Source organism: Oryzias latipes, chromosome 17 (genome assembly GCF_002234675.1).
Source record: "Oryzias latipes chromosome 17, ASM223467v1".
In the NCBI taxonomy this organism is placed as follows: Eukaryota; Metazoa; Chordata; class Actinopteri; order Beloniformes; family Adrianichthyidae; genus Oryzias; species Oryzias latipes.
The window spans coordinates 28,827,459-28,968,792 of NC_019875.2; the positions used below are offsets into that span (position 1 = coordinate 28,827,459).

The 141,334-nt window shown below is 40.7% G+C and overlaps 8 protein-coding genes, 3 long non-coding RNA genes and 3 other non-coding genes across 17 annotated transcripts in view; 2 read left to right on the forward strand and 12 right to left on the reverse strand.

The window, feature by feature from the left end:
* Positions 1–6,787: 6,787 nt before the first annotated feature.
* Positions 6,788–20,215, reverse strand: LOC101161270 (alanine aminotransferase 2-like). 2 transcript variants are annotated; one of them, XM_011487034.3, is made up of 12 exons: positions 20,015–20,215; positions 16,926–17,109; positions 14,222–14,311; positions 13,963–14,071; positions 13,710–13,843; positions 12,036–12,279; positions 11,815–11,894; positions 11,597–11,733; positions 11,341–11,515; positions 11,057–11,212; positions 9,259–9,371; positions 6,788–7,769 (listed from the first exon to the last, which is right to left on the reverse strand). In XM_011487034.3, the coding sequence occupies exons 1-12, from the start codon at positions 20,047–20,049 to the stop codon at positions 7,679–7,681; spliced, it is 1,548 nt and encodes a 515-aa protein (XP_011485336.1). In that variant the 5' UTR covers positions 20,050–20,215; the 3' UTR covers positions 6,788–7,678. The 2 variants fall into 2 exon arrangements, with proteins under 2 accessions (XP_011485336.1, XP_004079476.1); XM_004079428.4 differs by lacking the exon at positions 20,015–20,215 and having other exon boundaries at positions 16,926–17,436.
* Positions 20,216–21,149: 934 nt separating this feature from the next.
* On the reverse strand, positions 21,150–23,476 carry LOC110016922 (guanine nucleotide-binding protein G(I)/G(S)/G(O) subunit gamma-5). Its single transcript, XM_020711190.2, has 3 exons — positions 23,301–23,476; positions 21,675–21,819; positions 21,150–21,433 (listed from the first exon to the last, which is right to left on the reverse strand). Exons 1-2 carry the CDS (start codon positions 23,379–23,381, stop codon positions 21,694–21,696), a joined length of 207 nt encoding a protein of 68 aa, XP_020566849.1. The 5' UTR covers positions 23,382–23,476; the 3' UTR covers positions 21,150–21,433; positions 21,675–21,693.
* A 63-nt stretch (positions 23,477–23,539) lies between these two features.
* On the reverse strand, positions 23,540–29,769 carry LOC101161755 (afadin- and alpha-actinin-binding protein). Its single transcript, XM_004079430.4, has 14 exons — positions 29,507–29,769; positions 28,117–28,244; positions 27,730–27,893; positions 27,064–27,270; positions 26,740–26,850; positions 26,494–26,629; positions 26,335–26,410; positions 26,071–26,251; positions 25,807–25,954; positions 24,944–25,080; positions 24,622–24,795; positions 24,425–24,542; positions 24,049–24,202; positions 23,540–23,911 (listed from the first exon to the last, which is right to left on the reverse strand). The coding sequence occupies exons 2-14, from the start codon at positions 28,148–28,150 to the stop codon at positions 23,767–23,769; spliced, it is 1,785 nt and encodes a 594-aa protein (XP_004079478.1). The 5' UTR covers positions 28,151–28,244; positions 29,507–29,769; the 3' UTR covers positions 23,540–23,766.
* A 969-nt stretch (positions 29,770–30,738) lies between these two features.
* Positions 30,739–35,282, reverse strand: LOC101157647 (mucolipin-3). 2 transcript variants are annotated; one of them, XM_020711191.2, is made up of 13 exons: positions 35,145–35,282; positions 34,402–34,647; positions 34,144–34,311; positions 33,912–34,065; positions 33,692–33,764; positions 33,519–33,615; positions 33,331–33,430; positions 32,655–32,767; positions 32,039–32,188; positions 31,830–31,931; positions 31,620–31,742; positions 31,053–31,270; positions 30,739–30,972 (listed from the first exon to the last, which is right to left on the reverse strand). In XM_020711191.2, exons 2-13 carry the CDS (start codon positions 34,621–34,623, stop codon positions 30,756–30,758), a joined length of 1,737 nt encoding a protein of 578 aa, XP_020566850.1. In that variant the 5' UTR covers positions 34,624–34,647; positions 35,145–35,282; the 3' UTR covers positions 30,739–30,755. The 2 variants fall into 2 exon arrangements, with proteins under 2 accessions (XP_020566850.1, XP_011485338.1); XM_011487036.3 differs by having other exon boundaries at positions 31,064–31,270; positions 35,145–35,276.
* Positions 35,283–35,949: 667 nt separating this feature from the next.
* On the reverse strand, positions 35,950–40,864 carry bcl10 (B cell CLL/lymphoma 10). Its single transcript, XM_023964940.1, has 3 exons — positions 40,390–40,864; positions 38,049–38,337; positions 35,950–37,954 (listed from the first exon to the last, which is right to left on the reverse strand). Exons 1-3 carry the CDS (start codon positions 40,438–40,440, stop codon positions 37,548–37,550), a joined length of 747 nt encoding a protein of 248 aa, XP_023820708.1. The 5' UTR covers positions 40,441–40,864; the 3' UTR covers positions 35,950–37,547.
* A 1,205-nt stretch (positions 40,865–42,069) lies between these two features.
* Positions 42,070–51,194, reverse strand: LOC101158139 (outer dense fiber protein 2). Of its 2 annotated transcripts, XM_011487037.3 has the most exons (17): positions 51,106–51,194; positions 50,554–50,716; positions 50,363–50,474; positions 50,140–50,265; positions 49,982–50,056; positions 49,793–49,864; positions 49,608–49,724; positions 49,329–49,514; positions 49,146–49,255; positions 48,366–48,501; positions 47,525–47,635; positions 45,892–45,996; positions 45,469–45,627; positions 44,237–44,337; positions 44,004–44,166; positions 43,752–43,877; positions 42,070–43,659 (listed from the first exon to the last, which is right to left on the reverse strand). In XM_011487037.3, exons 2-17 carry the CDS (start codon positions 50,706–50,708, stop codon positions 43,486–43,488), a joined length of 2,028 nt encoding a protein of 675 aa, XP_011485339.1. In that variant the 5' UTR covers positions 50,709–50,716; positions 51,106–51,194; the 3' UTR covers positions 42,070–43,485. The 2 variants fall into 2 exon arrangements, with proteins under 2 accessions (XP_011485339.1, XP_004079546.1); XM_004079498.4 differs by lacking the exon at positions 45,469–45,627.
* A 147-nt stretch (positions 51,195–51,341) lies between these two features.
* Positions 51,342–53,005, forward strand: ift22 (intraflagellar transport 22). The gene is made up of 5 exons (XM_023964941.1): positions 51,342–51,549; positions 52,126–52,208; positions 52,340–52,423; positions 52,536–52,738; positions 52,823–53,005. Exons 1-5 carry the CDS (start codon positions 51,511–51,513, stop codon positions 52,969–52,971), a joined length of 558 nt encoding a protein of 185 aa, XP_023820709.1. The 5' UTR covers positions 51,342–51,510; the 3' UTR covers positions 52,972–53,005.
* Positions 53,006–59,621: 6,616 nt separating this feature from the next.
* On the reverse strand, positions 59,622–59,728 carry mir24b (microRNA 24b). The gene has a single exon (NR_107190.1). It is a non-coding gene; the product is annotated as a microRNA 24b (primary transcript).
* A 2,076-nt stretch (positions 59,729–61,804) lies between these two features.
* mir27a (microRNA 27a) lies at positions 61,805–61,897 on the reverse strand. The gene has a single exon (NR_107191.1). It is a non-coding gene; the product is annotated as a microRNA 27a (primary transcript).
* Positions 61,898–63,627: 1,730 nt separating this feature from the next.
* On the reverse strand, positions 63,628–63,725 carry mir23a-2 (microRNA 23a-2). Its single transcript, NR_107192.1, has one exon. It is a non-coding gene; the product is annotated as a microRNA 23a-2 (primary transcript).
* A 1,479-nt stretch (positions 63,726–65,204) lies between these two features.
* Positions 65,205–76,041, reverse strand: LOC110016923. The gene is made up of 2 exons (XR_002292240.2): positions 74,808–76,041; positions 65,205–65,829 (listed from the first exon to the last, which is right to left on the reverse strand). It is a non-coding gene; the product is annotated as an uncharacterized LOC110016923 (long non-coding RNA).
* Positions 76,042–92,687: 16,646 nt separating this feature from the next.
* LOC111949103 lies at positions 92,688–109,033 on the forward strand. The gene is made up of 2 exons (XR_002875145.1): positions 92,688–92,871; positions 108,711–109,033. It is a non-coding gene; the product is annotated as an uncharacterized LOC111949103 (long non-coding RNA).
* A 709-nt stretch (positions 109,034–109,742) lies between these two features.
* On the reverse strand, positions 109,743–110,491 carry LOC110016995. Its single transcript, XR_002292311.1, has 2 exons — positions 110,256–110,491; positions 109,743–110,142 (listed from the first exon to the last, which is right to left on the reverse strand). It is a non-coding gene; the product is annotated as an uncharacterized LOC110016995 (long non-coding RNA).
* Positions 110,492–140,915: 30,424 nt separating this feature from the next.
* The window catches only part of LOC101162001 (G-protein coupled receptor 54), a 15,770-nt gene continuing 15,351 nt past the window's right edge, over positions 140,916–141,334 (reverse strand). Inside the window, exon 5 of the mRNA XM_004079431.4 lies at positions 140,916–141,334. This exon is cut by the window's right edge and continues 665 nt beyond it. The gene's annotated coding sequence lies outside the window, so the exon portion shown is untranslated.

Here is a 141,334-nt window from a genome sequence, read left to right on the forward strand (position 1 = left end):
ATGAATGTGTGCATTTTATTTAATTTCAACATTTTTAAAGGACAATAAGTCTGTGGATTCTTTTTAATAACATCGTTATGCTGTTGCTAATAAATGATGAGTATTTCTCGTGGTAGTTTTGCTGATGGTCTAGTCTGGTTGATACGTGGTGAGTTTCTGCTTCATGCAGGCGTTGAGACTTTAAACGTGATCGTAGGTCTGACTGTTCTTTAGATGTGAGACAGACTGATCACATGCAGACATGGAGCCAAACATATACTCACACACTGCAGTGAGTGACGGGCAGCGTGTTTTACGTTTTTACAATCCCTGCGCGATTCACCTGCTGCCGGTCCCCCCACCCTCTGCTTTCTCCCTCACACATCCCATCCCCGCAAATGCGCGCTCTTTCTCAGAGACGGGAGCGCGCAGTTTTAGGCACGTCAATTCACAGGTTTCCGGGTGGTACAAACTCTGTGAAATAATAGATAATAGTAACTGATAGCGCTGGCGCAGATTTTTTTCTCCAAGCACCGCTACTACTGCGCGCCTCTGGCATCGCATCGGCCCGAGAAGGACTGGTCTAATGAAGAAAAAAAAAAAAAAGTATAACTAAAGATTTGTCTGCGAGCCACATGTGACCATCAAAAGAGCCATATATGGCTCGCGAGCCATAGGTTCCCGACCCCTGCCCTGAAAGCTACTGCCTCCCGAGCGCAGTTCAGTTGCAGCTCACCGCTCCCCCAGCGGATGGGTCAAATGCGGAGAAGAATTTCCCCATTGAGGGATAAATAAAGTATCTAGGGGGGAAAAAAATGTACAAATCCAAAATTAAAACACAGACAAACTCAAGACTGTGTGAAAAAGGCGGAAAAACAGGCAAAGGAAGCTCCACTTAACAAAGTTCTGAGGATTTATTGCAGGAAAATCACAGTTGTGTCAAAACTCTTGTTTGTTTTAAAGGCAAGTTCATTTGTTTGGCACATTTGGCGTACTAAAACAATTCAAAGTGCTCTACATAGAGCATTAAAAGAAATGTGTGATAAAACTGTTAAAGGATTAGTCATTAAACTAAACTAGAAAGTTAAAAAATAACTGAATTTAAAGTCAGCTTAAAGTAACTGAATGGATGGATAAAAACACATCAAATGCTGAGAACAGGTGGCTCTTCATTTAAATGAACCGATTGTTTCAGCTTTCTGGAAGACCAGATGTGTGGAGCATAGAAGCTGAATGCAGCTTCTCCTTGTTTGGTTTGGACTCCAGAACTGATAAAAGACCGGATCCAGATCACCGGAGAAGTGTTGCTGGCATACATTCTGGGTCAGGAGGTCAGTTGTGTTCTTTGGTGCCAAACCATTCAAAACTTTACAAAACAGCAACAGAGCTTTAAAGTCCATCCTCTGGCAGACAGGCAGCCAGTGGAAAGACCTCAGAACTGGACTGATGTGGTTCTACTGTCGTGGTCCCTGTGAGAACCTGAACAGCAAAGTTCTGAATGTAAAAACACTGTTACAGTCGTCAGGTCGACTAAAGACGAACACATGGACTAGTTCTTCCAGGTCCTGCTTAGACATCTATAATTTTCAGGTCTTCAGGTCCATCTCTAGATCCAAGTTTCCGGCCAGGTTGGTGATTTTTAGATTAAGAGATTGAGGCCATGGTTCTCGACCGGAGAAAGGTAGCTTGCCATCTCTTGGTGGGTGGAGTGTCCCTGCCCCAGGTGGAGGAGTTTAAATACCTTTGATTCTTGTTCACGAGTGAGGGAAGACCGGAGCGTGAGATTGACAGGCGGATCGGAGCGGCGTCCGTAGTTATGCGGTCGCTGTATCGGTCCGTTGTGGTGAAGAGAGAGCTGAGCGGAAAAGCAAAGCTCTCAATTTACCGGTCGATCTTCGTTCCAATGCTCACCTATGGTCATGAGCTATGGGTCATGACCGAAAGAACGAGGTCTCGAATACAAGCGGCTGAAATGAGCTTCCTCTGCAGGGTGGCTGGGCGCTCCCTTAGAGATAGGGTGAGAAGCTCGGCCACCCGCTGAGAGCTCGGAGTAGAAGTGCTTCTCTTCCATATCAGAAGGAGCCAGTTGAGGTGGCTCGGGCATCTTGTCCTGATGCCTCCTGGACGCCTCCCTGGAGAGTTGTTCCGGGCATGTCCCACTGGGCGGAGGCCCCGGGGAAGACCCAGGACACCCTGGAGAGACTGTGTCTCTCGGCTGGCTTGGGAACGCCTCTGGGTCCTCCCAGAGGAGCTGGAGGAAGTGGCTGGGGCGAGGGAAGTCTGGGCATCTCTGCTCAGACTGCTGCCCCCGCGACCCTCTCCTGGATAAGTGGAGGAAGATGGATGGATGGATGGATGGATGGATGGATGGATGGATGGATTGTAGCTCTGTAGCGATCCTGAACTGTATTTCAAAGGCAATAACCTCTGTTTTGTTTTAGTTTGCTTGGAGTGAGTTGAGTCACAGCCATGTCCTCAATGTATTTACCAAGAGCCCGTGCAGGGCCTTTGTCTCCCGGTGTCAATGTAATACATATCTGTGTGTCATCAGCATAGCTATGGCTACTAATGTTGTTCTTTATAATGGGTCAATGGGAGTGTGTAGATGTTAAATAGAAGTGGCTCCAGGGAGGAGCCTTGTGGAACTCCTGCACAAATTTTAGAGCTCAAAAACCCTTTTGAAACCTTTGTGTTAAATTTTGAATAAAAACTATAATTATGGGGGTGTTGGTGTCCCTCCAAAGAGGTTAGGTCTTTTAGAAGCCCAAAGAAAAAGAGCCCCTATTGTATAAATGAGCCTTCAGGATGCTGCGTCTCAAAGTACAACAAAGAATTAGGATGCATGAAAAAAGTACATACAAAATAATAAATAAAAGAAATATGGATTCCTTGCAAACAAAGCATGACAGATGAAGAAAATCCTCGGCTCTTTCCAATGATGGATGTAACTGCAGCTTAACACAACCACAGAAAAGAACAGGCAGCCTCTGTGTGATAACTTTATAATTTACATTTAAAGGTAAAACTTTTGCTGCACCACAATGATTCTGAACCCTGTCCACACATTTAGAATAATGAACACAAAATGATCTCCAATCTACAAACATCTGAGCAATTGTAAGAGTCAGTCATGTGGATCTCTTCGGATGAGGCTGTGCCCAGCGAGTAAAAAGTGATCGTCGTCATAACCAGGACAGCCACATGACAGAGCTGATGTCTGATGCATGACTGTCTCACTGTCGCCTTACATCCTCGCCCGGACTAATGATGACCTTTGATTCCCAAAAGATGTCAGGAGACACGAGAAAAACTGCAAACGCAGCCAATTAATTTTGGGCGAGGACGACTGGAACAAGTGAATGCGTCAAGCAGCTGGAGTGAACAGTGAAGGGCTTCAGGAAAGACAAAATTCTGGATAATTAGGATTCAGAAGGCCCCTTGTCACAGATAATTAAAGCTGACAGCCACTGTGAAGCGGAGAGGACGAAGGCAGAAAACCCTTTCAAACTACGGGTCCTACTTTTAACCCGCCTTCCGTCTCTGTGAATCCTGCAGCGCCATCCATCATCCCTCCCCGCTCGCAAAAAAGCAAACCAAGCATTAAAAGTGATTAACAGATCAGCAGCGCTGACAATAAACGCTGTTCAAGTGTTTACATGTGAAATCTTTTGAAATTGACAACTTGGGAATAAATGAAGACAGCACTCTTCGTTGTTTTTGAGGAAATGACATCACTTTATGTGTATTTGTGACAGAACGGATCCATTTGTTTTGAATATACTTAGCATTTCATTTCAGTTGAAAGCTTGGAGACGACCACAGCGTCCCTGCAGTGTTTATTGGTGCATACAAACACAAAGGCTGCATGCTCCTGACTTTATTATTGCTGTTCTGTCAGTTCGATTTACACAGATCAGTGTTTTCAGCAAGTGTTTTAAAAACGACATTTTAAGAATTCTTCAGATTCCTTCAGCTTTAAATTTAAACTTTTTTTCCCCCTGTTTAAGTTCACTCTATTTTCACACATTTTCGCTTATTGTTTGTAAAAGAAAATGTCATAAATTACCCACTTTTTAACCGCTCTCACTGTCTGACTGAGCGGCTGCTAAAGGGCATCTCACTCTCCCCCTATGTGTCTGCCACCCCGGGAAGAGTTACACATGACAAATTCAGGTGGAAAAAAAAAACTTTTTTCTATTGGCTTTGTCTCCATAGCAACCGTTTTATGGCATGGTCCCCTGGGGTGACGGACAGGTCTCTGTAACTTTCAGAAGAATCGGCAAAAGTAAACGTTTGGAGTTTATGGGCAACAGTTCTTGTCAACCATGTCCACTTTCCCAGTAGGTTCATCTCGTTCACATCCTTTCATTCGGCTTCAGGCAACAATTTATGTTTTACATTTTCACAATATTACAATGAGGGAGCAACAGAAGAAGGGTGCTTTTGAGATTTTGCCACGGTGATGCCAGGTATAAAAGATAGATTACAATCCCTAGGAGGAGTTTGACTTTGTGGCTGGGCCGTAAAGGCGATTCTTTTGGGAAAAACAAGATGGTGGCCCCTTCCTCAGGTCAAAGGTCAACCAAACTTAGGTTGTGGTTGTAGCCTTAACCTGGCAGCACGAGTGAGTAATTTAATGACGATCCTTTGAACAAATGTTTCCTTTTCTCATACTGTGTGGAGATGTGAAAAATCGCCAATTTCACACCCGTGAATCATCTCACCCTGTGGGGTCAAAATGATCACCAGAACGGTGAGCAAAAATCCCAGAACCACACAGGGGGGACTTAGTGAATGACCTGCAGAGAGCTGGGGCCAAAGTAACAAAGGCTACCATCAGTAACACACTACACCACCAGGGACTCAAACCCTGCAGGGTCAGACGTGTCCCCCTGCTAAAGCCAGTACATGTGCAGGCCCGTCTAAAGTTAGCTAGAGAGCATTTGGATGATCCAGAAGAGGATTGGGAGAATGTCCAATGGTCAGATGAAACCAGAATAGAACTTATTGGTTAGAACTCTACTCGTCGTGTTTGGAGGAGAAAGAATGCTGAGCAGCATCCAAAGAACACCAGACCTATTGTAAAGCATGGAGGTGGAGGCATCATGCTTTGGAGTTGTTTTTCAGCAGGACGACAAATCCATGTTGTAGGTGCCATGAATAAAGTGTGGTCTTTATTATGGTAAATTAATATAGTTTTTGTTTTGATTATAGGCCATTGAGTAGGTAATCAGCTGGTGGGTCACATGTTTGTGGGCGGTGACATTAATTGACTTGATCTCAACTGTGGTTTTTCCCTGTGTGAGAGGGAGGGGGGGGGGTGAGCGGCGGGGTTGCCGTATTTTTTGTTGACCACATAACACGCTTTTTCTTGATTCTTTGCTTATTCTCTTTTTTTGATCACAGTAATAAGTGAATTTCATTACCTTCTTTTTTCATTATTTAAACTTCAAAATACGAACTTTGTTAAGCTTCATGGTTTATTTCAAGTGCGTCATTCAATAACCGGACCCAGCATCCGCCTTTCAGCGACGGTTTGGTTTTTGAAGTCGCTACACGTGTAAAGGAATTAATGAATGGGGTCAAGTATGATCAGATTTTGAGTGAAAACCTCCTTCCATTAGCAAGGGCTTTGTAGTTGAAACGTTGCTGGGTCTTTCAGCATGACAACCATCCCAAACACACGTTGCCTGGGTAACAAAGGAGTGGCTTCATAAGAATCGTTTCAACAAGGTAGGGCCCGCGGGCCAAATTTGGCCCACCAAAGGTTATCCTTTGGCCCACCAAGTCGTGCCTGTAGAGGCCGTTGAGTGTTTAATTAAAACCCCTTAACCTTTCCCATTCATTCATGGAGCGACAACGGCAGTAGCAAACGGATAAGAGGCATTTTAAACAAATATGGGAGGAGGATTATTTTTCTCCAGAAATCTCTTCTCAGGTTGTCTTTTTTGTCAGCAGTCCGTGGCTTTATTTAAAGAGTACAATAAATGCCGGCCCGACGATACTAAACACGCACTTTTATCCAAACACAAAGGTGAGGCGAAAAAGACAAATTCTAGGGAGTTCCAATCTAAACTTCTGTCACAGCAAGCCGCCCTCATGATGCCCTCAGCACAGGACAGCGCCACATTGGCTAGCTACGAAAGTTCGGCGTTAAGTGGGCGATCGAGAGAGATTCAAGGAAAAATGTTACTAACTTTTTAGTCACACTAATGTGTGTTACCTTGAAAAGTACCAAATACAAATAAATAACCTAAACTATATTCTTTATTTGCTTTTATTTCATGACATGCAAAATATAATTGTATTTGGCCCACGGACAGGGACCCCTTTTAGATTTTGGCCCTTTGAGCGACAAAGTTTGGTCACCCCTGCCATAGAAAGTCTTTAATCAGATCGCTGGGAATCACTGCTCTAGAGGAGATCCGCATGGAGGAATGGACCAAAATACCAGCAACAGTTTGTGGAAACCTTGAAGACTTACAGAAAACATTTGACTGCTGTCATTGCAAACTAAGGGTTTATAACAAAGTATTAAGTTGAACTTTTATTATTGAACAAATTATTTTCCACCACAATTTCCAAATAGATTCTTTAGAAGAAAAAAAATCAGACATGATTTTCTGGATTTTTTCTCTCGTTTCATCTCAGTGGATGAAAATTACAGAACTTGTACAGTTTGTGGCTGACTGAATACTTTTTGCCCCACTCTATAGTGTGTATATATATATATATACAGTGGTGTTGTAAGATGTCAAAAAGTCTCCAGTTAGAATCATTAGAACAGCAGCACAGAAAAGGCCTCCAGTCACCTTCGTTTGTCATTTTTATTCATTCACAGCCAAAAAGAACACAATTAAAAAAAAAAAAAAAACAGAGAAAGGCAGATGTTATAATCCCTTCAAATATTATACAATCTTTAATTTAGCCCAAAAGGATTTTTTTTTTTAATAAAGCACAAACATTTGAAAATGAATCACTTCCCCTCCAGGCTGCCTTATTATATGCAACAGAAGAAGGCTATGACTAAAAGATGCGAGTTTTCCTTCTAAAGGACTCAAATGCTCAACATCCAGTAAATGTTATTTAATATTAGATTAATTAGTAAACAAGTAAATTAAAGCAAAAAAAAAAAAAATTAATACAAATGAAACAAAACAGCATTTAATGCCAAAAAGGTCCACACCACCGTTAAAGAATTAACACTTAAAGATTAAAACTATGTAAACAATGTATTAACGCTGTAAAGAATGAGAGCGCAAAGGTCATTTCATTCATTTTCTTTTATAATTCTACAAAATGTCTTCTATTGAATATTCATGCAAGAGTCTTTTACAGCCTCAGTCTGCAGGAACGCCTCGGCTGCAGAGCCTTTCCTTCTGCCGGTTACAAGCCCGACACGACCGCGGCTGAATGACTCCACAAACGAAGAGCCCACATCCTTCCATGAAGACACTACACAGAACACAGCGAGCGCCTGAACGGCCTCTCCTTCGCTTTCGGCGCCTCCTGCAGAACCAAAGCGGACAGTTTGACGGGCCAAAGTGCTTCCGTTAACGGGGTCGCCAAAAAAAACGAAAAAAGGCACAAATCAGTGACAAATAAACCCACGCTGGCTGACGCATTTTACAGCGGTTGGCAACGTCCCCCCCTCCCTCACGTGGAGGGGGAGCGAAAGTGGTCATTCGGGAGCGGCGGTTTAGGAATACTGCTGCGTGAATCTCTGATGGAACTCCTGGACTTTGTTCAGCAGGATCTTCAGCTTGTCCCTCGGAGGCAGGATGGTCATTCTGAGCAGAGGAGACAAAGAGACGTTGGTTCACAAGAACCTGATGGGTTCATGAGCACTGAAGAGGCGGGATCGCCCCGACAACCGAGCCCTCCGGGTTTCACCATCGGGTTTGGTTCAGAGGCTCTTTTCTGAAGCATAAAGACTTGTTGAAACCAGTCCTCTGTGTACAAAAAAAATAAGAGTTTAGTTTGTTTTCTACTCCCTCCTTGACTTCTTTACTTCTGGAGATTTTTTCTGTTTTTACCGTTTTCTTTGGCCTTTTTCAGTAAAATGAAAGAAAATACAGAAAAGCTCATTTGTTCCCACCAGTGACTAAAAAAATAGCCTGACCAATATATTCATTCTTTTTCCAAGTGTAAAAAATAATATTTATTTCATATTTAAAAGTAATTCATGTTTTAGATGCTATAAAAACGATTTGAGTTGTTGTCTTAAAGTGGAGAAGTATTTTAGCTTATAAGGATTGAAAACAATGTATGTTTAAAGTCCCACTCTGATCATCTTTTGATCGATTTTTAAAGCGTTCCCAGTGGTCTAAAATGATGATTATGATGTTTTTAGCCAACATCCAAAACTCTGCAGAAACTAGGACGTAGTTTCTGCAGCTCTGAGCTGTCTGAGGGACTGTTATTGTGGAGCAAGCCCGCCCCCACTTCCTCTCCGCCCAGCGCCTTTTCTACCTAACAAATACGTTTTTCTTCACACGCATCCCGATTCACAGCTATTTTAATAAAGAAATGCTCAATTTGCTGCAGAGGGCCCCACATTATTGTTCACCAGGGGCCCCAAACTGCTAAATCCGTGAAACAGCAAGTGACTTTTATTTTTTCCAGGCAGTAAAAGCCCTCACTACAAACCTTATACACTTTTCTCAGACGGAGGTGAACTATTTCCCGCCTTTTTCTCTTGTTTAAACGTTCAAACCTTCGTAGAAAAACAAGTTCAGGTTTATAGAATGAAAACGAAAGAGCTGCTTGCGAATGGAGATTCATGCATGTTGTCATGATTGACAACAATAAACAGCCAACAGGTTTATTCAGACATACCTCTGGTTTGTATGACGATTAATAACCCATATTGTTAAAGTAAAATATGTCCAACACAAGAGGCCCTCAGCTCTCATCTGCCTGCCCAGCTGTTGGACAGGATAAGTAAAAAAAAAAAAACAATCAACAGCCAATCAGGATGCAGAACACTGCGCTGTAAAAAACAAAATCAAAATAAAAGGAAAAAACATGCACTAATAAAAATCTGTTAAACAGTGAGCCGTGAAATAGTGAGGGAAAACCCAGAAAACCAGACAATGATCAGATTTTTGGTTTTTGTAAACTCAGCAGCTCAGAAACAGACTTGGAGGTAAAAATGTTCCTGCGTGTTGAGCAGATTTAAAACGAGGATTTCCTTATTTTCCATGTTCTAGGATTTGTTTATAATATTTATTGCTGATAGAAATAATCATCTGCAGCAGGTTTACAGCTGCAGTTTACCTGAAGTGGTACGTTCCATCCTTCTGACCAAATCCACTTCCAGGAACGAGGCAGATTCCAGTCTCCTCCAGCATCTTCATGCAGTAGAACATGTCCGGCTGCTGCCCGTTTTCCTGAGGAACAGGGGGGGGGACATCCATTCTCTGGGTTAAGTGGTATTTTATAAAAGGTGATGTATGCAAAATCTGAAATAAACATAGTACAGAACTGAGTTTTGATCGTTTTGGAGCATAAATAGTTCCTGTAGGTTTTGATTTTGAATTACAATTTGGAGAAAATGTTTTAAAGTTAAAAACTATGGAGTGATATTTGTGCCACCACGTTTTTTTTTTGCTTTTAAAATTTTTTTTTGGTTTCAAAAACTTTTTTCCCCACATTAATTATTTTTATTCAAACCTCCTTTTTTAGTTCAGAAAGTATACAATACAAATGTTGGCGTTGTGTCTCATCTAGCTTTTTCCCTATCTTTGATTTTGCCCTCATAAGTTTCAGTTTAGCGTGAAATAGCTATATTATTTAATGCAGCAAACATGTTTTGAAATGAAAATAACTTAAAAAAAACAAAGTGTTTTGGAATAAAAATAATTTTTAAAAAAAGTGTTTTGAAATAAAATAAAAAAAAGTGTTTTGAAATAAAAAATATTTGGATTTTTAAAAAAAAGTAGTGTTTTGAAATAAAAATAATTTTGAAAAAAGTGTTTTGGAATGAAAATCATTTAAAAAAAAGTGTTTTGGAATAAAATAAAAAAAGAGTTTTGAAATGAAAATAATTTATAAAAATGTTTTGGAATAAAAATAACTTTTAAAAAAGTGTTTTGGAATAGATTAATAGTGTAAATAAGCAATAGAATGACGGCTCATTAAAGTAAATTCTTCTGTTTTTAGCAGAAGAAGCGATTTAAAAAAATTAATTGAAAGCAAATATTTAATACTTTCATTTGCAACTTAAAAAGTTTTGTGTGCAACGCGGTGACATAAATATCACTCCTTAAAACAACTGGACCAAACAGAAACTGTTAAATTGTTCATTGAAACTGAGGGTCAGAAAACCCGTTTTGGGTGAATCTGTACCATCATCTGCCAGAAGCAGACATGACCTCCTGCCGTGTTGAACGTGATCCACAGTTTCATGGCAACACCGGTCCTTTATTCGCTCTCCATAGCTACTGGAGTGAGACGCCCTTCAGGAACCAATTATCTCCAGATCAAAAGCTTTCATGAAGCCCTTCAGTGGAGTATTTAGGTTTCAGCACGCTCCCCCCGTTTCTAAATAATCAGAGAAATGTTCTGCGCTTTGTTTTCGGGGATCTGGCCTCACGGCGGTGACGTCGATGTCGGTGGGATTGATCAGGTGTCAGAGGGTCACCATGACGCTGACCTTATCCTCTGCAGGGGAAATTAGGAGTTCTGGAGGATGGGATCTCCATCCTGCCCCTAACGTCCTCCAGAGCAGTCAACTGTAAGACTGGAGCTATAGGAAATCATTTGTTCCCCTTAGCAAACAGCATGGTGGTTGTGCAGCGCCAAGATCTGCTTCAGAGCCAAAGCTCCCATGTTCGTTACCCGGAGATTTGGGCCGATGCAGATGAAGCCTTTGAGCGCTGAAGGTCATGTAGGTCGCACAGCCAGAATAAAAACACAAAAAGTGGTCCAAAGGATAAGTGCTAGACTGAAAAGGATGCTGGGTAAAAATAATCGTCTCTTTCAGTTCACTCAGCTCCTTCAGGGGGATCTTCATCAATACATCAACCTTCAGACGACAACACATGAGCTTCAAAGGGAGCGCTGCAGGACTGACCGTGGCCTCTTTGATGGCCTTTTCAGGGATGGCGATGCGAGGGAAGGAGTACATGGCGCCCTGCACAGGATTGCAGCGGATCCCATCCACGGTGTTAAGGACCTGCTCTGTAAGTTTGGCCTTCTCTGCTAAGGCACTTAAGGTGGCTGTGCGCTCCTGGACACAAAGCAGATCAGATGTCATGAAATGCACTTCTCAATCCAGTTTCCGTACGGCACACAAACACCTTTTCTTCTTCTATATCTTCATCATAAGTTCTGCAAGCAAAGTGTGGCCCGTTTTACCGAAATGAAGCGCTCGTACGAAGGCTCCCCGGGCTGAGGCGGGTTCACCACCAGATCCATCAGAGCCTGCCCAGGAACAGGAGGACACAGGCGGACCGACAGCAGCTTGGTCAGCTGGGCCTTCACCTCCTCGTCCATGTTTATGATCTCCATGTAGCCTCCACGAAAGCCACATCTGATGAAAGGAAACAGAACTGGAGAAATGCAAACAGATCCATCAATGGAAGGTGATGGACTCCGTCTCTGAGCCACTTACTCTCCCATGTAACACTTGGAGGTGGAGTGGAAGGAGGCCAGCTCCACCGTTTCTGAGTATTCCGGGCCCATTTCAAACAGGACCTTCTTGAAGGAGTGGAACTGGCACCCCTCGGCATAGACGTTATCCTGGTACACCTTTGAAACGAGCGCAGCAGAAGTTAGAGGCGGAAGGAAAACCTGAAGGATGAGGGGATTTGAAACAGCGAAGGGGGCTACCTCATCAGCCATGAGGAAGAGCCGCTCCCTTGCGGCAAAGCGGATCACGTCTTCGATGCACTGCCGGCTCTGAACCTGACCTGAGAAAAGCAGGAGGGCAGTCACAGAGTTACGTCGCCTTGCTGCCATCTAGTGGTCCACAAAGGGTACTGTCGAGGACAAAACTGCAGCTTTGTCTCCTTTAGGAGGCGGCATTAGAACCAGCAGCACAGATCAGTTACCCGTGGGGTTTCCAGGGTTGATGATGCACAGAGCGCGGGGGTTGCAGTAGCGTCTGGCCTCGTTCAGGGCGCGCTGCAGCTCGCTGATGTCCAGACTCCAGCACTTCTCCTCGTTCAGGTAGTAGTTGATCTGCACCGCCCCCAGTTCGGCCAGCGCGGCCGAATACAGCGGGTACTGAGGTATGGAGATCATGACGCCGGCGCGCGCCGCTCCCTCGCCGCACACCAGCAGCTTCAGCATGGTCTGGAGGGAAATGTGAGGATTCAAACGCCACTGAAGGTAATCTGTGTAATAATAAACTGATCCATTGTCCATCTTAAGAAAAAGAAGGCTTTTTAAACAGGTTGGGAGGGAATTTTCTATGAGGTCAAATCAGAGTCAGATGGTGAAAAATATTTTACATTTAAAGAAATACTGAAAAGTTGAATAAAAAAAACCTATAAACCTAAAACTGATCATTTGAAAAGTAGTGTTTATTACCAACAGCTGCTGTTCTGTCATTTCAATTTTGCTTTTTTTTTTGGTTTTCTTCCTCTTCGCTTTCAGTCCCAAATTATTTGTTTTCACCGTTGACCTTAATTTTATGGGGGTGGGTCTTTGATAAATCAGGACTGGCTTAAAAGGAATTTTAAAAAACAGATTTTAAATTCGAAAGCTGATTTAAAATCCAAAGTATACATGGTAAACTTGAAAATATGGAAAATTTGAAGAAAATAAATGAAAATTTGATTAAAAAACATATTGTGAATTTGAGAAATTACTAATTTAAGTCAAAAATATCGATAAACCTAAGATGGGGTAACGGAGGTTATGGTGACGTTATTTCTGCTCCACAACAGGGGAGGAGGGAGGACACGGGGCGGCGCCAACAACAACATGACATCATTACATGATGTCAATCATGTCCCCGCAGCCAAAGCCCCACCCCCAAGTAAAATTAGGTTTAACTCTGAAAAACAAAAATTCTGAACTGAAAAAAGAAGAAACAAAAACTGAAAATACAACACAACAGCTGTTATATTTAAACATTATTTTTCATTTGGGAACATTTTCAGATTTATAGTCTTTGTTGAAAATTTCAGTATTTCTTTAAAAGTTTTTTTTATTTTTTATTTTATAAGTTTATAAGTTTTATAAGTTTAAAACAGTTTTTGTGGTTTTTCAATCTAGATTTTTCATTCATTTTAAGGTTGTATGTAGAATTGCCCCCGTAGTCTGGGGGGGGGGTTGCAGTAAAACTGCTTTGAATGTCGTTTCAAACATCTTGAGTTTATCTGGTTCTGGTGTTTTGTTTTTCCGGTTATGCATGAATAGTGTTCATAGAAAATGATTTTATTTAATTTTTGTTGATCAGGTTTATTTTATCTCATCTTGTTTGGTTTTCTTTGTTTTTTAAATCCTGTACGATTTTTACATTTAAGACACGTTATTTTTATGAAAACACCAGATTACATTTCAGCCAATAATCTCAATCTGAATTCTGTGTAAAAACTATAAATATGAATCTATACACATAAAACCATCTGTAATCTGTCGGTTTGCCCGTCTTCTAAAACCGTACAGAAATGAAAGAGTTGAGGTTAGTCAGAAAGTCGCCTCCATTTGTGGAGCTAATGTGAAATTATGAGGGTTAGAAAATCCTGCTCCTGGAGTCAGAAGGAGGAGTGCCGTACCACGATGCCGTCGCTGGCCCCCGTGGTGAGGTAAATGTTGTCGGGGTCGCAGGGAACGCCCCCGTCCCGCCGCTCGATGTAGAGGGCCACGTCCTGCCGCACAGATTCGATGCCCTGGCTGGCGCTGTAAGCACCTGAAAGAAATTCATCCCGAGGTTACCGATGACGGCGGCGAGCCCGAGCATCACCTGCATGAGCGCCAGCAAACCAGGACACGACTGGGACGCTGAGGTTTGCAGCAATGCATACACACCCATGCTGTTTCCACCGCAAGAGTTCAGAATGCGGCGTGCTCTATTTTTGGCGTCCTCTGGAAATATGCTGTCGCTCAGCAGCTCAGGGTACGAGCAGAGGGCCAGGACCTTCAAACAAAGACCCGTGTGAGCTTTAGGAGGAAAAATTCAACCTGAACAACAACTAATTATCAGTCTGAGAGCTGCCAAAGCCCCTCCGGGGAGAAAGGCGTTTTAATGATAAAGAAGGAGCTGCTGGGAGCAGGTGCAGGCGCTGACCTGTCGGAAGAAGGTGATTGGCTGCTGGCCCATGGCGTGCGCGTCGCCAATGTTGGCCTTGATGACCTCTGCGAAGGGCTTCTTCATTCCCTGACAAACAGAAACTGGAACATTAGAGACAAACTGGACAAAAGGTTGAAGGCTCAGTTCACAGATCGAAACCAAAAAGTTTGAACTTTTACACGCATGAACCATCCAGAAGCACATGTTCAGAGCCAAACACTGCAGATCTGGGCAAAACGCCACAAAGATATGTGGCAATTTTCATACAATATGATTCCCTGTTCTAACTACCAGATTATGCAGATTAGAGGAAGCAGATTATCATCAATTGTGGTCATAAAAAGACGGCTTTACAGATGAATTCCAACAAAAAAAAAACAAAGTAGAACAGATAAAAAATGACTCTTCGGATTTACTTTAACATCCACACACATATCAGCAAATGCAGGACAAAAAGATACAGAGAATATATAGACTATATATGTTCAGCCCCTTTAGCAGTCCATAGATTTTATTAAATTCAATTCAAAAACAAATATTTTTAGATGAAACAGAACTTCTTAAGCCAAAGTCTGAATTCGTACTGATATGTTGGTTGACAAAGAAAAGATACTTTAAGGAACATTTTGGTTTTTTTCTTTCAAGTTCACACTGCAGCTTGCAGTTTCCTGCTCAGCTATTTTTATTTTGCAACAGCAGCAGATGAAGGTAGACAGGAAGAAGCAGAATGGCTGCGTCGCACAGACAAACGTACGACGGATAAAGACGAGTGTGAGTTTGTACTGGAGCTGTGAATCCAGTCAAACTTTGCATCAAAACTACATCAACTGAATTTCCTGTGGAAATGTGTTGGATTGCTGAAGGGTTGTTGCTTTGATTTGCAGAAGAAGCTGAAGCCAATTTAGGGAAAAGGTTGACCAAACTGTTAAATCGGTTTGCTTAAACGTTTTCATGGCATCAGTAGTTAAACTTTGGCTGTTGTGCCTCTCTGATAAACACGGCTTTGCTAACCGTGAGCCTCTTTTCTTGACGGCCAAAGTTTTCCTCTCATCTGTCCCGGTTGTGTAACGCGTCTGGAAGATGATCTGCCGGACAGCTGACCCCGCTGACGCCGCGCAAACACGAGCGCCGTGATGTTCACAGCAGATGCGGGGAGACGGAACGAGCAGAAACAACACAGAGTCGCGGGTTCAAACCCTGACATCCAGCTGCAGGCAGAGCAGTGGATCCACCTCCTATTGGTCAGCCGCCCTTGGGCTGAGCCAATACCGTCACACGGTGGGGATGACTCCCCCCTTTCTCCCCCAGAAAACGCCCATTCAGGATTCATCCAGCGGACTTCAGTATCTGTAAAACAAACTTGGAAGGCCTGGGATGACTTTCTCCTCCCCACTGCGATAAAGCTCCACAAACAGAGCTGCTCTTCCATCAGGAAATGAACCGCTTCACCAGGACGCCTCTGTTTGCGAAGGCGCCTTTCACTTCACCGCTTCAAATCAGTCGTTTCTGACCAAAAAAATGAAGACTCCTTTGACCTCAAACTCTTCTTTTTCCCTAACTAATCCCAACCATCTAATGTAGTTTTCTAGTTTGGTTAAAAAAATAAATAAAATCTGACAAAACCAAAATAGCCTTGTGTCTGTAACCACGGCAACCACCTCAAAAATTCCCCCCTCCATTGGCGTTGGGGCCAGAAGCTCATTAAGACAAAACAAAGACGGCAGTGTAATAATCCACTGTGAACCTTGTCGGCACACCTCCACTGGTACAGTCTGCCTGTGTCCCGAGCGAACAAAACAACCCAAGTAAGGAGGTCATACCTGCAGCGTGGGATTAACAAACGTCCAGGAAACACGAGACCACAATGAAGCTGCTTGTTTCCCAGAAGAAAAACAGAGGTATTACCACTGTTTCCCAAAAGTAACCCAACACCGTACAGAAGTTACATAAAAGAAGAAAAAAAAGTAGAAAAAATGACCAACAAGTCCCTGTTTCTCTAAAATAAATGGTGCTGCTGGAACTGAGGTTATCGACACATATTAAATTACACCTTTACTAATTGCTAATAACTAACTGAAAGGTTATATTTAGCATACAGAGTCTGAGGCAAACTGATCAATAAACCCTTTAAAATTTTGACCAAATAGAAAAAGAATCTCGTATTTATGAAGGACTCCACCCGTAAAAGCTCAGCACTGTCATCATTCCACCGGCTGCAGGCCTTAGAACCACCATCCTGTCCTGAGCAGAGCTCTGGGAAAGGACCGGTTTCACACCAGAGTGCACTGACTCAGCAGCTGCCACATCACCAGGAAGGAGCCCAACTTTCAGTTAGTTGGATTTTTTACATTTATTTATTTATTGGGAGGGGTGGACTGAAAGAAGCAAATAAACACTCGTGGGCAGAACGAAGAGCTGAACGTCAATCTGCTGATCAGAAAAAATCAGAAACCAAAGGAGGAAATTGATTCTGGTTTCATGTCCACTTTTTTCCCCCTCCCTAAGTGGTTTTGGAGCACGAGGGCTGTGGAAACGTCTGCACCAAACAGCAGGAACCTCAGGAATGAGTAACCAGGAGGTGGACTTTGATAATTGGGTGAGGATCCAATGTTCTCCTCGGTCAGCTTTAATGTTTGCATGAAGACACTTCATATGATTCAATGCATTCAACAGGTGTAAAAAACCATCCATCCATCCATACCTCACTGAGCTCCCTCTCCAGCTCCACGGCGCGCTGCACGATGGGCCCCCGCACCGCGTACTCCACTTTCTTCACGGTGGGGTTCATGTTGTCGATGGTCAACACTTTGCCCCGGGACATCCCATTCTCGGACATTTTCTCTTTGGGAAGCCCACGCCGCGTGGCACTCAGACTTGACAAAGCTCTGCCGGGAGAAGGAGGAGAGGAGGAGGACAGAGTTGGAGAGATCAGTAGGCGGGAGCGCGGACCTCCACCCGCGGACAGCAGCAGCCCCACGTTCCTGTGCGACAGCAGCCGCATCCTGGAGCCCGCCATGTCCTGAACGCTCTGCGGGCAAACTTTTCCGAGCGTCCGCCGGGGAAAAACTGCCGACCTGTGCGATCTGCTCCAGGAAACGTTGCGTAAAAACGGAGCGTCGGCGCGCGCGCACCGACCGACTTGTTGTTCGACCGAACGAATGCGCTGAGCCGAGAGGCGCCCGGCACAAAAACAAGCCACGCTCCCAACTTTTTCAGGCGCGTGCACACTTAGCAGCGGCTGGCTCGCGGCGCATCCCGCCCCCTTTTGGATGGGATGTCCCTCCTTATTCCTAACTGACAGCTTAACCTGTTGGTTTGCCGCGCGCTCATGTCATTCTTCAAACATTTCTAAGCTCTGACCGACTGGTTGGAGTAGTTTGACAGACGAAATGAAGAAAGTTATGAAAAATAATGAATTGCACTCGAGCTGAAGCTTTGTTTCCCTGAACTCCTTTATAATGAAATGAACGAAAATGAAATGATCCATCAGTAAAAACCTGACCAGGATCCTAAAATATCTTGAGTGGAAGCATCTAGAGTTTCTCTGGTTCAAATTTCCCTTTTCACGAGTCAAACTCGGATCGGAACTCCAGTTTACACTTAAAAAAAAAATATTTAAATATATAAATGCAGGAAAAGTGTGTTAAACTCCACCTACATGTGCCGCAGACATCCGGAAGTTTCTGTTTCAGAATCACTTTCTTTTTAAAATAGCTTCATAAAAACCACCGAAAAGTTTAGGCAAAAAGTTAAACCTCCATAAAGCTACATGTAAAAAGGAAGAGTAGAAAATGTTTCAGAAACAATCAGACTTTATTGTGTGAAGGGGAAAAAAAGTCACATTTTATATTTGATGATGCCCTGTAGCTCTCTTCTCTTCATAATGTGTCTTTACTGTTCAGGACTTTTCCCAAACACTGTTCTGAGCTTTTCAAAGATTCACAAGAGGCGGGCGGGCAGACAGTCAGCAACATTTAAAACAAATCAAATATAAAAATATATATATATATATATATTTTGAGAAACAGCAGTAGATAAAAACCTATATAGATGTTTTCACATTTTCCTCCAGGGCATTTCAAAAACCTTTTACTAGCAAAAAAAGAAAAACAAAAGTGAAAGACTTTTATTTAAGGAAACAAAAGTTTTTCAACGTTTTGCCGCCATTAATTTCAAAAGAAAATCCCTTTTTTTTCCCCCTCCTCCTCCTGAAAACCTAAAATTTTGTGGCAGCACGTATATCAGAGAGAGTCTGCATGGCGATGGTACGGAGCGCGTAGGTGGGCACGGACGGTGATAGCAGCAGGTAGAGCTGGTGCTGGGGGGTCTGAAGGCCATAACTTTTGCATTCATCCGTTACCAAATAGCAGTGTTGAGGTTGATGAGAGAACCCAAGGAGGAAGTCGGCAGCGGCATCTTTCTGATCCCTCTCCTCCGATGCTTCCTCCTGTGAGAAGTAGTGCGACACGGTGAAGATGTAGAAGAGCTTTAGCAGCTCCCAGCACCGTGCCTTGGGGAGTGACGGGTAACCGGAACTCTGCGCACAGGAGACCGAGCGTCGGGTGTCACGGTTGATGAGCAGAAGTGCCAGCACGTCAGGCCGCAGGGGCACGGGTCCTGGAAAGCAGCGCTCTCCAACGTCCAGGCAGTCTCTCAAGGTGTCCACAAGGGGCAGCCAGAAGCGGCTCAGCAGTTGGGCCTCCACTTTGTGGAGGGAAGGGGTGGGACCGCACAGGACGCACACGTCAGCCCCGGGTAGAAGCTGGAAACGCAGAAGGCGGTAAGGCACGGTGGGACTGCCCCGTGGGAGGAAAACTGGGTAATCGCAGGAGTCAGATCCGGATGCAGCCAGGGAGCGTACCAAAGCCAAAAGCAGGACAATCTCCACCGGTGCCAGGCGCCACCACTTCTCCGTTGCAGTGACTATTCGCCCGTGGACGATGAGGCATCCAAACTCACTGTCCGCAGCCTCCGTAAACCCGTCCACGGCTTCTTGGAGCAGAGAGGGGTCTGGGGGCAGCAGAGAATCGGCGCAGTGCGTGAGGTTACCCAAGAGGCCCTCCTGTCTGTCTTCAATCAGCTGATCGATGAGGCCAAAGCAGGACCTCAAGTCTTTCTTCAGCCTTTCGACGTTCCTGACATGAACGAGCTCGTCCTGCCCCAACACCAGCACCATGCAGCTCCACACGTTCTCCAAGAGGCGCTGCAGACGCATCTGCATCTCCCTGCTGCTGCAGGACCCGCTCCGACCGCTGCTGCAGACGGCGATCAGCATCACACTGTCCTGGAAAGCTCTCCACACTATCCTGCCCCCGTCCTCCGTTTCACAGGAGGACAGCAGCGCGCCCTGGCCCCCTCCGAACATGTGGACGCCGTTCAATGAGCCGATGACAGAGAAGGGGAGCTGCCTGCTGGAGCCCCCCCTGATGAACAGAGGGACACCGCTGCTGGCCGTCAGGCACAGCAGCTGGGTGGACCCATCCTGAAGCATGGCAGCGGTCAGCCGTGGATCATCATGGTCACGTTAGAACTGCGACAGATTATCGAACCAGCGCGTTCATGAGCCGGTTGTGTAAAGGACAACGGGGGGAGGCAAAACCTCTCAACGTTACATCAGCAATTAGCTAATAGCATCAACACGCGTTAAACCAGCGAACAGAATACAGAGACAAAACACCAGAGGCAGACAGAAACCATAACTATTCCGATTGTAAACACTTCCGTTTCAGCAATAATTAGCTTTTTGTTAGCTATCTGTACTAAACATGCTAGGTTTACGAAGGAAGTTACCGTTGTTTCCACAGTAACGACGTCCCATGATTCATTCTTTACACCGTCGAAGGCGGTTTCATTTAGCTGGCCGAGTTGCAGTTCCGGCTCACGAGATCCGCATTACTGCCGACGGAGCGGGACACGAAGACAGACCTGGGTTCAGTCCAGCCCAGCGCTCTCGTGTGAGCGTTAGCTTACAGCATGGATCTGAAAAGCCGCCGGCTGAAATCTCGCGAGAACTGAGAACTTGGGCGCGTCTGACGCAATAAAGACACAAATAAAAATAAATATTAAATCATACATTTGGCACGGAGGTCCATTGTTGAGCAAATGTTTAGAACTGACGCATAAAAGTGAAATTGTACATGTTCTAAAAGTCACTTCTATTATTGCACTGCATTAAATTGTTTTGTTAAAACCACAAAGGCATGATTTAGAAATAATAGGAACCAATCCAGTACCCAACTATGTTTGTACAACATGGAATATAACATAATAAACTAGTTACTTTTTAAAGAAAAAATAGGAAGTTAAAACATTAAGAAATATTCCAAGAAAACAATTTTCTAATAATAAACAGTAATTTTAGGGCTTAGAGAAGCATTTAAGTACAGTAATAATGCATCTCGCCGCATTCAAACCTATATATCTAGATGCATCACTTTTGAGGATTCTTTTTTGCAATAAGCATCCTTTTTCAAATTGACATCTTACTGTGGCCAGGTGTCAGGAATCCCATTTTTACATATTTTTCAGTTTGAATTCTAAAATTCCACCTCTTATTTAAAGCTTTTTATTGGTATTTTTTTATTGTCAACCTTTTTTGCGTTCTTAAAAAAAAACAAAAACAAATTGCAAATAAGTTTGAAGTGATAAAGTTGAAGTTTACATGTTGCACAACGCACTGATAATTGTAAAAGAAAAATTAAAGTAAAATGAAATTGAACACAGTAATTTATTTTATCAGGACTGATCCAAATATGTGGTACAAAATCCAACAGATTTTGTGTTACTATTGCTTTTATGCAAATGAAAAGTTTGATTTAGATCTTTCCCTTTTCTTTAGCAGTTTCTTCAATATGTATAAACATTTCACCCTTTATAATACCCAAAAAAGAACATTTTAATATTCAAGATAAATAAACTCAGGGAGTAGTAAAGAAGTTTGTTTTTATTAAATATAAAAAGGTCAAAAAGAACAATGATTACTCAAACAAAGTAATACAAAAGGGCGCACAACTTTACCAAAAAAACACAATGTGCCATGAAAAAAAATCAAACTACCAATATTTTTCCACTGTGGCTGAAAAAGAAAACAATCTTTTCTCCAGAAATGAGCCCAATTTGCCCACATCTGAGACATCTTCCCGTGGCAGTGCGATGGCTAGGCATGAGGAGTAGTGTTGAGGTTTATCTCCCTGTAGATGATATCAAGGCCTAAAGAAGAAAGACACATACTGTATAAAAATACATTTGACTCTTTTAACTGATAAGTACAGGTGTGAAGCCACAAGCTCTATTTCAGTTTACAGATTAACCGTCTTTAAAATGAACTGAATTCCTCAATAGTTCAGATTTGGTGATGGCTTTTGGTTTCTAGAAGTGCTGTTAGTACTTGCACTGCAGCATGAAGTACAAGTATGAGCATGTGAGAATGTTACGCGTGTGGCTGACTTACCAAAACAACAAGGAAGTTCTCACAAGAAGGAGCAGACCTTCTGTGGTCGGAAAGGGTTGGTGCTGGAGGACATGCCAGTCAGCAGAGGGTCCTGTGTGGCGTTGTTCATGCAAAACTGTTGTAGTTCAGCAGCTGCCTGAGAAACCTGGTCAAAAAAGAGCAATCCTGTTTTGCATGATAAAAACCACAAAGGATTATGACACAGCAATAAAGAATATATTTAAAAGAAATGTCCCTTCTTCAGGGAAAAACTAGAACTTCTTTAATAATAACTATTAAGTTACTTTGAAAAGTAGAAACTTTTTAGACGTAAAAAAAAGGAATAAACTAGTTTCCCTTTTACCTTTTAATGAAAAAAATACGATTTGTTCAAACAGGACTTTAAAAATGTGATTCTTTAATCCAGGAGACTCAAATAAATTCTCTAATATTTCACATGATTGGATTTTTAAATAAAGCTGTGATTTGATTCTAGAGTCTAATCCATTTTTTAGTATTATTTAATCCTTACTATATTTAAATATATGCTTCTGCATTATTCATGACCAAAACTTTTTTCCCTGCCAACAGTAGATGAGCTGCTCACCTTTGCAGTTTCCTTCACTGAAGTGACTGTAAGCGTTATTTGCAGGTTGCTGTATTAGAGCATTTGCACATTTTTGAATAAACTGGTACAAAATTTGACTACTTAAATGAGCAAGAGTCGAGTAGATCCAAATTTCTTATTGTTACTTTGATAACGTGTAAAATTAAGCCAGAAAAAAAGGGGAAGTGACCATAAAGGTGTTAAATTAATTTAACTGACCTTTCAACATATCAATACACTTTTATGAGCACAATAATATTTTAAAGTGGTATAATCAAAGCTAATCAAAGATTACCAAGTCCCAAAATAAAACCACGATTAAACAAGCAAAAGTGCTTAAAGGTTAATTAATATCCTCTAGACATTTGCAAATGCAAAAACACAAACTCAGTTATTGTTTAGGTCTAATGTCTTCAATTTTATTGTTGTTTTTAGCAGCTTTTGGCCCCTGTGAGGTCAAACTGGTTTTTCACCAGAATGGATTGCAATGGTGAAGGTCATTACTGTGGACTTTGTATATTAATTGTGTGGTTTTATAGATAACCAAATGATAAAGATTTACCCCCCCCCCCCCCCATACAATTATGGATTTCATAATACTTTGATAAAAGTTTCCTCAATCGTTTAAATCTTCAGACAGTGGATCATTTATAGAACTAAGGGCCTGTGGAACAAATAGTTACTTTGGATTCAAAATGACGTTTCGTTTTATGAAATATATAGATTTCTTTTCACCCTAGTAGTTTCACTTCAGTTAACGGAAACTACAGAAGACAAACTGAGCAGGCAGCTAAAAAGAAATTCGCTCAAATTACACATTTTACTCGGCACGGTATGATTTAATCTAAAAAAAAAAACTTGAAATACCCGCATTCAGTAGTTTTTTCCATGTAGTCATAAGAAATTCCCGTTAAAAGCTGCAACTACGCCCCATTACGCCTGTTGACTTCATGCTAGCAACGCTAGCGCAGCGCGCGACCTAGCATTGCTAACAGTTTCCTCTGTTTTGTTCGTAAAAGAAAGAATAAAAAACTTCTCACCTTCACTCTGTTTATGCTCGCCTCATAACGCAGCTGCTGGACCACCTTTTTCATGGCTACGATGCTGGAAGAAGAGGACATTCTTGCCGCTGGATGTCTAAAGTTCGAGGTTTCGGTGCTGCCGTCCGGAAAAGTGATGCTAAAGGATGAGGACTTCCGGCGGGCTCTGGTTTTTCAACTTTAAAGCAGAAAAAAACGAAACGACCGCCAGGGGGCGCCAACGACAAAAAAAACCATCGTTTTGAAAAAAGATCCTTTATTGTGCTGTCACGCAAATTAAAAATAATCCACCACTTCACATTCAACTGAATCAATAATTTATACTTAAAATATGTCACATAGATAATGAGAGAGTTTATTAGCTTGTGAGAATACGACTCAAAGTGCATTTGTGTTCAATCGGTGGAGATGAATGATTTGTCAGAGGTCAAGACAATCAATAACGGAGTTGTAGATCTTTCACCAACTAAGTCAGCGGGTTTTTATCTTCATCTAATGAGAAAATACTCAGATCACTGGAGCAAACTTTGCTTTTTGATTTGAGCCAGGATTCCTCGTCCTCGGTGGCGCTCGACTCCTGCCAGCGTCTTTGATTTGAATGTCTGGAGGAGCTGAAATGGACACGAATAAAAAATTAAAGCAAAACATATAAAAAAAAAAAAACCTTAAAGAAAATGTTATAATTGCAGCCCAAAAGGGGGAATAGATGGTCCTTATGATTAACTTTCAAATATTCAGACCACAGTACCTGTAGTCTGGGATGAGTCGGAGTGTGCGACAGACGTCAATCGTGGATGGCACAGCAGCAGATTTTGAAGACTTGGGAGTGGAGAATGTAGTGTAGGCGGAGGATTTGACCGGTGGAGCTTTAGAAGACGACGTCCTGATCTCAGGCTCACTTTCTAATAGTTAATCGGCAATGATAAAAAAAATAGGTAACAAAGAAATGCTAAAAGCCTTTTTAAATGAAAGATTTCCTCTAATTGAAACCTTAGATGATTCATTTTTTTTTTGCCACTGCATCATACTTTCTATAACTAACAATCTTTAGGATACACTTATCTCAGCGACAAGCCTTAAATAATTATAAAAACAAATGAAACGTAAAGACTTGCTCGACTTACTAACTGAAAGGGCACTTTGACCGTCTGATGAGGAAGATCTCATGCGGTCTGCAAAGGGAGTCATGCTCAGAAACTGATGCTTGAGCCAGGCAGCTCGGTCCTCCTCAAAAGCCCTTTTCTGTGGAAACCGACAGCATGGCGTGAATGGGGGACATCAGCGGAGCCACTCTGCGGCACAACCTTGGAGGCGGGGTTACCTCTCGCCCCAGTCTGATGGCAGCTTCGGTGAAGTTCTTTCTCTCCTTTTCAAAGTTTCTCTTCTGCTCGTCGAAGAGCCTCCATTCCTCCTTGAGGCGCTCCTTCTCCTCCAGCGTGTAGCAGCCATTGAGAAGAGCTGCCGTCTCATCGTCAAATGATGTGTTGAGTTGTTGCTGATGGACAAAAACACTATTTAAAACAAGTCATCTATCATTTGCCTCAGCTTTTAAAAAGAAAAAAAAAAGAATATTTCACCCATAAACAAGTCCCAGTTTTGGTGCTTATTACCCAATTTGCTGAGCTTTCCTCCCAAAAACTGACCTGCAGGAGCTGCTGCTGTGCATGGATGAACTCTTTGCACTGCTGAACTTCGAGCCTCATCCTTTCCACCTCGTGCTCATGCGTTTCCAGAGGGATCACCTCTGCGTTGGACGGCGGTTGATTCTGCACCAGAGACGCTACAAGGCAAGAGGGAATCAAACGGTTAGAGTTTTCGGACGGACACCCACCCCCCACACACACATTTAGAGGTTTGGCAACACAGAGGCTGTGTCCGAACTCCCACCCTAACCCCCAACTACTAAAAACCTACATAGTGCGGCATTATGTCGAGCCCTGAATTTTAAAAGATTTTTTTTTTTTTTAAACGGCGGATATGATGTCATCGACTTCTCAAAGTTCAAATCTAATTGATATGAAGATTTTGCGACGATTATTTATGAGTCCACTGTCGTCTGAAGACAAAAACATTGATGTTTTATCAAAAATAATACATTTAAACACATTTTTATTTGGGCAGAAATTGTTCAAACGCAATGCATTGTGGTCTATATTCGTCGATCTAGTGAGCATCGATGCACACTGGTTTTTCGCAGAGACTTCTGGGAACTTTCTAGGGCACTGGATTTTGAATTGTGGATTCTGACAGCACTAGAGAAATGACCAACGCCCTATATAGTGGACTGTATAGTGAGTAGGGAAGGAATTCTGACACAACCCGAGATTTTTCAAATTAAGAAAATATTTAAGGCCACTGTGCCGTTTACAACTACCGCCAGTAATATTAGGCATTATTTATCCTGTAACGGGCTGAGAATATTATTTTGTTCAATTATATGGCCTTATTTTAAGTACTGTGTTGAAGTGTGATGTAATATGTTGTTCAGTTGACTGCACCTTCATACCTTGGTTGTCTAACTTCTGCACGTGGTTCCTGAGTTTCCTCCACTGCTGCCGGATGCTGTTGGTCAGCTGTTCTCGAGCGTGCTCACAAGACTGGTCCAGAGTTTCCCTGCTGGTCTCTGCGCTCCTCTCCTCTCTATCCGAGTCCCCCTGTGACTCAAGAGCGGGAACAAATGACTTATCCTATCCAATCATGTTTGGCTCCGTTTTTCAGTGTTGTGATGTACACACACATGTTTAAAAAACACACAAAAACACTTTATTACCAGCTCCTGGCTCTCCTCCGCAGAGCCTCCTCTGTTCAAAGGCGGACATGGACTCAGGATGTGCATCATCTCCTTCTTCATCTGCTGCAGGACTTTTTGGAGTTCGGCGTTTTCCAGCATCAGGGCCCTCTGACTGGCCTCGTAGTCACTCAGCAGGGATTTGTACATCTCAGCCTCACGGCTGCAAAGCGCGTTCAAACAGGCGCAGATGAGATCTGGAACACCGTCTCAATACGACCGAGGAGCGGCAGAGTTTCGGGATACCTGGCTGTCGCTTTCGCAGTTTTCCAGTGGCTCCTTTTCCCGTCTGACCTTCCAACAGAATTCAGCATTTCAATGGCTGTGAAGCAAAAAAGAGGGGAAATGCACGAAGCCTTAAAAAGAACTCCACACTATATTATGGAAAGAGAATCCCAAATTTACCAAGTTTCTTGTCTTTTCTGTCGACCAACAGTTGGCTCAGGCGCTCCTTCAGTTTAGCAGCTTCTCTCTCTTTCCTCTTGGCATCATGACTGTACTGAGAGGCACGACTGGCAATGATACTTTGGAGCTTTTGGACCTGTTATTGATTGGACCATTGATTGAAGTGTTAGTGAGGCGCTTCGTTTGTCGCGTAAGGAGTTTTTAAAACGTCAACTTTGACTTCTTAGAGATGAGACATCCATCTACCTCATCCTTTTCTGTTTTTAAGCAGCTCTGGAGAGTCTTCAGCTTGAGTTGGAGCTGCCTCTCCGTCTCATGCAGGCCCGATTTTTCTCGTATGGAAAGTTCCAACTGGTCCTGAGGGGTAAACAAATACAGAAAGCAGCTCAACGTGAAAGGATGTTCAGCTCAGGACCACATCCTAAAAGGTTCCTTTTTCCAACTCTTTTACATGCAAGACAGTTTGCCAAATCACTCCTTAAAAAACAAAAAACGAGTCTTTATTCCACTTCACCTGAATGAAACTTAAACTGAATGATTCAAAAGGATCCATGAGAGCTGCTCACGTGCCTTAAGTCTGGAATTGCTCGTCTGCATGTGCTCCAAGGTGCTGGTCTTCTTTAGCTGCTCCTTCTCCAGCTCCTCTACGTTGTTCATGCTCCTCCTGTGAATCTGCAGCAGCTCATACATGGCGTTCAGCGCCGGCGCTGCATTCAGACTGGCTCTCCCGGGGGGGTCGGCCTGGATGTGTGCGGCGAGGCCCAGCGAGCCAAGTTCCTGATGGAGGATTCGATAAAAGTAGAGATAATTTAATCATTGCAGTCCTTTAGTCCTTAAAACTGTGTTTTCCAAATGCTCCTGTGGCGTTTTTAGGATGATCAGAAGATCAAACTTGCATTTCTGAGTGTTACTTTCTTCAAATCGTTGTGAATCAGGAGCAGACGAAAACATGCAGTTAAAAAAAATATGGTATTTGTGAGGTAGAAAATAAACTGGACGGGTGTAGAGCTCCAATTTTGCTCGCCGTTCTTGTTGCACTGCTAATGTTAGTTAGGTTGAAAGTGTAAACAGAGACCTCTCAGTTGTGGGTGATGGGAAAGGGGGGGGGCAAGGCAAATTTCTCTGGGACATCGTTTCTGCTGGTAAACGCCAGGGTTTTTCCCTTTTGGCCTTAAAAACGTCATAATAATACTTAAAAGACCACTGGGATTACTCATTCATAGTTTTTCCTCAAACCTGATTGATGTAGGAAATGCATTGAGGAATGTTGTCTTCAGTGCAGAAAGCACTTATCACACTGTAGGAGCTTTTAGAGGAAGGCAGGGAATAGGCAGACATGAGGTTGTTGTGCCTGGAGGGGGACATCGCCACATGTGATAAGATGGAGATCTCATAATTATCTAAAAGAAAAAGGAAAAAAAAAACAATAAGAATGCAATTATTATAACAGCTACAACAATCAATCGGTTGTCCTTTCCTCTTCTGGGAAAAAGAATTAGGTCGCTGTTTGAAATGAGAGCAAAAATGTGGGTCATCTCAAGCAGATCCAAGAATAGGAAGCTCATGGCTCTTTCTCGTTTTAAAACGGAGCAGATCTACTATAAAACATGAACATATCTTTACCCATCGATGTCTCAGTCAACCCCCAGTCTCCCATATCACTGCAGCATCAGCAGACAGGGACCGGAGCTCACGGGGTCTCCAGGGAAGCGGATTAGCCCAAAGGCCGGAGAATCCCGGAGGACCGAGCCCTGCGACGGAGCAGCAAACCACGAGGCAGATCAGCGTGACATAATCTGACCTAATGCTGGATTAACAGTCACACGAGAGCGCCGGCGAGGGTTACACCAGGGGTTCCTTCCCATTAGCCCCCCAACAGTAAAAAATGAACTACAGGGACACGATGTCAAAGATTGATTCACTGTTTTTAAATTCTGTTTGAATATTAGGGCAAAAAATAAATAAATAGGTGGGAATAAAGTTTTAAATTATGTGAAAAAAGTCAAAATCTTACTAGAATAAAATTGTGAATTCATTATTTAAAAAGATGTGATTTCACGTGGGGAAAAAAAAAACATGTTTTTGTAAAATAGGACTTTTCTGAAAATAAAGTAATGCATTAACAACACAAAATGGATGAGAAGTGTGAATTATCTGCAGCATAAATTAAAAGGATAATGTTGGACTGTTTTTGTGGAAACATTTTAAAAGCTAAATGGTGATTTTTTTTTTCTTTGTTAAATCGCCCCTTTGTATAGCATAAATTTTTTAATTTGTGTTAATTTAATCATTTTATTATTTTAAATTGTTGATTTTTTTCATAATTTATAATACATCTTTAAATTTGTTTAAATAATATTACTTTATCCTCAAATTGTTAATTTATTTCTCATAATTTTAAAAGTTTATTCTGATAAATTGTTGTAAAAATATATAATTTTACAAATTATTCTTTTAAAATGTTGGCTTTTTCATCATAATTTTACGACTTTGTCATATATTTATTTATTTTTCTTATTTTGTGGTGACCCTAATTCTCCGCCCTACATAACTGAATAAATGTATTTTTTAATTGTATTTTATTGTTCAAACGTTAAAGCAGCTCTGATCAAACTGGCTGGACAGGATGTAATTTAACCATAAACAAGCCACGCCCACAACTTTCCCTGTTTAAACTTGTATTCAGAAATCATTGAGGACATTCTGTTCACGAATAAAAGAAAACTTGTTTGGTTTTTAAGTTACAAAATGAAGATAAAGGCATGTGAGGAATTTTTCCAAAAGGTTTATTTATATAAAGGCACCTTGGTGTACAAGGTGAAACATTATATCGTGATCATATTTATTTTATTTTATTTGGATTAATGACAAAACAACCAAGTGTTAGCAAAGCGTTTAGGGTTTTGTCCGTTAAATAAACGTTTTCTTAAAATAAATAAATAAAATCCTCTTATTCGGTTTAGCAAATCTGCTTATCTGCTCTGCTAGCAGCACGCGCCATAAACAAACTCACCGCTGCTGATGGGTCGACCCGAACCGAGTGTCTAACTTCGGCGATGTCCGTCAAATCAGCGGGAGCCTCCGTCATCAGACACACCTGCAAATTCCGGGCAGAACCTGCGTGTCATTCTTTTCGCATTAACGATTTCTGCCAAAAAAAATAAGTAGTCCCGAAAAGCAGAAAACTCGCGGCGTGTCTATTGATAAGCTGGCCGAGGCTGTGTTTTTCTTTTTCTTTTTTTTTTTTACGTGCGTGAAGCCGTCGGCTTTCTGCTGCTCCGACTAAACCGCGGCGTCATTGGCGGAACTGTTGTTAAGCAACCAGTATGCGAGTCGGACATTGGATGTGGGCGGACACATAGGATTTTGAAACCGTCTCCACAGCGCCCTCGCGTGGTAACACGAGGTGGTTATCTTAATAAATTAAACCACTGCAAATGCAAGACTAAAGTGCATAAAAATTTCAAATTGTAATGAAATAAACATTTAATATAACTTGCATTTAAAATAATCACACACCTTATAATATTAGGTTTATTATTATTATTATTATTATTATTATTATTATTATTATTATTATTATTATTATTATTATTATTATTATTATTATTATTATTATTATTGTTATTATTAAAGAAAAACAACAATTCAAAACAAGAGGACACCTTAAATCTTTATGGTAGGGTTAATGTCATAATTTGGTCATTTTTGACAGAAACAAACTAAGAGCCTGATACCTTCAACCCACCAAAGACACTTGAACAAAAAGAATAGCAAATAACTCCATTCAGGGATCAATAGGCAGAAAACTATAGGCTCCATGAACAATCTGTGAATCCATACAGTGACATGTTTGCCTTTTGTACAGCATATTCACATTTTTGGGGGTTTGGTATAAAAGTGAAAAGATGAGATTTCTTTTTGAAATTTTTCTTCTAGGGCTGGTTGTTTTTTGTTAATTTTCAGAGGAACAATGTGGGATTTTGTCTGTTGCATTCTGTTATAAAAAGTACTTTGTGGAATTTTTTTTCTTTTTGCTCACATTTCAGTGTGTTGGAATATTCAGTTTGATAGAAAACGTAGAAAAAAATAGAAATGTAAAAACGGCGCTGTAATGTTCTACTTGGAGGCTTTGACTTTACATTTAGTGCCGATGGAAATGTGCAAAAGTACAAAGTTATTCACTGATGGAAGCACTGAGAAATGTAAATTCATGACACACGGAGCAAACAATGCAAGGCAATGTGAGGTGGTTTAACTGTTTATCTCCAAAACAATTGATGATTCAGAAAAAAGATGATATTGATTATTGCGCATGTATGTCTGCCTGTAACTACATCATCCATAGCAGCCACATGGAGACACACAGCAGGTGGAAGGCTCCACGTCCGTCTGGTATTTTCCAGACTCCGGCTGGTCTCTGCATTCTGCCATGAAGATGTGAAGCTGGGACACAGATTCCTTGTCTTTCTGGTGATGCTGAAAAGGAAACGTTTTATTTAGAAAGTGCTGACTGAAGACAGATATGTGTTTGAAACCGGTAATGACTGTGTGCTTACAACATACTAACTTTGATGGTTTCATAGGTGTCGGTGATGAGAGCAATGAACAAGCTGAGAACCATGTAAATGAACAGGGAGATGAAGGAGTAGAGGTAGAGCCGGCTGAAGAGCCAAACCATGTAGCAGTTGTCTCGAGTTTTCAGAAAGGTGGCGTACATATCATCTCCGTTAATGAGGGAGAAGAGGCATTCTGTCACTTTGCCCAGTGTGCGGAACTGGAAGATAAAAAATAAATGATGGGAGTTAATTAGATTTCATTGTTTAATGACTGTCAAGGAGCAGTGAAGACAAAAATAAATGGTGTTTAGAAATTGTATTTGATAAGAACAAGAGCAAGACCAAGAATTAAAAAAAATATGAACAAAAAAAGAAAATGAATGAGAAGAGGGATGGGAATAAGACGAAGAAATAAGAATAGGAATATGTATAAAAACATGGATCAAGAAAAGGGATAAGAGAATTAATTAGAATAAGGAATAACAATGAAGCTGAAAAGTTTTCTTTGTATCTGTGAATTCTTAACTTTTGCAAAACCAAACAGGACATTTATCCTATTGTTTGTACCTTGTCATGGTAAGGTCCAAGGACGATCCAGCCACAGAAGCAATACCCGAGATAGATCATCGCCACACAGCAGCAAAAACGGATGACATTAGGAAACGCCGCCCTCAGGGTCAGGATTAAGATCTGAGAACAAGTCAAGAATTTTACTGGAGGTGTAAATGCACCAACTATCTGCACGAGCAATGATATAAAGTTTAGTGTCACTCCTACATTGTATTTTTTGAAGAAGCCAAGGTAGCGAATGACGCCGACCCATGAAAGCATTGTTGCTGTTCCCAGCAAGATGCTGCAAATGTCATAGTTGGACTGAAACTTACGCGGAGAAACAGAAAATTACAACCTAATTATTTAAAATAATGGTTTCTTCAAACTGTTAATTTGAAGAAATTCTGCACCAAGTTCAATGTCAAACAACAAACCTTTGTCTGAATCCCAATTTTCATCAGCGACCCTGCCATGGTCAGCACATCGCTGGCTATGATGAGGATGTACCAGCCGTTCACGAACTCCAGCCGGTCCGACAAAGACACCACTTTGTTGTAGAAGGTGTGGTAGAACCGAGAAAACTCCTGCGTGAGAGAAAACAGAAGCCTGGGAGCGTCCAAACGCACTTTCATGAGAGTAGAAGTTCGTGGAAATCAGCTGCACATATAGAGATGAGTGTCTATCCAAAAATGCAGTTTCACACATTAAAACCACAAACCTGAGACCCTCAACAAGAAGTAAAAGAGTCAAAATGGAGATAAATTAACTGAGAACATCCCCAAGATTGATGATGAGGAGGAGGATGGTAGCAGGTTAGCAAAAATAAAAGATCTTTAAGATACAAGAAAAATGCAGAACATTGCAAAGAAATAGGAAATTACTGAGTTTGAATTATCTAAAACAAGAGAAAGAACAATAAAAACTGAAAAGTTGTTTCCAAATGACAGAAAACAGTAACAAACTGTATGAAATGACTCCAGGGGCTCAGAATACAGACTGTTTTCTGTTGTTCTGTGTTTTCTTGTGCACGTAGTTTCCATCCAAACTTACAAACTGGAGTTGGATCCCCTTGATGACAGACCGAGAGCAGAGGATGAGGGAGGTGAAGCACGCCACGATGACCACAGTATCAAACAAGACCAGGAGATAATCAATCTTTCCAGCTGAAAATCAGATCCACAGGTTTAGAGACGCTTGAGACTCCAAAAATGTGTTTTTGGTGTTTTTAACGCGCCTTTGTTGCATTCTTTTTAATGATGGAGGACATAGATGAAGAGAGATTAAGGTGAAACTTGCATTTCTGAGTATTTCTTTATTCAAATGGTTGTGAATGAGGAGCAGATGAGAAAATCCTGTTTGGAATAGTTGGTATTTGTGACGTAGAAAATACTCTGGGCGGGTCACAAGTTCCGCTCCATCCTGCAGCATCCTTGTTTTCCTCATCTGAGCTCAAATGTTGCTCAGCATTTGTTCTTCACGGCACTTGGTGGTTTTTAACATTACAGTGAAATAAACCTACTGTGCCTCAATCCAGATGGTGCTTTCCAATATCGATACAGTCGATCCATTCGGTTAACGACTTCCCTCATACCGATCGGTATAGTTGGATCGTAGAAATATAAACCGATTCGTCGATTAAGTCAGTGAACCGTGACATCGCTAATTAATCACACTGCCCCCTACTGGTCATCTCCAAGATAGATGTTTTGGTTGAGATCAAACTCACAGTTTCCCTCCACGTTCCAGTCTCTGCATTCGTAGATCCTCACTTGATTTTTTACATCAACCTTTATTTTCCCGCTGTGCGCTCGATTATCGAATATTATCTGTAAAAAGACAAAAACAAAGAGAGAGTTTTTTAGCTTATGTTTTGTTGTAACTGATTGATAATTGACTTAAAATACTGTCACCCACTGTGATATGGAAGTCGTAGCAATCTGGAAGTTCATGGTGCCTGACAGTCTGCAGGTTGACAGTCTTCAGAGTCAGGTAGACGTTGACTGATAGCAGCCTGGACACATAAACACAGTTCAGACTCTGTGTCAGGCTTCTCACCTGTCGTCATAGCAACCTTTCAGCTGGGTCACCTTTTGAAGTCTAAATAGAAGTTGGTGTGTGTCTTGTTGTTTCCCGACGATGCAGAATATATGGAAACACAATCTACAAAAAGGGTAAAAAAAAAATGTGATTCACTATAAATGTATGATTTCCTCTTTTTGGGTCACACGAAACAGATTATTCTCGCCAGTGATTCATAAAAACAAAGTCATGCGAAGAGGTTTGAGGGAATCTTCCACACCGACAGACCTTTCTCGACGTGTGGGTCGATGTCGAACGTATCGTTCCCAGGATCCACGTTGCTCTTCCTGTACAGGACTTTGCAGACGGTCAGAGGCGTGAACGTGCCGCCGACCCTCTCGTACGCCAGATTCCCCACTGTCAGGTTCTGGAGATGACTGTACTAAAAAGGGATTTCAAAACCGTTTTAACATTTTAACAAAACGACAAGTTCTCTGAGTTTGTTTTGAATTTCTACTACCCTGGAGATCAGATAGTAGATGTGGTCGTACAGATCAGCTTGGGAGTAAATAGCGTGGCTTCCCTGCCAGTTGTCTTTGTATCCTTTGAGGAACAGATGTCTGAAGGTCATGAGGTTTTCCTCTTTGAATGTGACCATCATTTCATTACTCAGACCGAAAGACACCAGCTGTTTTGGAAAACAAAAAAGCACAGAAAACAGAGCATAAAGCAGACATTTGGAGAACGCAAACACGTCTCCCATGAAACCACAACCCACCTGGACTGTGATGATTGCAATTTTCAATATTTGCAGCATCAGTTTCCAGGGCTTTCGCCCTCTGGCTCTGTACTTCTGACAGGGGTTCATGAAGTAATACTTGAGCCTACGCCTGAAATCTTCCACCACCGTCGACTCAGGAAAGGGGCCGCTCCATGCGGCGTGTCCGATCACCCGCCTGGGCTGTGCCGCAGCGGCCAGCAGGGGTTCAGACTCCTCCATCGAGAGCAAACAGCCAAACGTTCGCTGCAGATCAGACGTTTTCATAACCAACAGCAAGAGTTCAGCCATTCCAGTCATTCTGATGTTTATCAAACTGGTTCTTCCACTAACTCGTTCTCTCCCTCCTTTTACTGGTTCAATCTTATTCCAAAAATTATGCAAAATTATTAATAAAAGCTATAAGGTTCTGAAATACATTCTGTTTGCTGCGTTTGCTATTAATGTTTTTCTGCTAATTTTAGTTTCAAAAAATATTTAAAAAAAAAATCAGAGCTGTGGAGTTAAAGTTAAGAAAACACAAGTAAATCTTTTCATTCTGAATTAAATCATGCTCTTAAATGGGCTGTTTTTGGTGTCATTAACATCATTTCCACAGATAAAAAATATAAATCTTGAGTCCTTTCTAACCAAATGGGATTTTATTCCACACAAGGATTTGTTTCTATTGTTTTAAACTACTTTTAACAACACAAACTACTGTCGACACAATTTATGATCATAAAGGAGTAAAAGTGGTTTACCTGCGAATAGCTGTTGTGAAGCAGCGATCTACAGCCCTGTAATCCAGGAGTCCAGAGCAGATTATGAGGACCAGGTGGCAGCGTGAGTCAGGCCAGCAGCCCTCGCCACAATGACTGTCATTCCTCTGTGTCATTTGAAGTTTTTCCAGTTTTTCCAAAACAAAAAAAAAGGAAGCCAGCTTCGATATCTGCTTCTTTAAAATAAGAACTCCATGCAGGACGGAGGCCTCTTCCTGGGTCTGGATTATTACGGGGTAAGAAGCAACAAAATATTGGAAAAAGTCTGGAAATTTAAATTCACTTGAGCTAGAAGGAGCTGCATTTCCAGAAGAAAATGCAGGCTTGAATGCTATATTGCTGAATGAAAATGAAACTTACAGGGTAATAATTGGCAAAAAATAAAAAAACAAATGATCCAAGTTGACCATAAATAAAGTGAAAACAGCACAATAACAGAAAACAGAAAAGATTTTTTGTGAAAAATGCCAGAGCCGGGTATGGAACCAGCGAGCTTCTGCACCAAGGATTCCCCATGGATTTCAATGGAGGCAGAAACATTCAAGGATTTGAAGGACCGGAAAGTCATAGCTGGAAAAAGCTGAAAATGTTGATAGTTGAATGGTTAAAATAGCTGAAAATTTGAAGGAGTTAAGCGGCAAAAATTAAATAAAGAAAGAGAAACAGGAAAACGATGGGTTGGAGGATTTATAGCATTCAACTAGTAAAATGAACTTAGTCTTTTTGGATGTTTATTTCTTCGGCTGCTCTAGCACAAGCACACTAATAAAACACAAACACACACAGCTGAATTTGCATAAAAAAAACTTTATTGTGCTCGGGTCACTGTGTACACTTTAGAGTACAGTTTAGAGCTTCGTACATGTTTGTGTTCAGTTCTTGTAGTGAAGAAAAAGGTGAAGGAGATTCTTGATGCAACAGAAAAAGCAGGTTAAAAAGCCCCTCCCTCGTTTGTCGTGGTGACCGTCTCTCCGCGCAGAAGCAGAAGTGAGGCCGCCATGTTTTCTCCTCCTCCGTGAAGAAGAACTCCTTAAACCTTCAGAGGTTAGCGGTCAGAGATTCCTGACCTCCAGATCCAGTAGGACTTGAATACATCGATGTATTTTTTGTCTCCCCAACACTCTACCCTCTCTGGCTTCAGATGTTAGGAGTCAAATCTCAATGAGGAGTTTGTTCCCAAAAAAAAAAGAAAAGAACTTTTTCTCCACTTCTATTGGATCAGTTCAGTTTTTTTGACTCCAGGCTTGGAGTCACAAATCACTACAAATCCGTTTAGAGGCTGTTGCTATGAAAAGAAGGACGACGACGACACCTGAAACAGAGACTGTGTGGAGCGGCAGAAGTGCTGCAGCACGGCTTTACAGGCATTTTTACAGCATCTTCAATTCTGGTCAACTTCTAAAGAGGAATTTCAGTGATTTCTGGTTAGTTTTATATTCTGTCTTTTGTCATTTCTATCGAAAGGCCCGCTCAGATGAAAATTGTGTTTTTAACATCTTCTTGTTGCATTTCTTTTTTGAGATAAAAGGACATCTATGAAGAAAATTAAGCTTAAAAACGCATTTCTGAGTATTTCTTTATTCAAATCATGAATCGGGAGTAGACAACAAACCCCATCTGAGAAAAGATTGTATCTGTGATGTAGACAATACGCTGGGGCGGGGCCACAAGCTCCCTGCTCCGCCCCTTTCTGATACATCCACTGTCAGACAAACGGATCCATGAAGGTCTTTGTTTTCCTCGTCTGAGCTGGAATCTGGATCTAAACTGTACGGCTGGATAGCTACGATACTGCTCACCATTTTCATTGCACCGGTAATATTAGGTTAGGGGTGGGAGGGGCTGTAAGCTAGCAGGACAGCTAGCTGAGCGTTCTGAGCCATGGGTGAAAGGGGGGGGGGGGGGGGCAGGGATGCTCTGGACCAAATAAGTCCTAGAACACGACACAAATGTTTTCATTTTGGCTAAAAACGGCATAATTAGAAAACCACATAATTAGAAAACCACGCTTTGCAACTGGATCAAAAAAGGATCGGGGTACGGACGTAAACTAACGGGTGGTCTCCGTTCAGATCCGGTGTTTCCTTAAAGTCAGTTGTCCTGAAACAGTTTTCAAACGGATCCAGAAAACTTTTAAGACTAAAGAAACGATGAAGATGCTGGTCAAAAACAAATTCACAAGTCGACAGCGCGACCACAAACATCTAAACCAAAATGCCCCTTAATTCGTTTAAAACCTTCACATATATTTAGAACTGTGGGTACCTGTGCGTCAGCGTCCTGCCCTTGTCCTGCAGGACGCTGACTGCAAACGCACCCAAATGTGCAGAATTCGGGTCAAATACAGAGAAGCGATGCGAGGTTCCATCAGCAGGTCCTTTCAGGTTAAAAGATGCTCCGGTGAGACGTTGGGGTGAGGGAACGGGACCGAAGCGGCTGGAAGTTCGGGTCTCCCCCACTGCTGCTGCACCCCTGTGCTGCTGAGTCTATGTTAGACGGGGACTCCACCTCCACTTCGTCCGGAAGAGGCGGAGCTCCGGGGTCTCCTGGCTTAGGAAGGTTGGACGAGGACGTGGAGGAAGCTGTGCCGATGCTAGCGCCAGAGGTGGAGTCTCCAGACTTCTGCAACGACGGCAGATTCAGAGAGCTTCCCATGTCGGAGGTGGAGGGGCTGTGCTCACTATCCGGGTGGTACATGAGAGTGGAGCTGTTTGAAAATGTGGTGGGGAGGTCCCCCGGGTTGCTGGGTGTGCTGAAGGCGCCGTCAGATGATGAACCAAAGGCTCCAGCAGCTGAAGGGGAGGGGGGATGATGGGAAAAATAGAGAAACAATCAGGAAAACCCAACAGAGGAAAAATAGAAGGTCGTCCTAGGACCTGCTTTTACCTTTCAGAGACTCCAGCTTTTCATTTTTGGCTTTTTGCACCTCGTCCGTGATCTTGGCGATGATGAAGTTTTGCGAGCGCAGTTCTCGGATGGAGTCCACCAAGGCGTCCAGGCCGCGCGGGTTCTCAGCCAGGATGTCCAGCAGCGTGGCCGTTCTCTTCGTCTGCGTGGTCCTGCAGCTGATCTCCTCGGCATCGTCCCGGGTCAAGATGCGGCGAGAGCGCAGGTAATCCAGGTGGCGATCCGCTCTGATCTTGTCACAGAGGTAGTGTCGCAGTCTGGTCAGAACCTGGAAAATCCAGACAATTTGGTGTATTTGTAATGACCCAGCCTATAACCAATGGCAAACTGATAAGTTACTCCAATTGCAATAAATCTAATTTATTTAAAATAATTCAAGAGATAAATTTAACTTTTTTTTTAAATATACACTCCAAAACTGAACACAAAAAGACTCCCTTCTAGAAAATGTAAATAGAAGAAATCCTACACAACACAAAGAACTAACAAGAAAGAGGCAAACACTGAGACAAAAATATTGAAACATTTGTTACAGAACCAAAAAGAACAGACAAGATAATATCTGCAACAATGGGGTGATAGTAAAAACATGAAGAAAAACACTGGAACATGTTATGAGAGGAAAAAAGAGACAAGTCATTACGTGCAACAAAAAGAAATGAGACACACGAGAACACCTTTAGCCTTAGTCACCGCCGACCTTATGGGTGGATATGGGAAATATCAAAGTCGTGGACCGCTCAGTCAACCAAAGAGCCAAAATGTTCATGCGCTTTCCTTTCTACCGGCATGCGGCGGGCGGCAGGTCCTCGTGAACACTTAAACAACACATAAGGGTGAAGTAGGCCAGACGCAGGCGTGTTGTACAGATTTTTCCAAGTATTCGACCCCACCCCACCCACAAGTCTTGTGCAAGGAGCCCCTAAAACTACGTTCACACCGCCCTCGGCAACGGGCGTTCAAACAACCACTTCCAGTGAAAAGTCTACGTAAACGCGTGCCTGAAACGCATATGGACATTTCGGGCTCTCGCGTTCAAGTTTTTGCGACTGTTTTCGGACTCTACGTACAAAATGCGTGGCCATTGAAAGTTGAACCAGGTCAAACTTTGTCCAATCAGGGACTCGGATTTGGTCATGACGTGGGGGTGGCGTCCCTTTCAATTCACGGAAATGTCAAGCGTTTGTCATTCCGGTTTCTGGCCCGCTGGAATTCTACGACACCAAGTCTTTCGTATATCGGAATACAGTTGTGAAATAAAAAGCCTGGAACACGACTTGTGAGATTTGCACCCCTTCTACATTTCACACCGAGCTTCTTCCAACTGTAGGTGATGGACATGCAACAGTAAAACGTGAAAAAAGAAAAAGAAGAAGCCCCTCCCTGCAAGAGCAGTGTGAACGCCATGGCCAAAGTGCGTGTTCAAGAACAATGTTTAGAGCGACATCCTACAGGCGTCCTAGTTCACTTACTTATCACGTGCACGCCCCGTGTGTTCAGTAAGGGGGTCAGTCCTTACACTTACTAACAACTATAGCGTGGTGGTGGCCCCGTAAGTCAGTATCACCCGTACATCATACGTTTGCACAACTTCCTGTAGTCTTACCAATACTGATTCACTTACCACACACACGGCAATGGGTCGATCCATTCTCATGGCGTCCCTTCAGGTGACGTAAGAGCTTTAACAGAACTGCAATACACACCTGCGCTCTTCAGATACAGCCGCTCCTCTCTACGAACCTCCAACGGACCGGACAACCCCAAAACGCACAATACCATAAGCGTCAACCCCTCGTCCATGTTTAAGCGAAAAAGGCTTTTTATGAAGCAAACTAAGAGACAAGTTAGCGACCGCTACCGCAAGAGGACACACGATTATCATGAAGAGAACATCTGGACAGAAGAGCAGGAAGGACAAAGGCACAGGTACATCCTTTAAGACCATAGAAAGACAAGATGGCTCGGGGTCATCCAGGTCAACTGTACAAGGCGGATCAAAAGGAGGAGGGGGGGGGGTCAACAAAGTGACCTGTTCAAGGCCAGAACAGGTAACTTTCACACCTACAACTAAGCAACAGGTGATGTTTCTCTACTTTATTCTGGAGGCCAGTAATTCCACTTGAACGTATACTGGTTCAAAAGTATACTATTTTTTACTGCATTGTACTTCATGGTACAGACTGTGCACGAGGGTGTGGCGAGCCACTTCCTCTTTCAGGCAGGTCACGGATATCTGATCAGTGAACCCGATCACCTCACTAGAAAAAATCATCGACCCCGAAATCAGCGAAAAGTCAGTGGCACTTCCGGTACTCACGTCTTTCTTAATTTCTGCCATTTCATCCTCGGTGAGGTGAGGAGCATCCATCCCCCACACCGGCGAAGGTCCAGGTGTTCCAACCGACCCGAGATGTGCGTCCAAAGTGGCCCTTAAACCTCCCGAACACCACCATTAAAGCACGGCCGCCGAATCAGCGCGAGCGCCCGAGCGCGTGCGGGTTCATGGTGCCTCAAAAACCGACGTTCATTCAACTTTTCTTTTCTGCCTCAATCACGGAGGGGAAAGGCAAGTCCGGACTTCCTGGTTGAGTCGAGCTTAGACGACGTCAAGCGGCCGGAGGCAGAAGTTCACCGAGCACAGACGGAACTTTCACTCTGTGATCTGCTCTTCCCGCCACTGACCAGAACGTTCGTCATGCGCCTGGTATGACGTTCACAGACCGGGGAAAGCCCCCGAAGAACAGATTTCCCCTCCGGTGCTGCTGAATTTTGTTTCCATCTGTAGTCACATAACTGCTCACGCGCTGTTCCCAGTCTGTCCACGCAGGGGCGCTGTGGGTCCGCGCCACATCAGACAGCTTCAATTATCTTAAATATCAATTAATTAGACAATTATCACAGCTATTTTTATTGAAGTTATTTAAACATATGAAATTCGCAAAGATTAATCATGTAATTTTATTAATTTAACAAAGCAAACATTTCATACATAAGTAACACAAAGTGCAACACATCAATCAAATAATAAAAAAATGTTCTACTTAAAAACTAAAAGCAAAACATTTTTATAATAAATAAAATTTAAAACAAACTGTAAAACACACGAAACTCTCTCCTTACAGACACAAAGTGAAAGTGTGTAGTTCTATGCGAGTATATTTGTATCTGAAACTGAAAATGTACTCGTCCATCATATGTGGCGGGTGTACATTGTGTGGCAATGCATTTGGTGTATAGGGCACAGGGTTTATTACGCTTCTACTTTTTCTCACTCCCTTTTAGATATTTCATGTACTTTTTGTTTTTTATATGGTCCTATTTTTCCTTTTATAGTATTTGTCCAAAACAAAGTATCATCATAATCATTATAATGGATTTCTAAAAACAGTTTGCGATGGTGAACAGTCCAGGTTGAACCAAGACACCCCCTCCCCCCAACAGTGGCTGGGATAGGCCCCAGCAACTCTGACAATGTTTAGAAATCGATGTAAAATTGTCCAAAATCGGTCAAAAAGCTGTGTGACACTAACTACATTTAAAAATAGAAAAAAATTGAAATGTGCCTGCATGGTGGTGTAGTGGTTTGTCTTCTCACCTCAGAGAAAACATCCTGGATTGAAATGTTGTTTACCTTTTTGTGTTAATATTCTAACGAAATCCAAATACTAAATATGAAATGTTTACTTTGGAAAAACAATTCTTTTTTTACAATGATCAGAAAAGCTGAAATGACTGAAGGTTTTTACTGCTGCTGTGCGGTTGGTGAGTGCACCCAGAAGCATTTAGTCAAAAAAGATAAAATGCTGCATAACAAAAATACAGAAACATTTTCTACTTTAACTCACAAGATGCAAATCAGAATCTGCAGCATCCTCAGACTGTCCTGCAAGAGCCAACATCAAATCAATCTAATAAAACTTAAACGATCAAGGAAAAGATATTGAATAAAACAAGGAAATGTATTGTTTAAGATAATAAAATGGACAACACCGTACATTTCTGGTGCAAAAATGTTGAATTTATTAAAAGAACTAAGAAAAATTATTTTTTTCTTTTAAAGCTTCTAACTATATTACAATAAACTCCACATTGTCAATACATTCAAGCTTCCTTAGTGGTCAACAGAACCTGAGAGGAAGGTAAAAATGGGGTTCTGACACACATTAAAGCATAATATCATTTCACGCTCTGAAGAATGCAGCAAAAATACAAAACAAGAAAAATCACTGCAGTGCTGCTCTGCGTTTATTTCAAAAAACACAAGACACAGAAAAACTCCTCAACTTTACCAGCATGAATACATTTGAACAACAGAGGTTCTTTACAAACATTTGATTGCAGCCTGAAGGACTGAATATCAACTAAACGTTTAACTTTCCATCAATCCAGCTGAGAATGAGAAGACGCCCAAGCATCTGGCACACGCTGAACCTCCTGTATGATCACGACGACAGAGTTTACGACTGGAATGTTCAAAACGCGCCGCTGGTCAAAAGTCAGACAATCCTCTAAAACACAAAGACTCAAAAAGCTGATGCGTGGTTATTCATGGCTTTTATTCTTGTGAGGCCTCTGAGCTGGAGCCAGGAGAGAAAAACAATTCAGATTGAACTTTTTTTTTTTAAATCTTAAAGTACTTTAACTAGAAAATGATGAGTAGTTTTTTCAAATGTGAAATGTTTAAGGTTTATCAGTGTTTTCTGCAGGTAAACTGTAAATGTTTTACATTAAGCATTGTCTGATAGAATAGGTGCTGTAGTCCTGCATCACATATTGATGTAAATCCATCCTGTTTGATGAACATTTGCGTTCATCAGTCCCTTCAGGAATCCATAATTCCAGTTTTATTCCTGTTTGAACCTTTGCAGGATCATCTCTACGTGCTTTTTTGGTTCCGTTGAACAAATGTCATTTCTGTCGACTTCACATTTACGTTTAAATCAGAGTTAGTACTTCCCAGTAAAAGAGTTTACACCTTATCGAGGAAATGATTGAAAATGTGTGTAAAGTTTGACAAAACAAGTTTACCTTTTACCCATAAAAAAAAACAACATCCTAAACATAAAAAAAAACAAAAAAAAACGATCCGTTCAGTAATAATAAGACATGTCACAGAATTCTAAATTATTTTTACTAATTTTTAGAAAAAGAAAATAATAATAAATTAGAAATCTGTTCTTGGTAAAGGTTTACATTTGTGCAAATGGCTCAAGAAAAAAAACAACAATAGCACCAAGTTTGCCAAAACTGCAAACATTTATCGGCAATAAAACGTTTTAATAAAACAGAAATCAAATTTTCTATGACAGCAGTTTATGTCCAAAGATGACATCCCCACAGGTTAAACCTGGCTTCTGATTTCATATCATATAGGGCATAAAATGTGTCTGGGATTCAAAAATGCAAACCTTTATCAGTCTAAAAAGTGCAGGGATCCAAAAGTGGTTGCCTGCAGCCCTTCATCAAACATGGTCTTGTAGGAGTTCTTCAGGAAGTCCACGTAGTTCTGGATGCTGCGTTTGTGGCTCTCTGATTGGTCCAGGCTGAGCTGCAGGTCCTTCAGACGCACCTGAAACTGTCTCTCTGACTGCAGAAGGACAGCAAAACCACAGAAACACAGCCCTGTCATTCAGACACAGAGTCGTACAATCATTTAGTGATGTAGTAGGTGATGCTCACAGCTAGCTTGCTCTGATGAAGAAGCCTCAGCTCGTTGTCCCTTCTGCTCTTCTCCGCTTCCAGTTCCAGGATTTTAGTCTGAAGGGCCTCCTCTCGAGAAGCAGCCAGAGTTTTTACCGCGTTCACCTGTTGTTGAACATGTTAGACACTCGTGTGAGAACGTCACTTTTAAAGTTTTACTTTCAGGTTTAGATGGTTCTGCTGGATTAACAGCTGGAACAACATGGCGGATGCCTCTCTTCTCAGGCGTACCTGCTGCCTCACGTCTGACAGAGCCGCCTCCAGCTGCCGGTTCAAAGTCTGACACTCTGACGAGCGTTGGTCCAGCTGGCCTTTGCTGTAACTCAGAGCTTCTTCCTGATACGCCAGCCTTCGTACCAGCTCCAGGTTCTCTTGCTGGAGTCTGTCCATCTGTCTGCAGAGACAACCTCACGGTGAACTCCGGGTTTTATCCAGACTAACGTTCCGCTGACTTTGCTCCTCACTTCTGCAAAGCCTGTCCTTTCTCTTGCAGGTGGGAATTGGTGAGAAGAACGGACTCTGTCATCTCTGCAGACGACCTCAGCTGCTTCGCTTGACTCTCCATCTGTGAACATGAAAGCAAAAGACTCAACTCTACCATGATATCTGACTGTCTCCTGAGGTTTCCATCACAGATCCAGATTTATCTGAAGCCTTTTTTTTTTAAATCACCGTGCAGTGAGGTGACAGAATGTGAAACATCTTCATGCTTCTGTGGCATAAAGGTTTTTAGGGAGCGCTGTGGCTCTTTAGGTGACTATTTATGAGAATTCTTCTCTGAGAGCTCCAAAAAAAAATCAACTAATTAGCAAATGGACCATCAGAAACCGTCTGATATTTGACAAGAAAATACAGTTTCCTGTTGAGCAAAACTTATTTTTTTCCTTTTGTTTGATTTTTAATAAAAATTATTATTTTTATTATTTGTTATTTTTACAGCCATTTTTAAAGCGCCGTTCACATTTAGATCAAATGTTGACAGTTCTAGTGAGCTGTTGCATCTAAAACAGCAAAGTGTACACGGGGCTTCTTATCTTCTATTCTTTTATTAAAAGACATATTATTTATAATACCATAATAATAATACAAAATATATATTTTTTCCCCTCAATCTGGTGCATTTGCAGACATTGTATTTAATGTGAAATGCCCCTATCAAATAAACATTTAAAAATTAAAACCATGAGGAGCAATGTATGGCCCACTGGGGCAACTTGCCCCTGTTGCCCCCCCTTTTGACCTGCCCTCACTGCCTGAGTGGCTGCTATATGCCCCTCCCACACTTTTCTCACTTTGCCGCCCTGGTTTGGAGCTACATGCAACAAATTCTTGAAGAAAAAACATCATTTAAAAAAAAAGATGGCTTTTCTATTAGTTTTATCTCCATAGCAACCATTGTCATTTTTAGTTACCTGGGGGGACAAACAAGTCTGTGTAGTATTTAGAAGTACATACATAAAGTTTCCTCTTTAGTTGCAATAACGTGTTTTTTTCTTCTTTCCATTTGACGTTTTCAAGAAACTCAAGAACATGCAAACTCACACAACACAACCACAAACCGGAACATCCATGAAAAAAAAAAATCCGAATTGTCTACATTTACCAACAACTGTGAGGAACACAGCAAACACGTTTGTACTGCCACCTAGTGTTCGGATGTAAGAAAGCGTCTTCTGCACATCCTCTGACGACAGACCTTCACGTGAAGTTTCTGAACGAACTGGGACTTGTCAGAGCAGTTCTTCTCCAGGTGCAGCAGGCTCTCCTGACACTCCAGGAGACTCTGCTCGGACGAAGCCAGCAGTTCAGGGAAAGCCTTCAGCTCCTCCACACGGCCCTGCAGCTCCTGCCTCACCTGGACCCCCAGGGGGAGGAGTCAGAGGGGGGTAGATGGCGTTACCTGAAGATTTAAAGCACCTCCCAAAGCGATGCCTGCAGCTGCGCATCAGCTTCATGCCAGCTGATGTACACGGCTCCAAATGATAGACTCAGGTTGTCAGGGTGAATGCAGAATAATGGGATCAACAGTAATCACACCGTCACATGAAATCTGATTACAATAAGAACTGCCACAGTTCTGTGACGTCATGTTTTTTTTTTTTATTATTAGGACTGTTACCTTTTCAACTTCTGCCTCTGTTCCATGCTTTGTTTTGTGGGTCTCCCTTAAAAGATTTGCATATCGCAATCGGAGATTTTCAAGTTCAGCTTGAAGTTCTGCAGCCTAAAGAAAATAAAGACAAAGTTAAACATTTGTTAAAGACCGACTCCAATCATTTTTTGATCAATTTTTAAAGCCCTCCCATTATTAATCATTTTGATTTCGGCCAAAATCAAAAACCCTGTGTGAATTTCTAGGACATAGTTTCTGCAGAGCGGCAGGAGTACATCAGGAGTTCACCTCGGAGTTGTTAATACCTGTGCAACAAAAATGGCGAGCTTTATCTCATCTATCCAGTCGTCCAGTTTAGATCCAGATTCCAGCTCAGACCAGGAAAACAAAGACGTTCATGGATCTGTTTGTCTCAGTGTTTTCCAACCAGTGTGCCGTGAGAAATTGCCCTCATTCACTGATCTAAAAACATTTTCCATCTCCAGGATTTCAGCTCTGTGTTCATCCAAACAGGCCCTGATAAAACACTGAGTAGTTAAGAATATGAAAGATTATAAAATACTTTTTTCTTTGTTTTTATTTGATCCTATTAAAGACATTTTGATAAGAATGACGGTACCGCGAATTAGCCGCAGCGTCAGCTATTTTCTGAAAAGTCCCCCCCCTTTAACTGTCTCCACCGATCATTCTTGGAGGCTTAATCACATGTCATCAGTCTGACCAATCAGAAGTGGTTAAAGTCTTCACTTCCTTGTTCTGATTCTGCTCATAAAGTCTCTCAGTTCCAACAAAAATACCAGCTAAAGCTCGTCTTTAGCGGTGTAGCTTTCCACAGAATCCGGTCTCAGACCGTGGAACAAGTGAACAAAACAATGAGCTTCATTGTTTTCTCAGAGCTGGCGGGTCTCAGAGCTCAGAGACGCGAGTCTTTCTGCGTTCATTGGCTGTTTGTACTACATCTCCCATGATGCATTGGGTTAAAATGACAGCGTCTCTGCACACAATGAGTCGTCCTTGTTCAACGTTGTGAAACCGCAACAAACACATCAAACTGATTTTTAAAATCTTTTTACTTAACTTTTATTACATTTTTTTAAAGAAAAATCAGCAGCAACTTCCAGCTTTTTTTGCCACAATTATCACAAAAATGCATGTGAGATTGCGGGGGGGCTGTTGATCAACACAGACTATGATTTTCTACTTTTTATTTTGTTTTTGGATGCTGGTGTGCCGCGGGATTTTTGTCAAGGTTAAAGTGTGCCATGGCTCAAAAAAGGTTGAAAAACACTGGTTTGTCTGACAGTGGATGCATCAGAAAGGGGCGGAGCAGGGAGCTTGTGACATCACAGATACAATCTTTTTTTCCTCTGCTCTTGCGTGATTTCAATGTTGCTATTTTAAGCTTGATTTTCGTCATATATGTCCTCCATCATCAGAAAAGCGCCACATGTTGAAAACACCATTTTTATGGGAGTGGGTCTTTTAAAAAAGAGATGAACATCAACGATTCCCACAGCTCTGTCATAACATTTCAAACCACAGTCATAGGAGCACATTAAAATGTGTTTTCTGAGAATAAAGGAGTGCTAGTCTGCTGTTAGAGTGTTTTCTGAACAAAGACGGAACCAAGTAAACCAACCTGATGCTGGCACTGCTCAGCCTCCAGCTTCTTCTCTTGACAGACGGCCTTTTCCTCCACTAGGGCAGCTTCACAATCAGCGAGCTGCTGCTCCAGCCGAGCCACACATGCCTGTAATCACAAGGAAACCTGATTCCTTTCAAATCAGCGAAAAAATGCTCTCCTCTTACTTCTGGCTGGGCGTCAACATACTCTTTTGTAGCTTCGGTGTGGCGCTCTGCATATGTTTAATGCATCTTTATCGTCTGCATTAAACAATTTAGCGGAGACAAATAAGAAAAAGGTAAACATAAAATATTCTCATTAATAAAACATTGTGACGGCAACACGGCTCAAATAGGGGTTCTCCTCTCTGTGCCCATCAATCTAAAGAAAAAGACAGAAAGGTGACAGTTCAAGTCAATCCCTTCTAAAGCAACATGAACTGAATTGTCTCTTGTCAGTCGATTAGTTTATGTTCTTTTATTGCACCTCTATGAAGGTGCAGAAGAAAATGCTCAGTCAACGTTAAATGCGGACAACAGAATAAGAGTTTTCAAGTCTCTAATCAGAAAGAAGATAAACTAATGTGTAATCTTTTAGGACCATATATTTGGAATTTAATGACCCATACTTCTGTTTTATTGCCGACCTCATCTGTGGGATGATAAACATTTAAGCGCCCTCGTGTTAAAACAGAAAACACACTCAGTGCGATCAAATCAAATCTCCTTTTCTCCAGAAAATCCCTTCTGGGTCTAAAAACAGAGCTCTGTTTTTTGGTTTTAAACATCACAGAACATGGCGTTTTCTTGGTCAGCTGTTACACGGAGCTGTGCGGAGGTCGTTTAGGCCGTCATACCTTGAGTGCGGCATTACTGGCGAGGAGGTCGTTGTTGTCGGCCGTGACTTTGTCGGCTTTTCGCTTCGCGGTTTCATTGGCGGCGTTTTGGTCGTTTTTTGCTTTCTGTAACCTCACTGTCAGGTCTGCAATTTCACTTGGGAGGGAAAAAAAATATTAAAATTGACGGCGTCTGTCTCACATCTTCACAGAAGTTTATTTGCATTCAAGACCCACTCCGCAGAAAAGGGTATTTTTTTAACATGTTCTTGTGGTATTTTTATGATGATGAAGGACATTTATGCAGAAAATTAAGCTCAAAATGGAATTTCTGAGTATTTCGTTTTTCAAATTGGTGTGACAAAATGCTGTTAAAAGAACAAAAAAACGTATTAGTGACGTACAAACTACGCCGGTCGGGGGTGCTGCGCTCCATTCTGATGCATCCTCTTGCAGACAAATAGAATCTGGAGGGCTGGACGGCTCCGATACAGCTCGACATTTTGTTGCACCGCTAATGTTAGGTTGATCGGTGAGAGGGGCTAGCATGTAAACAGAGAGCTCTCGCCAACGGGGAGGGGCATTGAGGACGGGGATGCTCCCCACCCACAACTGAGAGGTGAATTTCTAATGAACTCCTGCTGCTCTGCAGAAACGATGCTTCAGGAAGTGACACAGGTTTTTAAGATTTTGGCGAAAAACGGCATAATCCCAAGGAAAAGACCAGTGGGAACGCTTTAAAAAGAAATGAAAGGATGATCGGAGTGGGTCTTTCCAGAGGAGGAGTGACTGAGAAGCAACCTTTTCAGCAAGTCGACGTGAGCTAGCAGCTTGTCTTTCTCATTGGTCGTCTTCTCCTTCTGCTGTCGCCTGGAGTCTCTCTCCGTCCGAGCTTTGGCCAGCTGCTCCTCCTGAAACAAATGGGATTCCATCTCAGTCCAGGATTTTGTCCATCTCAGCGTTAAGCCTTTTGCCGTCAAATACCTTTTCCTTGAGTTGTGCGTAGCATTTCTCGACGGCTGCTTCGAACCTCTCAGCTCTCCGTTTCTGGGCTCGTGTCGCCTTCTTGAGATATTCTCTGTCCTTTGATGCTTTCTCACCGAGCGAGTTGATGGAAGCTCTCAGGTCATTTATCAACAGCTTCTGTTCTACTACGGTTCTCTCCAAAATCTGAAGAAGAAGAAAAGAAAAAAAGAAGCCTCAAAACCCCACAATTATTGGACACAAATACAGCCAAACGTTCACAGAAGTGGAGATTTGTACCTGCAGCTGCGAGGTCAGACGGCGGTTTTCGGCTTCCTTGGCGCGCAGCTGCGCCTGCAGGTGAGCTTGAGCTGCATCTGCAGACTTTGTGACCTGGACCACACTTTTTATTTCCTCCTGTTGAGACGGGAACTTGAAATGAAAGTGATTCTGTCCTGAGCTGGAAAAAGGCCCGCTGAGCTCACCTGCTTCTCCCTCCGCAGACTCATCAGTTCCTCCACCCTCTTCTCCATCTCGCTCAGATCTTTCTTCAAGCGCTAAAACCAACAAAATAAAACCATTTCTCAGAGTAAACATTTTGCGCCATAAAATGCATCCTAACCACTTTACCTGGTTTTTCAACTTTATTGGTTACAATTGAAGAAAATAATAACCTCATTGTCACTTTCAGCCTGAGTCATCTTCTTCGTCAAATTGTCCATCTGCTGTTCTGCATCAATTCTGTGAGCCTTTAGAGGGGGAAAAAAACAGTCTTAGTGAAAATCCTGAAAAGTAGCTGAACATTTTCAATAACCGTAATTTTGCTCCCAACCTCAGTGGCTTGCAGACGCTTCAGCTTTTGTCGCAGCGACTTGTTCATTTGTCTGAAATCTTCCAGCTTCTCCAGCAGAAGTCCTCTCTGTCTCGCCATTCGGCGCCTGGTGGAAGATTCTGGACCCTGGAGGAACGGAGACCATCGGCGGTGCAGAGAAAGAGGATTTTTCAAACTAAAGTCAAACGGTTGGTGAAGAGGCAGAAACTGCAGGAAAACCCACCACAAATCCGTCTTCCTCTGCGTGTCTGAAGGAAACCAGCTGTACTGCTGCAGAATTAGCAGCTGCTTCTGCTTCAATCAGTAGTTTCAGGAAGGAAGTCTTTCCATCAGAACTACAGAGGAGACGGGAACAACATCCACTGAGTTACAAGACAGTGCTGCTGACTTTATTTGTTTACAATAAACCCTTACCAGCTGGTCTGGGGCTCTGCTTCCGCCTGGAGACGCCGGCTCGCAGTCCTCGCTGCCTCATGGTTGCTGTCAAGATCACCGCGACTCAAAGTCAGATCCTCCCCGGCGGAGCTCAACCCGACCGGGGGAGCGAGGGGCTCGACCTCCGGGGACATCCCTCTCACTGACAAACAGCGTGTAGAAGTAAAGCAAAAGATTAAAGGGCAGGGATGCCCAGTTTAACCTAGTCTGTTTTAGTTTAGCCATTGAATTCTTTATGGATTCATGTTTACTATACAATTACCGATGAAGCCCATTGAAACGACTATTGTTGTAATATCGGGCTATATAAATAAAAAAGGTTAAGAGTTTAAAACCTAAACGAAGCTGAGTGATGCTACGGCTAGCTAAACAATCCGATAGTAGCTAGCTAAACAAGCGGACTCCATAGCAACAGACAAGAGGTCAAATGGTTGTTTAATAAATTAAACCAACCGCGTTTAAAAAATGTATTTTTTTTCTTTTTTATAAATGAAAAAGCTTTAGTAATAATAAATAATTTTACAAACCTACCTATATTTGCGAGACTAAGTACACGGTCATTACTCCCGGTTTGGCTTTGTGTTTGTACAACTTACACCCCCCCCCACGACACGCCTTCTTGACGTTCGAACCTGATTGGTAGGTTTTGAAGTGACGCAATGACGTCCCCTTACTCTTCTACTGCTGATTGGTTCTTCAAACCGAGAGAAGGCGGGTCTAAATTTAAATGGAGTTTTGATCAGCCAATGAGAACGCAAGTAGGGCTAAAACCATAGAAACGACACGGAAGTTTGTTGCTCCAGTGTGTTTCAGGCAACCGTCCGTAAATACGAAGAACATTTTATCCTTATATGTTTAGCTCAAACTATATCGTATTTGACCGTCTACACGGAGGAAATCTGACGGAGTTTCAGCTGCAGTATTTCGTGACGGAAAATGTTCAAGGCAAAAATACTCATTATCGGTCCAAAAGAGGTCAGTGAATGCTGATGCTCTGTGTGCTGTCTCCACAATAATTGACAATCTATTTGATTTCAAATCGTTTTTGTTGTAAGTAACTTTGTTTGATGTCATAATAACAGCTGAACAAAACGCTGAACAAGCCATGGTCTGCAAAATAATGTTAATCTTCCTCTTAGCAAATAGTAGACTTGAAGTTTATTTAAAATATACTTGAGTATAGGTACAAGTACAGCTAATAAATATACTATAGACTGTGTACATATAGTGTAGGAAGTATATCAACTAAGTACTTATTCTGACTTAATTGGAGAATTTTGCAATATATAAATGATGTATAAACAGTAAACATTACGTATACTGCCTCACTTTTAGTTTTGACTAACAATACTTGTACACTTAAATAGACTACTTTTTGCTAAGGGTCAAGGGACACCCACACACACACACACCCACACACACACACACACACCCACACACACACACACATACACACACACACACACACACACACACACACACACACACACACACACACACACACACACACACACACACACATAATGATTAAAGAGACTTGTTTTCTTTCAGAGTGGGAAAACCACTTTGGCAAATTTTCTTTCCAACACAACAGAAAACCTTTACGGCGAGTACAGACCCACTCAGGGAGTCAGGTAAGAACTTTCTGAAGTTTTCCAGAGAAAGAAAAAAAATCACGACACAGATTTTAGCTAAATATGTCTAGAAATATGAGTTTCCTAAAATAAAATGAAAAAAAAAAAACACTTCTTTCTGCTGTTTCCAGGATACTGGAATTTGAATCCCAGCTGGAAAGCCGTGGTGACAAAACATGTGAGGTTGAACTCTGGGACTGTTCAGGGGATTTCAGGTGAGCTGTTTTGCTCAACTTTAAGAGGCCTTTAGATAGATCTTTTAGTAAATGCCATCTTCATTCTTTCCATCTTGAAGTATTAGCAGTATTTTTTTTTCTTTCAATGTAGGTTTGAGTCGTGCTGGCCTGCACTCATGAAAGACTGCAGCGGTGTGGTGATCACCTTCAATCCTGACGTTCCATCTCATCTCAAAGAAATCGAGACTTGGCACTCAGTGTTCGTCTCCTCCCAGGGTTTGCAGGACGCTCAGAGTTTACTCATAGCACACCATAAGCCGGGCAGTGAAGCAGAAAAGGGACGGCTGCCTTTAGGTAACGTTGCTGAAGGCCTTCAGAAACCATCGTGTGACGTACAGTGACATAATAGAGCTAACAGAGTCGCTCTTGTTGACGCAGCATCAAATCTGGGAAAACTGCAGCTGATTCACTCCAACCTAGAAGAGGAACCAGAAGATGTGAGGGCGGCTTTCTGCAGATACCTGGGAGATGTTGTGAGGGCAATATCGGAAAGTCGGGAACGCGAGGAGATGTCCATCATTTCATAGCAGAAACATTAAACAACATGACGTATTTTAAAAACGTACCTTTTTGATCTTTGCTGTACAGTATGCATCATATATATCACTGCCAATAGGTTACCCAATAAAATGTTTAAAGTCTTCAGTTGGCGTTTTCTCTGACAGTTGTGTTGATTTTCACATGTGCCTCTTTTAAATATCTTCTTTTGCTTTACCAAAGTAAAACAAAATCAGCTTTTAATTTGCTATGATCATGTTTCTGAAAGTGCTTTGAATTTTGTTCTTAGAAACAACCTCACAAATAAATCTGTTGGAAAATAAAGACCACAAAACAACAACCAAAAATGTTTTATAGACTTTCAAAAATTCATCTTCTTTTTAAGTTGGAGTATTTTACATTGCAGACAAATTCATTTTGTTTGTTTTAACTCCACGTTCAGATAAGCATCAGCATTTGGAGGTAAACTGTCAAATGTTGACATTTTAATGTTCCGTTCTTTGACTATTTTCAGGAATAATGTTTGAAGTTGATAAAAGTGAGGTGAGTGAAATGTTGAGGGTGGCGGTTCATGTTTGTGCACGTCGCTCTGTGGATGACTGAATCATTAGTCACAGGCCTCTGACTCACCATGCAGCAGCCCTCATAACCAAAAAGGGAAAGTTCATTTCTACACTTCTGACCCTGAGAAAGTGACTTTACTGTACGGGCCGAATACTTTACCGCTGCCTGTCACTTTGCACACATCCTCACTTTCATCGCCTCCCAGTGTGAAGCTTTCCGCAAAAACAACTGCTGAATAAATTCCGGATAATCTCTGCTGGATTGAAACTTTCCTCTGTCTGCTACAAGTTCATCTTTCCCAGACTTTCATAAGCTTGATATCTGATGCATTTTTATTTACAAAGCTGAGCATTCTAGGGAATAAGGCAACAACTCCCGCCTTATTGAAAATTGTATCCAGGTAAGCCGCAAAAAGAGGTATTCGAAAAATAAGAAAAAACATACAATAACATCACTAGAAAGTAGTAAATTACCAGTCCATTCAAAAATTGTATCAAAATCAAGGAGTTCCACACAAACAAGAAGGGAAAAAGGGCTAAATGAGATAATTAGAATGACTTCAAATTGAATAATAAACTGCCAAATTAAATTTTACTTACTAGTTATAACCAATTAATTTATATTTTTAACCTAATTGTAGTTCATTTTGATGGCAGTGACAAAAACTAGTGTCATAAGTTGAAATGAGTCATTTTAGAACAAAATGCGGTCTTAGGGCGGCCGTGGTGCAGCGGTAGGGCGGTCGACCCATGATCGTTAGATTGCAGGTTCAATTCCCGCCTTGCACTCCCATGTGTCAAAGTGTCCTTGGGCAAGACACTGAACCCCACCTTGCCTCTGGTGGGAGGTTGGCGCCAGTGTTCGGCAGCGGAGCCGCCATCAGTGTGTGAATGTGTGTGTGTGTGCATGGGTGAATGGGACTGTGACTGTAAAGCGCTTTGGGCCTTCATAAGAGGGTAGAAAGCGCTATATAAGTACACGCCATTTACCATTTAATAAATCCACATAGAATCTAAAACTAGCATTTATTTTTGCAACATTTTTGTTTCTAAAATAATGTCAATGACAGTCAGACTGACATGTCAACATTTATTTAACTTTAAACCAACATCCTTAAAATTGAATCTAAAGTTACTGGGAATTTTGAGGTTCTTTGTGTCTTAAGTCAAGTTTTTCTGTTGTCAGGAGTTTAGAGTAAACTGATTTTGAGTCATTTTGATTTCCATTATTTCTAGATCCTAGCTCTTAATGAGACAAAGTTTTCAAATTTTGTGATTTTTGAAAAAAGCTTGCAAAGGTGTAGAGCAAAGAGAAATTCAAACCTTTAAAAGGTTTTAAACGTTTGAAACAATCAATCATCTTGCATTCTTTGAAAGAGCTTTAAATATTATTAAAGGTTTTAAACAGTGAAGCAAATTTTAAATGGGATTTTGAGTCTTGAAGCTTTAACATTTGCAAATTCTAAGGAAATTTACACTGAAATGCTTTAGTTTTTCCTTCAAATCACCAGGGGGCGCTATTCAATATTTAATGGTGAGGGACAGAAAACTAAGTGAAGAATATTATTTTTATTTTATTTAACCTTTATGAATCCAGAAAATACAACAATAAAACAATTACCATATTATTTGAAGACCTTTTTCAGGAAACATCAGCAATAAACATAAGAAATAACAGAAATCATTAAACATCCATTTCAGCAGCATTTTTCTTTAAAATGATCATTAAGTTTCCTTAAAAACTGCTTTTGAAAATAATCTACCCTTTTTAACCAAACAACATAATAATCTGATAAAACACAAGCAAACAGTGGTGTTTTTTTAAAGTCATTGTATAAAAAAATGTATTAAATAAAAATAGTTGGTGCAACTTTTCTTAACTTTTAAGAATAGAATAAAATGAATATGCAAAAAACATGGGATTACCTCTAAAATATGTCTGACAGAGAAACATGATGAACTAAGAACAGTTTTTTTGTGAAAACGGTTGTAGGTAAACACGCGTTCATTCCCTCTCCTGAAGCTCAAACAACAGTGATGTATTCTGGAGCATGAAAAATAATAAATGCATCATTCAGAGATGATGACAAAAGGCTCCTCTGCCCAGGTCCGGCATAAGAAAATGGGATAAAGCAAATGACATCAGTGCTTTATCATTGGCAGTAAACACAAACACACACGTCTGAGCCTTCAAGCCACAGATAAGGACTTTGCTGGTGAAGTCATTTGTTTTCATCTCAAATGTAGATTATTTTTTACATCTGAGACACCAGACTGTGTCATTGCCTGACTCTTCTCCTGGTCATAATTGTGTATTCTTGCATTTCTTTCTTATCCTTTTTTTGTCTGAAAATGAGGAGAACAGACTTCAGCTTCAAATTGACGTGAACATTTATGTCGACTTTAAAGATTTTATCCGTAAACTGAACACGAATTTCGTGAAAGCAAGAGCTGAATAACTGTGAGTGACACAATTCTGTCTCTGATGTTCTTGTTATATTCAGAGGAAAAAGTCTTTCTTGTTGTGTCAAAGGTCATTGAACAGCCAACTGGACTGAGATGTGCTAGAATGATCCTACAAAGCTACGAAGAAGCAAAAACCGCAAAATTCCATGTTTATTAACTTTATTTATATTTTTGTGGCCCTTTATTTATAAAATACAGCTTTTCAATATTTTTAAATGATGAAATAGAGCAGTGTTTTATATATATATACATAGAACAATTTTAACTTATGTGACTTTTAAAAGAAGGACACACAAGTTCCTTTCAAACTAAAATACACAGATCCTCCAGTTGAACTAAAACTACATGAAAGTCCAACGTGATATTTTCTATCATGATGACTTTGATGCACCTACTTCCTTTTTCTTTTCTTTTAACTATCAAATATATTGTTGAATCTTTTTTTTTAATCTGTACATGTAAATGCAATCATATATTTTGCCTCTGAAAAGCAACAGGACCCTGTTGTGCAGCAAAACATCAGAATATGTGCTTTGAGATTATCCTAATAGGAAACCATTTGGACAGTAGATTCATACTTTTACCAATTCTTAAATGATTGATTAGTTTATTGCAAACTTTTTTGAAAAACAAGCAAAAAAACCAACAAAAAAAAATACATATATTTATCAAAATCAAGTCAAATAGATCCTTTTGCTTTGTTATCTTTAAATATAGATGACAAAATCGAATTAACCAAAATAAATGAACCGAGTGATCATTTATTTAAATTGTTAGGATTGTTTTTCAAAGCCAAACAACCACAAAGGAGGAATAACAAAGCCTGATGACCCCTGACTTAAACAGATATGTGGTTGTTTTCTCCAGGTTTATTGTTTGTATGTTTTTTACACTCTGTTAAGGCAATATGAAGAGGAAATATTTCTATCTTAGAAACTTAAAGTCTCTTTTAACAAAAACAGCATTTGATAGAAACTGTTCAGAAACTCTAAAGACTTTATTTCACCTGTTGGAGCTTGAAAATCCATCCTCCTGACAGCAGATTATAGAAGGAATACAGTTGCAAAAATGCCTTTGAAGCTCAGTTACACCATTTTTTGACTTGGACATCCAGAGGTTTTTTTTGTGTTTTTTTTATTTTTTTAATGAAATGCAGTTTGGAAATAAAAATTCATCCCCATTACCTTGTCGAGCCCATGGAAATAATATGTAAATTTATGTTTGCCTGAAATCAGAAGCACACAGTGCTTTGGTATATCCGTATTTCATGCATGCAGCATCTGCTTTAACTTACCTGGCTCCAGAGCGCCTGGCAACATGCAGAAAACAGGAAAACAGGTTTGGACCTCACGTTGGTGCTAGAACCTTTTCTGAGAAGGTGCAAAACTGGAGACTAAACATCTGAATGTTTATTTATTAACTTAAACAACATTTAGGAAGTGTGGGATCTGGTTTAAATCCTGAAACTCTGGTGTCTTTATTTCTTCTTTTATCTTTTAGAACTGAATCTAAGTCTAAATGTTGCAGAAATAAGAGCTTTTCCTCTGAGTGCATATGACACAAATATTGGTTTGAAGATTCAAACAGCCTGAGATCGTCTCTACAGGGAAAAATGTAAGTTTAGGGGTGTAGAGGCGCCGCCGCTGACTGATCGTTTCTGTGCGCTGTGCTGTTTTTGAATATTCAGGCGCAGTGACGCATCAATTAAGCCCCCACCGAATCCATTTTTGCTCCTTTCATTATCTCCTAAAAGCGAGGACAGGTTGTCTGGGTTTACCAGACCTTTTGCTACTTTTCTTTCTAATTGCATTAATGAGCATCATTTCCATGAAAAAAAAAGGAATTTCATTTTTATGTTCTGTGATTTGCATCTTTGAAGTGAGGCAGCTGCTGTGAACCCTCCAAGGCCAGTCATTGAACACCGGCTCTGCTGTTGTTTTGGAGAGTTGTGATTGCGCACTGTGACGGAAAAAATTGTGTCTTCGCGTGTCTGTGAGCGGCAGGAAAGAATGGGAGTATATCTTGCAGAGGACTGGATTCAGGCATGTTCTGAACCTTGGGAGCTCAGTCTAAATTCCCAATTTCATATGTTTTTATTTTTATTTTTACATATGTTTTGTAATCATGAAGGGTTCTTGTGGTTTCATACAAACTTAAAGCTTCTTTGAACGTTATGGAGCATCAGCATTTACATTAATCTCTTTTTGTTGTTCTTCAAGACTCAATTCTTTGTGTCTCTTGAATCTTCTTATTTTTCACGCAGAAATCCTGTTTTAAAGCTGGTTTGTGCCGTATTTCACAAGGTTTAGACATAACTCGGTTTCAAATAGTAAAGTAATTATCTTTTTCCTAAAACCTAATTAACGGAAACCTCCTTCTATGAGCCTAAAACAACAAAACAGCATCACTGCACAACGGTGATTGGAAATGTTCAAACTTTAGCCCCTTTCATAAAATGTAATTGGCAATTTTCAGTTGTTTACAGACAAAACTTCTAAATGAACTTTTCTGAGACCAAAAACATTTGCATGTTTAGCAACTATCATCTCTGCAGGAGTCCCGTTTGTCCATTTCTCTAACCATTTTTACTTCAGGCAAGCCTGGCTTTTTTTTAAAAATTGTATTTTTTTCTCTTCACTCTGCAAGTCTCTGATGGTTGTAGAGATTTTCAAGCATTAAGAGAAAATAAATCTGATTTAGGATTTTCCTAAACAATGCCATGCAGAGTTTTGTTTTTTCTAACATTATTTGCTTTTTGATGTCATTCCTGAACTGGTTTAAGCCTTCAGGAGTGGTTTGAATGGATTTTGGACAAAAATACAAGATTTATCCTAAAATAATTTGTTTAATTTAAAGACAAAACAACAAAAAATCCTTAACAAGGGTATTTTTGGATTAGATACAATTATTTCGGGAGGCTTATTTGGGAGCAGGATGCAGCTGTCTCCGTTTGTCTTTTGTGCTGTTGTGGCACAGCTGCTGTGGGACATCAGGCTCATCCATCATTTGCATCATAGACACAAACAGAAAAATGAAATAAATGTGTAAAAATAGTGTCATTTTTTCTATTATTTATTGCAATAATGGTCGGATCGCTCTAACAACAGACATAATCTCAGTAGGCCTCTTGGTACAATGAAAGTAAATAAAACAATATTGTATTATTTTATTTTGCAAACAAATATTTAACCATTTATTAGATTTTTACCAAAAAGGCTTTTCTGTGAATGGAATCATTTATTACTACATATCCTTCTCACGCACTGATGAAGACCTCTTAGTGCCCAATATTAGGGCACACGGGGATTTCAAAGGTCACATATTTTGGGATGTCTCTGCAGCCTCAGATGTGGTGAATTCAACTGGAAAAACTCTGCTCCTGTGATGTTTTAGCATGAACAAACCAACAAGAGCAGATTTCCTCCATCACAAAGATCCCACGCAATGCCCAGTTCCAGAGAGGAAAGGGTTAAAATTTCCTCTCCTCTGACGGACCGATGATTGCGCCACGCTCTGATGGCTTCCTGTTGAATAGCCCTGATGAGGATTTGTGGGGGAAAAGTCCAACCTGTTCTTGGAGCGGTGAGCTTCGTTGCTATACATTCTGACGGATTTTTGTCTTACTAGGACAGGCGATCTTGGTTGCCGGCGTCTCTAGAGGGCCTAACTCCGGTTCCTGCTGAACTGAGCCAGTACTTGTTTCAGGTAAAACTGTTATCAGCTCAGTAGGCACTGGAGGTTGAGCCCAAGCAGCAGCACTGCACTGCTTTCACCACAAGAACCTACTGCAAACATGAAATTGTATGGTCAAAATTGTGTAAAATCCTACAAAAACTGCAATTTTGCAATTTCCAGAGCCTCACCCATTCAATTTGGTACCACTGAAAAGCCCTAAATGTTCTTTGTAAACACCCAAAAGTGTTCATTCAGCAGATTCTAAGGTTTAGAAATGGTCAGGAGGTTAAAAGACGTTATAAGACGTTTCAGGACGTCTTCGTTGAATAGTTGCTCACACTTAACTAAAGAGCAACATGAAGCAGTTCAGCATGAATAACATCTCTGAGAGTCAAATGTTCCATCATAACCACAGAATCTCTCTCAGCTTCACTGTTATGCTGAACAAACACAAAATTTGACCTTTAGATAGATAGATAGATAGATAGATAGATAGATAGATAGATAGATAGATAGATAGATAGATAGATAGATAGATAGATAGATAGATAGATAGATAGATAGATAGATAGATAGATAGATAGATAGATAGATAGATAGATAGATAGATAGATAGATAGATAGATAGATAGATAGATAGATAGATAGATAGATAGATAGATAGATAGAGCAGTGCCAGGAGTACTCAGGATAAAAAAAGACATAAAAAAGCAAAATAAGAAAAGACAAATAGCTTTAGAGGCAGGAGTTCATTGGAAATTCACCTCTGAATTGGGGGCGGGACCGTTGGCACGGAGCAAGTCTGCCTCCACTTCCCATCACCCATCTGTTCACATGCTCTCCCACTAGTTTACAGCCCCCCACACCTCCAACCCAACATTAGCGGTGCAACAAAAATGGCGAGCAATATCGGGGCTGTTCAGCCGTACAGTTTAGATCCAGATTCCAGCTCAGACGAGGAAGACAAAGACCTTCATGCATCTATTTGTCTGCAGGTGGATGCATCAGAATGGAGCGGAGCAGGGAGCTTGTGACCCACCCAGCGTGTTTTCTACGACACAAATACGATCTATTTCTATGTGAAAAAGATGGAAATAGAATGCAAAGAATGCTCATAAATGCAGTTAGAACAGCATTTTTTCATCTTCTCCTGATTCACAATGATTCAAATAAATAAATACTTAGAAATGCAAATTTCAGCTTAATGTTCTTTATATATATATATATATATATATATATATATATATATATATATATATATATATATATATATATATATATATATATATATATCCTCCATCATCAGAAAAATGCCAAAAGAACATGTAAAAAACATCCAAAACACCATTTTGATTGGAGTAGGTCTTTGACTTCTTCTGTACATTAGCCGAGCCTCCATAAAAGAGTGTTGGCTTGGCCATACACCACCTGTAGATACTTTTCTGCAGAAAACCTTTAAGTGTTCATGAGAAACTCTCTAGCAACACTTAATAACGCCTGGTGTTTAGAACTGATTCTCTGTTCCCCTGATTACCGTTTATACCTGAGGAAGGGTGCTGTGAAAGCTGATTTCTGTACCTATTAAAACTGGTATGATCCAAAGCCTGTTGAACACCAACACACAAAACATTCAAGTGCACATACACAACACACAAACACAACCTACACAATCAGAGCTTTGCTTTCATGACCACCCAGACAGTAAACGAGCTCAGAGTTCACAATTACATTTGCTACTTATTTTCCTGATGGGACATTTCCTGTAGTTCCTTCCTGCGTGGCCTCGTCCTTCTTCTCCCTGCATCTTCAGCGCCCCCACACCCGCTGCTTTTCCCTTCCCAGACACAATTTCTCCTCTGTCTGCTGGAACAGAAATACAAGAAAGGGTTAAAGCAGACAGAAACCGTATGAGCCGATGTGCATGAAGCCTACAAGAGGAGCCTGTGAAATTGGAGTTAATGGTTTTCTTGGAAAATCTGGTGCAGACCTGTTCATCAAAGCACTTCCACGTCCTCCATCCACGCAGCTGCAGAAGGAGCAAATACAAATCTAAAGCACTATACTTTCCCTGTGTGTCTTTACAATAAACCTCCTTGGTTGCACAGCATTTTCACGTCTGGCCGTAATTCCAAGTTGACCTCTTGCAGCGGCGATGGAAAGGTTTGTGAGGAGCGGAACTTAGCCACTGTGAACACGAGTTTTCACTGAACTGTTCACGGAGCGAGCTAAGCCCTTCACCTCCACCAAACCCACCGGGAGACCACCACCCGTCCCTGCAGATTCACAGCTGCTCGCGTGATCAGAAAAACTGTAAGTTCAGACAAGTTGACGTGAGGAAACGTGGAAACGTTGAGGCGGAATCAACCTTCTCTGATCGTCACAATGGCAGCTTCCCTGCTTGGAGACCCCCACATCTAGTTACCGAAGTACACACTACATTAGCCTAGTCCACAGCTGGAAGTTGGCGGATACCTTTATTATCTGCAACATAACTTTATTTTTTTTTTGCAGAATTTCAAATCCAGTTTTAAATCCTTTTTCAACTGAGCTGAGTTGATCATTTATTAACTAAACAAACACATTTTAGTCAATAATCTGAAAAACAAGTTTCAACTTCAAGTAAAACTGAAATATTGGATCAGAATAATTTAAAAGGAAAACAATAATATAATATTAAAGCTACGAGCTGGCTTGTTTTACCCTCCCCGCCCCCATATTGCGCCCCTTTTATACCTGTTCTCACTAACTGAGGTGCACAGGCCAATTTGCATGTGTCAAATTCATGATAAAAACACTTAAAAAAATCTGTTGGTTTTATTTCCCAACCATTTTAATACTTGGTCACCTGGGGGTGATGAACAGGTTTTTGTAATTTTTAGAAGAGTCAGCAAAAATGAACTTTGTGATTTTCATTACATTAACCGCGCCCCCAGTCCTGATATGTGTACATCGTGTTCCATATTGTTTCGTTAAGTTTAAGGTGACGATTCAAGTGTTACATTTTCATAATATTCTTGTAAAAAATGTGCGAGAAACAGGGAAATGCCACTTATGCAAGCTCGCCATGCTGACGCCGTTCAAAAGCCACAACTTCTATTTCCAACATTTTTTTTCCTTAATAGCTTCCCAATGAGGCTCAAGGAGTTCAGGACCTCTGCGGGACAGAATAAGAAATCATACATGTCAAAAACTGAAAAAAAAGGTTTCTCTTTTTACAGTTTTGCGTCTTTGTTTGGGCACAAAAAAGTGTCCTTAATCGAGGACAGTCAGACAAAGCAGGTGAGAGCCCACACACAGGAAAGAACCACAAACAAAGGTTGGTCTATAACGACAAACTGTACCTAAAACACACACCTAATAGGCCATAGAAACATAAAACAGGACGAGCCAAAACCAAAGACTCTGCCAGAATTCTTTAAATGCACTGTGAATAATTAGCTAAGTGCAGGCAGCTGTGACTGCTCCACACGATCCACAGGTAAGTGGGCGGAGTCAATGCCAGCTTGCACAAACACCCAAGAGAAGGCAGCTTTCATATCCAAGCTGTTCTTTTATGAAGTGATCTTTATGCCAACATTTTGCAAACAAACTTTCTAAGTAGCAAATGAAAATATAATTTTTTTTTTTTTTTTTTTTTACTTAGAAAGTTTTGTTTGCAATGTGTTGGCATAAATATCACTTCACATTCTTTATGGTTGCAAATTCATAATTATCTGATTAAATTTGAGTTGACTGACTCACATCCAGGTCACAGTGTTGTCAAGTAAAACCCCTCAGGTGTACTTCTTCATTTGTTTTACAGAGATAATCCCAAAATGGTGAAATAAGACAGGCAGGTATGAGACGTTCTTCTCCAAAGCTTAACTAAACCTTAAAAAACATTTTTTTTAAAGGCGTTTTCCTTCTGTGGTGTCAAAGGATGGAGTGCAGATGGATCCCCGCTGACATGGACGCCGGGGTAAGGCAGCCTTTTGCTTTTGGAGTTCCAGCTCTAGCTGGTTGGAAATCCCTGGCAATGTGATTTACATGACATCAGAACCAAATCACTCTGCCAGGAATCCCTCCAGCCGGAGCAAACCATTCAACGACCAGCAGACAGACGCAGGGGAGGGAGGGAGATGGCGGACCGCGATAGAAATCAGAAAAAAAACAAAAAACCTGGTTTGTTGAGAAATGGGTGGAGGTGAGGACGGAGCGAGGAAAAGTTCACACTGCGGGTGTCTGTTTGAGAACACATCAGCATGACAGAATGCATTTATCCCTTCATCACCATTTAATTATGGGATAGACGCACTTTCAAACGTGAGCGCCCAACGTGTCATCTTTTTGTGGCGAGCAACGCAGACGGTTGATGGACTTCTCTTTCACTGACACACCTGAGTAAACAGAGCATTACTGCAAACCTATGGGCTCAGAACGAATCTATAGGCTACAGTTCAGGGACTTTGCACGTGCTCATTAGATCGTGCACGTGTAATCCATCAAGCTTGTGTCCTGGCTTTGAAACTGTGCAGGCCTGTGTTGGTTCAGTTGTCAAACTATAGCCTGAAGCTCATTTTGGTCTCAGACAGAGGCAGATGGAGACGTTTTACCCAGTTTAACGACAATGCGGCGTTATCCAGGTTATGCATCAGTTTGAGCTTCTGCACAAAGTTTCAATAAACCAAATAATCCTCTTAGTTAAGCTAAACATACAGCGCAAAACAATTACACAAAGTAGGAGAGATGGAATTGTTTATGCTTATGAGTTGTCTACTGTTGGGACAAATGTGATACATTCATTCACCCCAACTGATTTGAATGGCAACCACAAAGGGACATTTCTCCCATCAATTAAATCTATTGTTTTGCTACAACTCAGTAAAGTCAAATCTCCAGAATGTTCAAATACAACAACGGAGTATTAGGTCCATCAAGATAAAAATGAGAATAAAGTCGTGAAGTATTGAAAAATAACTACATTTAAGAGAATACAGTTATGTAGTTTCCCTTTCGGCTTTTCCCATCAGGGGTCGCCACAGCGAACGAGTCGCATGGTAAACTTGGCAATGTTTTACGCCGGATGCCCTTCCTGACGCAATCCTCTCAAAGCAACCGGGCTTGGGACCGGCACAGAAGTAGAGAAGGGAACAGGGAGCAGCCCGGAGTCGAACCCTGGTTTCACGGACGGAAGGCGCCGCAAACCAGCACGAGCTAAACCGGCTCCCTTAAGAGAATACAGTTATATTTAAAAAAAAAAAAGAGAGAATAGAGTCATAACATTTTAAAAGAAAAAGTAACACAATGAAAAAAAATTGCAACAATTTAGGAGTCATCAATTTATAATTTTAAAAGTCACAATTTTACATGGAAATTGTCTTTTTTTTTTAAATGAAAAGTCTTTATAAAATTTATTAGCAAAGACAATTGAACATGTTTGATTTATGTTACAGACCATTCAGTGGATATTCCACTGTTCAAGAATCTCATTGAATTTTTAACTTTTTTTTTTTTGTAAATGTACCATTTTATTTTGATGAAACTACAATTTTATAAAAAAAAAAACATGATTTTTTTTCTTCATAAAATGTAATTGTTGTATGACTTTATTCTAGTATAAGTTAGACTTTTTTTTTTACCTTTTTCTCATTTAATTTTTCTCTCATGGTAGCCTTAAAACTCCATAAAATGAATAAATTCCACTACTAAAAGTATCTTAAGGTTATTTTTTCTCCCTTAAACATGTTCAAACTCTGTTTTGTTTGCATATATATTTTTTGCGACTATTTAATAAAAGTAAATGTTCATTCCTCAAGATAATCATGCAAAATGTTTGTCAAAATACAATCATCTTTTCTTTCTTGCTGCAAGTAGTTTTTTTTAATTTGTCTATTTATCTACTTGTTTTGCCATCATTATCCATCTTTTATTTTGTCCCTCATATTCTGCCATGAATTGTTTGAGAATTTGAAAGTAGGCAGACATGTCTGTCATGAATGTAGTTGTTTGCCGTCAGATAATCTTCTTAAAACACTTGAATGAGTTGGTACAGAAAGGAGGAAAAGCCCCGCGCCTTACCCACTAATGCAACAGACTGTGGTTTTCCCGATGCTCCACGTCACGCCTTAACCTCAACCACAAGGCTGGTTTTTCTCATCATCATCCAAACATGCAGAGGAGATGGGGAAGCAGAAAAAAGATCACCTGTGGTGGGAGAGAGGTAAAAAAGTGAAGCTTCAGTTTGGTTTCAGTCAGATTTTTTAGTCTGTGATAAACCTTATGAACATAATTTGGTCGTAGACATGACATTGCAGTTTGATAAAAAATTTGTTTTTTTCTTTCAGAAAATCTGCAGTTTTATTAAAAATTTAAAATTAAAGATTTATTAAAAAAACCTGCTGCAAAAAAGAAAGAAAGAAAGAAAACAACATTTTAGTTGCTCAGCAATGCAGACCAATGTCTTGCTTGAGGTGGATTTTGAATTCTGACCTCATTATTTTGGTGTTTGATTCTAACATGACAGATTCTGACTTGGTATCAACTGAACCACAGATTCTTTTGTCATGTATCCAACTATAAGCACTAAAAACTGTCTTTTATTCTCTTTTTTTAATCTATTTTCTGACATAAACAGCAGCTTTACTCTTTTTCAGAGGCATGTAAACCAGCTGAAATGACATGTTCCAGCTTTCCACCCGCAGAACTGCTCACAGTAGAACAGAGAACAAGCTAACAATCAAACATGTGTGAAGAATGACTCAGAATAACAAATCAGAGTTAAATTAAACAGAATTTGGTTTGGGTGATCAATTACTTTTTTATGTTTAGCATTTAGGGTCTAGATTATGAGTATAGAAAAGAGACTTTCCATTAATTGGACAACATTTGAGAAATCCTGCAATGGTCAGGGAATCTCTAAGTGTAGCAGACTATCCAGTGATATTGGGTCAATTTTAGAACATGATCTACATTAAATGGTAAACTACAATGATAATCTCAGTGTTTTTTCCCCCCCTGATCCTTCAGGAAAATTTCAAAGACACAACAATGTGTTGCATCTTGTGCAAGATACAATGTGTTGTATCTTGCAGTTTCCTTAAGGCTCGTCCGGCCTTTTAAAAGGGACCTCACGAAAATGGAACGTACCACTGCTGTGCACCGTGAAGTATTTCTAAGGCCAATGGAAGTCGTACACACTCATGATGTACAGGTGATGCTGTCGTACGGTGTCTCTTGTCGTCTGAGTACTGGCTCACCTGAAGGGTGTCCATATAAACTACACCCATGTCCAATTTCTAACAGTCAAGCCGCATGCGAAATGCGCACATTTATTGTGTGAATTTATAACTATTTGGCAAATGCTAGCTAGTTAAATAATGGCAGTTAGAGTCTGCAACCACGATGATGAATAGAACGTCCACAGTTTTGTTTGTCGTTTTCAATATTCTGCTTTTTATTTGTTGTGACTCTGACTTGGGACTTTTGCACAAACACACAAGGACAGTGATTTTAATTCAAACATTGATGTCTTCATGCGGGAGTGTTGTCGGTCAGAGTGGCACACATTGCTGTGCAGACTTGTTTGATTTCAGGAAAACCTCATTTTGAAGTCTTTGAGAACATTTGCACGGCCTCCATTTCATTTTTAATCTACCTACTGTTATGATAACGTAAACACGACCTTTATCAGGGCAGGTGGTGACAAAGTCAGGGCTTGTGTTTGACTTCAATTGACTCTTAAATTGGTGCCATTTCTTGTTAACAGATGCAGGCACGTCATAGAAAAGTCTGAGAGTTTCAGCTCCAACATTAAAGGGAGGTACAGCAATTTGGGCAAATAGTGGTATGATCATCTACTCTGCGTAGCTCAACACTGTTTAATAAAGGAAGATTAAAAATGAGCAAACCCGCCCTCACTTCCTGTCACCCATCAGTTTACACTCTCTCCCACTAGCTCACAGCCCCCTCACACACCCAACGTAATATTAGCAGTGCAACGAAAACGTCACAGTTTGTACAGTTTAGATCCAAATTCCAGCTCAGACGAGAAAAAACAAAGACAAAACTTTATATTTTTATGTTACATTTTACAAAGGTAGTTTTTCACAAATGGAATCAAAAGAGAAGATAATAATTTAAGTTAATTGGTCCATGAAAAATGTACATGTTAGTTAACACAGGTACTTCAAAAGAAAAAAAATAAGAAAAGAAAAGAAATCAAACAAATTTACAGCTTAGAGTCGGAGTGAGAGTCTTCGCTATCTGTCAGATATCTTTTTACATTTTACTTTGTATTCATACAGTATTTAAACAGTACATGCATATGGGTATCTCACATCAGTCCAACACAAAGTCAAATCTGGATTGTCTAATGGATTGTAGACATCCTTTCAAATGGAGCAACATGTATTAAGTTCCAACTGGAGTGAAGATGTCACTTTCTCCATATCATAGATGCCGAGCATCCCTTCAACCCATTCTTCTACTTTAGGCACTAAAGTATCCAAACGGCATTCTTTCGTTCGCTTCTAATTCACAATGATTTGAATAAAGAAAATACTCAGAAATGCAGTTTCAAGCCTAAATTTCTTTATGTTTGCCCTCCATCATTATAAAAATGCCTGAAGAACATGTAAAAATAATATGTATATATTTTTATAGCAGTAAGTCTTGCTATCCACAACATAATTGGTTGAATAAAGCATCCAACCCATTATTTCCTGTTTTTCTTTATTTCTTTCTTTATTATAGTATCTTCCGCCATTTTTTCTTGCTTCACTTCTACAATTTTTCAGCTATTTTAACCATTCAACTATTCAAATGTTCAGCCCTTTCGGCTTTTTCCAGCTGTGACTTTTGGTCCTTCAAATCCTTGAACTTTTCAAGATTTACAGGATTTTTGCCTCCATTGAAATCCAAGGGAAGTCCTTGGTTCAGTAGCTCGCTGGTTCGATACCCGGCGCCAGCATTTTTCACAAAAATATCTTTTTTGTTATTCTGCTGTTTTCACTTTATTTATGGTCAACTTTGGTACTTTCTTTCTTTCTTTTTTTTGCCAACTACCTTTTAAGTTTCATTTTCAATCAGCAATAAAGCATTCAACCCTTTTTTTTCTGGAAATGCAGCTCCTTCTAGTTGAAGTTTCAAACACTTCATAGTAGCATCCACATTTTAGATCCTCCTGTTCAGTTTCACAAGGTTGTCCGCTCTTTCCTTTGCCATTTTAGCCTTCAACTGTCTTTCACTCTTTGACCAACAAAACATTCATCTGCCACGTTTAAAGTTGGCAGCACAGCGCTTTAATTTTTACTGGCTGTTAGACAAACATGAGATGACGTCAAGGATGTTAGGATCCAAGGACACGCTGGGATTCAGGGAGCAAAGCAGCTGAAGGTACAGAACACAGAAAAGTTGTGTTTAGCTGAACTCAAATTGCTGCAGTTTCTGGAATTCCACAGATAAAAAAGCTTAACCGGGTGAGAAATAATCAAACTGAGAAGAACTGCCTTCTTGGTAATACGCTGAGGAGACCTGAACAAGAAGAAACACTGAGGGAAGCAAACAGGTAAAGAAATGAAAACAGCTTCAAAATTCAAGAGTTAATAGAGTAAAAAAGCAAAAATCAAACCACAGGAGAGAAGAAACAAACTAAAGTCTATTGATTTCATCAAAACCAAATCTCCAGAGGTGAAGAAAGACACTAAATAACAAGATGGCGTACACCTGGAGTGTAAATGGGGATCTGTTTGCCACTCTCAGCACATCCAGTTGTGTTTACAGCTTTTTTCAGCTTCTTCAATCCGAACAAGAAAGTCTGTGCCATCCTTCTTGTTTAGCTGCTCTATTTTTGGTCTCCTAGCTCGAGTGAAGCTGAATTTTTCAGGTCCGGTATGGAATGATAATGGTAATAACAAGCACCGGCTTTGATGCAGTGTCTGTCTCCATCTCTCTGATTTTCTGTAATTGTGTGGCCGTCACCTTTCCTTTGCATTTCTGTAGGACAGAGAGGCAGAGTGGCCGTTGTGTTTTCCCTCAACAGCCAAAGTGAGACTACAAAAACACACAAAAGTTGTGACTTTATAAGAGCTTTTTTGCATAAACCGAAAGAATGAAGGCTGGGCTCTCTATTAAAGCTTTTTCCCTTTGCACTTTTGGCTACATTTAAACTGTTTGACAGCCAAATCAGCAACATTTGTTCTGGCTGAGCTCAAAATGACCTGAGCAGCAGAAAGAAACAAGTACACGAGTAATGAGCACTTTACTCGTTTTTTTCTGTCTTTTTTTCTGTTCTTTGTTTTCCTGAAATCACAATTTGAGTTCTATCAGTTTTTCCTAAATGAGGACGATCTTAAAGACCCACTCCGATCATCTTTTGATCTATTTTGAAGGTGTTTTCTGTGGGCTTTTAAACATGATTTTTTAGCCTATTTATACTCTCTCCCACTAGCTTACAGCACCTCAGACCTCCAACCTAACGTTAGGATTTAACAAAAATGGTAAGCAAAATCGGCGCTGTCCAGCCGCACATTTTAGATCCAGATTCCAGTTCAGCTCAGGAAAACAAAGACGTTCATGGATCTATTTGCCTGCAAGTTGATGCATCCGAAAGGGTCGGATTGTAGCTTCCTCGTCACAGCTGCAGGCCATTTTATATTTTTTTATGCAGGCCGTTTTTTTCATTCACAATTTTGAATAAAGAAATTCAGACATTCAATTTTAATTTTCTTCATATGTGTCCTGTATCATCAGAAGAATGCATCAAGAACATGTCAAAAACACCATTTTCTTTGGAGTGGGTCTTTAAAAGTACTGAATCCTCATTTGTTTTTTGCAGACCTTTTGACATGCTCAAAGCTTGTGCATTAGTCATATGAGGTTGACGATGCTGCATTTTTTTTCAGGTTGTACTTGGAGGGTCGTAAAGAGGAGCACGATACTCTCCCTGCAGGTGAGGAGTGGCAAGGAGCGGCCACTTATAACGTGAGCTAACGTGCTCTTCATGCAGTTTTGGGGGAGTTGAAAAGATGAAAAATCTGTACGGCAAGCCTACATCTAACCTACTTCATTCTTACAGGTTGGTTCTGTGTTTGCTATGCCTGTAGAAAGAAATGTGCTTGAGCATTTCTCCTGAGCGGTCTGCCACCTTGATATTTCCAGCGTGACCCATACAGCAGACAGCCCACATCCACCCGTAAGGGCAGTTGTGACAAAGGCATCGGACGCTTCCCTTCAGCATTGACTTCTCTGTTAGGCTGGAAAAATTGGAAATGCAAAACAGCCGCTATCAGTCTCTTCTATGGTAAAACTCTACAAGTGCTTCACCATCGAAGAGGCTGCAGCCGAGTCTAAAACTCCGACATCCTTGTCTAAAAGTGCCGGCGCCAACATTAAAGTGACAGGAATGACGAAGTGGCCCTTTTCACCATCTTTTTTGTCAGTAAAAAATAAAGGAGTGTGCTTAAAGTTTTGAGAGCTGTTACCCACAGCGTCATAGTGCATCCATTTCCGTGGCAATCTGCAAATGCATTAACACTCGACACAGAGATGGACCTCACACATGGCTGCCCTCGCCGGCTGCTAAACAAATGCCGCCCCTCTCAGCTCATGTTCGCACTCCGGGCGAAGCTATTCGCAGGGACGCTCCTCTTGTGATTACCCCGTGATTTTAACAGCCTGAGCTGCACTGTATTTTGGCTAGACAGCTTTTCTGGGAGCCAGCCAAGGGCACACATGATTGGTTGGGGGGGTCTGTCTGGAGCGTACAAATAGTTACTCTATCCCAGTTTGACCTGCGGCGTCCTGCACTAAAATTTTACTACTGGGCAGAAAATGTGAAAAGGCGAGTCCCCCACTGGTCTGTAATGGACAGAGCTGAGTGGCTCAGTGAGAATAAAGGTGGCGATGTTTTTTTTTAAAAACTCCAGGCCTGTTGGCTCTATACAGGCGGAAAAAAGGAGAGAAAGGACGGACGGAGGAATAGGCAACAGCGGAAAGTCAAATTCAGTTTTTAAAAGGGTCTTCAGGCTTTTGTCTGATGATGGACGACATATTTAAAGAATTTAGCTCAAAATTGCTTTTCTGAGGATTTCTTTATTCAAATTGTGACTCAGGAGCAGATGAAACATGCTGTTGGAAAAAGATTGTGTTTGTGACGTAGAAAATACGATGGATGGGCCACAAGCACAATGCTCTGAGCTCTCCGTAACGAGGAGGGGAAGGGGGGCGGGGTTGCTATGTGTGCAATGTCCTAGAAAACGACACAGATTTGTTTGATTTTGGCTTAAAATGACATAATCATAATTAAAACATCTCTGGGAACACTTTAAAAACAGATCATCTAAGGGAGACTTTAAAGGAATCAATAGAAAAGTTTCTTTCAACAAATATTATGATCCAAACTTTTCTGAAACTAAAACAGCATTTTTTGTTGTAGGATATTTTTTCACAAAAATACACTTTCATTTTTTGCCTCAAGTTGGTGCCTCCGTTTGAGTATTTTTACATCCAGGCATAATCTGGATTAAATCTGTTCCCAGTCTAATTGTCAACACATGTATGAAAGCAAAAAAAGAAATAAAAAAATTCCACAGTAAGCCTAATTACAAACCATAAGATGGTTTACATTGACCTCTAGAAACAAATCAACAAAACGATTTTGGCTGAGGTTTTGGCAGGAGTGGCCAAATCCCTCCTGCAGACCACATCAGGTCAGGTCTGGCGGCTAAAGACGGCCTCAAAGCTTTAGTGATGCCACTCCAAAAGCTTTGAGTCTGGACATGTCAGGAAGATGGATGGAACCAAACATTTATGAGCCTAAGACTTTCACAGAGGGAGATTTCCAGAAATACTCGAGGACAAAATAGAGATAATAAACACGACTCAGTTCTGAACCTGTTTTTTTTTAGCTGCATTTTGCTTTAGACCCTGAGTTAAAGTGGAGCTACTTACATCAAATTGCATCCAGAAATGGAAAATCAAGACATTTTCAGAGAAAGGAAAAAATGGCACACAGCCAGATAATTAATTATTCAATTGGTGACAAGGTTTCGTCAAAGGTTCTTTGACGAAACCCTGAGCTGGGTCAAACCTTGAGCCAAGCAGCAGCAGCAGCAGCAGCAGCAGCAGCAGCAGCAGCAGCAGCAGCAGCAGCAGCAGCAGCAGCAGCAGCAGCAGCAGCAGCAGCAGCAGCAGCAGCAGCAGCAGCAGCGGTAATCATAGTTTCCCACACATAAACGAAGGTGAAGGCAGTTTACGAGGCTCCCAAAAAATGCAATAAAACGTCTTTCTGTGAATGCAGCCATCTGTGGAGCTTTAAAAGAACTTCCTGTAAACAAGACTGAGGAGAACAAAACCTCTCACTCCCCTTCAGGACTCTCTGAATTTGCCTTTCATCTTTGTTTTCCACCATTTCTCTCCTGTCTGTCTGTCTCCGAGCTTTCATTTCTCTTCATCCTCCCTGCGTTTTGTCCTCAAAAACCCTTGTTTGAAGGAACTACTTTTTACTTCACATTGTTTTTAAAAAAGAAACAGCAAATGTTTTAAGCACAAACAAAGGGAGGAATGAGAATCTGCAAGTGCTTTAACTTTTACTTTTTTTTAAATGAAATACAATGAAAAACGGGACACATTCATCAAATGAATCTAGTTTAGCAATAAATTGTGCATTTCCTCAGCTAAAATATAAAGCTATTAATCATTTTAAACATGTTTTAAAATGGAAAGGCCTGAGAACCGCCTAATGTTGTCTACAACTTTTTTTTTTTCTCCTAAAGAAAAAAATGTTTTTATTTTTCGTGTTCTGACTTATTGAACTTCCATGAATTTCAGCTCATTATAGCCCCCCCGTACCCTGATGGGACAGATGTTATCACATCCCGGCTGACATCAGAGAAAACGCTTTAAAAAACGAGTCCGTTTTGTGAATGAATTTGGGTAAAATAGTTTACATTCTTCACATCAGAAGCAGCTGGAAACGCTCAAAGGATTTCTGACGTCTTCTCATGTTTTTGCCACTCTGACATTCTTCTGCCTCCCTGCAGTCTTTTTTTTTTGTTGAAAAGCTCTGGATTGTCTCATGTCACCCAGACTATGGCAGGTTTGTTTTCTTTAGACCAGTTTAGTGGCGGCTTCTTGACAGAATTAGCTTTTTTTAATCTGAGAAAACCCAGATTTGCTGCTAAAGCGGAGTGGACCGGCCAGGCGCTGAATGGCAGCAGAACGTCGCGTGCATGAGCACAATCGCAAACCGAAGTCAGGTGGAAAACGCCGCCTCACTTCCTCTGTTTGTGCCCACGTTCAACGTATGGAGAGGAGGCAGGAAGACGGGAAGAAAAAGGGAAAAGGGAGAGAAGCCACGTGGTCGCTGGGGGCTCTGCCCGCCATTTTTATTTCCTTTTTCCCCTTAAAAGAACTTTAGTTAAACTATATGATCAGCACAATGGATTCTGGTGAAAAGAGGTGAGCAAATTAAACAAAAACAAGGTGTTTACTGTGGCGCCGGCGTGAAGGAGAACAGAGAAATGAGTGGGAAACCCAAATCCTCACCCATCAGTTTAGACAATGGAAACTCTGACGATATAACATTTGGAAACGTTGGGGGCCCAACTTACATTGGTTTGTATGCAAAAGGAATGCTTGTAAAATAGAAAGCTGGGAAAGAGAAAATGATACCCAAAGTATATGCCAAAAAAAAGAAAAAAAGAAATCAGAGTTATATCTAATCATCTGCTGTTGATGCAAACAAGAAAAAGATCCAAGGTCACGCACACTTTCGTTTTTTATGTCTGAGAAAGAAACTGCAGCTCTGCAAAACCTTTGTTTACGCAACAAGCAAATTTATAACAAATTTAACCTGAAAGACTTAATGAACTGTTTATTTCTGCCTTTGTTTGTTATTTTGTTGCATTTCTATCTGCTGCGAGAAAGAGTCACCAGCGGGAGAAATGACATTTTTACTGTGAATTTGTTCAAATGAATTTTTCTAAAATATAAAACATATTTTGAGTTGATTAAAAATAGTTTGTGAAATTAAGTAAAATTTGAATTAGCAAAAAGGATTTGTTAAAGTGCTCCTTTTACTGTGTAAACACTCCTTTTGTATTAGAAAACAGACTCCTTCCCTCTTTAATTTCACTTTTACTGACATAAACAGATTTAAATTTTACGTAAATGTTCATACTCACACAAATCTGAGTAGAATGTGATTTGTTCAAAAAGCCTGACGACTGAATTCGCCCAGACTGCAGAGATCCGAAAGTCAGGGAATTCTTCCCAGAGTCAACACAGGCCAGAGCGTGCACACATGTTGCTCATGGAGGACTCACAAGTCAAGTCCCGGCTCAAAGGGAGCACAGAGCGCTTGCTAAGTTTGCTCCTCCTCCTAACAACTCCTCTTTAAGTCGAGGGTGTGGACTGAGTCAAGGCTGTGACTGCGAAGTCCACATCATTCACACAAGTCTGCTGCCTGAAAGCCCCACCCATCAGCCCAGGGAGAGTCCCAACAGAAAGGGAAACACTGAAGTCTTCCCTGAACACCAGCCCAGGAGGTGTCAGGAAAGTGTTGGTTCTTAACGGGTCGCCCTCAAAACAACCGGGAAACAAACAAGCCCCGCCCACAAGGAGACGCAATGAGGAGGGGCAGAGGTCATTTTCAGGATGTTTATGTTCTTCGGCAGAAACCTTCAGGGGCGTGCGGTGGGCTAAACAGCAGGCTGTGAGCATTCCCGCCTCCAGGCGCTTCCCCGTGCATCCGGCTGCATTGGAGTGTACATTTGCAAACACAGGCACACGTTGGTGTTTATTTGTGCAGACGCTCCCGTGGCCTGTAGTTCATGGCCTCCTGTGTGCTGGTGCTGATGGCTAACAGCTGCCATGTCTTTCCTGTCTGTGTGGGTATAGGATCCATGCTGAGACGGTGTAATCATACAGCACGCTTGCATCTGCTGGGTGTTAACCAAACATGTGCAGGTTTTTTTCTACCCATGCGTTTATTTGATCTCATTTCGTTTAGCTCTTTTGGTGGCTGCTTTCGTCCAGAAGCTTTTACAGAGCTAATTTGTGAAGAGGCGGCTATTACTGAAAAACTTGACATCTCAATCTGTTCCAAAATCACAATAATCTGCATTTCCACAAATCAATCGAAGCAAAAGTTCTGAAACAGGAGGACGTAAAGGGCAACAGAAGGCAGAAAGCTTCTTTATCTGCCCCTTTTACCTTTTTAGATAAACACATTTTAGACTAAATAAGAAAAAAACAAGTATTTTTACATAAAGAGAAAACAGATATGTACAATACAAACACAAACAAAAGCATTTTTTGATGTTGACGGGGCATTGCCCTGCCGGTTTAGCTCGTGCTGGTCTGCGGCGCCTTCCGTCCGTGAAACCCGGGTTCGACTCCAGGCTGTTCTTTGTTCCCTTCTCTACCTCTGTGCCGGTCCCAAGCCCGGTTTGAGAAGGTTGCGTCAGGAAGGGCATCCGGCGTAAAACATTGCCAAGTTTCCCATGCGACTTGTTCGCTGTGGCGACCCCTGATGGGAAAAGCCGAAAGAGAAACGATGTTGACGGGGCATTCTTTTCTGTTTCATGTGTTAAAAATCTGCATCAAAATATTTAAAAAAAATTCATACAATAATGTCTTAAACTGTTTAATACAGTTACTTTTATTCATTCATTCATTCATCATTCATGAATGATGAATGAATGAATGATGAATGAATGAGTTACTTTTATAGAATTTAAAATCAAAACCAGAAGCTGAATAATTTATTGACTTTTAACATTAAAGACCCACTCTGATTATTTGTTTAAATATTGTTAAAGCCTTCCCAGTGCTCTTTTTAACCCCTTGATGCCTACATATATTTCCAGCAATGGGAAAAAAAAGTCACTGTTTTTAACTGGATATTAAATTAAGATAAGTTTGGAGCAGATGTGGTTTGATGCATATTTATTTTATTTCATTTTATTTTAGTTGACTTTTTTTTGGACATAGTTTCTGCAGGAGTTCATTAGAAATTTGCACGGTGGCCCAGAAGTGAAAATCACATCAACAAATCACTCAATCAACATTTTAATGATCACAACGACAATTGAAAAAGCAAAACAAACTTTAAAGCAAAAATAACGTCTTAGAAAACATAGCAAAATTACAAACCCAAATTGTGTAAAAACAAAATAGTATTTTGGAAAACTAAAGTACTTTCCATGACACAAAATGAAATGTGTCATTGGGACATCTCCAGTATCGCTTCATGTCAAATAACTTTCAGTTGAAATGATGGACAAACATCATCATTCTTTTTTCCGTAAAGATGAAAAATACATTTCGGTGAGCAAAAATAACTTGCAGAAATCAAATAAAATTAAAGCTACAAGTAGCATTTAGCGGGCCCGAGCACGTGCCACCGCCTGGCACGAGCGACCGCCCCGTGAGCAACGCCCTGCTCGAGCCATTCTCGTCGTTTTTTCTTGTCCATTCTTGAGCTCCAAGCTAATGTTAATATGACAGCAGCCTGTGGGGGGGGGGGGGGGGGACTATAATCTGTTGCCTTAAAGGACAAAGACTTTTGCATATAGCATGAAAAAAATTCTTAAATCTAAGCCTCGTTTAGACCTGCTCATTTTCTCATCAAGTAGAAGAAGGTTTTTATCAGATTAAGAAACAAGCAATGATGATAATTGCTATCACTGTCCCTAAGGATGAGAACAATAGAACTCATTCAATTTTCACTACAATGTCTAGATGAGTGTCAGCTATGTCTGATAACTTGGCCAATTAGCTGGACCGGGATCTTACAAAGTGCAGGTGGTTTAACGTCCAGTGTGATGAGTCTGTGGACGGCAACAGTTCAGCATAGCTTTTGGTTTCCACAAGAGAAGAATTCCTGACACATCTGCCCTAACAGACAACTACAAGAGGAGTTGAAATGTATAACACGGTGAAGGAGTTTTTGTGCAGAAAAAGGTACCATTAGAAAAGCTGGTAGCCATACCTGCAGACGGGGCTCCTGCTATGATTGACCGACAAACAGGTTTCATCACTCACTGTAAAGCTGACCAAGACTTTCCAAAATGTCTGCATTACTGCTGCTTCTTTCACCAGTAGGCCTTATGTGCAGAAGTGATTGGCTCTGGACATATAATGACTCCTATTGTGAAAATCATAAAAAACCTCAGCTGCAAAGCAAAACAGAACAGGATTTTTAAGGTGCTATTGGTGGAGATATCTGCTGAATATGGTGAATATGAATATGGTGAATCTGAACTTGTATTCTTGACTGACATTACTGGAAAACTAAACCACTTGATCTGCGAGCTGCAAGACATTGGCAAAACTATATTTTTTTATTAACCAGCCTGCCTGAGCCAGTGTTTTTCTTGTGTGGATCTTTTCTGCCAGGGCTTGCCAGCTTGGTCAGTGGATGTTGCTGCAGTTGTCTCCCTTGCTGGGACAGCTGGAGTTAAACACAGCAGCCTCACGGCTGTGAAGTGGACCCCGTTGCTGTCCCAGTCTGGATGGGCACTGTGGTGATGTTCCAATGTTCAGGCTGGCTCCTGGTATGAAGAGATTCCCAATTACCATTTCCTAACCGCAGAGCCAAGGATGTGTTTACATGTTTAGGTCAAAAATGTGATGAACAGCTTCATGTTGTCTATTGATGTAAGTTTAAACCTAAACATGTTTCCCTGTTACTAATCCAGTTGATATGGTTCTCCATCTGTGTCTAGGTGATAGAAAAGCATTTTTTTATATTTAGAGCTCCAAGCAAACAAACAGTTGTCTATATAAGAGCTTTTACAATTGTGGACTTTTAGCAGGTCTCTGAATACATGTGACCAATGTATGGTGGATTTTCACAGACTTTGTGTAAAACTGAAGGTGACAGAGACTTTGGAGAAGTGGCTACATTGCTCTGGACTTCTTTGTTTCATCCACAGAAGAGTAAAATATGTGATTGATTTTGAAAAGCTGCTGAAAAATGTATCTTTTTAAAATTGCAATTTCTAATTTGGGTTTTACATTTTGTGTTCCATTTTTTGTGATTGTATTAGAAAGATTTGTTATTTATTTGGTGTTTAAAGGTGGTACATAATGTATATACACAATCTTCTTAGAGACATTTGCTATATGTTGTGTTTGTTGTCGTTGTAGTTTAATTTCTTTGGATGTATTGAAAGGAAATGAAAAGAAGTTGCAGCATTGATTAAAAAAAGCATAAAAGAGACATTTACTGTCTGATGTTACATCTGTAGGAGTGTACTGAGACTGGGTTTTGTTTTGGAGCACATTCATATATTTTGTTTGTAAAAAAAAAAAAAAGATAAAATATAAAGTTAATTGTATTTTGGATGAATAAAAAAGCAATGATTAGTGCTAAGGATGTATAAAAGACAAACAAAACAAAGGAAATTGCTGTATTTTAGTGTTGAACTAGGCTTTCTAACTGTTCTATTTTCTGTCTGCCACTCCTGGCTAATTTACATGTGAGCACACAGCGGGGGGGGGGGGGGGGCTAACTCCACTCCTGCAGCAGGGGAGACTGATGAAAAGCTTGAGGATGTAAGATTGAATAAATAAAATCCTAGAGTTGACCAGTTCATTTTATAAATGTAAATATTTTTTATTTTGGTGCTGATAAACTAAACAGAAGTTATGATAAAAATATTTGCTTGAGTCAAAATGTCCAAAATTTGCTTTCAGCACAATAGGGTGATTAAGGTGGTTAAATGTTTCTCGTACGTATAGTGCTGCTTTTCAAACGTGGAGCTTTGTAAGACGCATCTAATTCTGAAATCTCAGCTTCCTGAGACAAACGGCTGATTTCCTATGAAGCTTGATTATATGATCATGCTTCATGATCATTTATGAACATATATAGCTCGTCCAAAATTGTCATATCCATGGGTTCAGAATGGAAGTTTCATCAAATCTATTTAATTTCAGTGAGATCAGACAAGGAATGTGAACGTGAGAGCAACATTTGTGCATGGCGAGATACCCAACTTCGCCGCTCTGTCACGACCACACCCCCGCGTTGAAAGATTTGTTTTTCATCAGAGTAAACTTCAATGGTTTTTCAACAGGTGGACGTCATTTTGAGGTGTGTTTGCTCATCCTACTTGGAGCAGTGATGCTCCAAGTAAAACATGTCATTTCCTGTTGACAACAGGTGGCGCTACACCTGTTTCGGATTTTTCCACTGCAAATGTGTTCAAAGTCAGACTACAATCGTGCACAACAAATTTGGATCAGATTAGATTATTTATGGCTGAGGAATGGCCATTTTTCTTTTCATGGCGTGATTTCGAAACGACCTCAAATTTTGAGGCGCCGCCACGGTCACAAACAACCGTAAAAACTTAAAAGCTTCGCAATTTAAGACCGGACATGTGTTTAGTTTACAAAACCAAAGTTTGGAGTCATTGTTCAAAAATCTCTAGGAGGAGTTCGTTCTAGAACGACGCCTGCAAAGGACCAAAATAGAGCAAAACTGACATATTGACATCAATATAGCAGACTTCCTGTGCGACTGACAGCTTGGTACCAAGAGACTTTTTTGTAGGTTTCCATCTGATGAACATGTCCTGTAAATATCAAGCTTGTATGTTAAAGAACATGGCGGGGCTCTCAAAAACAAACATGGTAGGTGGCGCTATTGAGCCGTTTTTTGTTCACCCATGCAAGTGCTGTGTATCTAAGTTGGAGATATGTAAGAGGCCTCTCATTCTGAAATCTCAGCCTCGTGATACAAACGGCTGATTTTTTATGAATTTTTAATTATCTGACTGCAACGCAATCAACCACTTCCTGTTTGGTGGTGGCTTGCGCAGGCACCGTCAGGTGTACACCCATGAAACTTTAGACGATGAGAGAAGACCCTTATGAGTATCTCCTGTTGTAATTTTATGAATGTCGGACAAAGCACAGAGAAAAGATAGGTCAGAATGTGACATAAAATGTATTTGTCGATATCTAGGTGGCGCTATGGAGCTCGTCCAAGATTGTCATATCCATTGGTTCAGAATGGAAGCCTCATCACCTCTATTGAATTTCAGTGAGATTGGACAAGGAATGTGCACGTGAGAGCAACTTTTGTGTGCATGGCGAGACGCCCAACTTCGCCGCTCTGTCACGACCACACCCCCGCATTGAAAGTTATGGCTTTTTATCAGAGTAAACATCAATGGCTTTTCAACAGGTGGACATCATTTTGAGGTGTGTCGGCTCATCCTACTTGGAGCAGTGATGCTCCAAGTAAAACATGTCATTTCCTTTTACCAGCAGGTGGCGCTACACCTATTCCAGATTCTTCCACTGCAGATGTGTTCAAAGTCAGACTACAATCATGCATATCAACTTTGGATCATATTGGATTTTGCATGGCTGAGTAATGGCCATTTTTCTTTTCATGGCGTGTTTTCAAAATGACCTCCATTTTCGACGCGCCGCCACGGTCACAAACATCCGTAAAAACTTAAAAGCTTCACAATTTAACATCGGACATGTGTTTAGTTTACAAAACCAAAGTTTGGAGTCATTATTCACAAATCTCTAGGAGGAGTTCGCTCTAGAGTGAGGCCTGCAAATGTCCAAAATGAAGCAAAAATGACATATTGACCTCAATATATCAGACTTCCTGTGCGAGTGACAGGTGGGTCCTTTCAGACTTTTTTGTAGGTCTCCATCTGAAGAACATGCCCTGTAAAAATCAAGCTTGTACGTTAAAGCGTATGCGGGGCGTCGGGACAAAAGTCACTGTAGGTGGCGCTATCGAGCCGTTTTTCTGCGCCCATGCCAATCTCCTATAAAATACGAAATTTTTCGCGACTCCTGATGTGTGTGCCAAATTTGGTGAGTTTTGGGGTATGTTAAAGGCCTCAAAAAGGCGACTCTTCCGGTAGAATAATAATAATAATAATAATTAAAGCTACAAGTAGCATTTAGCGGGCCCGAGCACATGCCACCGCCTGGCACGAGCGACCGCCCCGTGAGCAACGCCCTGCTCGAGCCATTCTCGTCGTTTTTTCTTGTCCATTCTGGAGCTCCAAGCTAATGTTAATATGACAGCAGCCTGTGGGGGGGGGGGGGGGGGGGGAACTATAATCTGTTGCCTTAAGGGACAAAGACTTATGCATATAGCATTAAAAAAAAATTCTTAAATCTAAGCCTCGTTTAGACCTGCTCATTTTCTCATCAAGTAGAAGAAGGTTTTTATCAGATTAAGAAACAAGCAATGATGATAATTGCTATCACTGTCCCTAAGGATGAGAACAATAGAACTCATTCAATTTTCACTACAATGTCTAGATGAGTGTCAGCTATGTCTGATAACTTGGCGAATTAGCTGGACCGGGATCTTACAAAGTGCAGGTGGTTTAACGTCCAGTGTGATGAGTCTGTGGACGGCAACAGTACAGCATAGCTTTTGGTTTCCACAAGAGAAGAATTCCTGACACATCTGCCCTAACAGACAACTACAAGAGGAGTTGAAATGTATAACACGGTGAAGGAGTTTTTGTGCAGAAAAAGGTACCATTAGAAAAGCTGGTAGCCATACCTGCAGACGGGGCTCCTGCTATGATTGACCGACAAACAGGTTTCATCACTCACTGTAAAGCTGACCAAGACTTTCCAAAATGTCTGCATTACTGCTGCTTCTTTCACCAGTAGGCCTTATGTGCAGAAGTGATTGGCTCTGGACATATAATGACTCCTATTGTGAAAATCATAAAAAACCTCAGCTGCAAAGCAAAACAGAACAGGATTTTTAAGGTGCTATTGGTGGAGATATCTGCTGAATATGGTGAATATGAATATGGTGAATCTGAACTTGTATTCTTGACTGACATTACTGGAAAACTAAACCACTTGATCTGCGAGCTGCAAGACATTGGCAAAACTATATTTTTTTATTGACCAGCCTGCCTGAGCCAGTGTTTTTCTTGTGGGGATCTTTTCTGCCAGGGCTTGCCAGCTTGGTCAGTGGATGTTGCTGCAGTTGTCTCCCTTGCTGGGACAGCTGGAGTTAAACACAGCAGCCTCACGGCTGTGAAGTGGACCCCGTTGCTGTCCCAGTCTGGATGGGCACTGTGGTGATGTTCCAATGTTCAGGCTGGCTCCTGGTATGAAGAGATTCCCAAGTACCATTTCCTAACCGCAGAGCCAAGGATGTGTTTACATGTTTAGGTCAAAAATGTGATGAACAGCTTCATGTTGTCTATTGATGTAAGTTTAAACCTAAACATGTTTCCCTGTTACTAATCCAGTTGATATGGTTCTCCATCTGTGTCTAGGTGATAGAAAAGCATTTTTTTATATTTAGAGCTCCAAGCAAACAAACAGTTGTCTATATAAGAGCTTTTACAATTGTGGACTTTTAGCAGGTCTCTGAATACATGTGACCAATGTATGGTGGATTTTCACAGACTTTGTTTAAAACTGAAGGTGACAGAGACTTTGGAGAAGTGGCTACATTGCTCTGGACTTCTTTGTTTCATCCACAGAAGAGTAAAATATGTGATTGATTTTGAAAAGCTGCTGAAAAATGTATCTTTTTAAAATTGCAATTTCTAATTTGGGTTTTACATTTTGTGTTCCATTTTTTGTGATTGTATTAGAAAGATTTGTTATTTATTTGGTGTTTAAAGGTGGTACATATTGTATATACACAATCTTCTTAGAGACATTTGCTATATGTTGTGTTTGTTGTCGTTGTAGTTTAATTTCTTTGGATGTATTGAAAGGAAATGAAAAGAAGTTGCAGCATTGATTAAAAAAGCATAAAAGAGACATTTACTGTCTGATGTTACATCTGTAGTAGTGTACTGAGACTGGGTTTTGTTTTGGAGCACATTCATATATTTTGTTTGTAAAAAAAAAAAAGATAAAATATAAAGTTAATTGTATTTTGGATGAATAAAAAAGCAATGATTAGTGCTAAGGATGTATAAAAGACAAACAAAACAAAGGAAATTGCTGTAATTTAGTGTTGAACTAGGCTTTCTAACTGTTCTACTTTCTGTCTGCCACTCCTGGCTAATTTACATGTGAGCACACAGCGGGGGGTTGGGGGGGGGGGGGGGGGGCTAACTCCACTCCTGCAGCAGGGGAGACTGATGAAAAGCTTGAGGATGTAAGATTGAATAAATAAAATCCTAGAGTTGACCAGTTCATTTTATAAATGTAAATATTTTTTATTTTGGTGCTGATAAACTAAACAGAAGTTATGATAAAAATATTTGCTTGAGTCAAAATGTCCAAAAATTTGCTTTCAGCACAATAGGGTGATTAAGGTGGTTAAATGTTTCTCGTACGTATAGTGCTGCTTTTCAAACATGGAGCTTTGTAGGACGCATCTAATTCTGAAATCTCAGCTTCCTGAGACAAACGGCTGATTTCCTATGAAGCTTGATTATATGATCATGCTTCATGATCATTTATGAACATATATAGCTCGTCCAAAATTGTCATATCCATGGGTTCAGAATGGAAGTTTCATCAAATCTATTTAATTTCAGTGAGATCAGACAAGGAATGTGAACGTGAGAGCAACATTTGTGCATGGCGAGATACCCAACTTCGCCGCTCTGTCACGACCACACCCCCGCGTTGAAAGATTTGTTTTTCATCAGAGTAAACTTCAATGGTTTTTCAACAGGTGGACGTCATTTTGAGGTGTGTTTGCTCATCCTACTTGGAGCAGTGATGCTCCAAGTAAAACATGTCATTTCCTGTTGCCAACAGGTGGCGCTACACCTGTTTCGGATTTTTCCACTGCAGATGTGTTCAAAGTCAGACTACAATCATGCACAACAAATTTGGATCAGATTAGATTATTTATGGCTGAGTAATGGCCATTTTTCTTTTCATGGCGTGATTTCGAAACGACCTCAAATTTTGACGCGCCGCCACGGTCACAAACAACCGTAAAAACTTAAAAGCTTCGCAATTTAAGATCGGACATGTGTTTAGTTTACAAAACCAAAGTTTGGAGTCATTGTTCAAAAATCTCTAGGAGGAGTTCGTTCTAGAACGAGGCCTGCAAATGACCAAAATACAGCAAAAATGACATATTGACACCAATATAGCAGACTTCCTGTGCGACTGACAGCTTGGTCCCAAGAGACTTTTTTGTAGGTTTCTATCTGATGAACATGTCCTGTAAAAATCAAGCTTGTATGTTAAAGAACATGGCGGGGCTCTCAAAAACAAACATGGTAGGTGGCGCTATTGAGCCGTTTTTTGTTCACCCATGCAAGTGCTGTGTATCTAAGTTGGAGATATGTAAGAGGCATCTCATTCTGAAATCTCAGCCTCGTGATACAAACGGCTGATTTTTTATGAATTTTTAATTATCTGACTGCAACGCAATCAACCACTTCCTGTTTGGCACTGGCTTGCGCAGGCACCGTCAGGTGTACACCCATGAAACTTTAGACGATGAGAGAAGACCCTTATGAGTATCTCCTGTTGTAATTTTATGAATGTCGGACAAAGCACAGAGAAAAGATAGGTCAGAATGTGACATAAAATGTATTTGTCAATATCTAGGTGGCGCTATGGAGCTCGTCCAAGATTGTCATATCCATTGGTTCAGAATGGAAGCCTCATCACCTCTATTGAATTTCAGTGAGATTGGACAAGGAATGTGCACGTGAGAGCAACTTTTGTGTGCATGGCGAGACGCCCAACTTCGCCGCTCTGTCACGACCACACCCCCGCATTGAAAGTTATGGCTTTTTATCAGAGTAAACATCAATGGCTTTTCAACAGGTGGACATCATTTTGAGGTGTGTCGGCTCATCCTACTTGGAGCAGTGATGCTCCAAGTAAAACATGTCATTTCCTTTTACCAGCAGGTGGCGCTACACCTGTTGTGGATTTTTCCACTTCTGATGTGGTCAGGGTCAGACTACAATCATGCATATCAATTTTGGATCAGATTGGATTTTGCATGGCTGAGTAATGGCCATTTTTCTTTTCATGGCGTGTTTTCAAAATGACCTCCATTTTCGACGCGCCGCCACGGTCACAAACATCCGTAAAAACTTAAAAGCTTCGCAATTTAACATCAGACATGTGTCTAGTTTACAAAACCAAAGTTTGGAGTCATTATTCACAAATCTCTAGGAGGAGTTCGTTCTAGAGCGAGGCCTGCAAATGTCCAAAATGGAGCAAAAATGACATATTGACCTCAATATATCAGACTTCCTGTGCGAGTGACAGGTGGGTCCTTTCAGACTTTTTTGTAGGTCTCCATCTGAAGAACATGCCCTGTAAAAATCAAGCTTGTACGTTAAAGCGTATGCGGGGCGTCGGGACAAAAGTCACTGTAGGTGGCGCTATCGAGCCGTTTTTCTGCGCCCATGCCAATCTCCTATAAAATACGAAATTTTTCGCGACTCCTGATGTGTGTGCCAAATTTGGTGAGTTTTGGGGTATGTTAAAGGCCTCAAAAAGGCGACTCTTCCGGTAGAATAATAATAATAATAATAATAATAATAATAATAATAATAATAATAAACATTCGAATTACAATAGGGTCCTTGCACTCCGTGCTCGGGCCCTAATAAACATTCGAATTACAATAGGGTCCTTGCACTCCGTGCTCGGGCCCTAAAAAAAGCACAATAAGGAAGTGGACAAAACAAATCATTTTAGTTAAAAACGTGAACGTTTTGTTAAAAACGTGAACGTTTTGACGCGTTTTGCATGATTACACACTCACGTTTATGGATCTGCATACAGACAAAACTTTGATAAATCTCTTTCCCGTGGGAGTTTCATTGATTACACTCGTAATCATTCATGAAAACGGGCGCGGAAACCCGAGCGGGTGTTGACCGCCGGTTTCTACTTATGGCCAAATAAAGTGTTGCTAGGAAACATTCACCTCCATGGTGGTTTCAGGATAACGGCTGATCAGATCCTCCTGCTTTCTTTCTTTCTTTCTTTCTTTCCCACAGAGAAAGTGTTTTAAAGGTGCTCATGGCAGTTTGGCAGATACCTGTTTTATTTTCTTTGTTGGGTTAGTTTGATCTACCATAACTAAATGGACTTTCGAAATATTGACAGTGCCGCTCCAAGGAATGAACTTTCTTTAAAAAAACAAACAAACAAAAAAGGTGGGCTGAAAAAAAAGAAAAGAATAAGAGCTCGAATTTGTGCTGGCAGGTTGCCCGAGGAGCGAGGGAAAACAAAGGCCGCCTGTGCAGTCATTATCAGTGACACCAGACAGACATACAGTCAGACAGACAGTCAGACAGACAGACAGACAGACAGACAGACAGACAGACAGACAGACAGACAGACAGAAGACAGTCAGACAGATAATCCCAGCAGCACTTTCACCTGAGCAGAAGACAAAAGCGAGTGCTAGGAGAGATTACCCTTCCTGGTGGCGTTTTCATGTTGTTTGTCCCACAGAAGTAATGCTTTTGAGCAGAAAACAGAGTGAACTCCATCTGTGTGTGTTCCTGTTTCCCCGTACATGAATGAGTCATCCGGGAATGACCCCACCCTACGTGGGCGGTTGACACGGCGGGCGGGAGTATTTGGCCTGTGTCAGTCTGCAGAGCTGTTCACATAACTGAGCTCTTTGTTCCAAATGTCACTCCTCGTCTTCTGCCCCTGCCTCCTTCTCTGTTGCTCCACAGCCCGAATCCAAAGTCGGTGACGTTCACGTGTTGTGCTCCTCAGATTAAAGAGTGAGTGAACTGCAGGTCATCTGTCTTCCCTTCTCATGTTGTCATTTTTTGCCCCCTGAGAGCACATTTATCTCTGTTACTTCCTGCTGCCTGTGACCAACACAAACTGTGCTTTCGTGGTAACTTCTGAAGTTCTTCTGAAACTAATTTTAGCTTGGAACAGCTGAATAAGTGGTGCGCTCCAGATGCAGCCCGTCTGACTGTTTGCTCCATGGATCCAGTGACTTTCATGTTGGATATCAAACCTTCTGGCACAATAGACTGAGAGCAGGTGATAATCTTTTTGTAACTTATAGTTTATATTTGACGAGCTTTCAGGTCACCTTTTTTTTTTTTTTTACGACCTAATTATGTGCAAACCTGCTGTGTAACATATTAACTTAACAAGTGACAGTTGAAGCTTTAATCAAATACAAGACTTACATGTCAAAACTAAGTCACTGTTGTAACTAAAAAATAAATAAATAGTGGGAAATTGTCATTTCAGAGAGATTTCGCAAAGTATTTATCTTGTTATTTTATACACTGACCAAAAATATAAACGCAACACTTTTGTTATTGCTCCCATTTTTTATGGTATGAACTCAAAGATGTGAAACATTTTCCACATACACAAAATAACCAGTTCTCTGAAATATTGTTCACAAATCTGTCTAAATCTGTGATAGTGAGCACAGCATGATTATTGCACAGGTGTGCCATATCAAGATGCTGATTAGACAGCATGATTATTGCACAGGTGTGCCTTAGACTGGCCACAAGAAAAGGCCACTCTGAAATCTTCAGTTGTATCACACAGCACAATGCCACAGATGTCGCAAGTTTTCTTTCTTTCATCAATACATTTAATTATTTCTGTAATAAAAGATAAATCGATTTATTTTCAATTGTCTACAGTTAATGCTTGTAATAAACCAATGAATAAAATCAATTTCGAAATATAGTCTTTGAGTGCTTGAAAACTATGGAAACCACAATATTAGTTTCATATTATATTTATATTTTTGAGAATATATATATATATATATATATGTTTATATTTCCATGTCCCATTGTCGGGCGGTGGAAGGAGTACTTCGAGGATCTCCTCAATCCCACTGACACGCCTTCTTTTGAAGAAGCGGAGAGTGAGGACTTTGGGGTGGGGCTGTCTATTACCCGGGCTGAAGTCACTGAGGTAGTCAACGAGCTCCTCGGTGGCAAGGCCCCGGGGGTGGATGAAGTCCGCCCTGAGCACCTCAAGTCTCTGGATGCTGTGGGAGTGTCTTGGCTGACACGTCTCTGCAGCGTCGCGTGGCAGTCGGGAACCGTACCACTGGACTGGCAGACAGGGGTGGTGGTTCCCCTCTTTAAGAAGGGGGACCGGAGGGTGTGTTCCAACCATAGGGGAATCACACTCCTCAGCCTCCCTGGGAAAGTCTATGCCAGGGTACTGGAGAGGAGAGTCCGTCCGATAGTCGAACCTCGGATTCAGGAACAACAGTGCGGTTTCCGTCCTGGTCGTGGAACAGTGGACCAGCTCTACACCCTATCTAGGGTGTTTTGTGGATTTGGAGAAGGCGTTCGACTGCGTCCCCCGTGGGGGACGCGATGGATGAGGGCTGTCCAGTCTCTGTATGACCGGAGTAGGAGCTTGGTTCGCATAGCCGGCAGTAAGTCAGACCTGTTCCCGGTCCACGTTGGACTCCGGCAGGGCTGCCATTTATCACCGGTTCTGTTCATAGTTTTTATGGACAGAATTTCTAGGCGCAGCCAGGGGCCGGAAGGGATCTGGTTTGGGGACCACAGGATTTCCTCTCTGCTTTTTGCAGATGATGTTGTCCTGTTGGCTTCATCGAACCGGGACCTCCAGCGTGCATTGGGGCGGTTTGTGGCCGAGTGTGAAGCGGCTGGGATGAGGGTCAGCACCGCTAAATCTGAGGCCATGGTCCTTGACCGGAGAAAGGTAGCTTGCCATCTCTCGGTGGGTGGAGTGTCCTTGCCCCAGGTGGAGGAGTTTAAATACCTCGGGGTCTTGTTCACGAGTGAGGGAAGATCGGAGCGTGAGATTGACAGGCGGATCGGAGCGGCGTCCGTAGTTATGCGGTCGCTCTATCGGTCCGTCGTGGTGAAGAAAGAGCTGAGCGGAAAAGCAAAGCTCTCAATTTACCGGTCGATCTACGTTCCAGTACTCACCTATGGTCATGAGCTATGGGTCATGACCGAAAGAACGAGGTCCCGAATACAAGCGGCTGAAATGAGCTTCCTCCGTAGGGTGGCTGGGCGCTCCCTTAGAGATAGGGTGAGAAGCTCGGCCACCCGCGGGGAGCTCGGAGTAGAACCGCTTCTCCTCCACATCGAAAGGAGCCAGCTGAGGTGGCTCGGGCATCTAGTCCGGATGCCCCCTGGACGCCTCCCTGGAGAGGTGTTCCGGGCATGTCCCACTGGGCGGAGGCCCTGGGGAAGACCCAGGACACGCTGGAGAGACTACGTCTCTCGGCTGGCCTGGGAACGCCTCGGGGTCCCCCCAGAGGAGCTGGAGGACGTGGCTGGGGTGAGGGAAGTCTGGGCATCTCTGCTCAGTCTGCTGCCCCCGCGACCCGGTCCCGGATAAGCGGAGGAAGATGGATGGATGGATGTTTTATATTTATGTTTTTTTCAAGCTAAAACTTCAAGCGTAAGTCAACATTTTACACACTAAATAAAAACTTAAACTTCATAAAGGGGCTTTAGATTATGTTAAAAACTTAAAACATTTTCACTGCATTCAATTGAAATATTTGAACATTTTATAAATCAGAGCACACAGAACAATTTCCCTCCCACAGGCTTACTGCATAATTCATAATTCAAGAAACTCGTTAGTTATTTAAAATCAATTTTTTTAAGTCTTTCTTTTGTTTGACAAGTTTAAGTTTTGCACTTTTCTATAACCAAGTCTCTCTTGTAAAAATACTGTCAAGTCTTTCATTTCATCTGTTTTTATATTTTTCCCAAACTTAATTAACCCAGATGCAAAAAGTGAATTCCATAAATATTTTCATGGCTTTTTGTAGAAAAAAAAGCCATTTTCTGTTTATTTTCACACAAAAACGTAAGTGTCTGGATACGACTGAAAGATCAAATATATAAAATGATGACTTTGAGTTTCCCACAGACAAGAAAAGAACTCAAACCTGATCATTGATCTACCAAGTATTAAAAATATTTTTCTTTTTCTTTTGTAGTGGTGAATGTGTGCTTGTGTAGTTTGTCCAAGTGGGGTTACCGAGATGTGATGTCATCATTAGTGTCAAGCCCAAATTCTTATTCCAGGCCAACAGTTGTTTTTATTGTTAGCAAAATTCCATATTCATAGAGCCAAATGTTCTAACTCCAAACCTGAACTCCATCATTTTTTGAATGAAATCAATCAGTACTGGGACATTATCAAACAACTGCAAAACCAAAAGGCAGTTTGAAATTTTTTGATTTTTGAAAAAATTATAATTTAGTAAGGCCCAAAGGTTTTTGAATTAATGTTTATTTTCTCATATTCTCATATACTGTATATGTATTTGCATATATACTTACTTATATGCATATATACAAAATTTTGTTTCCCTTTTTTTTCCTGCAATGTACACATTTCAGTAACGCCTGATACATTCACTATGCTGTTGTATTATGTTGTTTGTCAATAAAGTCTGAAAAAAAATGTATATATATTTTTCATTCATTCATCTTCTTAACCGTTTATTCCCTTTCGGGGTCACGGGGTTGCCGGAGCCTATCCCGGCCACTTGGGTGTAGGCAAGGGATACCCTGGACTGGTCGCCAGTCTGTCGCAGGGTGGAATCTCCTCAATCACACACCCATTCACTCTCACACTCACACCTATGGACAATTTAGAGTTGCCAATCAACCTATGTAGCATGTTTTTGGATGGTGGGAGGAAGCCGGAGATCCCGGAGAAAACCCACGCATGCACGGGGAGAACATGCAAACTCCACACAGAAAGGTCCCCCATGTATATATATATATATATATATATATATATATATATATATATATATATATATATATATATATATATATATACTGCAGGTCGAACAGTTTTGGTACCTACACCAGCCGTCCAGCTTCCTGCCCAAGAATCCTAAATGCACATATGCAGCCCTGCACAAACCCTTCGTGGAGACTTTTCAGTCTATTCAATCCTTTTGGACACAATTCCATCATCAAGCGCTAATTTGCATCTTTTTTTCATCATTTCATTTCTTTAAAGGGAGATGTTGAGACATCATTTGAACAACGGGGGGAGAAGACTTTAAAGATGGATGAAAATTGTCAACAATAAGACTTTTGAAATGAGTGGATTTGTTTCCCAGTAAAATGAGATCCCGCTTCATGAAAAGCTTTCTGTTTCCTTATGTGATGCCTGTCACACCAGTAAAGTTAATCTGTAAACCATTTCCTTTTTTAAGTCTTTGTTTCTGAATAATTAGCTAAAGACAATTTCCATGTAAAATTGTGACTTTTAAAATTATAAATTGATGACTCCTAAATTGTTGCAATTTTTTTTCATTGTGTTACTTTTTCTTTTAAAATGTTATGACTCTATTCTCTCTTTTTTTTTTTAAATATAACTGTATTCTCTTAAGGGAGCCGGTTTAGCTCGTGCTGGTTTGCGGCGCCTTCCGTCCGTGAAACCAGGGTTCGACTCCAGGCTGCTCCCTGTTCCCTTCTCTACCTCTGCCGGTTCCAAGCCCGGTTAGAGAAGGTTGCGTCAGGAAGGGCATCCGGCGTAAAACATTGCCAAATTTACCATGCGACTTGTTCGCTGTGGCGACCCCTGATGGGAGAAGCCGAAAGTGGAAGAAGTTTCTGAATAATTAGCTCATCAGGTCAGGATTGTGCAGAGTACAATTTGCTTTACTATGTTGTGTATAGTCCCTTATTCATTATATTTTAAAAAATAACCCACAAAAGATGAAATCCATGAAGTAGCCACCTTCATATTTTGAAAAGAGTCTAGATTTTTTTAAAGGCTCTAAAACTCCTCATTACTCACTTTATCCACTGTCTTTCAGACAGACATAATAATTTCCCCAATTTTCTTGTTTAAACTCTCAAAGTGCAAACCTTTAGAGAACCAGAGGGCACAAAAGACATTGATTGACAATAGTCTACAGCCAATCAGGATGCAGAACACAATGCAACGTAAAACAAACAAAAAATAACAAACAACTTTAAAAAAATAATATGTAAAATGGCACCAAAAGTATTAAGGAAACAGGTGAACCGCCATATAAAAAGGGACCACTGTATATTTAGTAAGGGGGGATTGTTACATGCAAGGGTTTTTCACCGTCTCTCCTTTTTCTTCCTTGCTCTGCATGTTCTTCCTGTGAGTGAAGACACCTGGTGGAGACCTGACGAGCTGTGCAGTCAGGACCAAAGCTTTTCCTGGATCACAACTCCGATGAAAGCTTATCTCCCTTGATGTTGGAGAGTGTGGACAGGTAGGACAGGGGACCCTGGACACCTCATGTAGCTTGTCTTCTGCTATGCACACTAGGTAAGTTGGATGGTGCCACCACCTCTGGTATGTTTTTATACCCTTTTTGTAGATAAGTCAGTGAGCCTTTTGTTTTCTTGTTTTAGTTTTAGAACGGTGATAGCTAGGCTGTGTTTTCTTCTATTTATTTCATTCCTTTGACCCAACCTGGGTCCCTACCTCCACCCCTCCTCTCATTCAATAAAACGCTCAAAAGTCATCATCCATTGTGCGTTCCATATTGTGTACCATTCAGCCCTAGACCTGTACGTTTGTGGACGTAACAGGGATCAGTTAATAGACGCATTGATTATGATCTATAAATTATTCTGAATAGTAATCAAGAATTGGAAAATGTGAGGGGACGTCACTGTGAGTAATCAGGAGATGTCCCCTTAGTGCCCTACCCGCCAATTTTAACCGCACCCCCCTTAGTACACACACCCCTCCCCCCTCAATATATACATCCCAACATAAACACACACACATGCACACACACACTCTCTCAAACACACATACACGCACACACATTTTGCAAGGAAGGTGGGACCTAGGACCATCTGTCCCCTGCCTCTTCCCTGGTGGGGGGTACGGGCCCCTTTGCAACGGCGGCTGTGTCCCCGGGGTGCCGGTTTCCTGGGCCCGGCGGTGCTCTCTCCGCGCGGTGGGGGGGTTCACATTACATCTGAGCCGGGGGTGTTCGTGTCCCTGGGGGGTGGGTCCTGGTCCTTGCTCCTGAGTGCTGGGCCCCGCCAAATTTCCAACTGTGGCCGAGCCTGGTCGGGCCATATTTACAACACCCCTTGTGGGCCCTCTTTTTTCCCCGGGGTTCCCCCCTCCTGGGCGGGGGCGGCGGGCCCCTGCCTCGCTCCTCCCTGGACCAACCGTTGGCCGGGCGGATGGCTGCCTGGAGTGCGGAGTGGGTCTCCCTTGGGGGGTCCTGGCTCGTACCTGGGGTTGGGGCGGGGGGATGCCCGGAACTCCTGGGTGGTGGTGGGGTGCTCGTCTGGGGCTGTGGGCGTCCTTCTCCGGTGGGGCCCTGCGCTGGGTTCTCCCGGCGCGGCGGGGGGGCTGCTCTCCTGGTTGGGCTGGGGCGGCGCCCTCTTTCCCTCCGTGCCTCCCTGCTCTCTGGCTCTGGGGGCCTTGCGGCGGCCCTGCTGGCCCTGGCCTGGGTGGCGGGCTTGGTCGCCCGGGCGGCGGTTGTTCCCTGCCGGTTCCCGTGTGGCGTTGGGGGGATTCCGGCTGCCGCTGCTGGTGCGGTGGGGGTCTTGGGGTGGGGATGGCTGGGCACTCTCCCTCCTTCTTTTCACGTTCCACCATCCATTTTAGAAGAACATAAACACTCACCTGAGCACAGGTGTTAGCTCAACAGACTGAATGACTGAAATATTTCACACTAGTTGGTTTTAAGGCATAAGTATGCGTGTGAACATTATCTGTTTTGTGTACATGTCGACAGGTGGACATTTTTGCAACTAACAGGTGTGTTTATAACATTTGAGTGTGTGTGTGGACAGGCTCCGCCCCTTTTTTTGTTTTTTTTTTACATTTAAACCTTACCATAATGATTAACAACCAGTAAACTTGTTGCTTTATGCTGCTTCATGGTCTTATCCCCCTTCCCCTCCTATTATCACCTCCTATCCCCCCTCTCTCTAACGTCCCTCTCTCTTCTTCCCCTCTTTCCTTTTCCGTCCGGTCCAACACCAAAGATTTTCAGACATGTTTGAAATTAATAAAGTTTGGCCTCAATTACAAAAGGGGTTTATTCAGGCATACCTTTGGTTTGTCTGAAGATTAATAACCCCTCTTGTTAAAGTAAAATATGTCCAACCCAAGAGGCCCTCAGCTCTCATCTGTCTGCCTAGCTGTTGGACAGGACAAGTTAAAAAAAAAAAAAAGAATTGGAAAATGTAGGGCTTTTTTTAAATATTTTTTTCTCAAGCAGAACTCAAAACCTGCAGCATGCTTTTCACTCGGACCTTTTTGAAGAGCACACAAACATGGCTGACCCTGTAGACCATGTGACTCAACCGACCATGACTTCATGTAAAATAATGTTTAGAAAGGCATTGCGGTTAAATGCCACTGGACAAAAGTTACGGCGCGTGTGTCCCAGCAACATTTAGTAGGCTATTTAAGCCAGGAGGCTCGGGCATCTAGTCCGGATGCCTCCCCGGGGAGGTGTTCCGGGCATGTCCCTCTGGGCGGCGGCCCCAGGGAAGACCTCGGGGTCCCACCAGAGGAGCTGGAGGAAGTGGCCGGGGCCAGGGAAGTCTGGGCATCTTTGCTTAGACTGCTGCCCCCGCGACCCGGACCCCGGAGAAGCGAAAGAAGATGGATGAATATTTAAGGAACCCGATAAACATGCAAAATCATATCATGCACTTCTACTCTGTATGGAAATATTATGTTCATTTGCTAACTTTAGTTAAAGAGCATCCTGTTAAAGCTGATCTATTGATTAAAATGTAGCATTTTGTCATTTGAAAATTAAAAAGTGATCTATTGTCGATGCTGTGAAAGATTTTTATTAATCAAGTAAACATTTTCATGTCACAATTTTTATGTTCCTAAGAAAAGTAAAGTAAAATTTGACCCTGTCTTACAAATGTACTTTGGTGAAAAATAAGTAATAAATTAATCAATAGTGTCCTGTGGAGAGGAGAGAACCTTTAAAGAAAATGCACGGATTCAGGAAGCACTGATAATCGAACAGTTGCCGAAAGATTCCCCCCTCCAATATTCACAGTTCCAGATAAATCCAGGTTTGTGGTTTGATTTCATGTTTCATTTTATTTTGGAATGCTAGAATAAGTTGTACAAAAAAAGCAAACTTTGGTTTCTTCATGTGAAGCGTTCTTTTCGAGCTTTCATAGCTGCCTTTGGTTCTTGTTAGTTCATTGCCACGCTTCGCCCCCTCATGTGAGTCTCATGTATTTTGGTGGATTGCAGCCCGCCCGGTCAGTTTACGGCTGGAATTCTGTGCTTCTGTCGTTTACTGATCCAGCTCCATCTCAAAAATCTGTTTGCTTTGCGACAGAATTTCTGTTTTGGTGAGACTTGTTAGTGGGGAGTGAGTGGTGGTCGTATTTCCATTGCTCACTGTTGGTGAAGGACTTTTCCTAACATTGCTTACGCTTTACGTCAAGAATTGTTAACGCTAAACAACGCAAAGGATTTCGGCGAAGACAGACATCTGGTTCTTGCAGAAACTGAACTTCTGTCTTTTGTTCTGAATTAAAACACCATTTGACCTTTGGCATGATGCATGAAATAAACAACAACAAAGCAGTTTTATTATTTCTTGTTTTTCATTTCCCCCTGGTTCAGCTCAGCTCTGACAGATTCTGGAAAATAAATCCATTTCAGTTAGTCAGTTTGTCAAATGAACTCCTCAGTTGTAAGAGGCTAAAGCAAGAAATAACAAGCTGGAGGGGGCGGAGCTTGGCTGCAGTTCATTCAGTTTGTCTGAATCATTGCTGCTCGTGGTCTCATGTCCTCCTCTTTGATGTTTCATCTGAGCAGGGAGGCAAAAGACCAGAGTATCTGGTTAGCAGGGAGATCAAGTGTGCATGCTGCCACGTGGGCCTCTTAATTTTCTTTTAATGTGTGTCATTAAGTCGTAGTCTTCTGTGTCGAGCCAGGGCCCATTCTATGCCTCTAAAGCACAGGTTTACGGTTCCAGGAGCCAACGTTTTAAAGTACGCACGTTTCTGTTTGCTTTTTTTTTTTTCTTTTCCAATCATCACCTCCTCCAATGTACATTACTCAGACTAATTGGAAAGCTTGCCTTTGTGTGGTTTCATTATCCTGCAGGGTGTCATTACCTCCACACCCTCTGTGGATACTGAGACAATATGTATAGGATAAGTCTTCAAAGGACTCCATAAACAAGTCTCTGGACGCACAGAAATAGTCCATAAATCACGTAAAGCACGCCAGCATATTGAAAGTCATATATGCTGATATCCTGGAAGCATGTTCAAAAAAAAAGGGGGGGGTGGGGGGTGGGGCTGTTTTATTTCATCTGTGTTCTATTGCCAGGGAGCATTAAGCTTTCCCAGTGCTTAATGGCACGTGAATTGGTATGGCAGCGAGGTCAAACGGCAATATGGAAACACTTTAACCGTCTGTGTGTTCAAGCGCAAAGCAGAGGCTGCAAACGTCTCTCTAATCCAGTTTAAGCAAATCAGATCTGTCACTTGAAATGGACACAATAAAACATGCCAAAAATTTGAAGTACACTTTTTTATTTTGAGATTTTTTTATTCCTCCTGCGGTAATGTCGTCTTTTTAATTTGTATTTGATTTTTGGTAAGGATCAAACACTATGACAAAAATTCGTTTTCACCGCATAATTTCAAATCAAATCAAACTTTATTGGTATAGCACTTTTACGACCCAGGTCACCTAGAAGGGTCTGTCATGGATGTGGAGGATTCCTCTGAGGAAAACACTGGAGTTACAGCTACTATAGAAAAGGAATCAAATGGAAATTAAAGTAGACCTTTAAAAAAAAAGTACATAAATAAACCTTAATAGAAAATAAACTGGTAAATGTGAATAAATATTTTAAAATGAATAGATAAATAAAAAATGTAATAAATATAAATAAATGTATACACAGAGAATATGTGCGTGTAAATTCTGGTAAGTTCTGAGTATGCACCGGGGGCAACATTTTGCTCATAGTTGCAGTAAGAAAGGAAACAAAAATCTGGTCCTTCAGTCTAGGACTAATGCAGGACTGAAAACACGGTTGTACAGTAACTATAGGAAGATGATGCATACAAAATAAATGCATTAAAAACTTAAAAAGACTTATTCTAGATGGTCCAGAATAGCTTTATTTTTGTGTAAATTATAACCTACATTTTTCTTTGCATTCAATAACTGATGCATTGAGGAGAAACAGCTTTAGCTCTGTGCATCCTGTCTATATGATGACTCAGTGAATGCATGTGTCCTGCAGCAGCCGGGAGATCCGTTTGAGGTTTTCATTTTTCATTTCAGGCAAGTTAGAACTGTCTGCCATTGACTTTCGGCTCTGAACCTGCTCTAAATGGCCTCGGCAACACCTGTCATCCCCCGAAATTGGATCCCTTTTCAAAACTTTGCCTTAAAAACAGGATGAAACTCTGGAAAATGTAAACACGATGAGGCATCAGGGTACATGGAAGGGGTCACAGACTCACAGAGTGAAACCGTGTTTCCATCACGTTATTCTGTTAGCCCTCATTGCAATTCTTGTTACACCGTGATTACGTTTCTTTACAGAGATCTTTTTCATAAATGCAAATATTCTGGGAAAAAAGCCCCTTTTTTAAATTTTTGATGATTAAGTTAAAACAATATGACAAAACATTAAAATCCTCTTCTAACCCCAAAGCTGTAAGAACTCTGGACACCTTGGAATTTAAATAATTTTGTTTTTCTTTTCTCTATAATGTTCCCTGGCACATTTTGTTAGTCTTTTTTGTTAAGTTGATACATTTTTGTATTGTGATTCTATGTATCTTCAGTCAAGATTATTTAAAAATAAATAAAATAAAATCTTTACAGAGATCCAGGTGAGGCCGGAATTGTGCCTTTTTTCTAGATCAACAATTTAGAGTGAAAGAAATGAAAAGATTGTGTTTTTTTATTTAAAATTAATGCTTTAACAAAATCCTCCCAGATTAACACAACAACAATGACAGGAACATTAAAAACATCGTCTCACACCCAGGGTGTAGTGTCATCATACATCAACAACAGAAATATGCTAAACCTTTTCAAGCATATGAATGCATCACTGCTTTGTTTTGACAAAGAACATGTGATGAATAGCTCCAAAGACAGAAGGATATTTCATATATTCTTCTCTTGTCCATCTAATCCAGATATATGTTTTTTTTTGTTTTGCTTTCTTTGTATTCATAAGAAAACACTTTCTGGATTAGTACCTTGAGTCTGACTTGATTCATGGGACGGCAGCTTTGTTGAGAGGACTTCCTCCATTCCTGGGTTTGGTCAAACAGCACAGATCTCATGAGATGGTTTTGTTGTAGCCATGGCTCCACCCAAACTCCAGAAGCAGAGACTCTGTGATCCTTTCATCCTCACTTTAAGGTTTATTCATTTATTTAGTCAAGCACATGTATTTTGTCCATTTGAGATCCCCATAGTTGTTTTAGACATTTTTTCTCTCTTTAATGAGTCATGAAAGCAGGTGATCGTTGGTCTGGATGCCTGAATGCGTTGAGCATCTGCCATGTGATTGGCTGATCAGAAGGTCGCATTAAGGAGTAGTTGGAAAGGTGTGGCTAAAAAGTGGCCAGTCAGTGTAGAATGACCAATAGCCATTTATTTCTCTATAGAAATCTATGGGATTTTGGCATTTTGGAGACTCTTCCTGTTTGGGGGACAGGTCACTCACTCCAGTTCTCATATACAGTCACACTATACATGGTTGGTTCGTCCCATTGGTAATTTAAATGTTCCTTTCCCTCTCAGCCTATGGGAATTTTTCTCTACCAAAAATGTATAATTTCTGGATGTTATTTGGCAATACGCAGCGTTTTCTTTATTTGACATTAGTTCTGCTTGATATTTTACAAGATTCTGTAGTTTAATATTTTTAGCTGTATGACAAGTTTCGAAGTATGCTCTTCGTTTTTGTGGATGATTACACACAACCTTGTTTGCAACAGGAAAAACATTTTGTCAAAGCTTCGAGTACCTCTCACAATCGCTGCGCCATCATAAGCACAACCAGAATTGATCCATACATAAGGTGGAATAGATTGATTATAAGGCGCAATGATGTGTTTTGATAAAAAACGGAGGCTATTCAGAATGCCTTGTAGTGCGTAAATTGGTAACGCTTTCTTTTACAGTACAGTACTTACAGTGTACTTAAGTGGTATTTACATGGTACTTATAGTGTAACTACTGGGTACTTTCAGGGTACTTACATGGTACTTTTTATGGAATTTACTGGGTACTTTCAGTGTGTTTACATGGTACTTTCTATGGGACTTTACTAGGTACTTACATGGTACTTTTTGTGTCTACTCTGTACTTACATGGTACATACTGTGTATTTATATGGTACTATTTGGTTCATACCTATGTGGTACATACTGGGTATTTATAATATTCTTACTGGGTATTTACATGTTGTGCAAAGGTGTCTTTTATGGTACTTACCACATGTAAGAACAAGGTAAGTAAAAATAAAGTACCTTGACCTTTAGGTCTGCACTCGCTGCATGTTTCATGGTATTTACCATGAATTTACCACAGAAACTACCCCTTAAGTACACTGAAACTGTAACTGTAAAAGAAAGTCAGCCCTATTTCCACTCAAATACATGGTACTTTCATTCCTAAATACCGGGTATGTTCACTTGAATATTACTTGGTACTTACCCCTTAAGTACAATGAAACTGTAACTGTAAAAGAAAGTCAGCCCTATTTCCACTCTATTACATGGTACTTTCAGTAGTAAATGCTGGGTATGTACACGTATTACCTTCCAGTACAGTGTACATGAACACACTTGGTTTTCTGACCTCACCACATGAGACAATGCTAACCTGTTGGTAAGGGTAAAGTAACTACATTGTAAAAACATATTCTGGCCTGATTACTTCTTGTAACATGAGGCAAGTTTAAAGAGAAACAAGACAGCAGTGAAAACAACAATCTTTAATATGATACATGTCTGCAGCATACAAAGTGTCATCACAATGAAATATGTTTTAAGTACAAAACAGTGCAAAGGAGAATTCTAAAAAACACATTATTGGCCTGAGGGTCGTGCTTTTTGTCCATCAAAATTCTTTCAGCAGAGTTTGGTAACGGTGCAGGACTTCTTCAGGGTTTGTAACTGCAAGAAAATTCACAATAAAAGCTCAAATGAAAATAAAAAGCATAACGACTTTGATGAAGTACAAAATATATTTTACTTATTTAATCATTTCTGTAATGAGTTTGATAAATCTCTATGATTTTTTTATCGCTTTGACTGTAATGAGTGAAATTAATCAATTATCCTCATTTAAAAACATGATAATAAATTATTCAAAACTTAACTTTTTTTTAAATATTGTTCTAAAAATGAACTTGTTTTAATATATATTATATAATGTCAGGAAAATATGTAAAACAACAAGGCTAAATATTTACTTTTAATACTAAAAACACCCCGAGTGTGTGTTTTTGTTAACTAGGTCGGGGCAAGTAAAGTTGCAAATTCCCAGCGCACTTGAATGCAGCACAACTACCCCCAAAGTGAACGTGCAGATTAATCCGGAGAGCCTCGAGGCGCGCGCAACAGTTTGAATTTCTCTTCATCTGGCAGGTAAGCCAGTGTTTTTGTTTTTTTAAATATTGGATAAATTACATGCAAATATTTAAACTGATCAAACTTTATAAAGAAGCTAACCTCGTGATTTCAAGCCACTATCTCTGTGTTTGAAACGTGACGTAAGAGCATGTCTACCTTACTCCAATAATTTCAGTTATTTCATGTATACATTTTCAAAGTTTGTAATGAAAATCTGCAAACATTGTTGTTACTTACCAGGAGAGAGGCACCTGTAAAACAAACACGTAGCCTAAATGATAAAGTCTGTTGTTCTGTGGTCGTTTGACTGAGAGCACGTCTTTCTGGGAAAATCAAAGAAAGGCGTTTATTTAAAATAATGATGACGTACTTCCGTCTTTTTACCGCTTTAGATCAGCTGTGGTGAAGAAGACATTCCAGACGAATCCACAGGAGAGTAAGCTAAAGTAAGTTAAATCCACCAAGTGGACATATTATTTACATTAATGAAGAATTTAACTGCCTTTTCCCCATTTTCTTTTCTTTCGCCGTTTTTATTTTATTTTTTTATTTATTTATTTTCAAATATGAGAGAGACAACAATACCACCCAACACAGTGAATGTAACTGTTTGAAAATGTAAAACATATTTTTGTGAATAACTGTGTTGAATTTGAAATTGCCTATTTATTTCTTTTTTCCTTTTCTTTTACACTGCAATGTTTTTCATGCTAATGCAAATTGTAGGTGCGAATAATATTTATAAAGAAGAAATACACACAGCAATTGCCAATTAAAACATTGCTTTTGTCATTCTTTGTCTAAACAAATTAGATTTTTTTATGGCAATTTTGATTTTTTTCTTTGATTTCTTTTTTGTTGTTCTTGTTTATGTAACTAAAATATAAAGTTTTGAATAATTTATTATCATGTTTATAAATGAGGATAATTGATTAATTTCAAGCATTACAGTCAAAGCGAAAAATAATTCACAGAAATTTATCAAACTCATTACAGAAATGATTAAATAAGTAAAATATATTTTGTACTTCATCAAAGTCGTTATGCTTTTTATTTTCATTTGAGCTTTTATTGTGAATTTTCTTGCAGTTACAAACCCTGAAGAAGTCCTGCACCGTTACCAAACTCTGCTGAAAGAATTTTGATGGACAAAAAGCACGACCCTCAGGCCAATAATGTGTTTTTTAGAATACTCCTTTGTACTGTTTTGTACTTAAAACCTATTTCATTGTGATGACACTTTGTATGCTGCAGACATGTATCATATTAAAGATTGTTGTTTTCACTGCTGTCTTGTTTCTCTTTAAACTTGCCTCATGTTACAAGAAGTAATCAGGCCAGAATATGTTTTTACAATGTAGTTACTTTACCCTTACCAACAGGTTAGCATTGTCTCATGTGGTGAGGTCAGAAGACCAAGTGTGTATGTACACTGTACGGGATGGTAATACGTGTACATACCCAGCATTTACTACTGAAAGTACCATGTAATAGAGTGGAAATAGGGCTGACTTTCTTTTACAGTTACAGTTTCATTGTACTTAAGGGGTATGTACCAAGTAATATTCAAGTGAACATACCCAGCATTTACTACTGAAAGTACCATGTAATAGAGTGGAAATAGGGCTGACTTTCTTTTACAGTACAGTTTCATTGTACTTAAGGGGTATGTACCAAGTAATATTCAAGTGAACATACCCAGCATTTACTACTGAAAGTACCATGTAATAGAGTGGAAATAGGGCTGACTTTCTTTTACAGTTACAGTTTCATTGTACTTAAGGGGTATGTACCAAGTAATATTCAAGTGAACATACCCAGTATTTAGGAATGAAAGTACCATGTAGTTGAGTGGAAATAGGGCTGACTTTCTTTTACAGTTACAGTTTCATTGTACTTAAGGGGTATGTACCAAGTAATATTCAAGTGAACATACCCAGCATTTACTACTGAAAGTACCATGTAATAGAGTGGAAATAGGGCTGACTTTCTTTTACAGTACAGTTTCATTGTACTTAAGGGGTATGTACCAAGTAATATTCAAGTGAACATACCCAGCATTTACTACTGAAAGTACCATGTAATAGAGTGGAAATAGGGCTGACTTTCTTTTACAGTTACAGTTTCATTGTACTTAAGGGGTATGTACCAAGTAATATTCAAGTGAACATACCCAGTATTTAGGAATGAAAGTACCATGTAGTTGAGTGGAAATAGGGCTGACTTTCTTTTACAGTTACAGTTTCAGTGTACTTAAGGGGTAGTTTCTGTGGTAAATTCATGGTAAATACCATGAAACATGCAGCGAGTGCAGACCTAAAGGTCAAAGTACTTTATTTGTACTTACCTTGTTCTTACATGTGGTAAGTACCATAAAAGACACCTTTGCACAACATGTAAATACCCAGTAAGAATATTATAAATACCCAGTATGTACCACATAGGTATGAACCAAATAGTACCATATAAATACACAGTAAGTACCATGTAAGTACAGAGTAGACACAAAAAGTACCATGTAAGTACCCAGTAAATTCCATAAAAAGTACCATGTAAGTACCCTGAAAGTACCCAGTAGTTACACTATAAGTACCATGTAAATACCAATTAAGTACACTGTAAGTACTGTACTGTAAAAGGAAGCGTTACCCGTAAATTTACCAAAAGTACAAAAATATACCAACTGAGTGTTGTTTATGATCTAAAGCCTTTGTAGTTTCTTCAGTCGTGTTTCTGTACATTTGTCTCCATCTCGAACTGGTGCTTTAGGTCACATGTGTCCGGGTACAGCGTCCCACACCTCTTTAAAATTGCATCAGCTTATTCATCTACTCCTCATAATTACATCAGTGTGCGGCTCACCAGCATTTTGTTGCCACGTAGTTGAACATGCCCTTGTGTCTGACAACGTGAAGCTCTTTTTGCCTGTTTTGTGTAACAATATGGCATCCATAGATTTATTCTGTTTTATCTATGACTTAAAAATTGACTCCTTTCTGGTTTTTGTTTATTTTTAGGAGAAAGAAAGAAGCTGTGGAAAAGAATGTCTAGAACCTGAAATGCAGTGCTGTTTTTGTGTAGTTCTGATGCTAAAGTCTCTCACTCATCACCATGGGAACAGAAAGAGAAGATGTTTTTTTTTTTTGTTTTTTTAAGATGATGGCATTCAACAAAACTGAACTGCACCTACAAACTTGAATTAGCCGCTTTAAGAGCTTCCTCTGCCACTGCTTTAAGCAGTAAATGCAGTTTTAATTGGGAGCAACAGTCGTCCATTTGACAACATTCAAAATGTGAGTCACTACACTCAAGGTTACAAGTGATGCCAAAGGGTTAAGAGGGGTGAATACATGCAGAGTGGGTTCATTTGGCCTCAGTCAGACTTGTTTTTTTGCCTCCTCCACATCCCCTTTCCGCCTCACCATCTCTTCTCCTAACTGTGTTTTGTCTTCAGCTTTCTGCAGGTCCACAGAGAAACCGTCTCTCGTCATCACAACATCAGATAAGCTAACTGTGAAATGTTTTCTTCTCATATTACAGTTGAAAAAGTCCATTAAAGGTTGAGAAATGCTACACAAATTGACTGCTATTTTAATTAAAGTCAATAATTAAAATATTTTAGATGAACTGAGCTTGTAAAAGTTGGAATATGCGTTAATTAGCCCTTTTGAATATGATTATGCCGTTTTTAGCCATCCTGTGTTGTTTTCTAGGACATGTAGTTTCTGCAGAGCGGCAAGTTCATCAGATATTCACCTCTAAGTTTGGGATGGGGCCGCTGGCGCAGAGCAACCCTGCTCTTCCCTCTTATCCCCCTTAACTGAGAGCTCTCTATTTACTTGAGTGTACAGCCCCGCACACCCCTGACTTAACATTAGTTGATGCATCAGAAAGGGGCGTGCAGGGCCCCGTGTTGGGCCCTCCCGGCGCTGCTCTCCTGGTTGGGCCGGAGCTGCACTCTCCGTCCCCCCATGCCTCCCTGCTCTCTGGCTCTGGGGGCAATTTTTGGGGACAACAGGTGTGTTTATAACATTTGAGTGTGTGTGTGGACAGACCCCGCCGTTATAGACTTGTATTACATCTGAACCTCACCGTAAGGAGTATAACCATCCAGAAACCTGTGGCTTTATGCTGCTTCATGGTTTTACCCCCCCCCCCCCCCTTCTATAATCACCTTCCTACCCCCCCCTCTCTAATATCCCTCTTTCTTCCTCCCTCCTTTCCTTTTCCGTCTGGTCCAACACCAAAGATTTTCAAGTACGGTTAAAATGAATAAAGTTTGGCCTCAATTACAAAAGAGATTTATTCAGACATACCTCTGGTTTGTCTGAAGATTAATAACCCCTGTTGTTAAAGTAAAATATGTCCAACACAAGAGGCCGTCAGCTCTCATCTGCCTGCCCAGCTGTTGGACAGGACAAGTTAGAAAAAAAAAAGAGAAAGGGGCGTGGCAGGGAGCTTGTGGCCCCGCCCATTGTATTTTCTATGTCACAAATACGACCTTTGTCAAACAGCATTTTTTGTCTGCTCCTGATTCAGTACAGTTTGAATAAGGAAATAAGTTTGAGCTTAACTTTCTTTTTATATGTCGATTAAAAATACACCTGATTATTGAAATAAAATACATGATATGCAGAACTGGATCCCTGATTTTATTTACCGGTTAATGGTGAAATGTTAGGCTAAATCATAAAAGTCCGGTAACTCAGCTCTCCAGAGGGGAACTAAAGTATGTTTTAAATTTTGCTTGAAAAATCAATTAAAAAGGAGTTTTTATTTGCTTCTGGTGTGAGCAAATAAAAAGCCCCTTTTAGCTGCATTATGATGTGTCTTTGTTTAAAGAAAATGCAGATTAAAACAAAGGGGATCAGATTCCCGAGTTCAAGGTGAAATATTTGGCTAAAATAACACATTTTCCTAATTAACCGTGAAAATCAGATTGGACTCGATTCTCTTGAGAGGAAGGACCCTTTCCTACTTTCGTCATGGAGGCGACAGGTGGAGCTTTGAGGGAAACCTTCAACAAACCGCTGGAATTGGTTTCTGTGAAATTGGTTCCAGTTATTGTGTTTCCTTGGAGGATACAGACTAAGAACTGCAGCAATCCAGTGACTCAAATTCAACAGCGCGTCAGCATTTCCCTAATCCGGCATAATATCTCTGCTTCTACCACAATGATTAGCGCTGACATCCGAGATCTTCTCACACGGGCGTTTGTCTTCATCTTTGCTGGCCCCCATAGCATCAAATGCAGTGTGGGACACCGCGGTGTCACAACAGCTGGTAAAACCGTCGAGGAAAGTACAGCAGGAGTTTTTTACTGTCTGGACAAAAATGATTAGGTAAGCATAGTGTTGCTCAAGGCATTCTGGGAAATTTGATGGGAGGAATGTTTAACAGTTTTACCTGGCGGAAAAAAAACCTGTTTTTGTGGGCTGTAGGTGTGGCAGCAGAGTTACACACGGCCCTCGTGCTGCATGGAGAGACGCTTTATTTTTTTAGTAAATATACTTAAATGTATTTTTTCTGGACCTTTGTTTGGTTTAAACACTGAAAAGATCTTGATGGAGTTGGAAGAAATGAAAATAACAATTTGACTGTTTTTTGTAAATGTTGCCTTTTTCTACGTAATGAAAGAAAAGGGAGAAATTTAAAAACTAATGTTAAAATGCATCAATAGTAAAAAACTGTTCACTTTTTAAATATTTTACTGGAGCTGCACCAAATGACGTAAATGTGTTTTCCTCAGAGACTAATTAAATGTCTTTTGCAAACCTATTTTAGTCCTTGGGATGAGTTTTTATTTTTTAAATAAAAAAACTTTGTGTTTTTGAAATTAAATTTCCTCTGGAAAATCACTTGATTTGCTCCCGAATCCTCAGTGCGTGACTGCCAAGACTGCACACACGCAAACATGCACCCACAGAGCCGGGTTAGTTGCGTGAGACATGTGCTTGTGGATATCTGTTGGCATCTGGCTCTTATTTCCTTTCTCCGTGTCACAGACGCAGAAGCTTTGTGCATGAGTCACCGCCCTCAGACCTCCAGGGCACGCTCGCCTCTGCAGACACAATGCGCCGCTGCCGAAAAGTGTCACAAACGTTCGGCCAAACGACTGTAAAGCGAAGCCAGCTCCAGATTCAAATTGAAAGGATTGCCTGAACAAAAATGTGGGCAAATTTTTACCCATAAAGCACCTCCAGGGAAGAGGTTTTCATTCAATTCACAAGACGCTGACGCACATGCATACAAAATAAACAACCCACATGTAAGAAACAAAATAAAACGGCAACAAGGTTCAAAACTTTTCATAGACAAGTCAGGACTTACTCTCAATTTTCAAACATGCCCGCGCAGAAAATCTTGACTCCTGTCTTTAGCGGACTAAGGAAAGCGGCGGGTTTTGTTCTGACTCCACGGCGTTTGTGTCTGTGGGGGACTTTTAAGAGGCAACAGTGATGCACTGAAAAAGCAGTCGGCAGCACAGACTTTTGGGTCATTTCCACTTTAATTTCCAGCTTCCCGTGTATTCAAATCTGCTTTACTACCTAATGAGACTCAGATACAAACAGACAAAAGGAATTCAGCACAGAGCAGCCATTCAGGACATCCAGGCCTTCTGTGGACCATTTTTTCATCCACAGCTGGATGTGGACAGAACACAAGGGGCCCCTGTGAGCCGCCCTGCTGCCACAAGACAAAAATAAAGAATAATTTGTCTGCTCAACAAAGAAAAACTCTCTCTGGTGTTGCATTTATAATATTTTGATGGTTTGTCTGAAAGATAAATGTGAAAATAGTTTTTTTATTCATCATTTGCATTTTTTAAATCCCTTTTTTCACTCTCCATTCTTCTCTCAGCTGTTTTTATGCTTTTGATGTATACTTTTAGTGATGTTATGGGTTTGGTCTTTTTTTGCCTTTAACTACGCACAGTGACCTTGAGTTTTCTGAAAGTGCCCTAAAATAAAAAAGATTATTATTATTATATTTTTTTTACCAATTCTATTTGTTTGACACCTTTCTTTGAACCCAAGATGCATACAATAGTGACATAGTTAAAACAATGAACAAAGCAGCCTTCAAACATACCTATAAATATCTATTAATATCCTTATAAAATAGGCCAAAGCAGTCAAGTTAACCTTTTGTCAACAATTTCACAAAACACAATCATTCTTAGTAAGTAATGCAAATAGGTTGTACTCAGCATTTATACATTTTGTTCATATTTTAAAATATTTTCCACACCACAAAGCTTTTCTAACTTTCTAAAAAATACTTTTTACTAATAAATGTCCCATTATGTTTCATGTAGCAGGTTAAACTAACCAGTAAAACATCACAATGTGTCTCAAAAAATTCTATTAACATGTTTTTTTGTTGTACTTCTCATGTTCTGTCACACAGCATCAAAGACTGAAAAAAAACAGGGATTGTCGCAGAATAATTTTTTTTTTGACTTCCAAAATATGAATTAATTTTTAGGGTGGTGTGAAATGAATGTTTCTCTGAACATGACAGGGATGCGCCTCCATCTGCTCCTTCAGCACCACTGCACTGTGGCCCGGTCCAGGAGCTGGTCCGGACCGTCAGCGGGGCCTCAGCCCTGCTGAGGGATGACCGCCTCATGTTGACGTCCTCACGCTCAGAAGAAGAAGACGGCAGGTCCCCCTCCTCTGCTGAGCAGAGAGCTGGTAGCTGCAGAACCCCGGGCGATCATTTCAACAGGCTGCTTTCACGTCAAGGGCGGAGGAAGAGCTCTGAGGAGGAAGAACTGTGCTGCGGGGGGGAGCTCACTCCAGTGTCAAAAGTCAAAACAACGCCGACGCAACACCCCCCCCCCCCCCCCCCCCCAAAAAAAAAAAAAAAGAACAAAACTGCAATTTTTAACAAAAAAACATACCAGGTCTGACTTTTTAATCTCATTAAAAGCTTTTCACAGAGCCAGACTGAAACATTTTTCAAATTAAAAATCGTATTTCTATGTTGTTTGCTGACATATCTGACAATAAACACCTTTTGTTATTTAAATACAGATACAATTTTTAACGACTTTTTTTGTGCTAAATTACCTGCTGTGCTATTCAGACAATTACATTTTTCCCTAAGCAAAAAACAAAACTTGTGTATTTTTTATTTTTTGTGTTTATACACTTCATCAGATTTAGACTTTTGGCCCTAAATTGTAAAGACTTGACATTAATTAATATTGTAATTCCTAATAACATAACTATATTTTTGTGTTAAAGACGATTGCTTTTTAAAAAAAGAAAAGAAACACGGAAAAAGTGTACTCATTAAGTAATAGTTAAATAGTGATACAAATGTTTTTTTCTACCTTTTTTATAGGACAAAAACAGGAAGTTTTATCTTTGTTTTTGTTTTGTTTTTTTGCCTGTAACCTCCAAAAGTCCATATAGTTCTTCATTTTCCATTTTTACAGTGGTCAACTCGTTTTTCTGTCGTCGTTTACACTCCGCCCTGAATGGCGGCGCCTCAGGTGAGAAGGAGAATGAAATTTAAATGAACCGTCACATCCTTTTTCTGATCAACTTTTCTCAATGTTTTACAAAGTAAAATTTAGTACGACGGTTTGAGTTCATGAGGATCTGTGAGCAGACTCCGATTTGACACTTTATTGGGGATTTTTTTTTTCTGATTCCAAAGGATCAGCCATAAATAAAAATGTACCCAATGTGGTTTGATGGACATTTCCCTTCTACATCGATGAGTCTCGATGCATGAAAATAAAGGGAAAACTCGAAGAAAGAGGGACCGGCTTGTATCCACACGACCCAAATATGTTTCTGAGGAGCCCCGGGGAAAACTCCGGGCTGTCAAACACATTTTTGAGGTTGTCAAAATCACCAAATTAGTTGCAGAGCCAGAACATTACCTTTTGCCTTTCAACACGTCCCCTCCCTGTTGTGTCATTGTGCCTTGAGCCGTTTTGCTTCAACAGAGGAGAGAAAAATGCATCACAACTGGTGGATCTATTTTTTTTCCTTCTCTTTAGAAGCTGCGTGGAGTTTTTTTTTTTATAAGCTTTCCAGAAATGAAGTGTACCTATTTTCCTTCATTTCGCTTCTGGTCAAGACCACCATCCACGCTCGTCATCCCGACCATCTGTGTTTGTTATTCCAGTCAACTGCAGCGCCTGATAGGCTTCCAGAAGCCACAGCCTAATTCAAACTGCGCGTCTCTGATTTCCCGCCACAAACTTAAAGCTGTCTGCTCCCAGCCCTGCCCTCACCCGTCTCACTTTTTAGCTCAATTACTTGTGAGTCACTGCTGCGGTTTGGACCGCGGATCAAGAGATTGCACATGCTTGACTACCTCTCAAAATACTAATGGAGTTAAAGCTGTGGGCTTAAGGCAGGCCTGGAATAAAACCTTCAACCGGCCATTTTCCCAGACGTCGTGGAGGGAAAAAGTGAAGCTGCAAGAAGTCCACTTCCAGAAGCTGTGAGCCAAGCGCGCCCACTCAGGAAGACACCAAAACACGGCCAGAAAAATCCAATGAAACGTCTCTAAGCACAGAATTATTTCAACTTTATGAGAAAAATATAAAAGGTTTAAAATAGAGCCAAACAGTCTTTTCCACAATATCAGATTTTCTTCAGTAAAAGCTCAGTTTGTTTTTTTACACCTGCAACCCGAACCGCCTTAACCACCGCTGGGCTTTCTGACTCAAATCTGACCGATGACGAACAGCCATAAAAGAAAGTGTGAAAACATTTCCTCCACCGCAGTTTTTGCTGACATGATTACTGCGCGTTTTCACAGCCATTCAGCTCAATAAACCGCTAACGGTCTTCAGAACTTCTGATTTATTAGAAATGTAAAAAACAAGTTTCGGTCTGAACATAAAAAGACGTTTTCCTGATTATTGATCCATAGCTCTGGATCTAAAGCCCTCAGGGGATGGTGGGCTCTGGACTGTCCACTTTAGCCTGAATTACAATGGTGCTGCAAGTGTTTGGGTTGTGCAGGTCCAAGGAGCGGCTGCATCCTAAAGACCCACTCCGATCATCTTTTCATCTATTTTTAAAGTATTCCCGGTGTTTTTCTCTCATTGTAATTATGCAGTTTTAGGCCAAAATCACAAACCTGGGTCATTTTGCAGGACATATTTTCCGCAGAAACTATGCAGAGCAACCTTGCAATCCCCCTTACCCTTCCCCGTTTCCCTCCATTCACATGCTCCACCGCTAGCTTACAGCCCCTCACACCCCCAACCTATCATTACCGGTGCAATAAAAAATGGTGAGCAAGTATTGGAGCTGTCCAGGCGTCCAGTTGTGAGCCAGATGAGGTAAACAAAGACCTGAAAGATGGATCCAGTCGTCCACAAGTGGATGCATCAGAATGGAGCGGAGCAGGGAGCTTGTGGCCCACTCAGCGTATTTTCTACACGTAACAAATGTGTTAAATGTCATTTTTTGTCTGCTCCTGATTCACAATGATCTGAAAAGAGAAATACTCTTAATTCTACTTAATTTGCTTTATAAATGTTGTGATTGGGTTTTTTTTACACCTTAGTTTCTGCTTCCTGTTTTATTTAGTAGGCTTCTTCTTTCACGTCTTAGTTTTGAGTTTGACTTCCCTTGTCCCAATCTCCCCTGATCGTTCTCACCTGTGTCTCCTCAGCAGTCCTGTCAGTACATATGTACGTATCCTTCCTCTGGTGATGATCCATATTGTCTTCCTTCCTGCCTTCCTGTTTACTCCAACAGTTGATTTTTTTTTTGGTTTCCCTGCTCGGCAGTTGAGCGGTCTAAAGTCTTGATATTTCGCGTGGGTTATCTACCTGCCCAGGTTTTAACCATTTTTCACTCACGAACGGCTCATATCCACCTGATCTAAAGAAAAAAAAAGGTTGAATTTGTTTCTCTAGCTAGTATTAAAAACACGTTCCATGACTCACCTTCATAGGTGTGTGTCCTGCTCCCTGTGACTTCTATTTTACATAGACTCATCGCATCAGAATAAAAACAGACCCACATCTTTAATGAGATTTTAACTTGGTCTGCATGTTTTTTTATTTTTTATATGAAGGTTTCCTTCATGTGGATGTTATTTATCTATGGGTTTCTGAGTCCTTCATTCATTTCTGCCTAATTAGATGCATTTTCCATCCTCATAGTTGAGAAACAAATGAAGTAAGCAGCCACTTGGCAGTTCGCCGCTCGAATGTCTCATCTGCTTCTGAGGCTATAGCTGGAGGCAACAAAAGCCAGATCGCAGTTCATTTCTGCTTGGGTCAGCCCTCATTATGTGCCAATAGAGGGGAGCTGCGGCAGACCTGAATCCGTCTGTTGCCCGTGCATGCTTGATGTGGGAACATTGATGCTGACAGGTGAACGGGGATTGTTGCTGCTGGAGAAGCTGCTAATCAATCTGCTGCACTTCCTTCATGACAGCAAAAAAACAAAAACAAAAAAACATCACAAATTAGACTAAAATGTCATTTTTAGTAGCAAAATGTGCAGCATTTAAACACACACACACACACACAAAAAGAACAAGAAACTCTTCCATTTTGAAAGAAATACATTTTTGTTTTTCTATTTGGGTTTGTTTGTGGTGAGTTGTTAATGTTTGTGACTCCATCAAACTTGATTATCAAGTGTATGCAGCATCAGAATAGAGAGGAGCAGGGAGCTTGTGGCACGTCCAGCGTATACTCTTTGACACAAATACAATCTTTTTCAAACTGCATTTCACATCTGCTCCTGATTCACAACAATTGAAATAAAGAAATACTGAGCTTAATTTTCTTTTTAGAACTGCAAGGCTCTGGAGGATCCCACACCTTGATGTTGGTGGGACTCCAGAGACACCAGCAGCTTCAGATATGCGCTCGCTGCTTTGTATTTAGGAGCTGCGCTCTTATTTCGATGCCTTTGTCTGGCAGAAACCTTCCTCATTCTGTCTCTATCTGCACCAACCCATGTGTGTCTGAATCAGCCACAAATCCCTTAATAGCACGTTGATCACGTTTAAGTTTTCGTGAAACATCCGTGTTTCCATTTCTTGTCTGGGACATTCAACGATTTAGGGGAGAGATTAGTATTAGTAGTTTTTCCTTTCATTAAACCCACCTGGCAAAGTAATTATCACAGGTGTCTGAGATTGATGTTGGTGATCCAAAGAGCCCTGAGAAACAATATCATCCCTAAGTTTTGTTGAAAAAGAAAGAACTTCTTCGCATTGACAATCAATTGAACCACACCTACGTTCTACTGGAGAGCTGAAGCCCTCATCTCCTAAGTTGTTTTTTTTTAACATAAAACAGCAGTAAAGCTGTGAGGTGTCTTTGGCTGCAGAACAAACCCAAATGATTCTGCTGAAATGTTTGGCTTCCACCAGCAGACAACTACACCTTGTTTCACTCGTCCATTGTCTTCCAGATCCTCATTAAGATTATGAGCTCGAGTCATGCTTCACTGTATTATTATGAACCAGAGGTTTTTATCCTGCCTATCATTTTCTACACACCCACTGAGGTCTTGATGGTTTTCAGGATCTTTATCTGACTCGATTTGAAGACTCCAGAACTGCTTGCTGATAAAACGTGTCCTGTAACTGACGTCAGCACACCTGCTGGTGCTGCTTAACTGGTTGCGACTTAACCTCTCACGTCCTTTGAAATAGTTCTGGTGTACTAATTGTTCGCAGGTATGTTTTTTTGTCCCAATTTATTGTTAAATATTGAGTCTGACCCTGATTAAGATTTGTGTCTTTATTTTAACACACATGAAAATCACAGAATTTAAAGATGCTGTAAAGGAGTAACTTTTTGGCTGAAACTGGTCAATTAGAGAAATGAATTTGCATTTTGTCAAACATGAGTCTGCATAGGAGATGTTTGTTTACAGAATTATAATTTTAAATGATTAAATCTCAGTTAAATGTTCAATAGAACAGAGGTCGACCGGTACAGGTGGGACAGTTGGTACCGGGCTGTAGAGAATAAAAAAGCTCGACCTACTTCTTTTTCCCATTTTATCTTATTCTGAAAAATGTTTTCAATTGGAAATCTACTGGATTCTCTCCACCATCTCATTCTTGATGCATGTCAAGTCGCTCGGTCACGTGACCAAAAATCCATCCAGAATTTTTTTTTAGAGCGGCTGCACCGCTTCACTGAAGCCCCCAAGCTCACAAAGCTAACAAAAAAAAAACACATTTGGAAAGTTAATTATTGCCGAAAATAGCCAGTGAGATAACAGAAGAAGAGACTTCCACTTCAAAATAAAAGAATTCTGCATTCAAAAGACAAAAACCAGTAGTCTTTACTCCAAACATGGATTGATTTTGACAGTTGATTGATTGTGACCGGCTGTCTAAAGTTACAAGGATGCTGCCAATAAAATTGTTCAAATGGTGGATTCACGTTTATCATGTTATTTAGAAAATACCAGATTTAGTGATTGTTTTAAAAAAAATTTTACTTAACCACTGTAGGTTGGATGAGGCTCCAGTTGATTTTTTTTAGCTTCCACTTTGGCAGTTTGGGCTTAGGAAAGATCTAGTTCACATTTTAATGAAATCTAGTGTACCAATAAAAAAAAAACCCATTTTACGGAGGATGAAGATACATTTTAGCCTCAAGACGTGAGGGAAACTGGAGGTTAAAAAAATAAAAATGGGCCCCCGCTTCAGCCTCATATGGGCCGGTCCGTGAAACTATTGTCGACATTAAATTGGTCCGTGTGCTGCATCTGTTTTGATAAAGTTTTGGGCGTTTGACTTTCTCTTGAGAAAAATGTTGTGTTTGACAGGACAAAAATACATTTAATTCAATTTATTTTCTTAGTCAGTCTTAAACAGCTACTGGACTGCACAAGACAGCAAACAGGGCTTTACTGGAGAGTTTGCACTTCCACAAACCACGACTCATGACCAGACCATAAACTATCTGGAGTTTCTGTGAAGCTCTTATCGAGCCGTGCTTCGTTAAGGGGAAGAGGCTGAAAATGATTCACTTCCTGGCTGAACCACGTAACAGATTCATGAAGTGGTTCCGACAGTGCCGCAAGTCTTGACAGTAGTAGAGATTATGCTGCAATCATGTTTATTCACAGGCTTTTTATTTATTTGTTTTCAAAATGCCAAATTCAACTGATATTTTTTCTGTCCACTAGATTTCTGTCTAGTGCAGGTGAAGCTTCATGAAGCATTGCACTGGAGAGAATTAGTTGGATGACAGGCCTTAATACTTCATGAAGCTTCATCTACCCATCACTAGGAAAAACTGATTCTAAGCAAAAATTGTCTCAAGTTGTTCTGTGAACTTTATGTATCCAGTTGGTAAAAAAAAAAAAAAAGAAAAACTATCAGGAACTGTTGGTGTGGAACCCAACAGGCAGAAACCTAAACACAACAAAGCCAATGGATAAACTAAAAGGCTACAAAGCATCTGATATAGAACTAAAAACCAGACACTTATGTACACTGAGGGTCATCAGCACAAATCAAGACAGCTGTGGAGGCTTAACAACCTTAACCCTTGTGCTATCCTATGACCCCACCCATACATTGACGTGTTCTCCCTACCATGACAAAGGTGGATAAAGGTGGAAAGATTTCATGTAATCCATGGACACCAGTGAAGATCACAAATCATTGAAGAAAAAAGGTTCAGAGCTCTATCTAGTGGGTCTAGATGACCCAACTCCCAATGTTAAAGTGCCTAGGAAAGCACAAGGGTCAACCCGGTGTTACTGACAGAAGGAAAACATGACCGAAACCAAGAACAACTGAAAGACCAAAGTAAAGCTCTATAATCCTCACAGTAAGTTGGTGGTGTTTCTGTGACACCTGTTTAATTTCGGGCCAAAACGAAAGTAAAAAACCAGTGTTTCAAGCAAAAGCGTCTTACTTTTTTAATCTTGCAAGAAAAATAATCTTATTAGGAAAATATTTCAATTTAAGAAAATATGTCTTAGTGAGTTGAATTTTAATCTTAAAATAAGACAACTTGTCTGACCCCCATTATCAGACATTTTGATAATTTAAAGAAAGATTTTTAAATGTTAAGAATTTTTTACTTGTGTCAAAAATCTTTATTTTCAGATGGTCTTGTTTTTAGTTAGTTAGTTTTTTACTTTGTTTTTCCTGTTGGCATGCGTGTTTGGTAACACATTTTTATTAAATCCGTAGAAATTATGGTTTAAACAACAGCTCTGCCTTTTCTGTATTGATTTCTTGAGTTTTTCCTTGTCTTTCTAAGTGTGTGATTGTGTTTTTGTGTTGCCATCACAGACTGGTAACCATCTTTTTTGCATTATAACACCAGTGGAAAGGCTTAAGACCTTTGATATGATGAAATATTGATCAATTGGAACATGTCAATAAAAAAAATCTACCTACCTACCTACCTGCCTGCCTGCCTGCCTGCCTGCCTGCCTGCCTGCCTGCCTGCCTGCCTGCCTGCCTGCCTGCCTGCCTGCCTGCCTGCCTGCCTGCCTGCCTGCCTGCCTGCCTGCCTAGCTAGCTAGCAAATAAATGATAAAAGGGAAGAACAGTCTTAAAATCTGCTTCATTCACTGTCTTTCAAACTAAAGTGAGATGAATATCATTGGAGAAGAAAAGGCTACGGAGGATGATAACTCTCTTCAGAGGTGGGTCCAAAGAAAGAAAAAATCTTCAAATCATCTGGACAAAGTTTACAAAAAACGAAAAGTGAGGTCGCCTGCGTCTGATCTGAATGTGAGCCGGATGGAGAAGCGGTTAACTTTCTGGCGGCTGAACGAGGGTGTGATCCCGGTGACTCAGCTCCCAGCAATGTTGGTCTTTCAGGTGAATGAGTCACCGCCATCCTCTGTGGGGAGATGTCTCTTCTCAACTGATATGTGTGCCTCCAGAAAATATGTGCTTCACCTTAAGTATAAGAGCCAGAGCCAGGATATGTAAAAAAAATAAAAAAATAAAAAAACACATACCAGAGTTTTAAATAAACTTTTTTTTTAAGGACCATATAATTTCAGATTCCTGTAATTTTCTCAAATAGCTGCAGAACATCTCAGTGACCGAATCCATTTCAATTAAAGATAAAACTAAAATGTTAAATCAATTTAATGTTTTTACTTTTAAACAGTCAGTTTGATAAATTCAAAGAAAAGCACAAAATAAAGTCATGCAACATTACTTTCCCTACTTAAATTCTCTTTTTGATATTTAATTAAAGAGTTAATGATCCATTTTTTATGAGCAAACCCTTTCTTTGTGATGGCGAAAGTTAAAACCAGTTTTATTATTCTAGTTTCTTTTCTTTGACAAACAAGCCAACATAAACCAAACCAGTGACCCATGGTTTTTCTCTTCTGGAGCAAATCCACATTCTGTCTTGCAGTTTTGAAATTTCTCCATTTTCTAACTCTTACTTCTAAAAACTCAGAATCTCGCCAAAATTTGCACACACCAAAATAAAATGAATTGTTGATATAGTGAACCTTTTCCCTCACAAAAAAAGAGAGATAAAATGATGACATCACAGCGGGAGAAACCATCAAAAACAGGAATGGGGCCCAAATATGTTATGGGCCTCAAAAAGCACATTTCGAAAATCCAAACACACTATTCGGTGATATGCAATGGAAGGTTTGAAATTATTATGGTATGGTCAAAGGACATATGGCTTGGCGTATGTCCTGTGGTGAAGTTTAAAATTTAGCGATTTTCACCTTTTTCCACAATAAGAAAAGAAAACTTTTTTTTTTTAATTAAGGGATCTTTTAGAAATTTCACACACATGCAACCAGCTAAAGTTTACAACCAAACTTTCATTGACCTTTGACCTTGGGAAGAGGCAACCATCTTGAGTTTAAAAAAAAAAAACATCTTTAGTACCAGCTACAAATGAAAACTCCTCCTAGGGAGTTCAATTAATAAATCTAGGATGGAACCAGATCGATCTGACAGAGGCAGAACCGAATAGACTAATACCGCTAAAAAATCGTTTTGAAATGAGATCAATCGATAGTCGAATCGAAGAAATACCATTTGGATTAAGACAAGGTGGGTTAAATTTTTATAACATAAAAACAATCAAGTGCCATCACTTGTGAATGGATTTGCTTTTTATTCTTGTTTTCCTGTCAAAATCACGAAATGAGCTCTTAAGAATAATATTTGGTGAAAAACTCCCATAGCTATTTCTCAAAGTTTTAGATCCTATGGTGGCCAGGAGGCTCCGTGTGCTGAAAATTAAAATCACAACGCTTAAAAAAAACCCTCTTGCTTAAAATAAGGCAATAAAAAGACTTGGCTAAGATTGTGTAATAAAAGTATGTGGTTTGGGTTAAGCCATAAAATTCACCATAAAAGTCATTTCACCACAGAAATATTCAGATACCTTCCAGGTTGCCGTGGCGACAAATATGCCACAACTGTTCCAGGCTTGTAGCATCCCAGAATTAAGCATTGGAAGTGATTTGCATGTTAAAAAAACAACATCCCTCTGACATTGTGCTGGCATGCGGACAGTTGAAAGTTACTTTTCCTTCTCAAAGTGGCAGTTTTTTTAACGTCTTCATTCGGTTAAAATTGAAGACGTTCGAGCTCACTTTATCCGTAGTTCTGCCAGTATTACTACTCAGGGATGAGGTACTATTCTTGAGAAGTATTGAAGCCAAAAGATCACCCTTGAACTTTTACTCTGGAGCAGATGCACACAGGGGTTTCATCTGCAGAGAGAAAGAACTGTTTGTGTGCGTTTGCTGCAGAACCTCAAGGATGTGGATTTCAGCACATCATTGCTGCGGCGCATAAACGAGCGACTTGTTGAGTGCATCACAAAGCTCCTCTGAGAATGGCAGGAAGAGCAAACAAAGAAGAGGGCTGAACTTTGCAGCTTCACCGACAATCAACTTGAAAAAAAAAACAAAAAAAAGCGCCCAAGCCGAGAATCATTTTAGCTTTTCTGCATTTATTTTTCATCCAGAACTACAGAAAACATGGGTTCATAGCGACTTGAACAGCTGATATCACTAAAGGTTAAGGTCTGTTCATAACAGTTGGCAATGACTTACAAATGAAATAAAAATCTTTCATCAAACAGCGTGGAGCAGACATGGCTGTTAGGGCGTTATTTTGGCCAGAAGTCACAAAAGAGGTTAGAATGATGGATGAGCTGATGCTGTCTGTGTGTCTCTAATGGGCTGAAGGAGGAGGAGGCAGAAAAGCAAAATAGTTTCAACACAACTGCTTTTTCCCTGAAAGAAAAAAAGGTTTTGAAAGCACTTCTGTGGTTTACAGGTCATTTAAAATCATAACTTTGTGAAAGTATTATGTACCTCTTGTTTTTCTAAAAGAGCAGTTTTTTCTGTTGACTCGTCTCTAAACCGCCGGTAAACTTACTTCTGGTTGTTTTGTAAGACAATAAAGCCCAAAAGACTCACTGGTACAATTGAAAACCCGATTTTAAGTAAAATAATTTTTGTTACTTAGGAAAAAATAACGCTGGTGTCATTCACATTAAAAGTCTCACAAGGTTTCTGATCAAATGGAGATACTCAATTTACACTGAAGCGCATTCGTGTGTAAATTTGTGTTAAATTGAATATTTCTCTTCAGTTCAGAGTTATTTTATCTAAACAGATTAACGACGTAAATCAGACTTTGAAGAAATTCCATAATTGTCATTAGGAGGAATTCATGACTGACGCTACAAGTTATCAGATTCTGACCAAATGACAAGTCATTGACTGTATAGGAGAACTGGACTAAGTGGCCCCTCCCCCGGGGCGTTCCAAACAGGAAGTGGCGCTGAGGCCAGAATACTTCAATAGAGAAATAAGCAGCTGTTACTTATTCAGTCTATTGGTACAGAATAATCATTCTTGCTCTGTGGTTTCACATTGAATATTTGAAACATTTGATTGACAGATGCTGTGTAGCCCGCTTTCAAGTAGTAGGGGTGTGGCCTTCCAACAAGCTCACTACCGATTGGTGAGAGTGGTTGCCATAGAAATGTTGACTCGGACCAGTCACTGCTTACCGAGTATGTCGCCGTCCGTTCGTTGGCTCAAGAAAAAAGTGGATGACGTCACACTCACTCCATCCAGTTCTCGTATCCAGTCAAAAGGGAGAACCCAGGAACAATTTTGTTCCGGGTTCCAAAAGTTAGTTTGACAATTATTCTTATTTTTTTTATCTATTTTTGTGTTACGGCAATCCCCAGTGGCCAAAAAAGTAAAAATAATGAAAAAGGCCAAAAATATAAATATTATATAGTACAATAGCCAAATTTGACCCCATGGGTACTCTGTTGTGTTTTTTTATATGTTTAGCAGCTATTAACAGAGGCCAAAAAACGTAAAAATACAAACTAAAAAAGTAAATAAAATAAAAATATATATATTTTTAACAAAACAGCCAAATTTCACGCCGTGGGCTCTGCTATTTTGTTTTTGTGTCCTTCCTGTTGCACGTATTACAGACAGACGGTGATGCAGATGGACTGTACCATCGTTGGGTTGGGTCAGCATTTGCTCTGTTTTCTTTTCCCATGTTCAAACCAAACAGAGCATTGTAGAGAGGCGTGTAGAAACAGGCCTTTTCTTTATTGTTTTGGACATAGAAAAGATTTTCTCTTCGCTTCTGTCATCAGGGTACATTGAAAAAAACAGGGCAAAGCTTTGTGTTGCTTAAGACTTTTGTCCTTTAAAATAAGAGATGCAGAAAGTTTATGTTGCTACATAAACGTCTTAAATAGTTGAGCAGAAACAAATATTTTGCTTATTGTCTACGTGTATTTTTGAAGATCACTTTGTGTGGGTTCATATGTGAGTCATTGGCTCCTACAGGCCTTTTCTCATGCTGTCCACACAACAATAAAGGTCAAACGTTTACTGTCTGGCGGGATGTTAACACATTCATACCGAGCAGGGCTGAAAATCATTTCATGTGCAGCCTTTGTTGCGTAAATGGGTTTGACGAATTTCTGCCTCATTCTCACCCTTTCCCTCCAAGACAGCTTAAACCAATTAGGAAGATTTGTTGCCGAATCGTTTTGGCACAAATCTAACGGCAGGTTTTATTGATCCATGCAACAATAAAGTGGGAAGCGACACCATCGGAGCTGCGCGTTCCATACCGCAGTTCCTGTCTGCTTCATTTGGAAAACTCTGCACATGAAAAAGGGAATCCAGGACATTTCTGTGAACTGCAGAGCGAAAAACAAAACAAAACAACAACAAAAAAACTGGCAAACGCCCACACTTACTCTGCCACACCATGAAAACTCCTGCACAGACAGATAAAGCCACTTGGCGTTAATGCAGTACAGTTTCTATATACTCACTGTTGGCATAAAGATAAAAGAAAAAAGGTACAAAGTCCAGGCAGTGAAAGGACAAACCAACTTTTTCTTTTTTGCCACATTGTAAGTTAAATGATCAGTTTAGAATCATTTAAATGGGATCATTTTGAACTATTCCGTTCTTGAAAAACATCTGTTCTGTTTTTGTTGCATGTTTCTCATTTATTTTAGATTTATTTTACAAAGCTGTGATTATAAGAGTTTGTGTCTAACGTGATTTTTTTTTTTTTAGACCTTTTCTGACACAATGACCGTCAGCTCAGGATCTACTTTTGTTTCACACCAACATCTGATTAAGTCTTAGGGAGGAAAATGTTTGTAAGAATTTTATAAAGTCCTGTTCAAATTTAGAAGAAATTAAACATTTAAAATGAATAGAAAAGGATAAAAAAAACAGTAAAAAACTATTGAATTAAGGATTTGGTTTCAAAATAATTAAAAAGGAAATATAACTATTTAATACATTTCTTCAGGAAATATAAATGTAATTAAATTATAATTATAATTTTTAACAATTTCATTTATATTGACCTATAAATAAAGAAATACATTACGCCTTTTTTTCCAATCTTTAAATAAATATATATTTTGAACATTTCCTTTTCCACTGTAGATTTTGCACTTTAATGTCCAATGTCCACACACACACACACACACACACACACACACACACACACACACACACACCCACACACACACACACACACGCTTACACATATTTATTGAGCTCTTACAGTCCTTAAAATAAAATCCTCGTGTTTTTAGGGCAGAATTAATAATTGGGTCCTACTGTTCAAATACTAAACCACGCAGGGAGGACGGAGAAGCACTAAGACAATTGAGTCATCCCTGAAAAATATAAATAATCATCTCTGCTCCAGTATAAAAATACAGCCTGAGTCAGAATCATATGCAGAACATACTTACAGGAAAACTGCTCTAATAAGAAAAACATGTCCTGCCTCCAAACGTTTCCTGCAAAAGACGACTCCCTCAACAACAAACGCACAATGGGCAACCTTGTACCATAAAAATGAAAGATTCACTTTTCTGAATCCCTGCATGCTCAACAATAACGCAAAAAACTGTTTTTACAAGGCTGTAACATTCACTGCTAAATGATTTGATTCAAAGTCAATATCCCCTGAAAAAAATAAGAATAAACTGAAGTTTTATCCTGAAGTCGATAACTGGTATAATATGTTAGACAGGATCCAGGCGGTCGCTTGTCTCATAACCATGATGCTGCATAACAAAAGCCTGGGATGACGGATTTTGGCTTGAAAATCAAAGAACAAGCGTGTGCGTGTTAGCCTAATAACATTGGCCCTGCCGTTAGCAACAGTCAGCTGACATCAACGCTAAAAAAAACCAACCATATCTTAAGCTGTAATAATTCTTTTGCAAATACTTTTAATTTTTTTGATGCCAAATTACAACAAAAAAAAAAGACTGATTTGTACGTGTTTGGCAAAAAAATATGAAATTAGTGGGACATGAGTGTCACTTGAAAGAGACAAACAGAAATGAGAAAAATGGCCTGGAATCAGCGGACAGACACACCTTCCCGTTCAAATGAATGGGAAGGTGTGTCCAAACCTTTGGTTTGTACTGTACATCCAAACCAGGTGGACATGAACTGAACGTGGCATCAAAATAAAACCTCTGCTGCAAAACAGACGCAACACTTGGCTGACGTGAATGACTAAACTAGCAACAAAGGACTAAATCTGTGAATTCGATCATCTCTTTCAAACATTTGCCCCTGCCCTCTAGATGTGGCTTCTTTTTCTGTCACTGCATGCATGTGTAGGAAGGTTTTTTTCTGCTCAACAGGCATGTTTCTACCAGACTGAGAGGCTACAGTTTAAGTGCATCTTGGCTCCATCACTAATAATGGCTGCCCTGCTCCAGGTGGTTTGGCATTCTCCTCCTGGAGTCCTGTGCATATGGTATAGTGTAGGTGCACACAGAGGATGAGCGCATGCTCTTTGTGCTGCGTGGCGGGGTGACAACAGCTAGAGGAGCACATAAAGGTCACCCGCTGTGCCGAAGGTCGCCCTGAAGGGATGCGCTGACTGTGATCCCGGGGATTAATATCTAGTTACTGACACTGGGATACTTTCCTTTTTGTTGCGCCGTTTGATTTACGCCTGTAGTTTAACAACAGAGAGGGGGAAAGAAAAAAAACACAGAGAAGCACGCAAGATCTTTCCCTGCAGCGTTTTGAACATAAAAACAAAGCAAAAGAAAAAAAAAAAAAACGACTGGTTTTATGAAAGCAGGTGTTTAAGTTAAAGCTGACAAATTCCACAGAAGAAAAACTTCTGCCCAGCTTCTAGAGGAGCTGCAACCCATCAATCCAAAGCACTCCACATGAGCTTTCCAGAAGATTATGCACAGTCAAAGCGTTCCAAACAGTTGCCAAGCACCAAAAAATAATTTACCCAACACTCAGTCCCTGCAGTGCTTCAAGTCAGAAACCCAGGAGCATCATCATGGAACAGCGTGAACCCTCATCACGCTAATGACAAAGGTCGTGACCCAGAAAAGTACAAGTACAGTGAAGCCAGTCGGAACAACTTTCCTGGAAATTAATCACAGATTTATGAAGCCGTTTGTCGAAGTGTGGGTTGATGCGATCGAAGGGAAGATGTTTTTCCTCAAAAGGCGTAAAATTATGACATGATGCAAACGTAAAGACCCACCTCAATATTTTTGTGGCATTTTTCTGATGATGGAGGACATTTAGTTGGAAATTTGAGCTTAAAACTGAGTATTTCCTTAGTCAAAACATTGGAAATGAGGAGCAGAGGACAAATTAGCTACAAAGTAAATTTGCCGGGCTATAGCTCCACTGTTAACACCTCGATTCTTCAACCTTTCACGCAATTAAAAGCAGCGTTCTGCTGTTGTGCAAAGGCGACAAGAGAAGCTCTTTTGCTTTCTCGTCAGAATCAGCTGATTCCCGGTAATCACGTAAGCGGTCGAAGTTTTGTGGTATGTCAAAGAGCTTGTTGCCGGCGACAGCTGTTGAAGTGTTAAACCTAAAGCTCTCAGCAGTGGGGAGAGGAAGTGGGGCGGCATTGCTTCACGCCAACGGTCCTGCCCACAACTCAGAGGTGAATTTCTAATGAACTCCTGCCACTCTGCAGAAACGAAATGTTCCAGAAAACACCTTTAATAATGGATTAATAAACTCCTTTTCATGTTGAATAAAAAAAAACTCCTTTTCATGTTGAATAAAAAAAAAAAAAAGATGGAAATCTGAGTGACAGAAAGTCATGTTTTACAGAAACACAGAACAAAGAACAAAGAAAATAATAAATAGAAGAAAACAGTTTGGAGTTCAGGCTTGTGCTCATTTTACTTAACAAATGGTCAATGCATAGACAGTGAACATGCCTGTTCCATCAGTTAGTACACATAGATGCATCACAGCAACAAACATGACAGCAAACTCACCTTTGTCTTAAAAGACGGTTAACTTCAAACTGATGTTTCGGGACTTTGGAAAAGGTGTTTTGCTGTGAAACAAACACCATGGTGATGACCTCTCTTAATGCTTTTATCTTTTATTTTTTCAAATCTGTGCACCATGTAGTTTCAATGTGAGAACCTTTTGTACTTTTTCCAACAGCGAGTGAATCCTCAGTGAAGAGTTTGCTTCAGCGAGAAACTGATACAGATGTTCCACAGCCTTAAACCAACATTGAAGGAAAAATGCAGCTCAGTTCGCTCTTTAATTACTTGGATCCAGCCTACCATTAAATTGGCTATTCAGGAGACTGGATTATCTGTGGAGCTTCTGAAAACAAAGTCGCGTTAACCCTTTAAATCCAGTTTTCTCGCAGACGTTACCCTGTCTCCACGCTGCTTAAGATTCAACAATAAACCATTCACTTCAGCCTCAAGTCCATATGAAAAATGAAAACACTTCAGACACACGCTGCCCCCTTACATCACACTCTATAAGTCACATCACGTGTATGAAAACACACAGAGATGGAGTTGTATTTCTTTGATCACCTCTCCATTTATTTTTAGACAAAAAAGCATGATATTGGGTTTCATTTAATGTCCCAGAGCCCTTATCCATCCTCAAACTCCACCTCTTCTTTCTCCGTTCTTACACTCACACACTACAGGCATGGGCTCGGTCCCGTGGGCATGGTGGCGGCGGTGGTGTTGGTGTGGTTTCCTGCTTATGTTGTGACGTGAGACAGTTCTCCTCTGCTGGTAAAAGGACCTCTTTGTATATGGCCGTCTCTGCCTCTGCCCTTTTTCCACTACTGACAATGTTTTTCCCCCGTAGCTCTCAGCTGACAGTTTGCTGTGCTTTGCCGCTGTCATCATCTGTCCTCTTGCATAGAAAGCAAGAAAAAAAATAGAGGCAACATTCAAATTTAAATTGTTTTATTACTGGAACAACTGAGGATGACTTTTTTTGTGCTCCATAAACAGGCAAATATGAGGATAATTCTGCATGTGGCAGCGTAACAGCAGCAGCAGCTCTATTAAACATGAGGGTTCAGATCGCATCAATGGGAGTCAAACGCTCCATTTGTACTTTTCAGAAAGTTTAAGGAACTTTAAGGATTTTTTCTTTCTAACTAAAATTCTGATTTAAAATTCAAAAAAAAATTCTGATGGTGATTTCCTCTGCCTCGCAGACCAAATGCTTCTCCACTAACAACGACTCTCTGCCTCCCTCTTCAGGAATGCCAACTGTGTCTAAGACACATCAGTTTTTTAATTTTTATTTTACATTTTACATTCTGGAGAGACTCTGAAATGAGTTTACAATCCTAAAAAAAATGAAAATAAACACAAAAATTAAATGCATTTCCGTTATCTGCTGATAGAGATGAACAACAAATTAGTTGTCAGTGTTTTCACTTAATGGATGCAGAAAAGATTTACACAAAAATCTGAAACTCTAGACATTCAGGAATTCCAATAAACATCAAAAAGAGTCTCCAAAGTTCAGAAAGAAACAAACCTTTGATTGCTTTTCAAAAACCAAATAAAGAAAATCTATTTTTATCCCCTTTAACCTCCAAGCTATGAGGATGTTTTGTGAGGATATCCTGCAACCACTCAGGTATCACGTGCACACCTGTAGCATTTGGACAAGCGGTCAGTAAGGAGCCAGCACTCGCACCTTTCTCACGATTAGAGTGTGGCGTAAGGACACCATAACAGCGTCACCACTTTAACTTTTATTATCCTTACAAATTCTTCATAATACACCTACCACACACACGGCAATAGTACATTCCATTTTCACGACTTATGAGCCTCAAGGGAACTGCAAGAGACACCTGAGCTCCCCTTAAGATGTGCCGGTTAGCGCAATATTTCAGATAATGTGCGTTTTAGTGGTACAGCACCAATTTTCCATGGATGTACTTCAGAAAAGCACGTTAGCCATGAGAAAAATCCAAAATGGCAGCCATTTTTAAAAATGGCGGCCAAGCACTCAGTTGTTAGAAAGAAATGCAATCTCTCAACCAGCCCCTCTCCGAGCTTGGGTTGGGTCCCGTCGCCGGGGGCGCTCCTGGCCTGGGGATCTCTCCTGGTCAGGCTGGTCGGGCTGGGAAGGATGTGGTTCCCCTTATGAACACACGGTTCACTCTGGCAGCATGCATGTATCTCCACCCCCACGTGCACGTGCACACTGCCACACTGCTCCCTGTCTGCTTTATCCCTCCTCCTAACAGTGTGTTGATGGACAGATGCCTTCCGCTCATCTTAGTGTCAGAATTTCAACTTTGGAAGTAATATTTGTCGTCTCAGCAGATCTGGTATAATTGTTACAGCTTAAAATAATAACTTATTCAAATCAGTGCTTGTATCCCCCACTATCTCCACCTCTCTTCCTTTTACTCTCTTCCAACCCCCCCCCCCCCCCCCCCCTCACATTCTTCCCTTCTCACCCCCACACCTAAATGTAACAAATAAATAAAAAATAATAAAGTAACAAAAAGGGTTTATACAAATATACACTCTGGTTTTTCTAAGTTATATAACCTCTTTTTGTGATAGTAATACCTGTCCAACACAAAAGGCCTTCAGCTCTAATCTGTTTGCTCAGTTGTTGGACAGAACAAGTTAAAAAAAGAAAGAAACGCAATGTCTGTTTGGCCCCAACTCAGCAATATGGGTTGTTCATGCTCAAAATGAAGTCTTGAAACATAAGGGGTACCTACAGAATACTATTATATAGATTATACACATTTGGAGCTTGTACCTGAAAAATGCATGATTCATGATCTTTCCTAATGAAACATAATTTGCACACATGTTTAACTTTTGATACTTGATCAATTTATGCTATGAAGATTTTTGAAACAGTGTTATGTCTATTTTACTGATATCATCATCATCATCATCATCATCAAGGCTCTTGCAGGGGGGGGGTGATGCCCCTTCCCGGTGCGTAGAGCCGACCAAAAAGCAAGGGTCTTCCATTTTTTCCTGTTTTGTCCCAGAAACTCAGGATCCTTCATAGCAACCCCATAAGGTTTAACATCTCCCGCAATGACGTCTGTCCACCGAGTCCGGGGTTTGCCGACAGGTCGCTTCCAGCCCGCAGACCATTTTATTGATTATTTTTAATAATAAACATGAATTTTCTAATGAATATAATTTGCATATATTTTAGATAACTGATCTGCATTTTGCCTTGTGTATTTTTTACACTGATGATCACTGATGATTTTACACTGATGATTGTAATGTTTTTTGTGTATTATTCTTATTTGATTGGTTGAAATAAACCTTTTCAAATCAAAATTCAAATTAAAAAATGTGAAAACTGATTCCGCGAGTTTGGGTGTATGTGCCAAAGGCTTTAAATAACATCATGGTTTCTTTAACTGTATTGTGATATCAAGCAATCACACACGTTGGAAACTTGGGCAATGAGCTCCTGAAGTTACTTTTTAAAGTTGAGATTAAAAAAATGTTTAAAAGTTTCCATACTTGGTTGACTGATCATAAAAAACTTCCACCACAAGCAAGCGTTCAAGTTCTTTTTAGTTAATAAAAACAAGAAAATGTCTTTAACAAACATAGAATGACAACATTTGTACATTTACATTTAGAGGTACATCTTTTATCCAGTCCCATAAAACAAATAAACGTTTTTAAGAGCTTTGAAGGATGACACTGGTGTCACTGTAGACTGATGGGCTGTGTTTACAGTCTCAAACTGTTTTTGGGTGGAGTGTCAGTGAAAGTCCAAACGCTATTGATTTAGCGCTTTCACCCATGTGTGTTCTAGAAAAGCGAAGGCAGTGAGACGCAGAGCATCCTCCACCGAGGCCAATTCTACTGCAATTCTACCTGATTGCAGATGATTGCAGCCATTCATAAAAACCTGCAGCATTCACATACATGAGCAGGAGACACAATAAACACGATAAATAACGCAGTCACTGTCTTTGTAAGAATCCCATCGCTGTCAAGTGTATAAACTATTTTTGAGTCAATTTTATTGATTCATTTTTATCTTTTTACCAAAAGCAGAAACTTATGTTATGACAACACATTCACCAAGAACTGAACTTGAAGTGCAATACATGATAATTTCAGTCTGTTGGTTTGTTTTTAATTGTATTTTTGATATTTTTACTGAAAAAAAATCTCCAACCAAGTTTCATCTTTTATTAGCAAAACTGGACTTTGAAGTCCTGCGATGTCCATCAAAATGCCTGAATGAAACGTATCTGGCGCCTCGCTGTCAGATTGTCAAGCTTTGAACAACCTGCATCCTGTTTGCCGTTCTTCATCATTCACAATAGTTCATGTCTGAAGATTAATTTCCCATGAGGCCCCTGAGGAATGATTCACATCGAACAATCTGCAAAAGGGAATATCAACGGGATCAGTAACGTTTGTTAGATAAAATTCATTTATGAAGGTCTCAATGCAGTACTTGAAGTATTTCAAGCAAAGATTGATGATTTTAACCCGATGATGGTGACACAGGCCTTTAAAGCCCTTTATGAGGTTAATTATCTCATTATTTATAAGATATCAACCGTTTTGTGTTATAAACCTGATTAATTTCTCAACGCCGTGTCACAGGACGTACATTTTACGTATTTCCCACGTATGATATTTGCGTCTTTCGTGACCCATGCTTGATTTACATCATTCATAAGTGTTTCTTGCATCCGTCATTCGTCTATTTGCGCAGATGTCCGTCAAAGGGTTTCAGCCAACGGGTTTTGACATGAATTCAGTTTTGAGCTGATAAAAATGTTTGGTTGGTTGAGAATCACGTAGTGTATGCGTGTTTTACTTAATTTATACACAATTATTACGTGAATCTTACGCAAATGTTCATCATTTTTTCGCGATGCCTACGCTAAAGCATGTGTCTACGTGTGTCTAACAGACTTTTCACGCATTTACCAACGAAGTATAACTTTTATATCATGAATATGGCACATATATCACGTTCAGATTATGTAAATTGACGTATAAAGCGTATTCCATGCGCTATCCATAGTGTTTTACGTGGATCTTGTGCAACTTATTTGGCGTTCATTCCTGATAGATCTGGGAAACTGTCAGATAAATGCATCTAGACATTAAAGAAAAACACAATTATAAACAACAAACCACAACAAGAATCAAGTTTCTCATGCACGAGGGAGAAGAAGCCAGTGTGACAGAAGACAACCACCACGCTGCTCTTCTCAAAGGTCTGCCTCTCCTCGTGCTGCTTTTATTAAGGACACAAGAAGGAGGTAACATTTTCAAGACAAAGAGAAAAGTTCATTAGGGGGTGTCGTCAAATGACCCTTTTGGTTGGATTCTAAGTTCAAACAGTATCCCTTATCAGCTGAGGACAGTGTGTCGTAAAACGCCCTCTTAGCTGGGGATGAGAAGCAGATGAACAAACACACAACTGTTTTTAGAAGAGGTAAAAAGGTCAATCTGAGTTAACATTTAAACATACATTTGGACAAATACATTTACACAATGATAATAATAAAACAATTTCCTTCACAGAAACCTTTCGTAAAGACCAAAACCTCTCACTTTTTCCATGTATATTCACTTAAGACCAATTTTCATCCATGCAATATGTGCAAAATGTATGTAGTGGCTGTGGGACACGGCCTTTAGCTTTCCTTATTTTAGTTTTTAAACAAAAAAAACTATTGAGATTTTTATTTTGACAAAAACAGTTTCATTCAATTTTTTTAATTCAATTTTACTTTATAGCCCAATATTACAACATAGTTGGCTCAACGGGTGTCATACCGGTAATTGTACAAGAACATGAAATTGGTCAATCATAAAATAGGTAACTGTTAAACTAAACTAAACTAAACTAAACTAAACTAAACTAAACTAAACTAAACTAAACTAAACTAAACTAAACTAAACTAAACTAAACTAAACTAAACTAAACTAAACTAAACTAAACTAAACTGGGCATCCCTGTCCTTAGACCCTCTTTGTTGGGGAGGAAAAAATCCTAAGAAAAATGGATTCTGGAAAAAAATAAGAAGAAACCTCAGGGGTGTCCATATGAAGGAAGGATCCTCTCCCAGGACAGACAGGCGATGTACCAGGACAGTTAAAGAGGAGTTAGCTTATATAACTGTACAACTAAAAACGTGAAAAGTGTAGCGGATGGGCGTCATTCAGATTTGGGGGACGGCTGCATATGTTCTCCTTTCTACTGTAAAGAAATCCAGAATATAACCCTCGCCCTGCAGCTTCCTGGTTTTTGTCTTAAGATGATTTGTCCAAATTGAGAGTGGAAGCTGTTTTCCTGCAGCCTATTTTTAGCACCACCTGCTCAGTACGTGTATGTCGGATGCACATCAGCTAAGAGCTAAATGGACCAACTGGAGTTCAGATGATTTGTAGTTATCAAGGTCATGAGCGCATTTGGCTTTCGCAGAGGTAATGTGGACGGATCTGCTCAGAAACCGTGACTCATCTCCTGTTTTTTCTGCTAGTAAAAAAAAAGCGGATGAGCTTGTTGTCATGTTTTCCATCTGGACTCAGCCATCACATACAGTACAGACCAAAACTTTTGGTCTGTATTAGAATATTAGATCTGGTTCCACATTGACATGTTCTGCATTTCATAGAGCTCGTGAGAAGAACTTTTCAGGCCTGACTTTATGACTTAATGAGAACGTTCAGAACCAAACTAACTTGGTTTACATCTTATCTGGTGTCTCAGTCTCTAAACCTTCAAACTGACATCTATTATAATTCATCTGTCGAATGGGATTCCACAGGGCTCAACTTTGGAAAACTTTCTTTGATGTAATTCAAAGCCAAACCAGGAAGTGTGTCATGGTGCCTCTGTCAGATCTCCACCCCCTCCCCTCTCTGCTCTGCTCCTGAGGACGCCCAGCTGTTTCCTGCTCTACTCATCAACCTGCAGCCTTCTTAAGGAGATCCTGATCCAGCAGTCATCTCCAGTTTGTTGCTCTTCCATGGTGCTTAGTCTGGTCACTCATGTTCTCGCTCTTGAAGTTTGTGCCTCAAATAAATATTTCCCTACGCCTTGTTTTCAGGAAATACCCACCACGAGTGTTAACCTGGGATTTGCCTCCAGAGCTATCGGTCCTCCTCAAGCCCGCCATGATTCCTGTTCATGCCAACCCTCCAGCTCAGCCATTGCAGAAAACCTCCAGCCACGCCACTACTTCAAGCCAGGATTCCTGTTTCTCATTCTACCACTCACCTGCTCTCCTCGGCCGTCATCCTCGCCATCGGATCTTTCAGAGAGGTGAAGGAGCATGGCGTGTCCATTTGAAGATAATTTAGTGGTTGAAGAAAGCTCAGATAGTACTTTTTCCACCATGAAAGGATGACAAAACCACGTATGGATGTTGGAAAGATAAACCTTTTTACTTTGATCTAACTTAATTATTTGCTTTAGTTTAGATAAAACAATTCTTTTTAGTTATTTCAGCTTAAAAATCACATGTTATCAGACATTTATTTTACGTTCATTCAAATTAATTCAATAAAGTAGGTGTAATTTTGGTGCTGCTGTTAGATCGGCACCGCAAGGGATTGTGGGATACCATTCCCTTTGCCTGTCTGGACAGATTTGGGTTTAAGTGTGGATTTTTGACCAAAGGTGTTTAGTTGTTTAGCTGTTTTACTGTGTTTTGCCGAGTTATTTGTCCTATGTTTAATTCTTTCTGCACCATGAGTGAGTGAGAGGGAGGGATAGGACGATGAGTTTAATTAGCACCACTACTAGTTAGTGGTGAAATGATTAATTCAGAGATATGGTGTATGGTTGCATGATTCAAATCGGTTATGTTTCATTCATTTTATTTTTTTTATTTATTTATTTTTTATTTTTTTTATTTTTTTTAACTTGTGTTGGACATATTTTACTTTAACAAGAGGGGTTATTAATCTTCAGACAAACCAAAGGTATGTCTGAATAAACCCCTTTTGTAATTGAGGCCAAACTTTATTAATTTCAACCATGTTTGAAAATCTTTGGTTTTGGACCGGATGGAAAAGGAAAGAAGGGGAGAAGAGAGAGGGATGTTAGAGAGGGGGGGGTGATAGTGAGAGGGGGGGGTAAGACCATGAAGCAGCATAGAGCAGACAGGTTTACTGGTTGTTTATCATTACGGTACGGTTCAAAGGTAGTACAAAAAGGGCGGGGCCTGTTCACACACACTCAAATGTTATCAACACACCTGCTAGCTGCAAAAATGTCCACATGTCAACATGCACACAAAACAGATAGTGTTCACAAACGCATACCTATGCTTTTAAACCAACTAGTGTGAAATCTTTCATTCATTCTATCATGCAAACTATTAGTGCAAAGGTGAGCTAACACCTGTGTTCAGGTGAGTGTTAATGTTCTTCTAAAATGGATGGTGGAATGTGAAAAGAAGGAGGAGGAGCGCCCAGCCACCCCCACACCCAGACCCCCGCCGCAGCAGCAGCGGCAGCCGGAATCCCCCCCAACGCCACACGGGAACAGGCAGGGAACAACCGCCCCCCGGGCGACCAAGACCGCCACCCAGGCCAGGGCCAGCAGGACCGCCGCGAGGCCCCCAGAGAGCAGGGAGGTGCGGAGGGAAAGAGAGCGCCGCCCCAGCCCAACCAGGAAAGCAGCCCCCCCGCCGCGCTGGGAGAGCCCAACGCAGGGCCCCACCGGAGAAGGACGCCCACAGCCCCAGACGAGCACCCCACCACCACCCAGGAGTTCCGGGCATCCCCCCGCCCCAACCCCAGGTACGAGCCAGGACCCCCCAAGGGAGACCCGCTCCACACTCCAGGCAGCCACCCACCCGGCCCACGGTTGGTCCAGGGAGGAGCAAGACAGGGGCCCGCCGCCCCCGCCCAGGAGGGGGGAACCCCGGGGAAAAAAGGGGGCCCACAAGGGGTGTTGTAAATATGGCCCGACCAGGCTCGGCCACTGTTGAAAGTTTGGCGGGGCCCAGCGCTCAGGGGCAAGGACCAGGACCCACCCCCCAGGGACACGAACACCCCCGGCTCAGGTGTAATGTGAACCCCCCCACCGTGCGGAGAGAGCACCGCCGGGCCCAGGAAGCCGGCACCCAGGGGACACGGCCGCCGTCGCCAATGGGCCCGCACCCCCACCAGGGAAGGGGTAGGGGACAGATGGACCCAGGTCCCAGCTTCCTTGCAAATGTGTGTGCGTGTATGTGTGTTTGACAGGGTGTGTGTGTGCATGTGTGTGTGTGTTTATGTTGGAATGTATATATTGAAGGGGGAGGGGTGTGTGTACTAAGGGGGGTGCAGTTAAAATTGGCGAGTAGGGCACTAAGGGGACATCTGCTGATTACTCATAGTGATGTCCCCTCACCCTACCCACCAAGGGGCCCTAAATGTCTAAGGTGCGGTTAAAATTGGCGGGTAGGGTGCCAGGAGGACATCTGCTGTTTGCTGGCAGTGATGTCCAAGCAACCCCCCTACCAAGGACCCTACATGTCTAAGGTGCAAATAAAACCGAAAGAGGGGGGGCCCACTCCATATGGCAACCATAGGAGGGGGGCCACTGCCAAGTAGCTCCCCCCCAAGGCGCATCGCAGGCTAGACCCCCCACCCCCTCACCCTAATATGAGGTTATATGAGGAAGGGGGTAAGTTGGGGACAGCTGGTAGACTGTCCCCCGGTGGTCAAACTGCTGTCCCCCAGCCCCCTGTCCCCTGTCCTAACCCTAACCCCCCAGCAAACGCGCCAGGCCCACCCAGCCCAGGGGCCACCCAGGCACCGGACCCGACCCCCCCGACAAACGGAGCCCCCACCGCCCCCGCCAGGCACCGGAGGCCCCGACCCCCACCGCAAACCACGGCAGAAGGGCAAGGAGCAGCGACGACCAAGCACCCCACCCCCTAAGTCATGGAGTCAACCACGGGAGACCAGAGAGACTGAATTCTTTCAAAGTTACTTGAACTTTGGGCTGACATTTTTTCCAAGCTGATATGATCAAACAGCAGATTTCTGTGTTGACTTATGTTTATATTTTTCTTGTATTTCCAATTAATTAAAATAGTTTTTTTGGCAATACAAAGAGTTATGAAAATGATAGATGCTAATCCTTCTTCTATATCGATGGCACTCATGTCACCAAGCACACAAAGTGACGGTGAGGCATTCATTTTATTGTAATAAAAATGAGTAACTGCAGGCTCAAATTTAGACATATGAGAGGTCAAGAATTACAATACATTAAGATGGAAAACCTTTAACTGAATTGTAGTAATATTACATTTAGTTAGATAAATATGTAAATAGGAGTTTTAAAAAAATATTGAGTTGGATAGACGTAAGAAATTGGGTTGAATAAATTTAGCTCAATTATTTGTTACCAACTGAATGAATTTAAGTTGGATAAGTTAAATATATATATGCGTCAAAATGAAAATATGATCAGAAACTTGTCCGTTTACTTTGTATGTTCTTTTTCTCCAAGCAGAAACTCTTTCTTTTGTTGATGAGGCAGCCGTATTACTTTTTTGATGGCCGTATAATCTTCATACGCCGTCATTAAAATCTCTGACTCCGTCTCACTGAGATTAAGCGCTCTTTTTTTTTTTTTTCTCCACGCGGTTCCATGGTGACTCCGGAAATCGGTGATCCATTGAGAATGTCTTTATGTACTTGCTGTGCATGTGCATTTAGACAGGGTTACCAAGTCGGGCGTAATTACGCCAACTCATATCCGGCCTTTTGGAACCGACATACCTAGAGTAAGCAAGTTCAGGCGGATTTCAGCCAGAGTTCAGGCTTAAAGTCAGGCTAGTTTAAACATGCTTCCTGGAATACCCCCCAGATGTGACCCTGATAAGGTGAAAGCCAGCATAAAGTAAACGTTTTTTCCCCTTTTTCACATTTTAATACCTAGTCAATGACTAGGAAAGTAGTGAATTGCGAGCAATATCGGAGCTATCCAGCCAGATTCCAGCACAGACGAGGAAAACAAAGACGTACATGGATCTATTTGTCTGCAAGTGGATGTATTAGAATGGAGCAGAGCAGGGAGCGTGAGGCCCCGCCCAGTGTATTTTCAACGTCACAAAGACAATCCTTCTCAAATTGCCATTTTGCCTCTGCTCCTAATTCCCAAATTTGACTGAAAAAATGCTATTCTAATCTTAATTTTCTTTTAATATTTCCTAAACACAAGAACATGTTAGAAAAATACAATCTTCATTCACAGCTTCCATGCCTGATAGGGACATGAGTCTCCTTGCACCCTCTGATCTTTGAACGCTTAAGTTTTGTGTCCATTGTAGAAGAACATAAACCCTCACTAGAGCACAGGTGTTAGTTCACCTTTACATAACACGTTTTCGTGATTGAATGAAATATCTCACAGTTGGTTTGAAGGCATAATTATGCGTGTGTGAACATTATTTGTATTGTGTACATGTTGACATGGGAATATTTTTTTTTGGAGCCAACAGGTATGTTAAAACATCTGAGTGTGTGTGTGGACAGGCCCCGCCCTTGTAGACGTGTATTTCATCTGAACCTCACTGTTAAGTGTATAACCATCCAGGAACTTGTTGCTTTATGCTGCTTCATGGTTTTAACCCCCCCCCCCCCCCATAATCACCCTCCCATCACCCCGCTCTATTATCCCTTTTTCTTCTTCCCTCCTTTCCTTTTCCGTCCGGTCCAACACCAAAGATTTTCAAACATGATTAAAATGAATAAAGTTTGGCCTCGATTATAAAAGGGGTTTATTCAGTCATGCCTTTGGTTTGTCTGAAGATTAATAACCCCTGTTGTTAAAATAAAATATGTCCAACACAAGAGGCCCTCAGCTCTCATCTGTTTGCCCAGCTGTTGGACAGGACAAGTTAAAGAAAAAAAAATAAAGTTTTGCTGATCAGCCAAAAATTATAATCAAAGGGACGAAATCTCAGTTTCCCAAACTGACGCTTGAAGACTTATCATCTCAACACTAAGTGAGTCCCTGAATTGATGTACTGTGTCAGGAACTGGTGGGGACAGAAACACAATAAAGAGACAAAAGGGTCAAACAAAAGGGATGATAACAGCACATTAAGTGAACACCAGACACTTCAACACACTGAGGACGATTAACTTAATCAAGAGAGCTGTGGGTAATTAGCAACCTGAACCTGGTGGGACTGTGACAGGAGAACACACACAAGTCCTGAAAACTGAACGCAACAAGAAAACCCGACAAAGCACACAAAAAGGTGCGTCACTGCGCTGTGGGATCGGTTGGACTAACAGTGTCAGAAATGTGCATCGCAGCTTCACACTTTACTAAAGCCAAGAATCCCAACTGTGTGTTTGAGCAAAACGCCTCGATTGTTGCGTCTGTGGTTACAACACGAACTTTAGTTTTTCTATCGAATTACATAAATGCCAAAAATTGAAAGGGCGTAAAGACAACTAAGCGGGCGTATTTAGAAACTGAGTGAGTGAACCTTAAAACCGTGCTGGCGCAATTCTAACCAAGCGACCCCTTCTACACATTCCAGAAAGACTCACATCTATCAAATTTGTTTTAGAAAAACTTCTATAGGCCATAATTATAGTTCTAATTTTAGCTCCCACTTTGTGGTGTGAAAGAAAAAAAGTCTCTTCCCGACAGAGCAAACAGAAGCTTTAATGGTCGTTTTCTGCTGCTGGAAGCTGCCAGAACAAGGTCATTTTCAAACCATGCACTCATAATGAGCAAAGGCTTTAAGAGCCTGCATAAAAATAAAGTTTTGTGCATTAAGCGTGTTTCTGACAGAAGACAAATTAGTCTGTGAATAGCACCTGGATGGTCTGGAAGGACAGAGCGGCTTTGAAAAAGGTGTGGATTTTGCACGCTTCACAGGCTTTTCTGCCAAGTTTCACTCATCACTGCGAAGAATCTCATCTCCTTTTTGTTTGACTTCTGATAATTAGTTACTTTTTATGGAGCTGAAGGAGGAGGTGGTGAAATACAGGAACGAGTCTTCAGTTCCCTTTGTGTTTGTGACAGCTTTCCAGGCCTGCTGATGGCGATGAACTGTCAGACAGCTTCCCGAAAAGACGAGCGGGTGAAAGCGGTAGAGGGTGTGAGCATGTTTCAGCTGCTTGGTTTGGACTGAAAAGCATCTATTTTCATGCTCCATCAGCTTTTCTTTTTCATTCATCATGTGGTTTAAAAAAAACATAAAAACTCTTAAACAAAAATTCAGTTAAGTATTTAAAAACTTAAAAACACAATGTTTCGTGTATTTAACACTGATTCATTTTGGGCTTGTGGAGGACCAAGCTGTTTTAGGTACTGCCAAAAAACACTGCATAGCCTTTGCATCACTCCTGGCACGACGTGCTATACTGCTTAAATGGAAAGATACCTTTCACCCGTCTTATTCACAGTAGCTACAGGATATCATGTCCTGCTTAAAACTGGAGAAAATTAGGTGTTCACTCAAAACGTCTCTTGACATATTTGAATATTTATGGGGTCCCTTTTTGAGAACATTTCCAGCTCTTTATTAATATAAGCCTACAGCAGTTTAGCTGCATGTGGTAGCACATAACGCAGGTCCTGCTTGATGGAGTGATGGTATTTATTTATTATTCTTACGTATTATTATGTTTTTGGGTTTTTTTTAGTATGTTTTTTTTTCTCTTTCCTCAGCTTTCAGTAATTTGTCTTTCAGACTTACAGTACTCTGTACTTGTGTATGTATAATGTAAAACTCAATAAAAATACCTTGGGTATAAAAACTTAAGAAACATTAGAACCACCACCAACTATGATCCCCATGAAGTGTGTGAAATTTTGTTGATTTTGGAAAAACACGTTTTGAGACCCAAAGTCAGTTTTGGCACCATTTATTTACCACCATTTTATTATTTGCTGATGGTTTCTCCCGCAGTGATGTCATAATTTTTTATTTTTCACTATGTCAAAGGTTCATACAAGGTGTGTACACATTTTGGTGAGTTCTGGAGCATGTGACATGTTTGCTCATACATGCAGTAAGAAATAGAAAAACTTATATTAAGTAATTATTGTTTTCCACTGATCCGTGTTAGAGATACATTTTCAGTTGATTGGACACGTTTTCCACAGTTTCTGAGGTTAAAATCGCCGAATTTGAGTGTTGCGCGATCATATTCGGAGCGCTGAGCCTCATGTCTGACTGCAGGACTCAATTTTAGTAGTGACGTGTGGTGAGGGAGCGCTGACTGTAAGGGCGAAGAAAATGTTGAGAGGGAGAGACTTATTGAAGTAAAGGAAAATAAGGAAGACTTTTCCAAAAGATCATATGGAGCTTTTTGGTGGAGAAGGATGGACTCAAAAAGTAAGGCCAAACATGGTTTTCAATCTTTGTTTTTTTTTTTAAATAACATAGCAGTAAGTGAAAATAAATGCAAGTATTCGAAAACAAAATTTTGGGCCTAAATTCATTATTTCTATGACCATTTTCACAGACAACATTTGACAACACCGATTAAAGCACCAGAATTTGAAGCTGGAAAAGTACCAGAAATAGTTACTGAGGGTCCAAATTAAATGATTAAATGTGTGTGTTAAAAGTTCATAAGAATAATTTATACACAAGAAGAGTGTTCTAGCCATGTCTATAAAAGAAATATTCCCTGTAGGACAAAGATGTTCTTGTGTGGAATCTTCTATGCTGTTATCTGCTGTTGAATGAATAGGGAAATCTTCAGTTCTTGCTATTGCAAATGTGACTCCAGAGGAGTCGGTGCCTCAGCAGACATCAACCTCACCGCACGACACTGCTGCATAGGAAGAAAACAAAAAGAAAACAGAAGTGCTACATTAAAGTTACCCCACAGACATGAGATCAAAACCCATTTAAAGAAACATAAAAGGGTTCATTCTGCATAAACTAAGAGGCCACACGCCTGCAGGATTAGCAGGACGGTAAGGATTTTCTGTAACATAAACTTCAGAGAATAGAACAGACTATAGCTCTGGGGAATTCAAGTTTTTTTGTCCATTTTTCCATCCTTTCTTATAATCATCAAACACACAATTTCAAGTCTGTCTCAGACTTCCTCCTGGACGACATCAACATTTTGTTCAACACATTTTTACCTGGAAATGACACAAATGCACAAACCCTTTTCCTTCCTGTGTGTAAAAAAATAGATTACCTGGTGGACCTGCAGCTCCCTTCCTTTTTGACATGACAGCTCAGCACTGCATCCATGTCCCCTTCACTGCCCCAGTCACTCAGATGCCTCCCCCGTCCCCCCTTGTTTCAGTCACAGGAACAGCATCATGTACAGAATGTGAAGATGTAAAAAATGTGTGGAGATGCTGTTCGTGCCGCAGATTCGGTGGGAAAGACGGGCTTTGTGGTCCGGTAATGAGGTTTACCTACTGTGACTCAAATCTCATTTGTTCCTGTGGGTTGTTGTCAGAGGAGCAACAGATTGAAGAACTCAGTTAGAGCCCTCCTCTTCATCCTCATCATCCTCATCCGCCAGTGAGAGAACAGCTGTACATCTACAGTATCCAGACGTCTTCGGAAACTTGCTGGTGTCAAACATTCACGTGCCAACACGACAGAAAAAAATCAAAATGATAAGTTAAAACAATTATTCACAAACAAAATGATGACATCACAGCGGGAGAAACCGTGAAACAAATACATGAATGGGGCCAAAATCTCTTATGAGAATAAAAAAATGTTAAAAATCCTCTAATAAAAACAAGACACACATAACAGATATATTCAAATTAAAAATGATTATGGGATGGCCACAGGACTTTCGGCTTGGCGCCATTTTGCGACAAAGTGTGAAATTTGTCACATTTTCCAACAATGTGGAAAAAGTAAAACTTTTGTTTGAGCGATCTTCATGAAATCTAACACATAAGCCACCAGCTTAAGTCAACGACCACAAACATTTTCTGACCTTTAATTTTAGGAAGAGGGTGCCATTATTTAAAACAAAAACAGAAAAACAAATCACCTTTAGTACGAGCCACATATTAAAACTCTTCTTTGGGATTTCACTTTATCGGCAGGAGAAAAAGTCCTGGAATAAGAAGTTTTTAACATTGTTTGTAGGACGAGTCGGCAAAGGTGTCGTGTTCCTTTATTGATCAGAAAATGTTGTGAAATGTAATACAGGGACCTTTGGCTCAAGCTGAACAAAGCGATAGGACATACAATTGGAACATATTAGGAAGGTGGGCGTGGTCAACACAAACCTCTGTTGCCAAGGGAATCTAAACGTTTCCTTTTGCTAATTCTTCTGAAAAATTACAAAGACCTGTTTGTAAACCCCTGCCAACAAAACGATGAAATAGTTGCTATGG

Coding starts and splice junctions, on each gene's coding strand:
- LOC101161270 (XM_004079428.4), bottom strand. CDS start 17,240: ATGGCGGGCTCCAGGATGCGGCTGCTGTCGCACAGGAACGTGGGGCTG. Junction 11,734..11,814: donor TCTTCCTCATGGCTGATGAG/GTAGCCCCCTTC, acceptor CTCGTTTCAAAG/GTGTACCAGGATAACGTCTA. Junction 7,770..9,258: donor GATGGAACGTACCACTTCAG/GTAAACTGCAGC, acceptor TCCTCTGCTCAG/AATGACCATCCTGCCTCCGA.
- LOC110016922 (XM_020711190.2), bottom strand. CDS start 23,381: ATGTCCTCTTCTTCCAGCATCGTAGCCATGAAAAAGGTGGTCCAGCAG. Junction 21,820..23,300: donor CGAGCATAAACAGAGTGAAG/GTGAGAAGTTTT, acceptor TTTTTTGACCAG/GTTTCTCAGGCAGCTGCTGA.
- LOC101161755 (XM_004079430.4), bottom strand. CDS start 28,150: ATGGGAGACTGGGGGTTGACTGAGACATCGATGG. Junction 27,894..28,116: donor GTTGACTGAGACATCGATGG/GTAAAGATATGT, acceptor TTTTTCTTTTAG/ATAATTATGAGATCTCCATC. Junction 26,411..26,493: donor CAGAAAAGACAAGAAACTTG/GTAAATTTGGGA, acceptor TTTGCTTCACAG/CCATTGAAATGCTGAATTCT.
- LOC101157647 (XM_020711191.2), bottom strand. CDS start 34,623: ATGGAGGAGTCTGAACCCCTGCTGGCCGCTGCGGCACAGCCCAGGCGG. Junction 34,066..34,143: donor TCTACTATCTGATCTCCAGG/GTAGTAGAAATT, acceptor ATCCCTTTTTAG/TACAGTCATCTCCAGAACCT. Junction 33,765..33,911: donor CGACCCACACGTCGAGAAAG/GTCTGTCGGTGT, acceptor CCCTTTTTGTAG/ATTGTGTTTCCATATATTCT.
- bcl10 (XM_023964940.1), bottom strand. CDS start 40,440: ATGGATGCTCCTCACCTCACCGAGGATGAAATGGCAGAAATTAAGAAA. Junction 38,338..40,389: donor TGGCAGAAATTAAGAAAGAC/GTGAGTACCGGA, acceptor TGGATTTTCCAG/GTTCTGACCAGACTGCGACA. Junction 37,955..38,048: donor AAAGCTGGAGTCTCTGAAAG/GTAAAAGCAGGT, acceptor CCTCCCCTTCAG/CTGCTGGAGCCTTTGGTTCA.
- LOC101158139 (XM_011487037.3), bottom strand. CDS start 50,708: ATGTCCCCGGAGGTCGAGCCCCTCGCTCCCCCGGTCGGGTTGAGCTCC. Junction 49,515..49,607: donor GTCTGACCTCGCAGCTGCAG/GTACAAATCTCC, acceptor CTTCTTCTTCAG/ATTTTGGAGAGAACCGTAGT. Junction 45,628..45,891: donor CAGAGGCAGAAGTTGAAAAG/GTAACAGTCCTA, acceptor CTGGGGGTCCAG/GTGAGGCAGGAGCTGCAGGG.
- ift22 (XM_023964941.1), top strand. CDS start 51,511: ATGTTCAAGGCAAAAATACTCATTATCGGTCCAAAAGAG. Junction 52,209..52,339: donor AGACCCACTCAGGGAGTCAG/GTAAGAACTTTC, acceptor TGCTGTTTCCAG/GATACTGGAATTTGAATCCC. Junction 52,424..52,535: donor GACTGTTCAGGGGATTTCAG/GTGAGCTGTTTT, acceptor CTTTCAATGTAG/GTTTGAGTCGTGCTGGCCTG.